The sequence below is a fragment of the Callospermophilus lateralis genome, chromosome 9 (assembly GCF_048772815.1).
Source record: "Callospermophilus lateralis isolate mCalLat2 chromosome 9, mCalLat2.hap1, whole genome shotgun sequence".
Classification (NCBI taxonomy): Eukaryota; Metazoa; Chordata; class Mammalia; order Rodentia; family Sciuridae; genus Callospermophilus; species Callospermophilus lateralis.
This window is the reverse complement of record NC_135313.1, coordinates 3,294,612-3,437,452: the sequence shown is the minus strand read 5'-3', so window position 1 is coordinate 3,437,452 and position 142,841 is coordinate 3,294,612. Positions and strand designations below refer to the sequence as shown.

Here is a 142,841-nt window from a genome sequence, read left to right as displayed (position 1 = left end):
GGAGCATGAAGTTAGGAAGAAAATTGCTAAAGAAACAGGTGGGGGTCACTGGGGGGCGTTTTGGAAAACTAACCAAGGATTCAAGTTTTAGACGTAGATTTTGTCTCTTTGCACTGCTGCTGGAACAGATGGGAAATCACAAGTATTTGTTGAATGAATTGGTGAGCAAATAAGATATTTTAGAACAAAAACGTTGGTAATAATGAACAGCAACTGTGACAAGACCAGGGACGGCCGGTGCTCCCGGCAGACACCCTGGATCTGAAATGATCGTTAAACGTGAAGACAGATGAAGAAGGGCTGTAGTGGGACAGGCACAAGTGGCATCAAGGGGCTGCGAGTCGGAGAGACCATAAGAGGTGGAACTGATGGCTGGTCACAGGGCAGGAAGACAGTAACCCGAGACCCCAACATGGTAGGCTGAGCATGAGGACATCAACAGCAAAGGAGACGCACGGGGGAGATGAGTTTGGAAGACAGCGTGTGCCCACCCAGTGGGTCACCCGGCCAGAGCCCAGGAGAGGGTCCAGGACCGTGAGCTGTGCTGGGAGCTGTGCTGGGGGCTGCAGGAGTCATAATCCCATGAGGTGCGTGGGACAGTGAGGAACCAGGAAAGCTTCACTGTCTGGTCTCCGTGGCCACCAAGCTGCCCCACTGCTTCTGTCCTCTCCAGCCTCAGAACTTGAGCCGCTTATTAATCTTGGAGGATTAATCTCCCTCGCTGCCCTGAGAGCAGAGTGTGACCCCAGGACCTGTGTGCAGATATTTGTTTGGGACACTGTCTCAGAAATTAGAAGCCAGGGTCCAGGGAGAGGACGAGAAGGGGGTAGCCATGTCGAGTATGGAAAGGGCCACGGCAGTGGGCAGCTGGGGCCTGGTTCCTCAGGGGCCTGGGGAGGAGCACACAGTGTCCTCTAGAATTGGCTCTCTGAAGAGCAAGAGTACAGCACGTTTCTTCAGCCTGTGTTCCACACTGGGAGCCACCAAGGTGTGGCCGCCCCCGCCCCGGGGTGTCTCTGAGCTCGTCAAGTGAGGACCCATGGTGTCCACAGCACTGGGGCAGCTCCAGGGCGCGAGAGAAGGGCCTGCTGGCTCACGCTGGAGGCCAGAGTGCCAGAAACTGAGAGCCAAGTCCCTGCGAGCTTCCCACCAGGCACAGCCAGCCTGGGAGAAGCTGAGATGATGCAGAGGGAGCCCCAGAGCTACCCGACCCCTGGACCGGCGCTCCTCAGGCCCACTCCTGCCCCACGTCTCATCATCCAACCAATAGGGGCTCTTTGGGGTGGTGGCTGATCCCAACTCTTCACAAGACTTCACATAGCCTTATGGAAGAAGAGTCCCTACTGCTACAAGGCACCCAGGGGGCCCCTGGCTACCCCCACCTCCCTCCTTCATGTCCCTTCTAGATCCCCACCTCTACCTTCCCCTCTGAGGCCCTGAACACTGGCTCCCTTGCCCTCTTCAGCCAGGACAGCTGTGATGGCCTGTGACTGCCATCACTGGCTTAGAGGTTAAGAGACGTCCAAGGGAGTCCCAGACTCTGGAGTCCTTCCCCCAGGAGCAACTGAGACCCTGGTGACAAGGTCGGCTACCCCTCCCTACTTGCCCGTGGGTCCACCAGCTCAACAGTCCAAATGCTCAGCTGGACTCAGAGCCTCTGATCCAGGGGACACTGTGCCCCTGGAGGAAGTGCCTTCCCTGTGAATCAGGGACTGGGCCTCAGCAGAGCTGCTGCTACAGGGACCAGGTGGCCAGATTCCACGGTGGATGCTGGACTGCACAGTGCAAGGGGCAGTCCATGCCACGCCCGAGCTGTCTGGCCTACGGATACCAGCTGTCCACAGCAAGCACTGGGCAAGGACTTGTAGCCAGAAGGTCAGTTCCACTGCCACCAGATGAAGCGGACATTCAAGAGGCAGGGTGATGGGGGAGGAAGGTGGCCAGTTGGAAGATGGGGACACGTATCCTCAAAAAGCCACCTTGCTCAGGGTTGCAGCACAAGGCTTCTGTAGGGGTCCTGGGTAGCATGTTAGGAGGGAGCTGGGGTTGTAGATTTCAGGGGGTCCTGCTTCCTGATGCACAGGATGTTGTTATCTGCAGGTCAGCGGAGGTTCTAGGTTCTGTAAACCGTGTGTGTGGGTATGTTGGTGTGTGTATTGTGTGTGGGTGTTGTGTGTGTGTTGTGTGTGGGGTATGTGGGGGTGTGTGTGTGTGTTGTGTTGTGTGTGTGGGGTGTGTGTGTTGTGTTGTGTGTGGGGGGTGTGTGTGGGGTGTGTGTGTGTGTTGTGTGTGTTGTGGTGTGTGTGTGTGTGTTGTGTGGTGTGTGTGTGTCGTGCTGGGGATTGAACCCAGGGCCTTGTGCAAGCAAGGCAAACACTCTACCAACTGAGCTATGTCCCAGCCCCTGGGTTCTGTGAATATTAAGGAAGTTACTGATGAGAAAGTCTTACAACTTGTGTTGTTTTAGTTTCTTCCCCAGAAAAGCTGACCCTACAGTCAAACTTTAGGGTACAAAGGCACCCTTCATCAGGTAACAGGGAAAGTCAGAGAGTGCTCAGGGCGGGTGAGGCCGGGGTGGGATGGAAAAGCCGCTTTGGCAGGACAAGGCAGTGAAAGGCAGCTCTTCACAGATCAGCTGGAACCTGGGAAGGGGCTCCAGAAGGCTGTGAGCCACTGAGCATACACTGCTCAGCTGAGTGGCCTCCAAAATTAGTCAGTTCAGGATCCACTAAACGCAGGTGGGACTAGGGGATGTCGTCAGGCTTCCCTGGGTAATGAGCTTAGCCCACACGCTGCGTCCCGGGGTGCAGCACCCCAGCTAACCGGAGTTGAGTTTCAAGAGCTCTTCCATGCGTTGGCTGCCCAAACCAGGCCTGGGTGTAAATGAAGTTTTAATGAATTTTCCACTGTCCTGGGAAGCTAGTGCCTGGGAAGGGCAAGTCCTGTCCACCACCCACCCCTTCCTTCTTCAGAAACTCAATTAACCACAGCCCAGACCTCTGACTGTAAATATGTACCTCCAGGAATCTAACTACTCCCTTTTGAAGTGTAAATACCCAAGGCTAGAGATTTATCTCCAAGGCTAGAGGCTGTGAGAAGAGCCAGTTCTTCCCTTTATCACTCTTTGCTTCTGTAAACACACATCCGGGCTAGAAATTTTGTGGCACCAATTACTCAATAAATGTTGTGAGAAACTGGGAGCAGGGCTCAGAATGTGGAGTCTGATCTCCTCTGGGTCCTCCAGCTCCCGAGTGCCATTTCTTGAGGGGTCTGACTCCCACAGCACCCCAGTCCAGTCAGGCCTGCTGCTTCCTGGAGAAGTGACAAAGGATAAAGCCGAGGAGATCATAAAAGAGGTCTTGGTCTGAAGCAAGGGCTGGGGGGATCGCATCCCAGTCAAACAGGCAGCAGTGGACTCCAGATGGCCGAGTTGCCAGGGGACTTCTAGGTGGGGAAGAACTCGTGTCTAGACAGGGGTCATTGTCCTGTGGAAGAGTCCCCGACCTGTGGGGAGGCAGCCACTCTCCTCCTGGGGGGAGGGCGCCATCCTGAGGGCTCAGCCTGGAGCTCCGGTGGGGTCAGCAGGAGGTGAGCCTTGCAGGGGTGAACCTGCACCACGGGCCATGCTACGCCTCAACCCTGTCACCAGCCACTGCTCAGAGGGCCCACTGCGCAGGGCCTGGAAGGACAAAGGAGAGGTCACCCAGACCCCTGGCTGTTCAGTGCCCCTTCTGTCCACTGCTCTGATGGACGTTGACGGGGACCAGTGAGTAGCCTGGTCTGTGGCCTTTCCCACAGGTCACAGGGCCATCTGTGCCTTTCCCTCAGGTCACAGGGCCATCTGTGCCTTTCCCTCGCTGCTTCCAATCCTCCCGTCTGGCCTATCCCAAGCCCTGAACCACTGACCCGCCCTTCCCTCCGCCCTTCTCTCTGCCCTTCCCTCTGCCCCTGCCCAGAGGCCATGCATTTCCTCTCTTGGGGCCACTCTCTGTCCCTGGAGGAGCAGGTCCGCTGCGGCTGCTCACCCACTGGGCCGTCCCTCCCACCATCGTTCTTTAGGACCGACCTGAGGGTGGCCGCCATTCCTAGTCACCCCAGCTCTGAACCACTGCAGTTTCCTTCCTCCCTCGGCTGATGAGAAGAATCCCCACCCCACTCGCTGCCATGAGCCTGTGAGGGCCCTGAGGAGCCTGGGGTGACAGAGAAGGTGGCGTGAGAGCTGGGGCCACCCGCTGTGGCGTTTTGGTGTCTCCTGGGCCTGCTCAGACCTGACCCACGTGCACCCTTCCCGCCACCCAGTGGGTGCAAGTGCACCTGCTCCATCTGGTGACCTGGGGGTCCAACACTACGCACTTCATCATGGACAGCTGGCCCACGTGGTCACTTGATACCTCAAAGACGGGCACTCTGGCTCTGTGAGGCCCAATAACATGCCCAGAGAGTTCTTCCAATGAGGGCCTCTCTGAGCCTCTCAACAGAAAGGCACAGCTTTGCTTGGGAGACTCCCGTGGTCTACACTGCAGCTCGCCTGCTGGGCTTGCAATAACCTCCATCTTTAACCACCCAAACCTCTGGCTTTGCAGGGCCAGACCCCAGGGTGGAGCAGCCTGCACTGTGGACGGCTCCAGAGCCACTCGAGGTCTGGCTGCACTACAAACTGGAGCTTGCAATTAACCCAATACATGGGTCAAAACCGTTCCCACGTTCAAGATGAGAGGCTTCAGATCCAAAGAGAACCGCAGGGCTTTCTGCCTCCCTCCTGCTGGCAGATTGTCACTGGGGTGAGACCAGAGTGTGCCCTAGACTGTGAAACCCGGGGAATGTCACCTGTGGCCCTGAGCTTAACTCTTTATAGAACTCCTTTTCCTCTCTCCGGCACGAACGTCTTCTGAAGGCATCCAGAATTCATTGTCTTCTCCTCAAGTGGAACTATCACTATGACCCTGATGTAGGGGACCAGCAGGTCACACTAAGGATTCCAAGAGGATCAAAGGCCCCATTTTCTTACTTGTGACAGAGAACTGGAGAGTTAAGGTAGCCCTGGGGTAAGATACCGCTGTCGTGGTGAGTACATGGCCCCGTGTGTTTGTCAAAACCCATAGAAACGGATACCACAAGGAGTTGATTTTACTATGTATAATCTTTAAAAATAAGCTACAGTGTTTGGGGACCCCCAAAATTGGAGTAAAAGCAGTAACAACTGTGCCCAACTGAGTGGGAGGGGAGCAAAGATTACCCCAAACTGTAAAACTGTGCGGGGCCTCAGAGAGCCACACACTCCTCCTGCAAGCTAGTTGGGAAATGTCCTTCTCAGAGAAGGGCGGGCGGAAGTAGTTCTGAAGTCATTTCATGCCTATCGTAGGAAACAAACATGACAATGTAGCGTAGAAAAGGAAACCCCGTGCCGTGCCATAGAGAAAGAAGCTATGGCAGGTGACGGTGACAGGTTCGAACATCCTGGGAGGCATCGTGGACCCTGACAGATGAATAACGAGGTGGTGGAGCGAGGACAGAGATGAAGACACATCGATCGCCTTGGCTTGAACGTCCACACACTCATGTCTCCTTTGCCCACTGGGAGGAAATGAAAGCCACAACACTCAGAGTCACTAAGATCTTGAATTCTAAACGCCATTCTCAGAAGAAAAGAGCCAGAGACCCTGGAGAAGTGGCTGATTCCAGGCCTGAGTTGGGGGACATACAGGATGAGCCTGGAGCGTCTTGTGATGACAGAAAACAAGGAGGGCTGTGTTCCGAGGGCACAAGAGCCCTCTCAAAGGACCCCGTGGGGGAACTGGAGCCATGTGAGCATGCACCATGTGAGCAGTGATGGTACCCAGAGCCCGTGCTGACGTGAGCAGTTGTGCAGACACTTACATAACAGAAGCCCAGGGGGAGCCCGGGGGGAGCCCAGGGGACAGCCCTTCTCCCAGCAAGAGGAGCCGGGGATTCTCCCATTACGCACTTAGGTTCCCAGGTTCAGTTGCTTTCAGGGTGGACTTGGACGCACCACTAAGGCAGCACGTGGCTGCGCTGGAAGGTGGAGATTGTGGATGCTGCGCTGGTGGATGCATTGGGGTCCAAGGATCCCCCTTTAGTCTTCAGCAGCAGCAGCTGGAGCTACTGCGTGCAGAGAATTGACCCGAGCACGGTGCCTGCTGGCCTGCAAGTCTCCGCCTGGGCTGGGCAATGTTCAATCACAGCTGCTCGGGCCTTGGCAGGACACCCCGAAAGGCTACCTGAACAGGGGTGTGGGAGGCAGGCCCTGCCCAGGCCACTCCCCAGGCATGAAGCAGCTTCTCGCCACCCGCTAGGTTCTGGTGAGGTCCGAGGCTCTCCACCTCCCCTGCACAATCCATTCCCCACCTCCACTCTGAGGGCGAAGCTGCGGCCTATGAAACTGCCCAGCCGCAGCAGCAGGAGACAGACCCCTGGGCCACCACAGGTGACACTGACTCGTGCTGTTTTGCTGTCCTCCTGTGAGGAAAGCGGCAAGGAGAGGTGGCATCTCTGACACCCTTGCTTCTGTCCTCTCGGTAGGGAATCAGTCACCTGCATCTGCCAAGGTCTCCTTGTTTCTTTACAGCTGAACTTATCAGCCCGGCCTTGACCCTACACTGAGATAATAAGGAGGCTAGTCCTCTTGTGTGGTCACCCTGATACCTCCTGCCGGGGACGCTGACCTTTAGAGATGCCAGAGGAAGTGTCTGAACTCTTCCAAGAGGCCACTAGGTCCCCCACGTCCTTCACCCTCCAGGGACAAGGCAGGGTGGTGGCTTCTCCCTGTGTGTGTTGGCCAGCTTTTGCATCACCATGACCAAAAGACCCGACAGGGACAATTGAGAGGAGGTAAAGTTGATTTGGGCTCACAGTTTTCCGAGGTCTAGTCCTTTGCTGGCCAGCTCCATAGCTCTGGGCCCAGGGTGAGGTAGAACATCGGGGCAGAGGGCATGGTGGGGGAGAGCAGCTCAGGACATAACGGCCAGGGAGCAGAGAGAGCTCTTCTCACCAGGGCCACAGTAGAAACCCCAAAGGTCCGCCTCCAGTAACCTGCTTCCTCTCAGCCACACTGTACCTGCCTACAGTTACCACCCCCGTTGATCCATATCAGTGGATTAATCCACTGATTGGGTAAAAGCTCTTATAGCCTAATCATCGCACCTCCGAGCATTCTTGCATTGTCTTACACACGAGCTTTTGGGGGACACCTCATATATAAGCCCTAGCACTGTACTAGAGACCTGTCTAAAATATCCCATGCACAATGCTTCCAACCTCTCAACTCCAGCATGCACAGAAGTATTCTCTGGAGACTTAAAAAAAATTGTTTATTTATTTGCGTCCACATAACAGACATAACTGAAATTCAGTTACAGAATTTAACTGTGTGAGTGATAGGATTCCAACCAAGTTCTTGGCTTGGCCTTGACCAGTCTCCAGTGTGAAGGAAAAGACACTTATTTGGAAGAAATTGGGCACTTTGGAAGAGGGCTGATGGGCAAGCTTACATTAATTTGAGACCTTGAACCTGCAAATGCCTTTGAGTACCCCTTTCTAGAAAAAAAAAAAAAATGAGACCGTCCCCTGCCTGAGGAGATCACCCTTCTCTTATTTAAAGACCTGGGATCGCTTCACTGGGCAGTTGCTGAAACATTGCTGCTCCTCGGGTCCTGTGCTCAGCCTCCCTCTCAGCTCCAACCTGGCACAACCCAGGGGACAACCGGAAAGTCTTCGGCAGAAGGAAATGACGTATGTACTAAGATCATTGTGATCATCCGTGTTGGCAGGACCCCAAAGAACCCGTGAACTTTAAGGATAGTGGACCAATGAGCCTGAATTCTGGCTGAATCAGGCCCACTTGCCAGTAGGAACTGTCACAAGACTTGTAATTAATGTTCCAGCCCCACAGCTGCAATGGCTTTACCAGCCGGCTGGTGCATTGACTGAAACTTGGATTTCATGGCGACCTACATTCCGTGAGGTCAGAATGTCAGCATCTCTGCAGCGAGTGGCAGGGAAGGGGGCTTCACTATGTAGAGCCCACTCATTTCAATCCGAGCATCGCCTCAGGTGGGCACACTTGGTACTCAATGAGGAACGGAGAATCGGGATCCTTGAAAACCCAGCCTCAGCGTCTTCTGTAAGTGAAGATGAAAGGAGAGATCTGGCATTGAGAGAGACTCCCCGACTTATTGCAACAGGAATAAGGAATCCCAGAGCAGCTGAGCCATCACAGCACGGAACCTTCAAGACCCAGGCCAGCACAGTTACTGTCATAGGCTGCAGGACCAGTGTGGTGGTCACTTTGAACCATAGAGGACCGTGGTGATGGCCGGTTTATTCTTTGTTTCCTATGGATGAAGTAGATGGTAGCTGTAACTACAGACCCGTGTTGGTAAGCAAAAGAAGCCAATCCAAAAAGGCTGCAGACTGTAGGATTGCAATATGTGACTCCATTAGTCTGGGTTCTCCAGAGATGTTTCCCTGCTTGGAAGTGGGCAGAGAGGTACATAGATGAGAGATGACAGGTAGGTAGTGGCTAGGTGGGTGACAGATGATAGATCTGATTCAAATCCCAACTCAGGCTGTCAGACAGGAGAAACTACCCCTCACTCCACTTTTTCTATTCTATTCAGGTCTTCAGTTGACAAGCTGAGGCTCACTTATACCAGGAAGGCATGGTGTGTAATCCAGTCTAGCAAGCCAAACACTAATCACACCTGAACTCTGCATGGATACACCAGAATAGTGTTGGCCCAAATATCTAGGCACCCCATGGCCCAGTCAAGTTGACACATAAAATCAACCGTAAGTCCAGCCCTTATCAACTAGTACTCATACACATCTCCTTTAACCATACTTAATTTCCAAATTAAGATACTAACAGAGCCATGATTCCACCTACTTGATACAACCATCCTGTTCACAACTGGAAATACACTGACCCTTTTTCAGGAGGGATTAGGTCCTTGATTGATGTTCACAGCTCTCGATATCCCATAAGATGAAAAATTAAAGATCCTTGCATACTGTGATACAAAGCCAACGCATCTTATGTTACCAATAAGAGAACAACTGAGAGGAGACGATCACACACACACACACACACACACACACACACACACACTCCTCATCCCTTGGAAAATAAGGAGGAAGTGCTCATGAAAATCGCAGTCCTTGTTTCTGAGATGGTCACCTGGTCATAGCTGCAGAAAGAGGGCTTCACACTCAGCCATTTTGTTCTAGTCAAGTTTGTAGTTGATTGGAAGAGGCCCACCCACACCAGGGAGGGCATTCTGCTTTATTCAGTCTGGGATTTCAAATGTTACTCTCATCCACACGCACGCTCACAGACACACCCAGAATAATGTATGACCAAATGTCTGGGCACCAGTCAAGCAGACATATAGAATTAATCCTCTTGATTTAACCATCACAGCGGAAATTCTGAAAAACTATAGAAAATGATCAGGGGTTCCCAGGGGAGAAGGAGGAGGAGGATGGGATGAATGGGTGAAGCACAAGGGATTTTAGGGCAGAAAACTGTTCAGTATTGGAGGTTTGGGGCTTTGTGTACTCATGAAAATCAACAAACTTTACAGCAGAAGAGTGGGTCTTTTTTTTTAATTTAATTTTTATAGTTGTAGATGGACAGTGTGCCTTTATTTTATTTTATTTATTTGTTTATGTGGTGCTGAGGATCAACCCATTGCCTCACACAGGCTAGGTAAGGGCTGTGCCACTGAGCCACAGCCCCGGCCCAAGAGTGGGTCTTAATATATGAAAGATTTTTAAAATCACTTAGGAGGTGGGAGGTCCCAGGAAGGAACGCTGAGACCCCAACGTCTAGATGCATTATGAGCTTGTGACTCTGCCTCGGTGCAGGGACAGGCCCAGGGCTGACGGAGGGAAGGAGTGTGTGACCACAGGCAGGTGAGGCTGTGCTCTGGCGATGAGGCTGTGTCCCAGGGCAGACCCGGTAACAGTCCAGCACTGCCGTCCACGTGACCTGGAAGGAACAATAAGAAAACAGCTGGCAACAAGGTTTCCTGCCCTCGGGGTGGAAATTCACAGGTGAGCGGGGAAGAGCCACATGCTCCTGTGGTCCTAATCAGAGTTAGAGATATCGTATGAACTCGTGTGACCTTCATATCCAAATATTTACACACAGAACTGTCCACTAATACACACACACACACACACACACACACACACACACACCCGGGCTAGCATGCACGTACATTTCCTGCTCTCAGCTGAGAGGGCTTTAATGGTCAGGAGCCCCCAGGGAGCCATGAGCACACCTAATGCTCAGATCTTGTGTATAATGTCAATCTAAGAAAAAAGGAACCAGGACGCTAAGAAATAACTGATTTCAGGGCTGGGAAAGAAATATACAGGATGAGCATGCATCTTATGGTTCCAGAAATAAGAAAGATGCGAAAGGAACACAGAGGCCAACCCTGGGAGCTCCCAGGGACCAGACTGGAACAATCAGTGTGACACAATGAGGTGTTGTAACCCAGAGTTTAAAATATCCATGATTCATACCGAAATAAATTACAGAAATCAGCAGGTGGAGCAGAGGAGAGAGACAGATTTCCCACGTAGAAGAATCCCAGGTGATTTCTGTGGACCTTCCACCCCTGAGGAGAGCGTGAGCCCACAGAGTGCCCTCCTTGCAGGGAAGAATGTGCAGGAGGGAAAAATAACTGCACCGTGGGCAGACTGGTGAGTGGCTCGCAGCCCCGCCAGGAGCCCCCTGGGCTCCAACACCTGGTACGTGGTGGGAACGGGTCCCCTCCTATGGCCTCCCTCCAGGTGACTCCAAGCCCAGCCTCACTATAAGAAAAACCAACAGCGAGGCACCTGCAAGGGCCCGGCCACACCTCCTCGGAACCGCCAAAGTCAGGAGAACAAGGAGACCAGAGCAGCCTAAGGAGACATGACATCCAATGCCACTTGGTGTCCTGGGTGGGATCCTGGGACAGATCAATAGGCATTGTCAAAGCCAAGGACATCTGAAGAATATATGGGCTCCAATGAACAATAATGGTTGATTAATCGTGACAAATGAACCACAGAATTATAAGAGTTAATAGTAGGGAAATATGGGACTTTTCTATGCTGTTTCAATTTTTTTTTCTATAAATCTAAAACTGGTCTGAAAAACAAAGGCTATTAAAAAAAAAAAACGAAGACTGTTGTTGCACACAGTGACGCGGATATATCTCAAATACATTATATTAAGTGAAAGAAACCAGACTAAAGTCTATGTACATTATGATTCCATTTGCATGACCTTCTGGCGGGGCGGGGGAACTACGTGGTTAGGCCAAGAACCAAGGTTATCAGGAGAGGGAGGAGAAAAGCTGTTGACTCTAAACGCCGCCAGGCCACGAGGGTGATGGTGTTCCACGTCTATACGGCAAACACGTTCACGGCCAGGTGTGCTTTCCACGTTTCCCAGAGCTGTACCCTACAACGAATGAATTTTCCTGATGTGAATTAGACATCGATCTTAAGAAGGAGGGGGTGTGTCTACGTTTGCAGTCGGACCACTCTCGGCTGCGCTCCAGCTCCGAGCTCCCAGGTGTCCCAGACTTCTTTCATTTCTCAGAAAAGACCCGTCGGTACAAAACTGCCTACCTGCTGTGTGGCTTGTGGCCCTTTTAAAGTCACCTTGGTCAGCCCTGCTTGCATCAGGGAGGGCCCAGAAAAAACAGGGGACAATGGAATGCCCAATAATGTAATTGGGGGCGGTTGGGACAGATGATGTAGGACCCCAAGATCTATCACCAGTACAGGCTGAAGGAACCTGAGAGGGTTTGGAGTCAATCCGTTTGATGGACACTGCGAACTCTGGTCAAGGGACAAGCCAAATCAGGAGACCAGCCCTCCCTCTCCCCTCACCTTGCAACTTCCTGTACGTGGCCCAGGTTGGCCAAACTCCACTAGGAGGCGGAGGCAAGGGGGCCTGTGGGTGTGGGCCAGGCAGGTCAGCTCCTGGGTCAGAGCCTGGGTGGAGGCCTGGGAGGTGGAGGCCCGGGAGGTGGAGGCCTGTGCGCACCCCATCCACCTCGGCACACAGCAAGCAAGAGATTCTTGAGCTTCACCAACTTGTTAGTGTGGAAAGTGGAAGAGAAAGTGCAGAGAAGCGAGGTCAGATCAGGGCCGACCTCTGGTTGAGTCATGGCAGAAGAAGAACCCTTTTTGGGAAGAAGAAACGTCTCTGAACGTCCTGTTAAATGTCTTAAAATACACACAGCTCTCGGGCTTTTTTCCTTTCTTTTTTTAAGCCAAAGGACAAGGACATGTAACCTATATGCCAAGGTGACTCAGGAGTCACCCTGTCAATAGAGGTGAACAGAACTCTCTTCCGTGACAAAAATCATCCTAGAGCTGCTCCATGACACCCGGAGGCTGTCCCCCGTCTTCCCCTCCCCTGGGCAATGGGCATGGGCGGGAGGGAGAGGTGGCCCAGGAGGACGGAGCTCTTCTGACCGGCTCAGGGCTGGCCAGGCCTCCCGACTGGAAGGAAGGCCAGCCCCACGAGGCACCCAGCACCCAGCTGAGACTTAGTCAGTACTTATAAAGTGACGTGAAAGTCTCCAGGGCTGTAGCAATAGAGCTGCAGAGTTTACACCCAGGTCTGACCATGGGGAGCAGCTCCTGTGATGCCCTGGGGCTCAATGTCCTGCACTGGGATCCAGAGGGCACCTGTACCTCAGCAAGGTGACCAGCTCCAGTGGCCGCACGGCTGCCCGCCTCAGTCTCATCTTCAGACTTTCCCTTGCCACTGCCTCCTGTCCACCATTCCCAGCCACTTAGTGCAGTGTGACCAGGTGGCCATGGTCAGCCTGGTGACGAGGTGGCTCAGACCTGGCCCACGTACCCCATCTCTGCTCCCTGCTCGTATTTGCTCCTAGGACTCTGCTGGAGCCCACGCCCCCCTAGCATGTGCCCTGTACCATGGTCCTCCTAGAACTCCCCACAGACTGTGCCCTGTGAGGAGCCCTGATTTCTGAGCCACTTTCTGAGAAGGTGCTCAACAACTGGGGGCTGAATTGCTGCTTCCATAAGCCTCAGCCTTCTCCAAGGAGAGAGTGGTCCTTCAGTTAGGAAAGGCCTGCAGGAGCTGACGAATGGGTGGGACAGTACGTGACTGACCCGTGTGAAAAAGGAAAACACACACCAATGTCAACTGAGGTTGCTAAGGCGCTGAGTTTCTATTTTTGAATTGCACATGGTGCCAAGTGTGAATTGCAGCATCATTAACAGCAGGCAATGCCCAGCTTCAAGCCTGGGCCTGAGCCTGAGCTCAGCACATGCGTGTTTATAGCAGCTAAGGAAGGTGAGACAGCACAGGGTGCCAGCAGGGCGGGCGGGCTGGGCAGTGAAATTAAGCGTGGCCACTTCCAGGCAGCACATGGGCCCTGTCCCTGTTGCTGAAAGGCCCACCCGCCCCACTCCCCCCAGCACGTAGCCTGCTTTGTGCTCCCCAAGCCCCAGGAACCATCTATCCTAGCTCTCCTCCCTCACTCTCCCTCCCACTGGACCATGAGCCCCATGGGGCACAGCCCAGTGCCCGCCACATGTGCTTTTTGAATGAATGAATGGAATGAACAGGTGAGTGGGAAAAAGGTAGAAGGAAAAAAATGAACAAGTGCTAGCTCATCCTTCTGCCTCAGATGCACTTGACAGGCACCCCATTTCTGTTTCTACTTGGTGCCTGCTGCACCAGAATTCTCCCTGCAGTGCGGAGAGTGCAGGAGAGGAGCACAGAGGCTCAGGGGTGCACCTTGGCACCACCCGCCAGAGCCACGGCTCCTGGCTTCCAACTGCTTACCAGGTGCACAGCCCATCCCCCAACTCAGTCAGCCCATGTGTATGATAGGGCCAATCCCGTGAGGCCTTCCTTCCCTAGTCATGTGCTGGGGCACCTCAGGATGCCACCATTGGCAACAACTGGCCCATGAGAGGCACAGGTACAACTCCGTGGGGCTTGTGGTGGGCACTGGAAGGCACAAGTGGTTCCGCAGGACTGAGTCCTCAACTTGGGATCCAACCCCATCTCCAGGTAGCGTCAGAACTGAGTGGAACCGGAGGACCCCAGCTGGCGCCTACTGGTGGCTCCCTTGTGGGAAGAGGCAGCCCTGGACTCCGGGGGTCGTCCTCCTAGTACACGCAGGCCACAGACAGCTCCAAAGTGCTCACCAACCACTCAAAGAAATCCGACTGCCCTGGAGCCTGCTGCATGGGAAGTCCACACCTAGAGTGGACTTTGGCCACCAAAGGCGATCCCTGGACACAGCGTCTGAAACAGTCCTTGGAATGGATCTGAATAGCCATTGTTAAGATCAAAGTCAAGTACTCTGCCTCCCAGGTACCAAATGTACCAGAAGCGATTCATTCTGTTATACTGAGTCTGTTTTTTACTGAATGTCCTGTTTGTTTGTTTCCAAGGTACCCACCAGCATATTCATGATTACTATTTTTAAACCAACCAAGCCATGGTGTGGTCAGTGATTAACAACATAGAAATGTGGAGAGTTTAAGCGGCAGTTGCTATATCATTTTCACAAAAAAGATCCCCAATTATCAGTGAGGCCAAAAAATAGCTGTCAGTTCAAAGCTCTAGCGCCAAATGAAGCACGTCAGTGTTCTTCTTCCAAAGAAATTCCAAACTAACTGCACACACAAGTCTGTTTCTCTTTTTAAGGAAAGACTAACTGGTGTATTAAGTTATCCCAGAGCCCTGAGCATTGTCAGAGCCGCTGACAGGCTCAGGCAGGATGGGGCACAGCTGCTACAGCCTTTTGGGGACAGGAATGAGTCACCCTGCTCTTCCTGCAGTTTCTCTGGGCAGCTGCAGGGCTGCCTTTGCCTTCCACCCCAACCCTGTCCACCGCACCCAGAGCTCCAGAAGGCATGAGAATAAAGACCATGGATTTCAGATGCATAGAAATGGACCCGAGATAATTGGTTTGTGCTTCTCAAACTTCAAATACTCAGCAGGCTCCAGCAGGAGTGTAACAGAGGTGCGGAGCAACAAGGAGTTTGGAAACTTCTCCATCTTTCAGAGGCCCCTAGCCTTCCTTCAGAGAGGCAGGGGTAGGAATCTTTAGGAAATGAAGCTGGCCCCCACGCACAGGAACAGTGAGGCCCCCATCACCTTGTCACACTGAGGCCCAGTCTGAGAGCCAGTTCCAAACATGCAGCCTCTGCAAAACCTTCACAAATCGTCTCCATCACCACAGAACTTGGATATATTTGCTTTGCGCCTCGCGTCCCTATATTACAAGGACATTGAGGACAGGTAATGTGTCCCCTCTGTTTACCACTCTGCCCCCAGCTCTGAGCAGCATCAGGCCCAAGGTGAATGTTAACACACAGTGGTTAAGTCAATACACAGGATCAGCAGCTGTTCTGTGTTGTAAAGCAGAGTTTAGAGCCACCCACCGTCACATGGCTTCTCCTGTCACCTCTGATGCACTCTGGACTGTGAGCGTCATCTCCATTTTACAAAGACAGAGCTAAATGGAGGTGCAGCTGCCCTGGACGCCCCGGGAAGTCGGCTGGAGGCCCAGGCAGGGACAGGCAGCTTTGCTGGAAGGAGCTGACTGTCCCACAGGCCCATCTGTCCCCCAGAGCCACTGGTTCCTTCGGTTCCTTTGGCTCTAGAGCTTGCAGAGAGCTGTGACAGGTGGAGTGAGAGGGAGTGGGAACCTGAGGCAGGCTGGGGAGTCCCCCAGAGCAGGATGCAGAATTGAGCTGCAATTCCTCAGACAGCTTCTCTATTTTTTTCTTTTTTCTTTTTTTGAAAATGGCAGGATGGGTCCAGATTGAGAAGGGTCCCAGGGGCTGGGTTTCTCTGTCTCCTCAGGTTGGTCCCCTTCCAAGGGCACCAGGAGGGTCTCCTGGCGAAGGCTCCAAATGCCAGACAAACACAGGGGGATGGCAAAGACCCCACCTTGACCCCTCTCCCGTCTTTCCCTGACCCGCTGGGTACCTTCTGCCACTTAATCTCGGCTATGGCTTGAATGTGCTCCCCATCACATGTGCTGGAAAGTTAACCCCCAAATTCCTATGCTGGGGGCGTTGGGTGGTGAGCCTTTGGGAGGTAGTTAGATCCGGATGAGGTTCTGCGGATGGGGCCTTCAGGATGGCGGTAGTGTCTTTACAACAAGAGGAGAGAGCTGAGCGGTCACACACCCCTGCTCCCTCACGTGATGCCTACACCATGTGAAGCCCAAGTAAGAAGATCCTCACTACATGCACCTTGACCTTGGACTTCCCAGCCTCTGGAACAATAAGGAATAAATGTCTTTTAAAAAATAAATCACCTAGTCTCCAGTATTCGGTTATAGCAGCAAAACCTGAACTAAGACATCCTCCCAAGCCTTGATGGCAACTCCCACCCCTGTTCTCCAGCCCTTCTGTGGGTCTTGTGTTCTATAAAGCACCTTGAGAAGCCATGGTCATCTTTGCTGCAAGGCCAGAGGGCAGAGCGCAGTGTTCTACACATCCAGCAGCAACAGACTCTGGGCAAGGCGGGCGGAGCACTCTCTCCAGTGAGGGTTCTGTAGGGGATTCTTAGGGGGGAAATTCAGGTGCGGACATTCCCCAGCGGAAGGGAATCCCGGCCCTCCACTGGTGTGGGAGCTGGGCCCAGGCTGGGGAAGCAGCTTCCCTGGATCATATGGTGAGTGAGTCTCAAGTGAAAATCAGATTTTCCTCCCTGCCAGCATGATCTCTTTTTTCCACGCAAATTCCAGACTCGTGGGGAGAATGACAAGCTGCAGAAAAGCTCAGGGACTTGCAGCTCTGTGCCCTTCAGCTGTGAAGGTGACGTCTCCTTAATTGGCGTGAGTCCCCCAGTCACACGTCTCATCTGCGAGGTCCCTGAGCAGACATGGGTCCCCAGCATAAGTGTGTCCTGGGGCTCCCCTCAGTGTGCAGTTGCAGAGGGGGCTGGAGCCCACAGGAGGGTGTGAGGGGAGGGGAGGGCCTGGTAAACTCTGTTTCTTCTACAAGAAGCACAGCTCTCTTTAAACACTTAGGAACAGAAACCTGTGCAGATAATATTTATTTAGCAGACAGAGGAACATGAAGCCAGCTTTCCTGGGAAAAGGACGGCTCCAGAGACCAGCAGACGGCCTGCCCCGCCTGGCTTCCCTAGGCAGGAAGATGCACCACGGCTGGTTGCCATGCTAGGGCGGGGGTCGGGGTGAAGCAGGAGGGTTTTCCAAAGTGACATCCGGGACAGCTGTGAGGGCCCTGCTCTTACTGCCATTCCATCGAGAAATGAAAAAGCAATTTTCCTTTGAAGTTCTGGGTTTTTTGTTTTTTTCATTTCAGATTACAGTTTGAGGTCAGAAAATGAGACACAAGGAATCCACAAGCACGCACACATTGGATCTGGAAGAATTCCTTCCCCCATCCCCATTTCAACCGTCCTAAGTCCAGATGGTTTGCAGATTGATGGAGCTCAGGCTGGCCAGCTCTGGAGGGGTGTGGCTTGCAGTGTTTTTCCTGAAAGAGAGGTATTTTGTGCATGAAGCTTATCAACATCATTTTTAAATAATATTTTAAACACCCTTTAAGTAATATTTTATGAAACTATTTTAGAAATAGGAGCAGAACAAGAAACACACAGTAACCAAATGTATAAATCCATGAAGATTGTTTCCTATAGCAAAAAAAAAAAAAAAAATCGAAGCATATTATGTAATCAAGGCAGTGTTGATTTTTTAATTTCTTTAAAAAAATCTAAATTTCTAAGCTTATATTTCCCCCCTCAGAAGATTATGGTCTTGTATCAGTTGTAGTTCAATCAAGATGCAGAGACCACGCTACAATTTAAAAGACTGCATATAAAGAATCATAAGTAGGCTGGTGAGGTGGTGCACACCTGTAATCCCAGCAGCTTGGGAGGTTAAGGCAGGAGGATCGCAAGTTCAAAGGTAGCCTCAGCAACTTGGAGACTCTATCTCAAAATAAAATAGGAAAAAGGGCTAGGGATGTGACTCAGTGGTTAAACACCCTGGGTTCTAATCCCTCCCGGACTCCCCAAAAAAGAATCTCAAGTAAAGTGAGGCATTGGAGGAACAGGGGATTGGCTGGTAAGAAGTAGACTCCAGAGAACACGGACAGAAGCTGTGAGGAGCAGCCACTCTCCCGGGAGCTAGGACAGAGCACTCAAGGGTTCCAGTTTTTCTGTGTTTTCTCTTCCACTGAAGGTCATTACTGGTGAGTTTTTCCATGGAAGTTCTAAGGGGTACTTGGGAATCCCCTGTGTCCCACCCACAGTCCTCCCTGCCCCAGGTACGGCGGCTGCTCAGTCTCCCCTGGTGATCAGGCCAATCACTCCACCGGGAGGCTCACTCCTTTGGCTGTGGATCCAGAGCCTCAGAACCCCACACGGCCACATCCAAGTCTCAGGTCCAGGTTAGCAGTCATGCTCTTGCCCTGAGGGCAGCGTTCCTGCCCAGCATCAGAGAGCTCCAGCTAGCTAGGATGGCAACCTGATCCTTGCATCCGAGCATCCTGGTTGACAGAGGTTTCTGATTCAACACATTTAATGCATCCTGTAAGACAGAGGCCTGATTTGAGAAGTAGATCATCAAGCTATTTTAGGAATGCAAATAAAACAAAAGACACCCAGGAAATAAGTATATAGATCGATGAAGAATGTTTCATATTGTTAAAAACGTGAGCCAGACTGTTGTTATTCAATGCTGACTTCTCAAATTTTAAAACTCATATTTTATCCATTAAAACACTGTTGCCTGTGAAAAGGAACGCTGGACAATCCTGTGCAGCGGGGTGCGTGAGTTTGGCCGGTGTCTGCTCTTCTTATCATCATGATCCCACCTGGCAGATAGCTATCAACCTCCATGGACTGCAGAAGATCAAGAGGTTCTAGGATGAACTTGCCATTTCTGCAGATGGATTATGTCACAGCTTGGAAACATAGAATCAGGGGAACTCCAGAGTTCTGGATTTTTTAAAATTATTTGGGCGAATGTTTGTAGTGACCATATCCAGAGCTGTCCCTGGGAGCTTAGGCTGCAGTGATTTTATTACAGGGATTTGGTAAAAGACAATTCGGCCAGGCAGACCTGGCCAGACCCCGGAGGCATCTTATCCCTGAAGTCTGAGGACTCCCATTCGGCCTCCTCTGAGAGGCAGAGGACCAGAGAGTCAGGAAGGGCTGAGGAAGTAACAGAAAGAAGGGAAGGAAGTCATGTAAAGGGCTCTTCATGGTTTAGATACGAGGTGTTTCCTAAAGCTCATGCTCGAGACAATGCAAGAAGGTTTAGAGGTGAGATGATTGGGTTAGGAGAGCCTTAACCTAATCAGTGCATTAATCCCCTAACTAATTAGCTCTCTGGTAACTTAGGTAGGGAGCATGTGGCTGAAGGAGGAGGGTCCCTGGGGACAAGCCTTTGGGGTATATATTTTGTCTCTCTGCTTCCTGGTACCATGTCCTGAGGGCTTCCCCCACCACACTCTTCTGTATGGTGTTCTGCCTCACCCCCAGCCCAGAACAAAGAACTCGGCCATCTGTTGACTGAGACCTCTGAAACTGCGAGCCCCAAATAAACTTTTCCTCCTCTAAAACTGTTCTTGTGAGTTCTTTTGGTCCCAGTAGTGAGAAGATGACTAAAACAAGCTGCTGGATATTCTCATCTCTGCGAGAGTGGGTCACTTTCTCGGAGTGGTACAAAGCTCCAGGCTCTCAGAGACCACAACTTACTTTAGTAAGACGGTTGGTTGGTTGAACCCTGTCACCCTGCCACCGGTTCTGTTATGTGCATGGACTGTGTATGCAGAGAAGTCTGCACAATTGGGTCTTTCAGGATAACTTTAAATATTTTAAGAAGAACATAGATGAAGTTGGGAGGCAGGAAAACAGACAATTGATAGGCCAAATAATTTCTGGTTTTATGCTCTGTTGATTTGGGAGCAAGAAAAAAGAGGAATAAGCCAAAACCACCGTCAGAGAGACTCAGCAGTAATCAGGGTGGAGGGTAGGAAGCTGTGGTGGAGATGGAAACTCACATGCTAGCCAAACCTCACCAGGAGGGGTAGTCCCCAGTGTCCTGCTCAGGCGGTGGACTTCTCCCTGCACTTTACACATCAGTCAGCTGGAGCTACCTTCTCCTGCCCTGTGGGAGGGTCCTTTGAAATGTGGCCACCTCTGGACAACGAAGGTTTCCCTTACTTCCCGTGGGCAAATATGAGCATCCCTGGGCTTAAGGGAGAAAGAACAAAGGAAGAGGGGTGCCCTGCAGGGCTGCAGACCCCGCCCGTGCTGATGTGGTGGGAAGAGCCACGGAACTCCGCCCGGGCTGGGGGGATTCAACGCCCACCTGCACACACTTGTTTCTTGAAGACGGTGACCAACCAGCTTCTTCTAGATGATATTATTGTGAAATAAAGGATTGGAGTCGATTCTTCTAAAATTCCTCTATTATATCTACTCGTGTGATTCCTGGATTGTAGGTTCTTAAGAGTGAAAAAAGTAGAAGAGACTCACCAAACTTAAGTGAATGATATACCCCAGTAACAAATATTAGACAGAAATTTGAAACCAGAATTGAGAAGTGTAACTGTCACAGGAGCGCCCAGATCTTGGTTTCTAACACCATTCTCCAATAAAAGGAAGCAGGCTTCTTGGAGAACCGGCCGAACCCAGGACCCAGACAGAAATATGCAAAAAGGGCCTGGAATCTTGTAGTGTCAGAAAGCAAGGAAGTCTTCAAAAAATCTAAAAAGGAAAAACAAAGGGACACAGGCGCCAACTATTTGAACCCAACAAGGTGCCATGGGATTGAGCCCAATGTTTAAAATAAACCCCTGTATCCATTGTAGTATCAATAGTGAGTAAATAAATAAATATTCCCTGAGGAACGGAGCCTGCTCTCTAGGGGTTGAGACCGCTGAGACCATGAGAGCCAGATAAACTTTTTCCTCCTCTAAAATCACTCTTGTCAGGAATTTTGGTGATAGGAATGGAAAAAACAGAAGCCCCTTTACTTACTGACATTGCTGCCTGCCCAGGGGTGTCTGCATCCGTAGTCCTTGGTGAGGGCCCCTGAGCAGGCTGCTTCCTATCAGGTGGGCTGAAGCAGAAGCCCGGGGACCCCCTCTGTTGGAAACATCGGCAGAGGGATGAGCGTGAGCCAGCAGTTGGTTCTGGGGCCCAAGCAAGGGTCCCAGTGGCCTGGCCACAGAGGGATGCGTAAGAGCCCACCTGACAAGCACCCCCACCAGGTGCTCCCACCTGGGATCCCAGGGCAGGGGTGTGTCCTGGGTCTTCATGGCCTTCCCAGGGCTCTCTGCCTGGGGTTTGGACAGGCCCAGGCGCAGCAAGGAGCTGAGCCCAAGTCTTGATCTCTCTTGGGGTGGGCTTCATAGGGAAATAGCCGATTTCCTGACCACACAGGAACTCGAGACACAGGAGCCGCAACCGTCCCGCAGCCCCTGGCTGATGAGACCCAGGGTTATGCTTTTCAGAAGACAGGCTTTACTTTTGGAATAGTTTCAACTTTACAGAGAAGTCGTGAAGACGGCCTGGGAGTTCCTGCTCCCCACTCCCTGCTCCCCTGCACTAGTAGGGAACATTGTTACAGTTAATGAGGGAACAAGAACTAACGGCACTACATGGCTGTGAACTAGAGTCCACACCCGACCGACATGTCCTCCGTCTTTCCCTGGTGTCCTCTTTCTGCCCGGGATCCCTTCCAGGGTCTCACGTGACACTGAGTCAGCGTGTCCTCTTAGGCTTCTCTTGGATACGCTAGTTTCTTAATTTTCCTCGTCTGGTTTCCTTTGATTTCAGGGAATGACCTTGTCAGTTCTGAGTGACCTTGTCAGGTATTTGGGGGAAGGTTCCTCAGTTGGACTTTGCCTGATGCTTTTCTCTGGATTAGACTGGGATTATGTGCTTTGGGGAATGAGACTGAGTCAGTGGAACATTCTCTCTGCTCAGATCATCACTGTTGAGGCTGACCTTGACCTTGACCCGCCTGGCCAGGGTGGTGTCTGCCAGGTCTCTCTACTGGAAGCTATTCCTTGCCCCTTTGGAAGGAGCTGATGCTGTAGCCCCCATCCAGAGGCGGGAGCAAGCTTTACCTCCTTGAGGGTGAAGTACCTCCTTAAATTATCTTCTGTAGGAGGCCTCTCTCTCTCTCCTGCCTTGCTTATTTATTTATTCACTCACTATCCATACCACAATGGATACAGGTGAGACGGAACATCCTGGGGGAAGGGCTTGGAGGGGAAAGCAGCTCAGGACACGACAACAGGAAGCAGAGAGAGCCCCACTCGCCAGCGACTAAATATAATCCCAAGGCCACCCCAGGGACCCACCTCCTCCAGCCCACCCTACCCACTTACCATTACCACCCAGTTAATCCCAACCAGGGGATTCATCCACTGACTAGGTTACAGCTCTCCTAACTCAAATCATTTCACCCCTGAACCTCCTTGCTTTGTCTCACACTTGAGCTTTTGGAGACTCCTCATATCTGAACCATAACGAGGCCCACGGGTTAGGAACACCATTGCCACAGAATAGACCACATTTCAGTTTTACTGATGCAAGCTGATGGTGAAGATTTTGTTTTAGATTCAGGATGGAAGAAACTCAGATGGGTAAAGGGAAATATGCATTTATCAATTAGTTATTTGAAATGCAAAGTGCTTTCGATATGGAAGCAAAACTAAGATTTTTTCTGTACTGAAGCGTCAGCAACAGACCTTGAATTTACTATCGCTATTCACGAACAGGAGTGTTTTCAAACACAAGGGACCTTTGCAGAATGGTGACTCTGCGGATATGTGGTAGAATGTGATCTTCCAGGTCATCCTTTAGCAGCGGAACATGCTTTTGGGCGAGTGCAATTGCAGTTCAACCACTTCTCCACGTGGCTCTTCATTCCCACCGTAAAGCAGGGGACACAGGACCAGGCCGAGCCGGTTGGGTTTCCACTCCCAACACTGCAATTTGGGAGCAAAGGAAAATGGGCCATTGCATTCAGAGTGAGATTGCCAGAGACAAGTTCCCAACACGTGAAAGGGACCACAAGTTTGTGTAGCGAGTTGCTGATGCCCCAGCGGAGGAAAAACCTTCCGAGTGTGAAATAAAATTGTGTGGTTTATAAAAAAATCTGGGCCTAGATTCCAGATTTGCTCCTGGGGATAGGAATACTTCGTGTAAGAGGTTATCTCTTCAGTTTATAACATCTTCCTGACACCAGGCCAAGGCCAAAGTGCCTGGCCTTCCCACAGGACAACCAAGGGTGACACTGCATGTCCCCAGTCAGAGTAGCCAGAGACCCAGCCCATGCTGCCTGGGATGTGCTGAGTTAATCACCCATCACAGTGTGGCCTGGTTCTCTTTCTAGTACAAGCCATTTCCTGGAAATGCTGCATTGGTAAACTCAAGTCCTTGGTGGAGAAAGCGTTGCCCTTTGGTGGGAACATCTTGGACTGGAAAAATCCAGGCTTCTCAGAAAGAGAAGAGAGAGCCTAACCTGTGGCCTCTCGTGCTGCTTCTGACTCCATGTGCTGCTCGAAGGTTTTTCTCAATATTTCAATCTAAGTCCCTTCTTGATCCCCTGGGCTTTCTTGCTCAATAGGTCCAAGAGTTCTGTATCCAGAAAGGTCCTCACGGACACCTGGAGACGGCACCACTCCCTGGGGAGCATCATTGACATCCAGACTCTCATCAGTTATAATAAGGGGACAAGAGACCCTTTCTCTCACACCTTGTCCTGAAAGTTCTTTACCCTGTGCACAGCAGACTCCGCCCCAGGATTCCCAGTTGGACTTACCCTTCCAAATACCTTTCTGTGTCCAGGACACACGACTTCTGGGGACACTCACAGACTCGCCCCACACCTCAGCAGCTGTTTTTCCCTGGAGTTCTAGGTGCCTGATGAAGCTGTTCTTTCTGATGGTTTGTTGAATGTCCCCTGCATCTCTTCCTTCTGGTGGCCATAGAGTTTACTACTCCCATCTTATCATGGTGTCCTCGTTGGAATTCTTTAAAAAAAAAAAAAACATTTATTTATTTATTTTAGTTGTAGTTGCACACAATACCTTTATTTATATGTGGCGCTGAGGATCGAACCAGGGCCTCACATATGCTAGACAAGTGTTCTACCACTGAGCCACAGCCCCAGCCCCCGTTTGAATTCTTTCCGAACGCATCCACTTGTTTGCCAAGTAGAGAGGTGGGATTCTTTTTACTTTCACACACCAATTGGTTTGCTCTCATTTTTCTATTGAAACTGTAGTTTTCCTGTTCTTTTGTTTTTGCATCATAGGGCACAGAAAGGGTACGAGAAGCATTTTATTCCCCTTTTATCACCAGGGCAACAGCACACGGTGACGATGGGGGTGGCAGAACACCCAGCGCTGGGGGACAGCAGAGGGTGGTGGGGACAGTGGCCAGCCAACCTCATTCACTCCTGCTCACCAACAGCTGTGGCTGTGCCGGACCGTGCCTCCAGGGCTGCAGAACTTTGCCAGTTGAAAGGAAAACACAGAATCAAGATAGTAGTGGCTTTTAAACCTTTTAACTAATTTAATGATAAACCAAAGACCAATTCCCACCAGGTGGACCCACTTTTTATTTGCAGAACCAGGGAAGCAGCCCCTGGCCAGCAAGCTCCATGTCTGAGACCTTGTCCTTGAAGAGCCATGCTGGAGACCACGATGCTCAGCCAGGTCCGGGCCACACAGTGTTACCTGGTCCCCTGCGCTGGTGCCTCCTCTGGGCATAATTCACACCAGTCCTTGCAGCTACTGGTTTGGGCCTCACCAGGGCGCTGACTCACAGAGCTGATGAGTTAACAACTCCCCAGGCGTCTGCATGCACCACTGAGCTCCACCCTCCAGGCCCCACGTGGCCTCTCAGGTCCAGCACTCGGTCTTGCAAACAGAAGGGAACTGAGCTACCTTCGTGTCCTGGCCTGCCCTGGGTGAGGAGGTGCCCCTGAGCACAGCTGGACCATTGTCCAAAGCCATGTAGCTCCCCAGGAGGTAAGGTACACTCACATCCATTCCAGAGCCAGCCCTGATTCCCATCTCCTCCCTCACCTCCTCTCCTCCCCCAGAGAAGTGCATGCAGGGTGCTGGGACCCCAACGCACGTCTTCAGCAGCTCTCCGTCCACACCAGCTCTGCGAGTCTGCATGAATTGTTTCCCACATAAACAGAAGAGAGATACTTCAAACAGGCTGGTAAAGGATGCTGTCAGAGCACCCACAGCTGCCCAAGGAGTTCCAATTTCAGGCAGACCTGCACACGTGTCTTTATTTATTTAACGTAAAATAAATTAAATAAAATGTATCAAGTAATTCAATGTATTAAGATAAAAAATAAATTACTACAGAAGGACTAGTTGAGTTGATATTTTCTGAGGGTGGCAAAATATTTCTAAGCAAGACCTCATACAAAAACCAACAAGCGAATAATTAGCTGTATAAAATAAAAGTGTTTTGCATATGTAGAGACACCATGAGCAAACTCAAAGGCAAATAATTAAGTAGAAAAGATTGTACCAAAATAAATGGGAAAGGCTTAAATGTCCTTCATGTATCAAAAAACATTTATGAATCATTAAGTAAAAGATACACACAAATTGAAAAAAGATAATTTATTTGATTGAAAGATTAAAAAATAAAAATACAAAGAATCAATCAATAAACAAATAATAATGTAACATCAAAAGTATCGGAATTTAAAATCATTAAGATTATCATTTTCAGGGCTGGGGCTGGGGCTGGGGCTCAGCAGCAGAGCACTTGCCCAGACGTGTGAGGCGCTGGGTTCCATCCTCAGCACAACATAAAAATAAGCAAATAAAGAAAGGCTTCTTGTCCATCTACAACTATAAAAAAATTTAAAGATCGTCATTTTCAAGATACCAGATAAGCAAATGAAAACATTAGTGGAACTCCTTATGGCAGAGGTAGAGGGGCCCAGGCCCGACTCTGACCAGCCGGGCAAGGCATCGGGTTTAAGCTTTCCAGAGAGCAACCCCGTCATGGGTTCCCTGGCACAGTGGATGGCTTCTAAAAAGTCACTCTAAAAGGCACCAATTCATGAAACAAAACTGTCCATCATTTTGCTGCTGAACAAAAAATTGGAAGAAACCTACATGAGCATACATAAATAAAGCCCTGAAGGACCAGGTACTGCTGTCCTGGGTCACCATCCATCCATGGTGCCACTAATGAGCCAAGCAGCAAGAGCACCCTGTGGCTCAAGGACATATTTCTCTAACTTCAAGATAAAAATCAGTGCATTGCCATGTCCACCACGGATGCACACCAAATGTTAATGATGGCTGTGGTTGGGTGATGGGTTGTAGCCTGTTTAATGACATGGAAAGATATGTCTATGTGAAAGTTATGTGAAGAGCACCAAGTTTACAAAGCATTGTGATGCATCAGGCTATTTTCTATTACTACAATGGAATACTTCAGGCTGGGTCACTTTACAAAGAATAGAGGTTTATTTAGCTCACAGTTCTGGAGGTGCAGGGCATGGCACCTGCCTCAGCTCAGCTCTGGTGAAGGTCTCCTGGTGGGATCGGAAGCGAGAGAGGGGGCGGCTCTCTTATAATCACTCCCTCCTGAGAGCACTGGTCAGGGTCCCAGGAGAACTGCCTTACCGCCTTCTGAGGGCAGCAGATGAGTGCTGCAGATCCAGGTCTTAGAGGCCCCACCTCCTAGCACAGCCACCTGGGGGGCCGAGCTTCCAGGCCAGGAACCCTTGGGGACAGAGCACCTCCAAACCATGCACACAGTAGTGTCTTGATGTTGCTGAGAATTAGAGCATTATAGTTTTGCTTAAAAAACAAGAGCAAAAGCATATCCGTGTAAGCAGAGAACAGTCTTTTTTTCCATTGTATCTCTTTTCCTCATACTGGTTCTCTTTGGTTATGTGGGATGGTAGAATCCATTTTGACGTAAAAGATACCTTGTTCTAATTCCACTCCTTCCCCTTCCCTCTCCCACTCCTGTTTCTTCCCTCTACTCTGCTGATCTTTCTGCCATTGACCCATTGTTTTAATCAATTTCTTGCAGGTGTTGTTGATAGCAGCACAATTCTCAACAGCTAAGCTCTGGAGGCAATCTAGGGGCCCCTTCAACAGATGAATGGATAAAGAAAATGTGGTTCATATACACACTGGAATATCGCTCAGCCATAAAGAAGAGTGACTTTAAACATTTGTCAGTGAGTGGGTGGACCAGTGAGATAAGCCAGTCCCAAAAAACAAAGATCGAATGTTTTCTCTTACATATGGAATCTAACCCACAATAAGGGGTGGAGGCAAAAAAAAAAAGTATAGTCTTAACAGAAGAAAAAGCAGAGAAATTGCATGAACATTGTACTTTTGTTTAAAAATAAGATGAGAAAAAGAGTGACATCAAGACCACATCTCGGGTCAACCTCAGGCTGTGGGACGTGGGCTGGTCTCCTCTCCCCTTCACACTTCCCTCTGTTCCTCCTTGAGCACTGTTTATCACCCTGACAACAAAAACGTCGTCAAGAACGGTTTTTGTCTGTAATTCTTTATGGAAATGAAGTGAGAGGACACGGCTTTCCATAATCATGTGAAAGGGCTTCTACTGCTCATAAGTTCATAGGTTTTCTCTTCACCGAATATTACATTGCTTTTTCAGGCCGTAAATCACAAACTCCATTTTCCTTGATATTTGGCTGGTATGATTCATCGGCAGTAACGTGGTCAATGCCTCTCCAGCAAGATGGTTGGGGACACAGGGTGGTGAGGCTTCGTGGGCTTTATCCCCATACGTAGAACAGAAGTCTTACTCTTAACAACTGACGGTCACTTTATTCTGAAATGAGTTTTGTCCCGGTCCAAGTGACCTCACAGTCTCTATGGCAAAGTCTATTTCTGTCTCTTCTGTGCTTGGTGCCCTGTTTCGAATGGTTAGGAACGAGTGATGGTGAATCTGGATCACCGACAAAGCGCCATCTGCCAAAGAAAACAGCTGGGCGGCTGCCACGCGGGGTGAGCCGAGCTCTCGAGGACTCCCAGAGCTCACCCCCGTGCCCAGGCTCACCTCCGTACCCAGGCTCACCCCTGTGCCTCGGGGCAGCTCTCCACAGAGCTTTGCTGCTGACACCTTGGATCAGCTTCCGCCAGCAGGCTGCTCTGGTGTGCGGAGCTTGTGAGGCCTCCTGTGGCATGCACTGGGTGGGTCTGGGGGACGCTGATGACGCCATCTCCCCCTCTGCCAGGCCTCTGTGCTGTCCCCACACCCTGGGTTCCCTCTCCCCAGGCGCCCGGGTCTCAGGTGGCCTCCCTCCTCGGGCAGGCTGTCCTCACTCTTGCCCCCTCTCTCTTCTGGACGCCCCACACCCTTCCACTGCCCCCTTTCCTTCCGGGAGGCTGTAGGGGACAGACGGTCTTGTCCCTTGCTAGGACCCTGCTTGCACGTGCCTCCGAGGAAGCAGAGGGCTTCACTCCAGGGTTTGGATCCCAGCTCAGCCCCTGCTGGGCGCAGACCTAGAGGGAGTCACTTCTTCTCTGGACAAGGGCATGGGGAGGACCCAGGCAGAGCACAGGGGAGAAGGCGACCGTGCCGACCCCACGCTGGCTGGCTAGAGTGAAGCGGGCGTCGCGTGCTGAGGGCCTGCGCGTAGGCAGCCCCTGCGTTCTCAGCTCTTAGGGGCCTCTGAGACGGAGGCTCTGAGATCACACATGACCTGAGGCTCAGAGGGGCTCTGCCTCCCGCCTGCATTCCCCACGGCAAGACCCGGGCAGCCCAGCAAGCGCTGCTCTTCTCTTGCTTTCTCTAGTCCTTCAAGTCAGCAGTAAAGATGGCGCGTGTCCTCCCCAGCTCTCTGCTGGGCACAAGTAAATAAAGCAGCCATCCACTGGGCTGACGTCCTGCCTGTGATCAGCGTCACAATCTGCTGCATGTCCCTGCCTAGTAAGTGACCGCAGCTGTGTAAAAACCCCAGGAAGGCACATGTAAAGAAACCACCGGGAAGGAGCCTGGCTTTGTGTTTGGAGGGACCAGTACACATCAGTGTCCTCCATATGAACAGGCAGGGGCTCCCGACGCCCTTAGGACTTCCCATTGCCTTGTCAGGGAGAGGCTGGTTGCAAAACTCGAGTCAGAGCCTGGATTCTTTTCCACACGGCAGAGCTCACTGCCAACTGGGGAAGGAATGGGCCCAGAGCCCTGTCTCCCTGCCTGCTGGCAGGGCCCCTGGAGGCAGCGGCGTCCTGTCTGGCAGGGGAGGGTGGGCTGCTTGCCCTCCACCCTCAGAGAAGGCCTGGCTCTCGGCTCCTGGGGAGGGAGGCGGCTGTGCCTCCCGGGGGCCGTGGGTGGAGCCCCAGGAGTCTGCTCCCAGGCCAGGTGCCCACTCCCCTGTTTGATCCCAGCCCCCCTGAGCTCTCCCCATCTCCAGGACCCACCTGCCGCCACATCTTCAGTTGTCCCCACTCCCTGCTCCCTTCAGAGGTTTCCAGTGGCCGTGCACTGCAGGGCTCCGGACACCCACCCAGCCCCACATTTCTCTCTGGCCGCCACACCCCGTCTTGTTCGCCTCCAACCCGGATCTGAGGAACAGGAGCCAACCCTGGCCCTCGGCCTGTCTGTACAGTGGCACGGCACAAGTAGGGGCTCAATGTGTCCCCACCGTTCCCCAGCAAGGGTCACCTGGCCTTTACTGTCCAGGAGGGCGGGGGCCTCCATCTGTCCCTCGAAGTGTCTTGGGAAGCCCTGAGCTCACCCTGGGCAGATTGTGAGCGGCAGAGGGAGGGGGCCGCTGTCTGTCCGGAGATCCTGACCGTCTGCCCCAGGTCCACAGTGGTCTAGATCAGGGGAGATGGGGCTACTTTGCTAACTAAACTCGACTCGTCTTTACCTTAGGGTAGAAGCGCAGTAGCGGGGGAAGGCGCACTCTAGAGCCACACGGACAGCCAACCCAAGCCTGGGGCCCCTGCTGAGCTGGGCCCGTGACCACCCGATAGCAGACTCCTCCGATATTCAGGGAACTCACGTGTACTGGGCCCTCCCTATCTCTCTGCAAACTTCAGCGTCTAGCTCACCTGCCCAGGGACAGTGAAAGGTCCCTTGATGTCCAAATGCTGCTTCTCAGGCCACCTTCAGCAGGCCACCTTCGGGACAACCCTACTTATGAGTGGGTAGGAAGCCCACCAGGCAGTTTTCCTGAGCCAAGGTGTGGATGATGGATAAGTTTGCCAGGGAAGAACCCTTGCAGAGAGGGGGCATGTGGGCCGAGGTTAGGGACCCAGGCCAAGCAGCACGGCCAGGGACGGGCCCCACAAAGCCACAGGGAGGGACACCCCTGAGAACCTGGCAGAGTAAGAGACAGCCCGTGTCTGGGTAGCAAGCAGGGCCCAGCAGCCGTGTGACCCTGATGGCAGCCGGCCTGGCAGATCCCGACCCCGCGGCTTCCCAGCGTGCGAGGCCCTGAGCCTCAGCCCCTGCTGCAAAACCAGAGACAGAAGTGAAAGCATAACGGAGAGCATCAAAGGAATGACGGGGTCTCCAAGGACAGACCTCCGAGCGCCCTGCGTCTGGGTGACACCTGTGACCTCGTTCGCGCTCTCATCATCTGCCAGCATTTCTGTGCTGCCATCTCTTTTCAGCCTGATTCCTTTTTCCAAAGATGAACACCAGCCTCATAAAATTCAAAACCGAGCCTAAGAGGGACAGGAAAAGAGTGACACAGAGGATCCGGGAGCTCCCACAGAGCAGCCTCCAAAGGGTCCTGACTCCCACCTGAGGTGGATTTGAACGCGGCCATGGCCGGCCAGCAGAAGAGGAGGCCTAATCAGGCGCATGAATCAGAGGCCCCGGGGGACAAGACTTGAGTGCCACGGGACGCGAGAGCGCACCCCAGGGTTTCTAACAGGACACGGACGCCGCCTTAGTCCAGGTACCGCACCGTGGCTGCCAACAGGCCACCTGGCTCGGCTCTAATGAAGTCACCGAGGAGGGTTGGGGCCTCTCGCTGACTAGCAGCAGAGTGGGTCCCCACTGCTGACCAAGGACTCGTGCAAAGACCCACGTCAGGCAAACAAATCTAAAGAAAGGAACGCCCGGTGTGTTCCCTTTGATCACGACCGTGACGCTGCTTCAGAGTTGGTGTGACCCAGGGGACCTTTACCTACAGCAAGTAGTGTCATCCGGCTTGCTCCCTGCACCTTGCACCCTACACCCTTCTCCCCTGCACCCTGCTCCCCTGGACCCTGCACCCTGCTCCCTGCTCCCTGCTCCCTGCATCCTGCACCCTGCACCCTGCTCCCCTGGACCCTGCTCCCTGCTCCCTGTACCCTGCTCCCTGCACCCTGCTCCCTGCTCCCTGCTCCCTGGACCCTGCTCCCCTGGACCCTGCACCCTGCTCCCTGCTCCCTGCTCCCTGCACCCTGCTCCCTGCACCCTGCTCCCTGCACCCTGCTCCCTGCACCCTGCACCCCTGGATGGACTATCCCACCTACACGGTGCTGGGGGGCCTTCCTTTGACCTCTTGCTGCCTCTCCAGTGGGAGATGGTGGGCTCCTCGGTGCCCTCCCCAGGCCCCCGAACCCCAGGTGTGCTCCATAGGAGTGGGGGCTCCTGGGGGAGCATGAGACAAGGACAGAGGCACAGGGGGCCTTTCCACAAACCCACTAGGGGCTTCCGACCCCCAGGGAACTGGGAGAGGAGTCACAGGGGCTGAGAGAGGAAGGGTCTCTACAGAGGCTGATGGCGGTATAGGCAGGACAGAGGCACAGCCTTGGGATCTGGCAAGTGGAGGACACCAATAATCAGAGAAGGGACCATCTCAGTGGGACAGAGCCTGATCTTGCACTTTAAAGAGAGGCTGGAGGAGCAGTGTGGCCGCCATTCACCTGAGGAGTGGGCGGTGGTGAGTCCTGGCGTGAGAGCACGTGCCCGTGTCGCTTGCTTGGCTGGTGTTTGTGAGGGGACGGGAGGTGCCAGGCTGCAGGCTGCTGGTGGAACGTGGTGTGGAGGATGCGCATTGACGGCAGACGCCTGGGGCCCAGGCCCTGAGCAGGAACACCGACGGGGACCAGGACGCAGGAGGGCCCTGCATTTGCCATCAGGAGACCCCAGGCCTGGGTGGAAGGAGGGTGAAGAGGTCTGGGGACTCACTGGGGTCCCGGGTCAGGAGGGCCAGCTTTGGGGTCCACACTGAGCTGGACGCCCCCCACACACTCTCACTCTGAGGCAGAATGTAATTCCGGTCCCTGGGGTTTCTCTTGTCCCCACGCAATGGTGGGTCCATCGGAGGCTTCCACGGGGGCTCTTGGGCACTTCCCAGGCCACCGGCCTGCGGGATCCCAGCAACACGAGGCTGCAGGGCTTAGAACTAAAAAAGGCCTTCGCGCTCCACACTGGGCTGCTCGTTTTGTGGGGTGAAACCAGGAAGTGAGCCAAAGCTGACCAGATGGAACTTAAAAGGCTGGGTATGGACTGCTGCCCTGAGCTTCCCGCAGAGACTCAGGGTGTCTCTGGAGTAAAGGGGACTTGGATCTCGTACAATATCTGGGGGACAAGTCCAAACAGTGAAGACACCAGCGATTGCCCATCCCGTGTCTGTTAAACTCCCCCAGTGAGTCACCCAGAAAGGAAATGTCTTCAGTGGCTCTCACACAAACCACGAGAATCGGCCAGCGCCCGTATCTGCAGGAATTTCCGCGGTCACCCACAGCAGTGACCTGGGATGGAAAGTCGGCCCCAGAAGACCCACTGGCCCCCAGCGGCTGGAGGAGGCGGCTCGGACATGCCCCTCTCGGGAGCTCCCTCTGGACAGCCACATCCTGTGCTCCGAATCCACTGAGATTTCTTCAGCTGAGCAATTTATCATCCATCACTTTCAAATTTTCATTTTTAACCCCCACTCCCCACCCCATTCCCGCCGCCCCACAACTAGAACAGAAGTCTGCACACAGCAAATTCTCAAAGCCATGTTTCCACGTCACCTTCAAGTGGGACCAGTAACTCCCGCTCTGCTGAGCTCCCGGGTCAGAGCAAGATCGCCATCAGGGGGAAATGTGCTGCTGCCGTCTTGCAGGCACAGAGGTCCTCCAAAAGGTGTGTCTGTCCCCTTCCGATGTCCTCAACTAACTGGAATAAATGGGGGCTGGGTTGCCCGTTAACTAAATACGTTTGGATCCATGTTAAAGGACTTGCTGGCTCTGTTCCTGGTGCCACCATGAGAGGGACCGTGTCAGCCCCCTTGGAGAGGACCCTGAGGAGCCCAGGCCACGCATGCGAGGTGACAGCTGGCCCTAAGGGAACGGGGCCCATTCAACATTCGCCTCATTTCTGATCAAAGTCCGTCCTGCAGGCCAGCCTCCATGGAAGCAGGAGCCACCTCTGTCACATGCTGGGCAGGACCCTTAGCACCCCCGTCTGTGTTCAGTATGATAATATACACTACATTAAAATGTCCCCCATGTTAACCCTGTTTTTATTTATTTTTCTTCCAAAATAGAGGACAGCTAATACAATGGGTATCTTGACTGGAATAATTTAGAGTTTTATCATTTCCACACAAGAATAATTGTTTTCAAGTGGAAAACCACAATGTTCAGAGAACGCCCCTTGCTCCATCTACATGAAATCAAAGCCTACAATTAATTAGGAACAGTTTTAAAGTGGTGAGTCCAAATGTCTGGCAGCATGGTGGCAAACCCCGAGGCTCGTGGGCTTGGGTGCTGTTGGAAAGACTAGGAGGGGTAGACGTCAAGGTCAGCCACTCCCAGGGGTAGCCCTGAAGTCCAGGGAAGCCCAGGGAGGGTCTCTCAGCAAGCAGTTCTAGAATCCTGAAGAATACTACCTCCATCCGCTCAGATCAGGCAGCCAAAGTCATAATGAAATTACCGTCACTTTGAGTCAACCAGAGCCCGACAAGAGCCCTGCCCTGAAGGCTGTGGCCGAGGAGTCCCGCCTTGGCCTCCCGCCTTGGCCTCCTGCCTTGGCCTCCGAGCTACTTACACTTCCTTTTGCTGACAGAGGTTCCCTGTGAAATGTAAGATCACTTGGGCTCCCGGAGGCTCTGACTCATGGGAACTTGAGCAGTGATGAGGATGATAAGGCCTCGGTGGAGTCTTGGCACTGTCCCCAGCGGAGCAAATGCCACAGAACTGGAGGCCCTGTGACCACAGCCCTGTGACCGCAGCCCTGCTGGATGGTAGGCTCCTCAAAGCAGGGCTGGCCGGGGGCGAGCCCAGGAAACACATTCCGAGGTTTTTTGGCTTCAATTTGGAAACCACCCATCACATCTCAAGACCAAAGAGCCCACACACAGGGTCTAGGGCGAGAGGGTGGAGAGACCCAGCCACGGTTGCGAAGCCATAGAACGTGCTAGCTCCAGGAGCAGGGCGTCATCCTTCTGGGCACTTACAGACTCAGGCTCAGAGAGGCGAAACTAATCACCCAGAGAGTGACCTGAAGCTTCAAACTGGGGTCTCCAGGCCTCACTACAGGGCAAAAGACACTTGGGCGTGATTTACCTGATGACCCTATTGGATCACCTCCCGTAGCAGAATGCAAATTCCATCAAGGACAGAGATGTTTATCTGCTTGTCCACTGGTGTACCCCTGGCATCTGGGTACAATATGATGTCCACATGTTTGTGACAATAAGGGAACGGGTGAAGGGAGGGAGGGAGGGAAGGGAGGGGAAGATGTCTAACCCCCAGCTAAATGGAGGAGCAGGACTAGCGAGAGCGAGGAGAGAGAAGGGCCACCTCCTGGTGGCAGCCAGTGTCATGCAGTCAGGTGAGCTGTGTAGGTGGAGGAGAAATTGTCCTCTGCTCTGGGGCTGATGTGGGACAAGTGGCACAGCCCCTGAGGATGACTGGTGTCCCCTGGGTTCTAGTTCCGGTCCCAATCTCCCCTGTGGGTCTGGACCCAAGGTGGAGGCTCAGAGGAAGGGCCTTTCTGAGCGCCCCTGATGGCCATCCCCGTCCCACCAATCTCACATGACCTTTGTGGTCGTTACTCAACCTGAAACTGAGAGCCCTTTGCATTTAAAGTCATCAGGCGCGTTTGTGAGTTCTTTCGGGAGTTTTGAGGGTTCTTTGCGGCAGGCGCTAGCCGGCGGTCACATTTTGCTACACTGCCTTAGCGAATTCTCTCCTGTGTCCTACAGCTTCCCTAGGCCAAGCTCCGTGCTTGGTGTAACCAGGCTGGAGTTGTGCATTTTACATGCGGAGCTCTGTGCTCGGCTGAGCCCTGAGACGCCGTCGATGGAGGGAACTTCCTGACGTCTCCGTTTGTGCTGTGAACCTGGAATTATTGCCCGCTCTCTGGCAACCCAGCTGCCATCCCTGCCCCCTTCAATCCACTCGCCCTCACGTCTGTCATCTTTCTGAAGCGAGCACTGGCCACGTCACGGCCCAGGGTGAAAACCTGCAGTGGGGCCCGTTCTCCCAGGCACAGCCCACGATCCTTAGTGCTAAGATCCTGCCCCAGCCTCATCCCGGCCCCCGCCCCACAGCTGTCTCCACGGCAAACAGTCCACGTGGCTTTCGGTTCTCCTTCTTCTTTTTTTTTTTTTAATAAACTTTATTTTTTGGAGTCGTTTTAAGTTTATATTAAAATTGAGCTCCAGACACAGTGGTTTCCCACATGCTCCACCTTCCGTCCTGTAGATCCCCCCTGTTGTCGCCCCAGCAGGGGCCGTTGGTTGTAATCAGGGAGGCTGCAGGGACATGTCGCCACGGGGCCTGAGTTTACATGGGCTTCCCTGTGACTCTGTGAGTCGGACCCAGGTCAAAGGTCTCCACTGCTGGAGGGCCACACAGGGCTGGTTACCGCCCTGAAGGCCTCTGCACTCTGCCTCCCCCAGCCCCGGCAACACTGGTCTTGTTACTGACAGATATTCCTAGAGCATCACGCAGTTGGAACCATTCAGCAGATATTCCCAGATATTCCCAGACAGCAGGTGACTTGCTGAGGAATGGGACATGTCCTCCTGACTTCCGCCAGGCAAGGCTGCAGGTAAGCTGCTCTTAAAAAGAAAGCACATGGGAGGCGCACAGTGGGACCAGTTTACACCATCGTGCCTTCCCCGTGCCCACCATTGCCTCTGCCTGTTATCTATCAAAACTATCAGAAAAAAAATTCAAAGAACTATGAACTCGAGCGCAAAAGGTGGACAACCAGCAAGAGCAAATAAAGAGCTCCAGCAGAGAGACTATAGAAGAAACCCGGTGGAAATGCCCGAGAGAAGGTGGATGCCGAGAAAGCCTTCGACAGGATCCTCACTGGACCCAGGCCAGCCGAGGAAGCACTGGACTGAAAGGCCACTCAGTAGAAATTGCCAGCTAAAAGCCACACAGAAAAGAAAGCAGACCAGATGGGACAAGGTCCCAAGAGCCGTGGGATGTTATCAGAAGCCTAATGTAGGTAATTGTTGAAGAAATAAAATATGGATCACAAAAACAAGAATAAAAGGATGTTCTTCAAGAGAGCAACTGCAATGACAGACATACGGATCCAGACCTGACAGAATGGCCCATGCATAGCCCTGTTTCTTATGCAGCCCAGAACTCTGGGTGCAGAGCAGCCAACATGCAAACCAGAGGCACTGCAGGGGCCCAGGAAGTCACGGCTCTCAGGTATTTGATTTTTGTCTTCTTTTACAAAGCAGTATTTCAATGGCCATCCCAATTTTTAAAAAATGTACATATCTTTGACCCCCATCCTATTTCAAGAGTCTTTCCCATAAAAATTAAAGCATCTGTATATTACTGTATATTCAAAGATATTTAGTTCTGCTTTTCTCAAAAGTAAAAAATGGGCTTGGTATGAACATCTGTTAAAAATGGTCTGGTTAAACTACTTAAAATTCAAATAATTACATACACTACATGGCTCTAAAGATGAGTTATTTATATTAAACTTTTGCTTCTTTGGAGCTTCTTCACTTTCTTATGATTCAAAAGAAATCTCTTCATTCTAACTGCCCAGCAGACTGACTTAAGCCTATGTACTTCTATAATTGTTCTCCTTGGACTTACTAAGACACAGATGCTGACTCAGTTTTTTTTAAAAAACAAGGAGTCTGGTCAAATAAATCAGTATGGGCCTACACACTGGAAACATTTGAAACCATTTGGAAAAAAAATTACAAAACAAATGTATTTGGAGGGACTAGCATGTATTATTTTAAATGAAAAACAGATTCAAAATCATGTTTAATGCTCTCTCATTTATGTAAAATAAATATGATCCTTGTAAGTGCAAAAAAAAAAGTCTAACATAAATCCCAGGAAGAAAAGAGAACCAAATCAAATACTTGAAATATTTGAGATAATAAACAAGAATTTATCAAAGCAATGAAAGACACAAGACCACAGATCCAAGAAACTTGGAGATGCCCCCAAGGGGGAAGAATAATCCTCCAACCAATCATAATTGAACTGTTTAAAAACAAAGTAAAGAAAATAATCTTGAAGAGACCCAGACATATTACCAACATGAGAAGAAAGATAAGAAGACCGATTAAAGAAGACCTATTAAAAACTATGCAAACTAAATTCCTGAGACAGAGAGGTAGACTCCTGACCAGCCCAGCTAGCCACCAACCTCCTTGTTAGAGCAAAGCTCTGCATCCGGCTGGCTCTGGGCTATGGCAGGGGCACATCTGCCCTTCCTCCAGCCCACTCTGCATGTCCTATGCAAGGCCTCTGATACCCTGCATAGTGGATGTTTGCAGACTCTTTGATAAGGGACCACTGACAATTCTGAAGCAGTCACAGAAGAGAATGCATATGTTGGCAAACAGATTTTATCTCCAAGCCAAGTCAAGTCAAGGTACTCTGTGTAGCCAGCTGACCTGAGCGCAAAGGAACACACAAGGAAAAGAGGGTCTGGGAGGGAGCCGTCTTCATGGAGTCCAGAAAGCTGAGGCTGGCCTGACCAGCCCCTTCAGCTCCATGGGAAACAAAATCTAGAATGGTGTGTTGGGACGCCTCAATGCTTAGTTTTATCATGGTGGATTTTCAAAGAAAAGACAGGTAAAATATAAATAATCAAGGTCAGTTCTTCAACTCCATGGTATCCTACATATTTGCATCCATACCCTTCACATTGAAATTTTCCTGCCTTTAGGGAGCAATAAATTCAACAGTTAAGAATCAGATCTCAGGCTGGACAAGGTGGCACACGCCAGCAATCCCAGCCACTCAGGAGGCTGAGACAGAAGAAATGTGAGTTCAAGGACACTCTCAGCAACTTAGCGAGGCCCTAAACAACTTAGCAAGACCCTGTCTCAAAATTAAAAAAAAATCAAAAGATCTGGGGATGTGGCTCATTAGTGAAGCACCTCTGACTTCACTCCCCAGTATAAAAAAATTTTTTTAGATAAAAAGACTCAGATCTCAGATCTTGACCCTACTTCTTGACGGTTATCTGACTCTGTAAACATCACTCTCCCTCTGACTCTAGTCTCCCCATGCTCGGGAGGCCAGGGGGAGGATTAAGCAAGATAATTCACAGGACGCACTCGGCACCATGACCGCACTCTACGGGCACACAATAAACTTGGGTTGCCATTAGCTTAATTGTGCCTTTTGTTAATCATACTCTGATTCCCTGACGGGGAGTCATGTTCTCGGGCCAAGGTGTGCTAGCTGATGACCTCCCCTGTGTGCCTCATTCTGTGGCCTCTCTCAAGTCCAAGACATGGTCATCCATGACTTTCCACGGCCCATTGCCCAGGCCCCTCTATCAGGTCTGAAAGAGCAGCCCAGCTCTGCACATAGACGCGGCCCCAGCTTCCCCAGACCAGGGCAGCCATGCAGAGCACCTCTGCCCAGGAGGGCTGCTCCTGGCGGTCCCCACTCCTCACGACATGCACTGTGCCTGGCCAGGAGACAGGACACACTCTGTGGCCCACCTGGCCCTCTGTGGGTGCATCACATATTTCTACTAGTTGTTCTCCTACAGAAGTTATCATCACACTGTGATTATGTACTGCCTTCACCCACAGTGGCATCGTAGTCTAGATCAGGATAAAGGTCCTCCAAATGACCAGGTCCACCAGCTGGTAAACTCACTGGGCTTTAGGAGCTGCACCCATCTGCAGACTTCACAAAAACAGTCTGTGGGCAAGAATTGGTCCACGGGCCACCATCCGTCACCCCCGTTCCACAGTGATTGTCTTTCCATTTGTTTGTCGGTAAGGAAGAAAACACACTCTTGTTTTCTTTTCTTAGAGCTACATTCAAAGTCAACCTTGTTTTCAGCTTTTAGGAAACTGGACTCTTAGAGCCATCTAATTTTAAGAGGGGAGGCATTTCAATAAATGCACTTGAAACCTATCGAGTGCCGCACACACCACATTTCTGCAATCCAAGTAGTGGAGGTCTACGAAAACGTCTGGACCTTTCAGCCAGTTTCCTTGGGAACATACGTGAAAACAAATGCACATCTCAGGCCAGCGCAGGGCTTTCTGCTGATGAAAGGTCTGACCAGTTGGCCGTGGTGGGTGTCTGACTCCCATCATGCTGTGCTGCGCCCTCCTCCCCCTCGCTCCCCCCTCCCCCCTCCTCTCTCTCTTTGCTTTCTGTGTGCTGCGTCCCTCCAGGGGCGCTGGCCTCTCCCCCTCCCCTCCTCTCGCAGCTCACTGGAGGCCTCTGGGATGAAGGTCAGACATCTGCTTTCCATCTCCCGCCCTGGCTAACTGCAGCCGGCCGACCCAGATTTCCCGTTCATAAATCATTACTCATCTGGAACGCACTCAGGGCTCCTCGCGGTGTTTATTCAGCATATCTCCTTTTTTAGAAGAATGGTTTCCCTTCCACGTTGCTCCAGTGGGGCTGCCATCTTCTAAGCAGATCCTTTTCTTAGGTTTTGTTTTTGAAACTGGACCAGAGGGGGATTCACTTAGATCCGGCACTTACATTAACTACATCAAACCAACAGTGGGGAAAAGCATCAGAGTCTGTTACCATCAGGCCGCAGGAGCCCTGGGAGTCAGCGTGCAGGGCAGTGAGAGGGCCGCATACTTGATGTTTCAAATAAACTTCTCCAAAGCAGAGGTAGTTAACACACACTCGCAGCCACATGCCAGCCACCAGCAGAAATGCTGAGTCTACACTAGGGTTCTAGGAATGAGGGTCCTGAGGCCCAGAAATGAGGAACTGACCCGACACCTGGAATGGGGCAGTCCTGGGAAACGAGCTGGCGTCTCTGCTGCCTCACACGAGATTCAACTATAAAGTCGTTCCGTTTCAGACGGGGAAACTGAGGCACGGGAGTTAGCAAATGAAGCCGTGATGGCTGTTTTCTGACCCTCTCCCAGACCCGTCCCAATTCCTGGTAGACCCGCTATGGACCAGGGTTTCTATGCCCCTCTTCAGGTCCAGTGACTTGCGAGAGCAACTCACAGGACTTGGGGACCCATGCTGAGCAGTTCACTATCAAGGATGTTACAAAGGACACAGGTGGAGAGGCGCACTGGGTGAGGAGTGGGCGGGGGACCGGTGCAGCTTCCATGTCCTCTCTGGTGTGCCACCAACCAGGATCCCCCACCTGCTCAGCCACCCGAGGATCCCAAGCCCTGCCCTTTGGGGTCATCTTGGAGACGTCATCATGTGGGCATGGCAAAAAGAGATGCCCTAACGCTGGTGGGTGGGCTGGCCAGTCTGTTCCTCAGGATTTCCTCCTCAAGGGTGGGCGGGGGGCACGGCCTTCCAAATGGAAGTCTTAGCACCTACCACAGCCAAATCAGGGGTCAGAGAGTTTCCTTAGGGCCTGCTCCAACCCAGAAGAGAAATTCCAGTTTACGGTCTGCTGTAAAATTCTAATTTATGAGCCGGGAACATTGGATGGAAACCAAAGTAGATAAATCACAATATCACAAGCTACTTTCTTTTTTTTGTTGTTTTTTATAGAAGCATGTGATGTGCAGACTCCCCTCAACTGACTTCTATCTTAGGAGCAATAAGTGAATGTACAAGTATTTTTACATGAAAGCTGACTCAATCGGATATCTTTTCTATGGTCATAAAATCAAAGACTTTACAGAAATTCAAATTTAAGAATAAAAGCTTGAATTAAGTAGAGGCCACTGTGTCTCGTTCTAGTTCTCAAGTCATACCTTTGGGAATAATTAAAGCCAGGGATATACAATGACCATTTTTGATGTTTATTAATACTAAACCCTGTGCCAGTTGCTGGAAAAAAAGAGACATTAGATAATTTCTCTCTCTGCAAAAAGTGACTCTGAGCAGAAGTCATAAAAATGGAATTAGATTCTTGTCCGTTGTTACTCGTAGAAAAGTAGACAAGTTGGGCGGGAGGCTGGGGAAACCTGCAATCACCAATAACTCCAAGTTCTGGGGAGCTCTGTACCACCTAGTGTGACTTTACTCACACCTCCTATCCTCTATAGGACAGAGGGACCCCGGCTCCACAGAGTGGCTCAAGTGACTCAAGTCACGCAAGTCTCTTATTTTGCAAATACCCTTTTGTTGGTTTGGTTTATTTAATACAGTTTGTGATACATTTACTGTGTTCCAGGTGCAAGCACATAGCATCATGAAACAAGGAACCACAGGATAAAACAGAATTATGTGGATCTGTTTGTTGGTCTGTTTGGAACTATCCAGATGGCATTTGGACCACGAACCAGTCTCTGAATTCCCATCAGCTCAATAATTATCCCCGCCCCCAGATCCCCCTACTGTTTAGTGGTCTCTGTTATTTGTTAACAAAAGATGTATCATGAAGAAAAATCAGAAATTAATTGTAAGCAGCTGACCCCACTTCATGGACCTGGTTGAGGGGGTGGTTATCCCCAAGTTCCCTGCATTCTGGGAGGGAAAGCTGACCACACCCACGTCCTCCTAAGGGTGGTGGGCTGGACACTTGGCCCCAGGTGTCAGGATGTTTGACACCCCCTCGCGCCCTGAGTGAGGAGCTGGCAAGGATGAGGCTGCGCTTCAAGGTCACTGCTGGACGAGGGAAAGTGCAGAACATTGCTGACTCCCGAAGACAGCGGCGAGGATGACCGCGAGCTCCTGCCTCGAGGGAAGCTCTTTCTCCCTGTTTCCAGCACCGCGATGCCGCTGAGCTTCAGAAGAAGAGGCCACTTGGTACAATTCCATGTCCACAGTTAAAACTGAAGCACCATCAGGGCAAGCGGGAGGTCCTCCAGGTGGGAAGAGGTACCGGAGAGGAGCCAGAGACTCAGGCCACTTAGGTCCCAGCCACACGTAACTGCCCTCTGAGCGTGGTGTATGTGGTGGCTCCTTCCCTCCCAACAGGCTCACATCCCCACTTCTCCAGTCATCTCTGCAGCAGTGCGCACACACACGCACACGCACACACACACACACACACACACACACACCACTCTCAGTTCTCCCACTTGGCCCTTATCACCACTTACCATACTGCATACTCATTTGCCTACCTCTGCTTCTTATCTGGGCTAGGCTAACTGATGTAATAACAAACAGATTGAAACAGGTCATGTTTCAGTGTGATAAAGGTTTGGATTCATGCTCAAATACCAAACCAGGGCAGGTACTCCAGTTGGCCATTCCGCTCTCCTCCATGTGGTCAGTCAGGGATCCACACTCCTCCTTCCATTCTGAGGCTCCCTCGTCTTGACTCCAGTAAGCAGGAGATGATCCAACAGGGAGAGACGCACACGAAGCTTCAGACCCAGGCCTGGAATTGGCGAGACTGAAGGATGGACCACCCACAGGTAGCCAGGAAAAGGGTCGTGGAGAAACAAAAAAGGAAGAAGAGAGGACTAGAGAAACAAGCTTCAGACACCCATTGCCACCCTCCCTTGGGACCCCTCCCTTCAGGAGCCCTGGCTTCAATCACCCTCATAGATCCTGTTTCTTTGCTTTCACCCTAGTGTCTGTGACTTTCATTCTTAAAATTCATGAATCAGAGAGCTACCTATCCACCCTCCATGCTACAATGGGACATCTTACTTTGCTCATTTGATTGGAAAGGACTTGACATAACTTCAAGGAAAGTTGGGAATAGAGTTAGGGTGTGTGTCTGTGGTAGAGGGACCTGGCTCCTGCTAAGACCTGTAATCTCTGTCCTGCTTGAAAATAGCACCTCTGTCTCTCCTGCTTGCAGTTATATTCATGATGCAGAACATGCCCAGGACACAGTAGACATCCAGAAAAGTTGTGCCAAAGGAGGGAAATGAGCATGAGCAAATTTTCTTTGAACGTACCTGAGAAGACTGAGGCATAGTCCAGATCATACCAGCGAGCAAACTCACCAAGACTCATATCTGCTTATTTGTCCCCAGATGTACCTCCTGTGGGGCTTTAAAAGTAGGGAGATGGCAGGCATTTAGCCCAAAAGTTGCCCATGCATGGACAGTTTCCTTTAGTGAGCCTAGCAAATAAGGATCATGAGTACCTAACATTTCTGGCACTTAAAATTCACAAATGTATTATTCCTCACAAACAAAAGAGGATAGAATTTTAGGTAATTAGATCACCAGAAAGCTCCAAGCTTAGCAAAGAGAGTCTTGGTGTTGCCCCAGCAGTGGGCAGGACGCACTCCTGTCTCTCCCAGCTTTTCCTGCGCCCCTGGAATGAACTAGACCAATAAGATGCCACATACCCACCCACACCACAGGGAAATCTTCCTTGTCCTCTCCTAAGCATGGCCCAGGACAGCAGAGCTAGGAACTTGTTCCATCAGGCAGAGACGGTGGCCACAGTTATACTTACCCAGTTCAGTCACATCCAGGGCAACGTGCCAACCAAGACACGGGCATTGCACTTTCTTTCCAGGAGAAAACAGAATGTTGTCTGGACCTTTGACAGATGTACAGCATTTCCCAGGTCCCATCTTGTTTCATCTCCACCATGTGCACGTGGAGAAGGCCCCTCAGTGCCCAGGATGCAGACTTTAAGAAGCTACGTCTGGGCAATGTCAAGACTGTGCCTGGGAGAAATTGCTTTGACCAGAGATCCTGAACTTGGACAGCACCAGCTCTGATACGATGCCTGGGTACGATGACAGAGTTGTGTGTGTGTGGGTGTCTGTGTGTGTGTGTGTGAGTCTGTGTGCACGGGTGTGTGTGCCTGGCAGCCACGCTGAGGGCTCTAGACTGGACCAGACAACTTGCAGAGTGCCATGTAGACAGATACTGTCCTTTCCTGTTACCCACAGCCCATCCAACGGGGACAGGTAGGAACTTGACCCAAAGTAGGTTTAGGGCCAGCCTGTCTTTCCCCAGAGGCCCTAATGGGAGGGGCCCAGTGGCTGTAGCCTGGACTCTCATGGAGACATGTTCCTGTACAGGGAAAGTCAGAGATGCATGAGGAGGCCCCATGAGGAGGAAAGGGAACAGGTTGATTCCTGTTATAGATTTTATGGCAGCTAAATGATAGAGGGGAACTCATGTCAGACTGTCTTTAATAATAACAAAGACGACTGTCTCTATCATTGGGCATGTGCCATACATCAAATAGAGAACTAGATACTTTATTGCAAGAATTCTGGGAAGTAAATATTAAAATTTCTATTTTTTCATATTTAAAAACTGGCTCAGAGAGGCCAAACTAAAACAAAGGTGTTAGATTTTTATTGTTGCTTAAGGAATACTACAGATTTAATGAATTCAGATAATACAAAATCTATTATTTTGCAGTTTTTCAAGTCAGAAGTCCAAAATTAGTGCCAACGGCTACAAAGCAGGGTGTGGATGGGGCTGTGTCCCTGACAGCTCTGGGGACAATCTGCTTCCCTGCTTTGCTTCCCATGAGGGCTTCTGCATGCCCAGGAGCCTCCCATCTCACCCTGACCTGCTTCCTGCCTCCCATCTCACCCTGACCTGATCCTCTCCCTCCATCTTCTGCTTTAAGGACCCTTGCGATTACACTGGGCTCACCAGATGGTCAGAGATAACCTCTTTATCTGTTGGAGGCAAATTGAATTCCGTCCGCAGCTTTGGTGCCCTCCGCTATGTAAGAGCAGGCTATGGACATCCTAGGGGCCATTTTTCTACGCACAACACCAAGGTTGCAAAGCCAGCGAGTGGCCGTTTGTATTCGAGCACAAGCTAAGTGCAAACCTCATCCTTGGCCTAGCCTTCTCCAGCCTCTGCCTGGTTGCCATGCAGTTCTCTCCAGCCTGTGAATGGCTTCTGGAGACTGAGGCACAAGTATCCCTGCAGAGCCTCCCTGCTCTTCAAAGCTCAGCGTGACTTTATCTCTGCCAGGGAGCATTTCCTGAGTAAGCGCTCCTAGTGAGCACCAGGGTCACGTGGTCAGAATCCCCATCCGCAGTCTCTCCTCCGAGCATCTACACAGCCCGGGCAGGACTGCAGCTGGGACCAAGCCCAGCCCCAGCCCTGGGAGTCCACCTCACTTCCCCCCATCCGCCCATCCACATCTGGTCCTAAGCCTTAGGGGTAAAGAGAATGGGAATCGCTTTTCTCCTACCGGAAAGCTTTGCACATACATGAAGAAAATAGTCCATGGCCTCTTGCCCACAGCTTCTCTCTGTCACACCGAGGAGCTGGGCTCCTTCAACCATCCTCTCTGGCCAGAGACGGGCAGTTCCCGACTCTCATGCACACAGTCCCTGGCTGCTCCAGTTTACCTCGCTCGGCTGAAAGAGTGGCAGCTCCCTGGGCCTCCCAGCAAGTCCTCCTCATGGGCACCACAGCCTTCTAAATGGCCAGGCCGCTGAGCTTGCTGGTAGGTACGCCTCAGAGGAGGGAATCTCTGTTTACTCAGATATGACTGATTCACATGGATGTGCGTCAAGACGTTTGCAACATGCTCTGCTGAACTTCTGTTCCGCTATCCTGAGGTGGAAGGTAGTTTACCCGTGGCCTGGGCCAGCAGACCTAAACAAGAGTATTTACACTTACATCTTTTTTTTTTTTTTGTCCTGGGGATCAAACCCAGGGACGCCTCACCATTGAGCTACCCGCCCCAGGCCTTTATATTTTTTGTTTTGAGACGGGGTTTCACTAAGTTGTTTAGGACTCTCCTAAGTTGCTGAGGCAGGCCTCCAACTTGCAATCCTCCTGACTTGGCCTTCCAAGTCGCTGGGACCACAACAGTGTGTCACCGTGCCCAGCTCACTCTCACGTCTTAAGTTTGGTTTTTATACATTGAGTCCTCGACATTCAAGGTCACGCCACTCTCTCCTGGTTTCACGACATGATGTAAATGTGAAAATACTGACTTCCCTACTTCGGTCCATGGCACTGATGACAATGGCCAGCAGTCTAGAATCAGGGACAGAGTTTGGTGAACAGGACCAACAATCCTGACCCCTCTGGACACCAATAGCCACTTAGTACACACCTAATTGCACCAGCCTCCACCCACATTCCCCAGAGTCTTCAGCAGACCACGAAGAGCCTGTCCAATGCCCTGATGGACACGAGAAGAGGCACCAGCTGACCACATTCCCCTGAGGAAGGAAAGGAGCTCCGTGGGCAGTGCCTGCTGGCCTTAGAGAGCGTCTTCTCCCAGTTCTTCCACTGAGCGAACAGCCGTGAGATTTCCAACTAGTCGCCTTACACAAAGTCACAACTCTCTTTCTTGGTGCCACAGAAGGACGTAGAACAGGAAGAGCAGTCACATGACTGGGTCTGCCTTACACACCCTTGGGCGTGGGCTGGAGCTTGTTCAGTTTCCTGTCAATGAAATGAATGCCGTGTCCACTCTACCTGTGTGACGTACAGCACAGAGCACTGTGGCTGGACGTAAGGACTTGTGCCACGCAGATCAGGGTGTGCCGCCAACACTGAGTGTGAGGCAGGCACAGAGTCCCCAGCTCACCTTCCATGGCCCTCCTCCACCTCCTCCACCAGCTCGGCAATGTCACACATCTGGGTACAAAGCTCAGGGAAGTTCTAGCTGCAGTAGCTCCCTTAAAAACATGCCCACCAGGGCTGGGCGTGTGGATCTGTGTGGAGTGCTCGCCTAGCACACACACGCACAGCCCAGGTTTGGTTCCCCAAATTGCAAAAAAGAAAAAATCAAGTGTACTACACATGGATGGTTTGGAGGTTAAGAACAGCGTGTATGATTGACAACGAGAACAGCACTGATCCCAGGAGAATGTCAACCCTGCCTGGTTTCCATGGGACAAGTTTCATGCTTCACAATACAACCCATTCCATGAGAGTTCTCAAGCCATGGCCTAGCATCTTTGGGACGTCCTCCCAAGGAAGGAGTTGGCCTATGGCACCGAACAGACCCGTTGGGCTGCTTTCCTCACCACGAGCTGCACTCGGAGAGGCAGGATAGGCTGAGCCTCCCCCTGGTCTCATGAGGTCTGTCACAGCTCTTGTGCCTGAACAGTCACACCTACTAGGTGGTACCGGTCAGTGACCAGAGGTGAGCAGCACAGAGCATAAGGTTGTGTCCCCTCGACCTCTGTCACACACCGTGGCCACTGGGGGGTGTGGAATGTGACCTGCGGGGACCAGCACTCCTTACTTGCCAAGTGACTCGCCAGTCCGAGGAGCGGAGCGCGAGTCCTTCATCGGGAGGTGGGTCGCCGCGCACCTCCCCAGCACAGCACCATCCGCACAGGGTGACAGGTGAATGGAATCGTGGATATGAAATTGCAGGACAAAGCCAGGCTCAGCTGCAGGACTGCATGACCAGCAGAAGGATGGACGTCTTCCACAAAATGAGCCCCAGCTAAGCCACACCAGACCATCTCCGGGGATGGCTGAGGGTTACCTTTGCCCTCTGCCCACCATTTACCCTGGGGTCGGGGCTCCCAGTGGTGCTGCCCCAGCAGAGCTACCTGTCCTTAAAATAAAACCTTGTGTAATGTGTGAGCACTTCAGTGCAGTGAGCTGAACTTGCCTGGATGTGCAGGAACAAATTCCCCACATAAAATGTCATTTAAAGTTACAAGACAGATGAAAGAATAGGAGGCCCAGCCCTCCCCAGAGATGCTTCTCTATATACTTTTCCCCGCTTTCTGCCTTCCTTAGACACAGGCTGTCTCGGGGCAGAGTCGACTGGCATGCCAGGCTGCGGCCCAGGACTGGGCGGAGATGCTCTCTGGAGAGCCCAGATCTTTTCCCTCTGATCCGGCTTCTTCCCAGTTAGGAGCTGCTGCCACTTCTTGCCCATACTGAAAATGCCTCCCTGGGCCAAGCCGCTGCCTTCTCCCTTTCTGGTTACTACCAAGACGTTCAGGAGGCTGGGAGCTTCGCCTCACAGGCTGCGGGGCAGGGAGGAGGCAGACGAGGCTGGAGGATCCGGGAGACCCATGCCTGTTGTCCACCCGGGGGGCGCGTCCAGATGTGCAGCAGGTGAGGATACCCACCGGGGCAGCAGGGAAGTGGCTCAGCCACACCGGGGCTGATAGGAGCTGACGTCTTCACCAAACGGCTCAGGGGACCCACAGGCAGGGCGGGAGCAAAGGAACCAACCCCCAGCAGGAGTCAGCAGGCACCCGGGGCTGGATTCTGCCAGAGCAAGTCTCCAGGTAAATGGGGGCTCCAGGTGGGAGGGACGCAGTGTCACCAAGTAGGTCGCACGACGGGGGCGATATGGGAACAAGAAGTCTGGCAAAACGCAATCCAGGGCCCATCGCAGCAGACCTCCTTCTGGTTTCTGAATACCCCCAGCCCGTCTCAGTGGAGGGTGGCGCTTCAGTGCCTTCTGGTCACCAGGCTCCGTCTGCCCACAGGACACGGGCAGCCGGAGAGAAAAGGTTCAGATGGAGGCAGCACCCACAGCCTGGGTCCCAGACAGCACCCTGTGCAGCCCCCGGGGACAGCTCAAGCGGGCCTGGGGAGGGATCAGGGGTTTTGAGGGACTGGATACTGCACGTGCCCATGCGGACTTCACAGATAGCCAGAGGGAATGATAGAGGAATGGCCCAAGGAAGCTGAGCTGGGCGAGCCGGGGGTGACAAGGAAGGGAGGGGCCGAGGCCCCAGGAGGCAGCACCAGGTGTGAGGGTCTCTACTGAGACCCTGGAACAAGAAACCAGGACCCAAGAGGGAGAGGTGCCGTGCCGGGTGATTGACGTTGAGGGCTCTTAAAAGGCAGGTGTTCTGCAGGTGTGTGGTGCCTGTGGTTGACAGAGTGGAACCGAGGGGGACATCGTGCTGATAAAGAGGACAAGTGCCTGAGATCCCAGGTCACGGGATGCCATCCAAGCCTCTGCCGCCATGACGGAGGGGTGGGGACAGAGGCTGTGATTTCCTAACAGAGGTGGAGATGTGTGCAAGCAAAGGGGAGACAGCAGTGTCCCGGGGTGGGGCGGGGGGCAGCTCTGGGAGGGGCGTCAAGGAGCTCATCCTCTGGCACAGCTCTTGCAGGGGTTCAGCCACAGATCCTGCCAGGGCTGCGGCAGACAGCATTCGCCAGAGCAGAAACTCAGCTTTCACGCAAGAGGGAAAAATCATTTTAAAAAATCTAGCAGAGACCCAGGGCAGTCAGGAGCACTGGGAAGGTGCGGAAGGAGGAAGTGCGAGGGTGTGGAAGGAGCCAGGAGGAGATTCCGGGCAGTGAGGGGCGATGGATCCTTCTGTTGGGTAAGCCTTGGGAGTAGCCTCGTGCTGACCAGACCAGGGCTGGCAGCCTGGCTCTGGAGCTGCTGGTAGAACTCACAGGTAGACTTTCTCGATCCCCTAAACCCAGAGTGCTTCAACCAGGCCCTCTCCCACACCCTCAGGGGGGAGAACCCAGACTCTGGAGGGTCAGAATCCCCAAGAGCACAAGATAGAGGTCACCCTGGCAGCCACTCCTCTCCTGCCCCACACCAACGCAAGGCGGGAAGGACATGCTCTAGGCTTCCTGTCACAAGAGGGGCAAGGCTGGGGACAGATGCAGTGTCACACCATGGAGCTACCACTGCTGTGGCTGCTCCTTTTCTCCACTAGTGGACCACTGGACCTGGGTGGCCCCCACGGGCTTCCTCTCCTGCCTCCCATGCACCCCGTGACTGCTAGGTAATGAGCTCATGCTCCACAGGGACCTCACAGCCAACATCCATTATTTCCTCTTCATCCTCTAGCTTGTCACATGTCCCCTGTCTCAGGAATGGTTCCACCTTGCACCTTGTCATTTAGCCCGGACTTCTGTAGCCAAGAAGGCTCGTCTGTCCTTCACTAGCCTCATGGGATCAACCATGAGTCCTCTCTGTCTGCATCCTTTGCGTCTCCTTAACCCCCTGCACTGTCCATGTCCAGGGCCCTGAGGAGCGCTCATCGTCTCTCCCCGTCCCTCTCTCTCCTACTGTTCCCTGCTCCCCTGGACGTAAGCCTAATAGTTCCCACAGCAGGAAGTAGAGTGGCTTGCCCTGATCTACTGACCTTATCAGGTCATCTGCCGCCCAAAGGTGTAGTCAGTTTCCCTCTCCCTTTGCTATGTTAAACCCTTAGGATGACAAGCAGAGGCCTAGGAGACCTATTCTTGAGCTCAGTCCCCCTCAACTCCACCCTTCCAGGAAGGGCCAGCAATACCGAAGTTCCCATCCCTGGACACCCTCTCTGGTCACGTAAGGCCTTTGCAGGTGCGCAGGGGTTCACCAAGCGGAGGAGGCTGGTCCTTCAAGACTGTGCCACTGAACTGCTGGGTCAGAGCCTCCTGTGCAGACTCACCTCCACCAGGACAAGACTTCACGAGCCCACACCAGTCTCTAAATGCTGCTTAAGAGCGAGCAAGGGCCAGGCTTTCAGATCTTCCTTCTCTGGGGCCTGTGCCTGCTGGCCCTAGAGTGCCTCTGTGGTCTACAGGCCATAACTGAACCTCTGTCCCCTGCACTGAAGTCATGGTCTATATGTGTTCCCCTACCAGACCAGAGAGGGACGAACGTGCTCCTTCTTGCTGACGTGGGGCGGAGCACAGTGACACCACATGACACACAGAGCTGTTAGCTACCACAGATGGCTATTGGGGATTCATGCCAGAGAGCCACTCTGCAAGTCCATGATGCTGAGACTCGCAGGGAGACTCCTGCTAGGCTCCAGGTTCCAGCAGGAAGATTCCTAGTCTGCTTGCAGATGACAGTGACCAGATCTGAGGATGACCAGAAGCCAAATCTCCCCAGCCACTGTGAGAAGAAGTACCAGCCTATATTGTTATTTCTGGAAGCTTCTTTTTCAAGCTGGTCATTTATGAAAACTTCTCTAGCTCTTGGGTCATATCACAGCTTGTTGTCTCCTCTCCTGTTTGGCCTTGAAGTCATTGGTGTACCCAACACTCACCTGCTTTGGGTTAGGCACAATGTGTTGTAAACAGTTTTGCTAAACCAAACCAGACCTTCAAACAACTTGGCATCTCTCGTACTCAGTCACAAATGTACAATAAATGCTAGACCTTGTCCTTTGTATGGTCTTTCTGCTTAGGCCATATTTAATCCTAAGCTCAGGGGAGTCCAGGCCAAGCCTGCAAACCTTGACACAATCACATACAGCAGATCAAACAGAAACGTTTACTTGGGAAATATTTTTAACTTTATATCTATAAACCACAGATTGCAAACCAGCAACCCAAATGCCATATTTGCCTAGAAGGCATTTATTTGGCAGCATTGTATTAAAATCTTCCAACTCAGATGCCTTTAAGACGGGCACTTCTTCCTTCTTTGCCTTAGGCCCTGGCTGTCCTGATGGCTCGCCCTCCCCAGCCCTGCTCATCCATGGGCCTGCTCAGCTCTCGAAGCCTTTTGAGCCCCACCTAGACCAAGCATCCTGTGAGGTCCCAGAGGGCCCCAGGGACTAAGGCCGGGTGGTCCCTGAGACCCGCAGAGTGGCTCTTGGTATTCCTGAGACATTTCCTTGACGAACACATTTCCATCTCCCTTTGCTCTTTTGAAACTCTTGGTGAGGATTCCTGGCCCTGGGAGCCCAAGGATGTAGGAGCCTCATGGTCAGGGAGATTCCAGGAGGGGGACCCAAGGGGCCCCAAACAATGGTTTGGGTGGGGTTCAAGCAGCAGCTTCTGCCAAGCGGGGGAGTTCTGAGAGTGCATGAGACCCGGCAGACGGTTCCTGTATTTTCGCAGCCAATGAAAACCGGCTGCTGCAGCAAAGGCTGCCGAGGGCCACCAGCTATTTTTAGCGCTCTTCTCTGCCACGCTGGCAGAAGCGCCCTGCTAAATGGCAGGCGATGGGCTGCGTGTGCTCAGGGAGGAATGCAGCAGCTGAAGCGCTTCCAGGGAGAGTGAGCTTCCTTAGAAGGCAGGAGAACGTGGATGGAATGGCTGAGGGAGGCCAAGGGATGCTTGTCCATCCTTGAGATCTCTGGGGACAAGCAAATTTGCGAGAACCTGCCTATGAACGTGCTTATGGGAAAAATAGATTATTCTGAAACTCCAAGAAAAACAAGGATTTAAGTGATAATTAGAATGCACTGGGGAAGGACTGTCCTGTGTGGTTCATTTGTGTCAGGGACCCTGGAGCCACTCACATAAACTCCCTGCTGACACTTCCCAAATCAAAGCCTTTGGCCAGTTGGTTGCAATTGATGCTAAACAGCCCCGGTCTTGAATGCAGGCTTTTCCCAGGGCAGCCTCACAGAAAGAAAGTCTCCTGAATTTATTCTGAAGCAGAGCAGAATAGAATAGAGTATAGTTAGAATACATTTTGATTTGGGACCTTGATTCTGAATCAGATAAATCATGTATTTGTTGCTGTTTCTGGAAAGGGCGAGTATTTATTTTTGCTACCCTGAAGTTGTGTCTTTCCGTGAGTAGCATGGATTCCCTTGACGAAGGGGAAATACAACAGACTGTTTATTGTGTGTGGATGAAGACCAGGCTCTCTGTAGCCAAAGTCCTCTTTTGCTTTCCAGAAAAACAAAGATAGAGACATTATTGAGGTCTTCCTGCACAGCCTTAAGCTACTGCCCAACCATTATGCCCTCCAGTCCCCACCGAGGTCACAAGCATTTGATCTGGCCCAGGGATCAATGAAGACCACCAGGAAGTGAAGAAGGTGGGACCCGGTGTGGCCTGGGGCGTCTGGTGCAGCCACCAACGCCTGACTCCGGGGGTTCAGCAAGGCTGAGGCCGCCGTGGACACCCACACATGAGCTGGCTCTTCTGGCTCACAGACAGGGAGCCACAGTAAACTCTCAATGTCATCCCATTAGTTCAAGTGTCTGCTTCTGACGAAACTGCAAAGCTCTGTTCCTGTGGCTTTGCTTTTTCTTGGTGAACTAACAAGAAAGTTGCTTGGGAAGAACGGAGCACATACCACTGAATGAACCACGCAGTCCCTGTTAAATGACACAAATGGCTGTGTGTCGCGTGGGCACCCAGTGCCACAGTGGCTGAGCCATGCCCTCCTTTCCAGAACCCTGCTGACCCACGCAGAAGCCCATCCATCCTGCTGGTGACTGGCATGGGGAAGACCACGTAACCTAATTCTGACCATTGGAATGCCACGTCCTTGCTTCAAGTTTCCAGGGCCTTCCTATCATGCCAGAGTAGAACCAGCAGCTCCTTCCCCAGCAGGAAGATTTAGGGAACCTGGCGGGACCGTCTTGCTTTTTGAATTTCAGTTCATAAATCAACTCAAGAGGTCTTGCCTTCACCCCCAGGGCTCATCAGAGTCCCCTGCAGGTGGCGTGTCCTTGTGTACTGAGGGTTTGCAGTTTGCCTTCCATCTGCCCTGCCACGTGGGCTGCACAGGAGCAGGGGGTGACTGCTGGTGTCCCCTGGAGGGGGCTTATCTAACTCTGGGCATGTGTGAGGCGTTTACTGGATGAGGGTTCCGATGAACTGGTGTGCGTGAGGTTGTGAGCTGCCACAACTCTCCAGATGGGTGACTGTTTCCTCAGAAGGAGGTTGAATGGCTGACAGCTGTGGCCATGGCTCAAACCTAGTTTCAGCTCCCAAACTGAAGAGCGGCAGAGAGCTGGGCACCCAGAAACACCAGGTGCCCACAAGTCCCAGGCTCGTGGCCACTGTAGCAGTCCCTGGACCACCGGACATCAGGTGGGGTCCTCAACCAAAGGACCACCCTCAGTGCAGTCCCGGGCTACAGTATCGTCTAGGAAGAGCTCAGGACATCTGCTCTGTCTGTGAGTCCCTCCTTCCTTTCTGTTAGAGAAACCAGGAGTGGACAACAAAGTCTGTCTGGCCACCGTCCTTGGGAAGACCCTCGCACGTCACTTGATTTTGTCTCCACTTCCAGCTCTATAGGCTCATGTCCCTGGTCATCAATGTTGTTTGTGGCTTCTCCTCATCCCACCTCTGGGACACCTGGACTTCCAGGGGATGGTTCCAGGTGTGCCCACACCTCTCTGCCTCGGTGACCCACATCTCTCCGCTCAGGGACTTTCCCTACCGCAGTGTGTACAGGGCAGCCCAGAAATGCAGGAATTTAACACAAGGAGAGACAGAATCAATAGATAAGCACCAGCTTCCTGTTCCCTGTGACATGTCCCCAGCTCCCCAGGGCTCCCCAATGTGACTGAGCTCTGGGCGCGCACAGTCATCACTTTCTCTAAATTAATACACGTTTGTTGACTTTCTCACTCTCTGTCTTGCTTCTCAATGGTCCCTTTGTGTGTCTCTCTTACCTTCCCCAAAGAACTACCTGCTGCCCAGACATGCCCAGGGCCTGCTTTTGGAGGACCCAAACTAAGACTGGGCTGCCCATGACCAGTCCGCCTCCTGACCTAAGCCGGCCAGCAGCTGCTCTCACTCCAGGAGCAGGCGTCCCTGAGTGGTGCCTGGGCTTCTCTTTCTTCCTTGGTGCTGGTTCTGTTTCCAGTATCTCCTGGAAAATCGTGCAGCTGTGGAGATGGATCATCTTTTGAAAGCAGACGTGCATGGCCAGCTTCCTCTGGAGGTCCAGACACATGTCCCAGCTGACTTTGTAACAGCAGGTGGAGGCTCCCAGGCCCCTGGATGGGCAGGAGCCACTTGGAGAGCATCCTCTGTGCACAGGGCCCTGCTTTTTCCTACCACTCACCACCACGTCTTCTTCCACAAGAACTAGGCTTAAAACACACTCCTCCTTCTGTGTTTTGCTCTTCGGCAACACCGTGCCCACGATGTGAGTTGTGGAATCTGAATACCACAAGAGGGGTCTCCGAATGGGCCCCACGTGGGCCTCTAGGGTGGGACCACACTTGCATGTGATTCCAGGCACACAGGGAGGCCCTGGGAGTCCAGCGGGCCTCGGAGCTCTCGCCAGCTGCAGTCAGCCCAAGGGAGGGGGGAGACCAGCAGCTTCGAGGCTCATCCAGAAAGGAAACCAACAAGGAGCAACCGGAGGGCCGCGCCTGGCCTGGGCCCAGCCGCCCGGCACCGCCGCCAGCTCCCCACTTCCCCAGAAGCCGCACCCAGCGAGGTGGGACCCTGAGACTGGCTCCTGGGGAACAGCAGGGTCCAGCTGGAAGTCCAACAAGGGAAATTTGGCAGGGAAATACGAACCATCCCCTAAAAATGAGTCACCACAGGGAAAGAAATTTAAGATGGATCTCAATGTTCATAATATGAGCTTCCTACAAAAGCCTGCCCGGCTCCATGGCTGTGATTTCTTTTTAATTCTATAGAAAATTGTAAAGAAGAATAGAAAGCAGAGCGCAGCTGTTCCATGGTCCAGTCGGATGTAGATGGACGTGGAGGACTGGGAGGGCCTGCAGCAGAGACCTGCAGAGCCCTCGTGACAGCTGGACAGGGGCCAGGGCACTCAACTTCCTCCCCAAGGCCCAAGGCAGAGACACTCAGTGTAACAAAAAAGGGACGGAAAGCTACAAGGAGGGAACGGGCCAGATAGACCCTCTCAGTCCCCAAGGCGGGAATGAAAGGTCTCGGGAAGGGACAGAGGAGGGTATGCTTTCTTCCAGAAGACTACGTCTCAGATTCAACCTCCAGAGGAACATCTAGAAACCTCGAGAGAATGACGTTGAGGGTGCCTTAGAAAGGAGTATGCCCTTGGAGCTTGGGGAGAGTTGTTGGGTCACAACACACCCAACAGGTCACAAACTAGACCATTCTGACCCTCTGTTTCATCATCTGTAAAACTAGGTCAATGACTGCTGGTCAACAGCAGCATGTGAGATAATGTGTGAGCACCTGGTGCTGAGCCTGGCTCCCAGAGCTACCAGATAAAGACGGCGTGACCTCACCGTGTCACACTGAACGCTAGAACAGCCCAACACCTCAGGGCCTCAGCTTGGTAGAAATTTATCTCAAGACTCAAAGCAGTGTTCCTGATTGGCCAGCCTCCTTCTACATGGCAAGCCAGAGGCAGACCCAGAGAGTGCTGGGTGAGCGTTAGGGTCAGGGACCAAGGAAGGACACAGAGTCCTCCACGTGGTCTGGCCAAGGAGGGGACTTGGAAGGAGAGAGCAGCAAGCTGTCAGGGGTGCGAATTGCAGGGCTCAGATGGCACCCGCTGAGCCCTAAGCTGGGTGGATGATCTGACAAAGGGTTTGGCTTTATTTGCTTTGTGGGAATAAATATGAAAGTCTGAATGCAAAGATTATGCCAACCAATGCACCATCGGGACCAAAACGCGGCCAGGCCCACCCCCCGCTACACTTCTCTGCCGTCGCTCATTCTGGTCTCCCAGGAGTGTCTGCAGCAGCCTGGGCTGCCCTGGCACCTTGTCCACACACGGCAGCCAGGGCGCTTTACAGCTCACCGCCCTGTGCAGCCCTGGGGCCGCTCCCTGTCGGCTGAGCAAAGGCAGCCTGCTGGCATCCCCACGACCCCTGGCCCCAGCCTCTGTCTCCCCGACTGAGTGCCTCACTGTCGGGGTCCCCTCTGCCCAGAGCTCCCTGGACTCCTTCCTGCTTGGCCAAAGCTGCCTTCTCTATGAGGCCTATGTGGTTCCCAGCTGAGACCTGGTGACACAGTCGTGAGTGACCTCACCCAGTGTTGCCAACCACTTCCCTTGTCACCTGCCTGTCCCCACAGCCCTCATCATCTTCCACAGCAGCCTGCCCTTTGTTCATGGGTCATGTTCACTGGGCTTTGTCTTCCTCCTCCCCGGGGCGGGGTCCAGGTCTGGTTTCCTCCTGGGCTCATCCCAAAGCCCAGAGTGGCACAGAGCCCGTGCCAGCCGCTGCTGCACAGGTTGATGCCATCCGTGAGTTGCCGGATGTCACTGAACAGAATGGAATTACATGGATATGGAGTGGCTGAGCCCACAACTGCCCTCCACTCGGGGGAGAACTCGCGCTGGGGTACAAGGCAGGTTGGGTGGCGGGTTAGACGCACGGGACGGGAGACACTGCAGCTGCCCGCGGGCAGTCCAGGGCGGCCAGGAGGATGCTGTGGGTGAGCGGGCTTCTCAGGGCTCAGGTCTCCCTCCTGCAGCCTGCGGCTCTCACGTCTGAGCATCCCTGGGTAGGACTGAGGGTCTGGTCCTGGTCATACAGCATCCCCTCCTCAGGGCCACCAGGCACCAAGTGCATAAGACAGAGAGGACCAGGGAGGCTGCGTGACCGTCCTTCTCAGCCGCCTGCCCAGCCCCACAGGGGCTCCACCCTGCTCAGTCCCGTGAGACCCTACAGTGCTGACCCTGAGACTAACGCTGTGGAGCTGGGGACAAGTGACCAAACGGCTCAGTGCAGACCGTAAAATAGCTTAAATTTACAAAGGGTGTGGTTTTCACATCAAATACGTTCTAGCTTGAAGTACCTGGTGACCAAGGTAAAACGTGACAGAAACGAAAGAAAGTCCCTCCTGGTGGGGAAGGGCAGGAGGGCCACCTCCTTCCACGGCGGCCAAAGCCCTCTCGAAGGCTGGCGCATCATCCTCTGGGTGCTCCCAGCTGCTGGGGTCGCCCAGCAGGAGCACCCTCGGTGCACAGGGCCTGGAGGAGGCAGCAGAAGGTGTCGGGGACATACAGGTGGCACCAGGAGATGGTGTGGAGCAAGGTGCAGGGCAGCCGTGAGGGTCCAAGGGGAGAAGAGTGGACTCCAGTCTACGGGCCCGGCAAGCCACCAGGCGGAGGGCTGTTCCCAGGAACTCGCTGCCCCGTCTCTCCCCTCACAGCCCTCGCCACCCACAGGCTGTGCTCTGTGACCTCTCCCGTAACCCCAGGCTCTGTTACAGCACCTCAGGAGAAGACCAGCAACAGGGATGCGTGTCCTCTGCGTCCACTCTTGTTTCCAAGCCCACCCCTGCCCTTCTTCAAACCTCAGGATCTTTGAGACTCGCCATTTGGTGGACCCCACCGACTTCTCGTCAGCCACCACCTGCCCGTCTCCCTGTCTACCTGGTCCCCTCCAGTCCATCCCAGCCGATCCCAGTACTCATAAGGACAACCCACTCACCCTCGCGCCTCAGTTCTGGGGCCTCTTAGCCTCCACCCCACCTCCGTCGCTGATGTGGACAGTTACCCCGCATGTCCCCACGGTAACCAGAGTCCCCCTACCCCTCCACTGCAGCACGTTCCCCTCCCAGGATCCCAAGATCCTCCACTGTGACCATCCCTGGAAGACCCCACACCTGCCCTTCTCTTTATCAAATCCACCTGGAGAAGCCCCAGCCCTGGCCAGCTGCCTGCCCTCCTGTGTCTACGGCAGAGCCGCAGCAGAAAAAGCACCGTCAAGAGGCCCAGAGGCCCTGTGACCACCAGCCCCTGCAGGCAGCCGGTCCGCCTCCGCGCCAGCTCACCTCCCAGCAAGTCCCCACTTCCCGCCAGCAAGAGCTCTTGTCAGAGCCCCTCCCTCCCCAGACCCCTGCTGTCCCTGTCTCTGGCCTGTCCCTCTGTGCCCTGAAGAGTTCCAAGCCATAAGAAGAGCTTTGTCATATTCTCGCCCCCAGTTCCACAAACAGCCTTTGTCCACCTTCTCTCTCCCTCCCCGGTTCTGAGGGTGGAACTTCACTTCTGGCTCCGTTTCGTCCCTCCTCAGGTTCAGCAGGCAGGTCTCCAGGGAGCCACTCTGCCCTGACCCCATCAGTCTCCCTCTCTCATCAGGCATTCCCAGTGGCACAGTCCTGCACTGGGTATTGGCCCCACGGTATGTGGCATGACAGAGACCTTCTGCACGGCAGCCCCCAAGGACACTCTTGGGTCTATACAACCCCTGCCCATCCACCGCCCAGTGCCTTATCTCCCCCACAGCCAGTTCACCCAGCCATCTACCTGGAGTGTGTCATCTTCTACTCTCTGACTCAACTGAGACTCCAGCAACCGTGAGCAGCCCAGGGACAGGGTTCCACAGGGTTGACATTGGGTGCCTGGGGGACCCTGTTCTCCCTGTGGATCCCCAAGGGCCACAGCTCAGAGCCCTGAACTGACACTTCCCCGGTAGCTGCTGAGACAGAAGAAGACAAGGGGAAAGGTCCTCGTGGCCTCAAAATGGCAGAGCAGAGTTCTGCACAGAGGCCACACACGTCCTTCACTCCAGTGGAAAGGGACAGACACTCATCTGATGCTTTCCCTGAAGCCAAGGCCCTACCAGGCCTTAAGACCACCCTCAAAGACTCAGGGCCCGTGGCAGGACAGGGTCTGACTCCTTCCTCCCCACCAGCACTGCGTCAAGGGCTGGAGACCAGCTTACGCTGTGCCCACCCAACCACTGGCCCCGTGGAAAGAGAGCAGTGGCTAAGCAGAGGGTTGGAGGTTCAGGAACATGTGTATTTCCCAGGGAGCCAACAAGCAGCTGGATGCCAGCTTCTCACTGCCCCTGCCTCTGGAGGCTGGGTTACTGGGTGAAGGAGCTCAGTGCCAAGAGCCTGTGGGAGGATTCACCCACGGCCAGCTCCCCCAGGCTAGGCCCCTGCTGATTCCTCCAGAGAACTAGACTATACCTCCCCAGGGCGTTGGCTCCGGCCACCTGCCGCAGGTGGGACCCCGGGCAGAGCAGGGCGAGAGAGCAGCAGCAACAGTGGCCCAGCTCAGCCCTTGCCTTGGGAGTGCAGCTGAGAGCTCCAGCGTGGAACTCCACCACCTGCAGGAGAAGAGGGCTGAGAGCGGCCTCAGCTCCCTCCAGGGCGCGTCTTGCCTGTGCTGGGAGCAGGATGTGAGGTGTCAGAAATGCACAGGACTCAGCCTGAAGGTCCAGTGGTGACAGTTCTGCGGACCGAGGATGACGAGGGGTGGCAGAATCTGGCCAAGAGCTCACCACGGGGCTGCTACCAGCCTGCCAGCCGCAGACCCGCACAGCAAAGCTGGGAGCTGATACTGGGGATGCTAAGGCTGTGTCAAAGGCGGAATAGCGACACAGTTAAAGAAAAGTCCTAAGCCACAATACCTTGGGATGGGACCTTATTGGAAGAATGGTCAGTGCAGGTGTGGCTAAGACTGGGACGTGCTAAGCCGGGGTGGGAGCCATCCAGCCTGACTGGCATCCTCACAGGACGACGCCGTGTGGAGATAGAGGCACCAAGAGCAGCCCGTGACCTCAAAGTCACAGACCGTGTGCTGCCACTGCAAGCCGGGGGGCACCAAGATGGCAGCCACCATCAGAAGGAAGAGACAAGGAAAGAAAGGGACAGGGATGGAACGAGGACCAGGAAGGACCCTCCCCCTGCGGTTCAGGGGCTCGGCTCGCACCTCCCTTGGTACTGAACCTCCATCCTTGACAACGGTGAGAACCGACTTCTGTTGTCTTGAACCACCCATTTGGGCCCTTTGTGACGGCAGCCCTTGCCCACCCAGGCAGACGGCTTCGAGCCCCGCACCCCACCTGCTCACTCAGACCGTTGCTCGGGCCATGAGCTCCGTCGAGTCCACGCTGCCCAAGGGGGGCTCCAGGCGTATTCACCTGGGGGCTCAAGTACTGTGGTGGTGGCCCTGAGAAAGTCCCCAAATGCCCGTTTCATGCCTACCATTAAAATCCTTTGAGGGGCTCTGGTGGGTCCACTGGATGCTAAAATAGGGGTCTTCAAAGACAAGGGGTCAGGCCTGACCCAGAACTGGAAGGGCCAATGGGAATAAAGGGGCAGCTTGTGGTGCTGGTACTCGGTGGTGCTGGGGAAGGGCATCCTAGGATGCTTCAAAGACCAGGTGAGACCACCTGCCCGTGAGTGCTTCTGAAGGGTCCCCAAAGCTTTCATTCCACTGGAGCTACCCCGGTGTTCTACTGGGCCCTCCAGTCCCAACGAAATGAGATACACTCAAATCCCCAACCTCACGGGCCACAAAGCCTCGAGTCCTTCCCAGGATTCCCACGAATTCCAGTAGAGCTGAGCCCACAGCATCCTTGGCTTCTCACACACTGACGTGGCCACAAAGCTCAATCCCTCCCCAGTTTCTACAAAGGTGCCCCCACTCCAAGAGTCTAGAACTTTCCTTCAAGGATCCTGGTGGCATCCTAGGCCTTGGGGATCCTGCAACCCCTCAGCTCCACATGCCCCACCCTTCCTCCTGCTGTCTGCCCTCCCACAGGTCATGTGGCAAAACCACCCTTCAAGCCATCTTCCTTCTGCTCGCCAAGGTCCTGGAGTCCATCTGCAGCACCATCAGGCTGCAGGCATTTTGCTGGACACATTCCCTTTTCTTCCTCGGGGGACTCAGGTGCTGGAGCTCTGCGTGCGTTTTGTGGGTTATTTCTGACGGTAGGACGAAAATATTCCAAGGGAAACCTCCTGTCTCTCAGCCATTGAGGCAGGAGCAAGCCAAGCCCAGGGAAGGGTCACTGTAGATGTGGACGGGTAGGAAGCTGAGGCTCTGGTCAACCCAAAGGTGGAGGACAGAGAGCAGGGCGGCCTGTGCTCCTGAGATGGGAAGGCTCCAGGGCCCCTGGCTGTGCACCTGTGGCTGGATCCACCTGTGTCAGCCGCCCACCTGGCACAGCACCCAGCACAGCCTGGAACCAAAGAGTGGTGCCTGGGACCAGAGGCCAGGCAGGGCCATGCCTTATGACCCTGGGGTGAGTCTGACAATCCTTGCTCTGGACACAAGACAGCCAAGGGCCAAAGCACAACACTTTCAATATACTTTATTAAAAAGTTTCTTTGTATAAATTTCCTAAACATTTTAAAGTTAAAATTAAACCCCACCCCTCACTCAAAATAAAAACAACAACATTAGAGGAATGCCAAAAATATTCCCTATCATGGCTTGCTTTTAATTCTTTAATTAAGGCTTTGGTCCCAACAGTGCACACAGGTCAGGGGATTCTGCTTTCTTCTAACTAGAGCACTTGTTAGAGGGTTGAGAAGAAGAAATTAGCTCAAAGCCTAATCCAGGAAATTGGGGATGAAAAGGTTGGCTCTTGTCTCTGCATCTAAAGTTGAGCTTAACTAAGGAGGAAATGAACCAAGCGTAAGCAGGTGGAGCAGCTGTGGCGTGGGGTGTGACGCTCTAGGCCACTGGAGCCCCGGGGGAGCTGCACCAGGAAAGTTCACTTGTGGCCCACGGTGGAGAGCTGTCACAAGTTCCAAGTGCAGACGTCACTGCAGGAGACGAGGAGCGAGGGTCCACAGACTCGTTTAGCACCATATTGACAGACAGGTGGCCAGGCAGAAGTTTCCTCCAGATTCGAGTGTCACTCAAAGCATGAAATAGCACAGTGCCGGGCTCCCCGGAGCTTCTGAAGAGACGGCTGGAAAGGCCGCTCCATCTCAGAGGTATGCGTCGCGCCAGCGCGCTTAGGTGCCAACCACGTCGATGACTCCGGGTTTGGTGAGCACTGAGCGGGGGGGAGAGAAGAGGATGGGGAAGCACATCGCTGACCAAGAAGGACGTGCACTCACCAGGACATGACCCCACCAACTCTGCTGTTCACCCCTTCACGCTGCCTGTTCAGGAACGTCCCTGGTACCCTGTGAACTGCTGGGCTGGAGCCTGGGGCTGTCTGTGCCCTCAGAGTCCACACTCCCTCCCCAAGTCATCTACCTGGACTTCATGCCAACTGAACTCTGCCCATTGTGCACAGACCCCAGGCCTCTGCCCGGCTGCTTAATTCAAATACCAAGTACGTTGCCCAAGGGGATGGACATATATTGGATGGGCCCAGAGTCAGCATTGTTATTTGCAGAAAGTAAAATTACTTAAAGATAAGCATATGGGGGTCTTTATCTTTGGTGTTATTTCTAATTGATCATGATATTATTTTTCTCATAATCATGTGTGGTGCAATATGTTGAGTAACAGGGACTTGGTAACATTTCTGAAGAGTGGTAAGTAGTTGGCCATGTGTCTCTCCACTGGCAAAAAAAAAAAAAAAAAAAAAAAAACAAGTATGTTTCTAGAAAAAAAATGTAATTTGAAAAATTAAATTCACAGAGGTTTGTAAAATTTTAAATTGTGCTTATTCTGTATCCTTATCTGAAGATACAGTTTATCTTTTTTCATTTGTATCATAATCACTGTGATTCAAATATTCCTCAAGGGCAGTTATTGACCTGGCTCTCTTATTTGCGGCAGCCAATCGCAGAGAATCACTTACCATGACCGCAAACTTTCTCACATTGTTCCTGTGATTCAAAGTTGTTTTCGTTTCCACCACAGCCTCCGAACCAGAACCTGGCGCAGTTCTTGGTGCCTGGGTCGTAGTACCACTTGAGGTTGAAGTCCCTGCAGGTGCCTATCTCCATGGGCAGCTTACATATATCTGCAGTGACAGGAGAGAAGGGCCTCCATAAGGCTCCGGTGACCCCCACGGCCAGGCTGCAGTCTAACCAGAACACTGGGCCAGGAAAACAGGTCAGTTTCCACGAGGAAAGGCCCCTTCCCCTGCCTGAGCCTGTGTCCTCGCTGACATGGGGACAGAATAATCACTCAGCTTTGCAAGGAATGAACAAAGCTTCCCCATGGTTCACGGAGGACACTGGAATCCCAAATGTCACTCTCCTCCTCGGAAACTGGAAACAAGGTGAACGGCTGATCCTCTTCCCACTCAGGAGACGGCTGACTCCCTGGTTCCTTCTATGCTAAGTCCTCAGAGAAGAAACTGATTTAAACCACGTGGAGCTTCCCATTCCTCGGGAAAACGGCATTTAAATAACAGCTCAAAAATAAAGCCGCTCACTTCACTGCGATCCAGGTGGACTGGAAATCAAAGGCGAAGTGGGAATGAAGAACCTATAAGAACGCGCGTGTGCTCACACACGTGTGCAGCTGAGCTTTTTCGAGACCTGCCAAATCAAACAAGTTCCAACAACTACCACTGAGCAGAATTCACCACCGTGAAGACGCCACCGAGGAGCATTCTTCCTCCTGTTGAGGAAGTCAAGCTGGCCACGGTCCCCCCAGGCCTGCAGAGGAGAGCTGGCAGCTCAGGCACGCTCCCATGTCTGTTTACAGAGTTCTCTGGCAAACTCCAGGAGAGATACACGGATGTCAACTGTTATCTGAAAGTTTGAAAAATGTAAACCTCCTTTGGACAAAACTCCCTGGGGTGGATGAGGCTGCGTGTTTGTGTGAGTAGCTCACGAGCCTAAATCTCCCAGCTCTGCCCAGAACAGCGGCCATCTCACTGTCCTTGATCCCTAGCGAGGCACAGCTGTGGGGTGGGGGCAGGGCGGGCATCTGCAGTTGTGACCAGCACAAAAGGGAAAAGAACCCGAAGTCTGGGGGTTGCCATCAAATCTTGGGTCAGCTGTGACGCAGCAGACTCTAAGCTACCCAGGACCGAGGCTCAGAATTGTCTCCAATGACCCTGGCTGCTGAGGGGAGGCTGTCCCGCAAGACTGAGGGCTGCCAGCTCGTCATCCACACCTCCCAGGTGCAGACCCTTTCAGAGGCGGAGAGAGCCAGGGGCCACACCAAGAGCTTTCCAAGGCCCAAAGACGCAGAATAAAATGGCGACAATTTACAACAACAACCTTCTTCCTCTCGAATGTGCCAGGGGCCTCGAGGGTGCTGGGCAGGGAACTGAGCAAGGCAAGATCTGAGAGCCAGGCCAGCTGTCTGCCGGGCCTTTCTCCTCTTCTCCTCCAGGACGCCCCAAATGGCTCACATTTATTCACAATTTTAAAAAGAAAGAAAGAAAACCAAATACCCTCTGGGTGCATCTGGCCTGAGCCTTGCGACTGATGGTCACACTCCGAAGCAGAGACGGACAGACCATCTTGAAGACAGCAGCTTCTCTTCAACCAAGTAAAGCAAATATTTATAGCTGTTTATCTGAACTTGTGAGGTTCAGTTCTTTAAATTATTATTAAAAGTCAGATTTTCCCCCACTACTTCATCTTGTGCTAAACAATGATCTATATCCACAGTGGGACTTGGCTAACCAAATACTGTGTTTCATCAGGACTAAGAAATCTTAATTTTAAGATGGAATGCTATTTTATGTTCCCAGAATACTACCAGCCAGGCAGGATAGGTGGTCAGTTGTAAGTCACATTTCAGTTTCAGAGGTGTTACAATGAGGGGAAACGTGCACCTTACAGTCAATAAAATAAGTAAAAGATGGGTGACCACAAAAAGAGAGCTCCTCCAGAGCTGTACGATTGGCCCAGTGACGTCTGCTCGGACAAAATGTGACCAGTTCACAGACTGCCAATGTCTAGAACAGGTAATACAGAATGTTAATTATTTTGGTGAGTTTCTGCGTTGGACTCTTCCTTAACTCATGTGGGTAAGCCAATAGTTTAGGACTCTTTTTGTAATATTCATAATGTAAACTTCCTGGCTTTGATTTTGTTTGGACACCTCAGAGAGGTGCCTTTGGTAACATCTAAATTTCTATACAAAGCCTCCTTAGCAAAATTAGATGGGGGAGGGGAGAGGTGGCAACAAACCCTAAAACCAAAATTGACAGCACATGGTACTGTCAGCTGTCCTGGTGACAAAGCCTGAGGCTCGGTGCCTGGTATGAACTCTCGATGCTCTTAGGCTGTGACTCGAGTGAGAGATCTTCCCATCACCTCTAGCTAATGGCCATATCCGCAGGCAACCACATGGACCCCAGGAAAGGGCTGGGGTGTGACTTTTTAGGTGCTGAAGAAAGCAAAAGGTAGAAAGGGATTTTTTTGTGTTGGACAGAGGAAGAGGGTTAATTTTACTTTGTTTAAAAAAAAAAATTACAAGTTTTGCTGGGCACAGTGGCACGCACCTATAATCCCAGTGACTTGGAAGGCTGAGGCAAGAGGATTGCAAATTGGAGGTCAGTCTGAACAACTTAGTAAGAACCTGTCTCAAAATAAAAAATACAAAGGGCTGGAATGTGGCTCAGCCGTGGGACACTCTAGATTCAATCCCTAGTACTGCAAAGAAAACTGTAACCATTTCAAACAGAATCATTAGTACTGCGAAACCTAGGATCCTGAATGGCAGGTAATGGAGCTGTAGTCCCGCTAGTGGAACCAACCCTCGTCGCCAGTCAGGGTCTTACACTCAGGGTCTTGCAGGCAGCCATTTCCCTCTAGACCAAACAGGGCCAGGCCTTATGTGGGAGACAAAGAATCCCGTAGCCACTCTGTCCAACATATGTGCCTGTGTCTGTCACATCTTGGGTTGGGGGTGTAGCTCAATGTAAAGCTTGTGTTTAGCTTGAATCAACCCCTAGCATCAAAGCAAAAACAAAATTCTCTTAAAATGTGGCTTTTGACATGAGAAGAAGATTAACATTAAACAGGGATGAGAGGTGGGAGGGAAAGGGAGAGAGAAGGGAAATTGCATGGAAATGGAAGGAGACCCTCAGGGGTATACAAAATTACATACAAGAGGAAGTGAGGGGAAAGGGAAAAAAATATAAGGGGGAGAAATGAATTACAGTAGAGGGGGTAGAGAGAGAAGAGGGGAGGGGAGGGGGGAGCGGGGATAGTAGAGGATAGGAAAGGCAGCAGAATACAACAGAGACTAGTATGGCAATATGTAAATCAATGGATGTGTAACTGATGTGATTCTGCAATTTGTATACGGGGTAAAAATGGGAGTTCATATCCCACTTGAATCAAAGTGTGAAATATGATATATCAAGAACTATGTAATGTTTTGAACAACCAACAATAAAAATTAATAAAAAAAAGAAAAAAATGTGGCTTTTGAAACAAAAAAACATTAATATATGCAATGGAAAGCTCAAATATCACTGTTGGTCATCTTCTTCCCCTGAATTAGATGCCTAGGGCCAGGGCCTTTCATTTCATTGTGTTCTTGCCCACCAATTTCTAAATGGACTCAAACATGGGTCCAAAATGGTAAACTAGGGCAAAAGATGCAGGTTGTCAGGATGGAATCTTTTATTCATGGAAGTAAAGAATTGCTAACATTTCACAATGAGAAAGAGACACACCTTTGTGAATCTAAACTGAGTTTGTAATAAGTTAATGGTCCGTAAGATAAAATAAATCAAAATGCATGCATGTCCATTTGGAAACTTAATTTTGTCTGAGTTGTTTAGAAAATACATCTTGGAGAAATAATGCATATTGTGATCATTAATAATTGGATACAAATTGTACCTGCAACTATAGAGTACAGTTACTCTATTTTTAAAGTTATTTAATAAAGAGTGATTAGTTGACACTCCTTTCTTCAACTCTAAAAAAATATAAATATTATTAAAGTATTTTACTTCTGCTGAAGAAAGTGTCTAAGAGGATAAGCCGGGCAGGGGACAAGGCTGGGGAGAAGGGAAGACAGTTTTCATCTCTTTAATTCTAGTTACCCCTTCCTTGCTGTTGCTGTCCATTTTGGATTTCAATCATTTTGAAGTAAACATCCAATTACTTTAATTCAAAAAAAGCTCCCAAGAGTGGCATGCATGTGGGGGCACACCCAATGATCATGGCCAACGTGAACTGAGTACCTTCTCCCAGCAGAGCGCTATTCTACCTCTGTGCGGGCTGCAGAGATCAATGGTGCAGGGCCTTGCTCTTAAGAAAGGCAGGGAGCTTGGTCTCCATGCTATCTGAATCACTGAGTGGGAAATTCACACGCAGGCACGTGCACAACACACGTGACATGGTCAGAGAACACGCGCTTGAGTGACGGGACCCACCAGTGTCAAGGGTTCAGTGTGTCAGACGCCCTGCACCCTGAGGGAAACCAGGCTGCCATCTCAATACCTCTTCTCTCTATCATGTCGGGAGGAGGTGCCTGCGTTGGGAGTCTGGCTGGAAGACAGTCTCCTAGTTCTGAAACTTGCAACTCCACCAGAAAAAACAAAAACGGCCCCCTCAGACTGTGTTTCAAGATTATGTTGTGTATGTTAGCTCAGCGCTGTTTATCCATGCTTATCCTTCTGGACCACACATACGAGAACCAGAAACCTCCCCAGGCTGGCCGACTTGTGGTTACTCCAAGTCATGTTCTCTCAAGGAAGCAAAAGTTTGCGAGACATTTTACAACCTCCACTACCAGGGACGGAGTCAGCCCTCGGCTTGGGGTGAGGGCTTGAGACTCAGTGCCTCGGAGAGTGCACTGGATCTGCCCTGTTCCTGTCTTGGAGGAATCTGGTGTATTCCTGCAACTTCCCTTTGAGGTCCATCCTCTTGTCTGGGAAGCCTTTGTGGGGCTCAGAAACTGGAGCTGCAGGACAGGGGCAGTGGCTCCTTGACAGTCCTTTGATGCAGGACTCACGAAGCTGCTTATGAACAGAAATCAAAACTTGAGTCTTCTCCCAGCCCTACCGACATCACATGTGCCTACCTCCGGCTTCTTAGCTTGAGTTGAAAACCACAGCTTTAAAATCTTTTGTCCAGTCTTTTTATACAATCTCTAAGAAGCTAAAACTTTATTACCCCATCTACTAGAACACCTGGCTTATTTCCATAAGTTTATATTGAGGAGAGAATGTCCTAGTTTTCTACCAACCTTTCCTTTTAAAAGGTGAAAGAAGTTTAAAAGACATGTGGCCATTCTGACGGACCGATTGCTCAACTTGTCTCCAAAGGCAAACTATAATTCAACAGTATTCAGTTCTGTAAGTAGGTCACTTATCAGCCCTTATTAAACACCAGTGTGTAACAGCCACAATTCCCACGTGACTCAGTGACCCTCCTAGTGACTCTGTGCTTGGCATCTCTACGGGCGGTCCTGTATGCGGGGATTGTGAACATGCTGGTGTGTGTGAACACCGGGAAGGTCTGTCGGTGGAAGAAAGCACTCTGACAGGAGGCCTCCACTGCCCAGCAGCCCCAAAGAGGCGGGTGTGGAGTTACAAAATGCTCAGAACCAGCTAATTTGATTTAAATAGATGAAATGGGATGCATCCCCTACAGAAGCAGGAGGTAGAGAAATGAGCATCATTTCAGAGACTTACAGTGGAAAGAGTAAAATGAGGAATATACAAGACAGATCCAAGAACCACAGATAGTTCAGAATAATAAAGTGCGGTTGCTTCTCTCGATGCATATTAAATCTATGCCACCTGCTGACTTGTCACACAGCCTCAGCTGCTCCTAAATCTAGCACAGCATCAAACCAGCCACAAACACCCTCCATCAGAATTCATTACAGAAATACCCATTGTAACCCGAAATGTCCTCCTGAAAGGGGTGACACAGCAAACGTGATTGAATTGTTCTCATATGTAGCAGAAACTTATGCTTTGGGGTCTGTAAAACAATATCATACCTAAAATCCCATGGAAGACCACGGGGTAGGTCTGCCGGGCCAGTAGGCCCCCAATGACACGGTCAGTGACCGTAAGGTTCTGCCTCAGAACCAGGGACTGGTCGTGGGCCAAGGTGACAGCAAGGTCATAAAAATAAGAACTAGGGGGCTCAGGCTTCTCCCAGTGGAGTTTGGCACTGTTTTTATGTTAGTACCAAATCTTTTGCTGCATACACTTAGGCAAAACAGTGACCTCTTTAGTGATCATCTCTCAAGGACAAACAAGGCCAGCAACAGCTGTGTGTACCCAAATCATGGCTGCCCAGTTGCTGAAAAATGTTAGCTGAGCGAACACCTGGGCTCAGGCACCCGAGAGAGCAGGACATGAGAGCAAACCAGGCTGTGTGCTCAGGACCTGGGACCACAGCACCCCAGGGGTCACATTCAAAACCAGGCATCTCACGGCTCCAATCTGGACCATCCTGTTTTCTCCCAAGCAGTTTCATTCATGGGAGTGAATCATGGAGGGGACAAAGCCCGCTCTTCACGCCATCATAGACCACCATCAACTTGAGTCTCCAACGAGGCACAGAGGATTCGGCCTGGAGCCTTAGAAGCAAATCCCACCCAATTTCCTCTGCAAATCTGGTGGCAGGCAAGGTACAGCTTCATTTACAGCTGGGAACATGCAGACTGACCCCATCTGGGCCTCTCAGAGCCAACTTGGAACTTTCCCCATAGAGGTTATGGGAACTAGACCCAGGGAGAGGAGCCAGAATCAAGACTTTGAAAACTTTAAAATTCTTGGAAGAATTCCCCTAGTGCCCCCAGAGCACCTCATTTTTGTAGCTTACCTGTCTCAGTAAGAGCCAAGGGTTCTGTGTTCACCATTAGATTGATGGTTGCACTAGAAGCTGACCTTGCTGGTTGTGGAGGTGGAAGTGGAGGCTGAGTTTTCTCTAAAAGAAAAATGCATGCAAACCTAGGCAAACCAGAAACCAGCCACCGAGAACTCCGCAGCAAGCCAGGCACAGCGGCCTTCAGGGTGGGCCACTGAAACGGGATTCGGAAGTCCCCATGTGCTACTTGCGCTGTGGTCTGCAAGGTGACATGGGTTACCGAGCAGGTGGAGGAAACCCTCTCATCTCCCACAAACCTCTTCCAAGGCATCCAAGAAAACCCAAGGCCAGGGTTGGGCAGGTCTCTGACTCCTGGGGATGCTGAGCCCGACCAGTGGCTGCCAAGGGGAATCACCCCCTCCCCCTGTGATCCCCCCTCCCCTTGTGATTCCCCCCTCTGAGTCACACTGTCCTGAAAAGAAGAGGGGCCTGGCCTGCCCCCACCTCCCTGGAGCAGTGGAGGTCAAGAGGAAGGAACTCAGAAAGAGAGAGAAGGGCCCCTGGGTTCTGGCTGGGAAGGCAGTCTTCAGTGATGGGCGGGAGCTGGCAGAGGTGAGACTGGTGGGCCAGGGAGGCAGAGGCTGCTGGCCTCGCTGCCCTGGGAGCGAGTCCTCACAGTCTCTCCATTGCTCCCTGAGAAGGTGGTGACTCGTGGCTACTTTCCAGGGCCGGGTGGGGCAGCAGAGACCCCCACCTTAGCAGGCTGCTCTCAGGCACAGAGAACCTGGTTTCCTCTGTGCAGCGGCCAGAACCCAAGAGCCAGGGCACATTCACATGGAACCCCCTTTTATTCTGTTGCTCTATAAACTTAGGGTGTGGCCAAAGCACCCTGGACTCTTATTTTTCCATTGAAACGTTGCTGGTACTTCAGGGTAGAAGCCATCACAATTGCTCCCTCCTGTCCCCTGGGTGTCCCATGTGGACAGCAGGCCCCGGCTGCCCCTGAGGCCACCTGTACTCACTTGTGCTGAAGCTTCCTTGGTAGACGGCCTTGACCTGTGACCGCAGGTAGCAGACCACCACCACGTGGTAGGTCTGCCCGGCCAGCAGGCCCCCGATGACGCGGTTGGTGACTGTGAGGTTCTGCCTCAGAACCAGGGACCGGTCATGGGCCAAGGTGACAGCAAGGTCATAAAAATAAGAACTAGGGGGCTCAGGCTTCTCCCAGTGGAGTCTGGCACTGTTCTCGGTGATCTCAGATACCTGGACTTCTCGGGACGCCTTAGCTGAAAGACAGACCAGAGCAGAGCATGGAGGTAAAGAATAGGGCCTGTGTGACTGGGCCACCCAGCCAGGAGGACACCTGAAAGCCAGGAGTCAGCACAATCGATCTGGAAGTTGAACTAATTTCTCATTCAAGCTCCTGAGAAATACTGTCACACTCAGCATGCATGAAACATGAAGTTCACTAATTAAGAATAATTAAAAGTCTCATTACTCACCAGCAAGGTACATAACCTCCTTTGAAAATCTCCATTGTTAAGGGGATACTTTGAAAATGTGAGATCTGGAGGAAGACGCTCAGCGCAACATGAGCCTTGCTATTTAAAATCTAAGTCATGAAATTTGGGGGCATAGCATGAAATTCTGTTAAAGGGATCTCTGCTTCCACTCTGCTCATGAACTGAAAGCAATTCCCACCTTTCCTGAGCACATACATTCTGCCTCATGTTCCTCCAAGGGGTGACTTTCTTAGCATCTTTTAGCATCGACTTTGAGGAAGATAACCCACACACGCTGGGCGCCTCGAACCCAGCTACCTCTCGTACCTGTCAGAGTTGGACACGCATCTTTCCTGGAGGAGCTTGCAGGTTAGTCTTTGGGCGAGGATGATCACCCAGATCGTGATCCATACCTAATATTGCCACAGTGCACAGCCTGAGGCCCTATTCTGTGACCATATGCCTCACAGCAGGGACAAAGTTTACGATCACCAACGGCGATCACCAGCCACATTCCAACTGCAAACCGGCCTCCAAGGGCACCCTCAGAGGGGCCTGTAAGGGTGTAGCAAGGCAGCCCCAGCTGGGCTTCTTACCCATGGGCTTGGCAGCAACGGGCTTGGTGGCAGCTGGCTTGGCCTGGGACCTAGGAGCCTCGGGCTTGGTGGCTGCTGGCTTTGCAGCAGGGGCAGGGGGTCTCCCAGCTGCAGGTTTCGCCACTGCCGCTGGCTTAGCCACCACTGCAGGTCGGGCTGTGGCCGGCTTGGTGGCCACAGGCTTGGCAGCCTCGGGCTTGGCAGGGACAGGTCGTGCAGCTGCTGGCTTAGCAGGCGGCAAGTTCACAATGGTGGCTGGTTTTGTTGTGGTGGTCCCCGGCTTTGTTGTGGTCACTGGCTTCGTTGTGGTCACTGGTTTGGATGTTGGACTTGAAGTAACATTATTTGGAAGGTTTCTGTTAAAACAGATTAAAGGTTACCTCCACCTGTAACTTTGCGTGTTATCTAAGTAGGCGAAGACATTAACCCAAGGATCTATGGGGAATTTGCTGCTTTAGCAAAAATGCTTGCCCTATAGTTTTTTTTTAGAGATTAGGCATAGTATTGCACATGTTCAAAGTTTCTGAATTTTAGAATCTGTAACACTAAAAAAAGATATTGAATGGCATCTAAAAACAGAATCCTTAAAAATAAAGCTTACATGGTACTATAAGAACATCTGACATCTTATTTTCAATTTATTTTTAAAAGACAGAAACAAGATATAAGAGAATAAATAATATTAATAGTGTTCTAATTATAACACTCAACAAACTGAAACATACACTAAAATTAAATAAAACTATTAATTAGCTATTTTCACTGTAAACATGTGTCCACTCATCAAAATGCCATGTTGAACTAGAAAGTTATGAAGTCAGCATATAACATTCTGTTCCTATGGCTCATTGTTGGCTGAAAATGTGTGTATCTTTTGTTTGTGTCAATTTTTGTGTATGTGTACAAAAACTTGCAACAGTGGGCTGGGGTTGTGGCTCAGCGGTAGAGCACTCGCCTAGCACGTGCGAGGCCCTAGGTTTGATCCTCGGCACCACATAAAAATAAATAAATAAAATAAAGTTATTGTGTCCAACTACAACTAAAAAATAAAATTTGAAAAAAATTACCACAGCATCAAACAATGCAACAGCACAGATCCATGCTTCATTCTTGCTTTTAGATGAAAATTCAACTACTTTACAGCTGTATCATGCTACAAATCAATATGCAGGATATTTTCAAGCTGATATCATAAAAGTACAAATACTGTTACTTTGTTCATTCAGTTTTCCTAAAGATGAGTCAGTTGAGCCAACTTTAGAGAATATTTCAGAAAAAAAATGGGGTCCATGAAAGGCTGGAAGAGTAGATAGAGCCTGTGAACCTGGATCTGGCTGGGCCGGCCTGTGAACCTGGATCTGGCTGGGCCGGCATCCCAGTGCCTGGGGAGGGTCGTAGCTGCCTTGGTCATGACTTTCAGCTTACTAGGCAGGGATTTTCACCACTCCCTCTGACGATGGGGCAGGAGCTGAAGGACTTACCGGGGATAGAGAGAAGGGTCTGCAACAGAAAGAGGTGGCTCTCCCGCACCCCCAGGTCAGCTGGAGAACTGACTTTCGTTTTCCAAGGATGGTTTCACTTCTCATCTGGTGCAAAGAACCTCCAGCCCCACTTAAGTGTGACATACTGTGGCAGTCCCTTAAGGAGCACAAATAGCTGACACCCACATGAGCTCAGCTCCTGCAACCATGTCCCCCTCCACCCCACCTAGTCCTCTCATGTGGCCACATTCTCCTCCTCTCTGTTCCTAGAGTTGGCACCAGAAATGGAGCAGGGCATGGGCCATGGAGCAGGTCCACGAGCAGCAGCACCATGGTACCGTGGTCCTCCAGTCTCCCAGCTCTCGTTCCTCTTCCTGGAAGGCATACATGTTGCCTTCCAGGGCTGCCACCTCCACACGCTACTGCAGCATTAATAATTGTAAGATGATTACGATTATTAATGCTTTGCTTAATACTTTTTTTGTTTTCAGTTCTTACGAAATCCTATCACACAGGGCTGGGGTTGTGGCTCAGTGGTAGAGTGCTTGCCTAGTATGCATGAAGCACTGGGTTCAATTCTCAGCACCACATAGAAATAAAAACAAATAAAGTCAATGTCTATCAACAACTAAAAACTATTAAAAAAAAAAGAAAAGAAAAGAAATCCTATCACACCAGGTACGGTAGACTGTTTAGACATAAGGCCTCAAACATCTACCTTCTCTGAGTCCATACTCTGAATAATGTGACACGCCAGGTCCCCTCTTGGCCTAGTTTTCCACCTTTAAATCTAGGCCAGTTTTTGGACATGGGTTTTGGCTAACAGATGTGGTAGAAGTCAGCAGTGTACCAGGTCTCTTAGGTTTCAAGATTCTTGGCACACTGCCACTGACTTTCCATGGTACCGGCCTGGTCACCTTATGAACAAACAGGCTAGCCTGCTGGAGGATGAAAGACCCATGGAACAGAGGTGAACCAATCCAGTGGAGACCATTCTGGACCTGCCAGTCCATATCTACAAATGGCTGACCACAGCACACTCAAGAGCCCAGCAGAGACCAGAAGAACCACCCAGCTGAGCCCAGCCAGAATTCTAAATGAAATAAATAATCATTGCTGTAAGCTATTCCACTGAGTTTTGGGTAGTTTGTTATGCAGCAAAAGCTAACCAATGTAACAAATTCTTTAAGAACATCTACATTACCTTTGAGACTTAATACTCTCTGAATTTCAATGTCCTCCTCCATAAAGTTAGAGGATGACCTCTGCATTCCACCTATAGCACTACAAGTTTTTCAAAAATAATTATAATCACTTACACTTGTTTGTGACCAAACTTCATAGCAGTTGCTGGTTGGTCCCCTTGGAACCAATCACACTGTTTCCTAATATCTGGGGACAAGTAAAAAGCATTTTCACCTAGAGAAAAACAAGAAAAAATATTTGAACTGCACATGAGTCACATGGAAATTAAAATCAGTCTGATATGACTAGAGATAATGCTTAGTTGGCCATAAATATTTATCAAATTAATTGGTTCTTCCAGACAAGCTAAGCCTAGTGATGTTAACCATTAAGGGTGATGGTACTAGATTCATACCACATCTCAGGCCAGTATGTTCTATTTGGTATTTGAGTGATTGGGTTAAAGATGGTATTCACTCAATGTGAGGAAGAAGACAGGAATAGAAGAAAACTCATGAGGAGAGCTTAGCAAGTTCCAAACTCCAAACATCAAATTATAGTCCAATTACAGTTAATATTGTCTCAGAGCTTTGCTCGATACACTTTTGTTTTTAATCTTCTGAAGACAGGAACAGCGATCCCTGGGTGGACGTGTGGCTTTCCTTTGCTTCACATTTCCCTGGTGTGTTCTGGGGAAAGGCCTTCACGGACTTTCCCTTGGACCATAAATATTCAGCAGGGCCCTGTGTGTTCAGACTTCGTAGAGCACCCATTGGGGTGATACACAGCCTCTGCTTGTTTGACTATGCATTGTACCAGACCCACCAAAAAAATGACCAGTGGTCCAGATAACAGATGGCCCAAGTTTGGCATCCAGGTTCACCAGGCACAGGCCTTGGGAGAGGGAGTACCCACAGTGAGCTGGGGCAGACAGGGGTGAGTTTTGATGCATTTGATAAGAAGGTGGGAGAATATTCTAGGGAGGAAGATCCCCAGTGGCAAAGATGCAGGGTAAGCAAGTGTGGACTTGGTGGCTAATCCCAGATCAATGCCCCCACAGGATACACTTCTTTAAGGCATCAGCTTATTGGAGCATGCATAGTGAATGTCTGCTTGACCCCCGTGCCCACCCAGCAAACCTCTGGAACACCAATAGCATCTTACAGCAAGGAGGTCCCCATCAAATTTGGGATTAAAAATGAGTAAATGAGGACCAGGACTGTTGTCTGTGTGTCCCCTGCTGACGCTGGCTCCTAAGAGCATTTCTAGCACATGACAGGCATCACATCTACTTGTTGAGCAAAGGGACACGTGCATGTCAGCACACTGGTATCTCTCCTGTGGCTACCTGCCTGCCCCAGTGGCCTGGACTCTGGGGCCAGCACAGAGCATGGCCAGACAAGTGCTAGGCTCTGCAGGACTTACTGCTGACAAAGGACGGCAGCAGCCTCCCAAAGCGCATCAAAGGCTCCTCATTGAGCTCAGTCGACTTGTCCACTAGTTTGAAAAAGACGTCGTTGGGCTCGCTGGCAAAGCTATACACCTCCTTGACGTTCACCTTCCTGCCAATGCCCAGGACCACAAAGAAGTAGCCCTTGCACTTGGCCTGGAGGACGGCTCTCTGGGCCTCCTCCAGCTGCTGCTGCTGCATCTTGCCCGTCAGCATCAGCACCACGATCTTCAGGTCCCGGGGGTTGGGGGCACTTTCAAAGACGTTCTCTATGGTGTACTCGATGGCACTGCCCAAGGCCTGGGTCCCCTGCAGCTGCGTCATGCCCCTGCTCAGGAAGTCCAGCAGCTTCTCCTTGGAGCCGTAGTCCGTCAGGGAGAACTCCACCCGCACAGGCGGCACACTGGCGTTGCTCACAGACTCGAAGGGGGCTTGCTGCACCACGGCCACCCTGGCAAAGTGCTGCGAGGCCTTGGGGTCTGGGCTCAGGTCCAGCTGCCTGACCAGGTAGCCTATGTACTTCTTCATCTCGTTGAACTGGAACAGAGTGGTGGCCTCTGAGCTGTCCAGGATGAAAGCCAGGTCAATGTCCTCATCGCTGCCCGCTGCTCTCCTGTCCCTGAAGGCTGGCCTCCAGCTGCCAAATCCGCAGGACGGGTCGATGTTGCAGATGTCTGAAAAGAAGCACAGCAGCCCACTTATCCTGGGGCTCCCGCACGCCCCGTGGGCCCCTCGGCTGGGAGTCTGGGTACTCAGAACTGCCACCCAAGACGGAAACCTATTATCTCTCAACTTGATTGTGGCCAGATACCACTCTCACCCCCTAAAACTCATTAGAAGAACAAATCAGTAAAGCACTCCCTTTATCATCACCAGACCATCATTTCAAACGAAAAGGGAACATTATCTCCATTCTTTGCCACTCTTTGAAGAAATAGGTTCTAAAAGGTCACTCTAGCCAAACATTTTGATCCTAGATTTTAAGGCTGTAACTGGAATGGGGCCACCTTCTCCTTGTCTCCCTCTAGAAAGAGGCCCTGTGTGGGGAGGTCCACTTTAAATAAGGAGGCCCCTCGTCGGCATTTACATTGGCCCCCAGGAGCCTCTCAGTTTAACTCCAGCGCTTCAGACAGCTCACAGTCTCACTAGGAGGTCCCCCGCGGCTGTGGTCCTGAGTCACAGCGGATAGACTTTCCCCTGGAGAAGACCTTACCCAGGCAAACGTGGCACGTGAGCACGTTCTTCAGGAAGTCCGTGAGGTCTCTCCTTGCGGGCAGGACGAGGGCGTGCCCCACCGCTGTGTTGTTGATCTGGATTAAACAAAAGGAGATGCCTGGTATGGGAGGGTTGGTGACAAGGAACTATTTGAACGTGTAGGAACAAACCCAAGTCACATCAGTAGACCAACTTCCCAGGGGCTCAGAACCTTCCCACCTGGGTCGGGGGAGGGGAGCGGCGCTGTCCAAGAGGAAGGCCCAGGGCTTGTTCTAAGGGATGGGCTGAGTTCAGTTCCTCCTCCTGCACCTTCTGCTGGACCCCATGTGAAATTATTCAACCTCTCTGGGGTTCTGTTCCTTCAGCTATAATACAGGGTTAGTGGTACCTTCCTGTTATATGGAGTTATTTGGTGGATTAAATGAGATAATGTAAGTCAAACGTCTGGTGTGCCCTCTAACAAACACCGTGGACTTAGATATTGGGTTACTTTTAGCAACAGCAGCAGTTGGCAAATGTGAGCCCCATCCAGTCTCCACCCTTTGAGGCTTCGATAGTGACCAAGCCCACAGGAAATCACTCCCAGAAGGGAAGAGCTCTGCCCATCACCGTGGCTGGCGTGCAAATTGTCATTACTCATCAACTTGATTGAGAGAGTGAAGGATAAAGGAAGAATCCTTTCTTCACCTTCCAGAAAACACTGTCAAGAATCACATGTGCGCCAGGTCACGCTGCCCACATAGGGAGGAGGCATGAAAAGGGAACCCTCACACAAACACAGTTCTAACTGGACCCCAGGCCCAGTGTCCTGGGCTCCAACTGGCCCACACAGTCCCGCAGGATAAGGCACTGAGGGACAGTGGCCATGGCCCACTGTCCCCTGCCCATGCATGCAGAGGGCAACAGAACACCATGTTGAAGGGAAGACACTGGACACCACCACCCCAGCCTCCTCTTGCAGGAGAGAGACCTAAGGCCCTGTGAGGGCAAGCAGTCCAGGATGGGACCAGCACCAAGGCCCCCGATCCAGGTCAGGGGCTCCTGCCTTTCGTACCCCTTGACCACATGCTTTGTACAGACCCAGCAGAAGTGGCCTTGGATAAACATTAATTCATCAGTTACAGCAAGTCAACGTAGTATCAGCTGGGAAGGGCACATGTCCCAGAGGCCCAGGGAAGGTTGGCCTGGCCATACACATGGGGACCAGAAGGGACACGCCCACACCACCCTCTTGGGAGGCAGAGGGAATCCACCAACACTGACGCTGGACTCGGTGACGAGGCCCAGGGCCTCACTAGCAGGTCAGAGCTGCAGACCGTGAGGAGGGACCTGGAGGGGTGGCTGGCGCCACCCGGTGCCAGAGCCTCGGGCACCTCCCAGAGGTCCTCGGCTTGGCCTCACCAGGACGCGAGTCCACCCTGGAGAGCGGGGTGTGCTGAGAAGCTCCCCCGGGCAGGAGGGGAGGGAGGCCGCAGCGGCCGCGGAGCCCAGACCTGCAGGGCGTTGACGAGCTGCCGGTCCTCCTGGCTCGTGAGGAACAGCGGGGTGATGCCCGCGTCCGAGAGCTGGAGCACGGCCTCCCGGAGCTGCGGGGAGGCGCGGGCGGGCTTGTTGCTGAAGAAGACGGCCACCTTCCGCATCAGGAACCCACTCCTCACACGCTTGAATGTGTTTCTGGCCACGAAGGACATGGCTGTCTCCAGGCTCTGCTGCTTGGATGTCAGCGGCACCTGGAGGTTCCTGATGCTCTCCAGGAGGACGGACTTCTTCCTGGAGTCGGCAAACCTGATCTCTGTGGTCACCTCGCTGTTGTAGGTGACCACAGCCACACGGGCCCCCCTGGGGCAGTTGCTCTCCGCAATGGTCAAGCCGTCCACCACCTTCAGAAGAACATCTCGCATCCGGCTGAACGTGTCCTGGGTGACCCCCTCAGAGGTGTCCAAAGCAAAGGCTAGCTCCGTCGGGAAGACGGGGCATTCCAGGGGCCCTGTGGGGAGGGGCGGGTTGGCCAACAGTACTCACTGGAAGGGTCTCCTCTCCTCAGAAGAGACTGGCACCACCGCAGTCACTTACCATAGCAGCAAGCTAGAAAGAGAGGAGAAGAAATGGTGAAGGGCGCGTCTATGGCTTGAGGGTTCAAAGGTAAAGACACCCGCGTCAGGGCCAAGAAGGTCTGCACTTACGGCATTTGTCTTTGATGCTCTGGACAAGGGCACATTGCTTTAAAAGAAAACGGAAGAGCGTGTGAGGAGAGCGGGAGCAAGGCCGGCAGGACAATGGTTTGCTCTGGACGCATGCAACTTACGTCAATGGAGTCGCCTCGATTGCCTTTGTGACCCTGTAAAACCAAGGGAGGGCAGGCTGAGAGGCGCGGCTGCTGTGCGGACGCGGCATTCAGAGGAACTGCCTTTGGCCCACGTAACATGACAGGAGCAAGGCAGACCCTTGGTGACCTTGGCACTCCAGCCGCTCGCTCTAAACTCGCCTTGATTGCTGGGACGGCACAGCAGAGAAGACCCAGAACAGCAGTGCTTCCCTTGGGGGCAGCCTGGCTTGCAGAGTAGCTGCATACCCTCATCCTAGGGGCCTGCCACCCATTAACGGCCAGTCCACACCTGAGCCTGAGCCTGGATACCCCTCCCCCGGGGAGGAGAGCTGCACACAGAAGCCGGGGGGAGGCATCGCTAAACCATCCCAGGCCCTCGGGGTCCACAGCCTCCCATCTCGACTGGACTGACCCCACCACCCCCGGCTCTAAGGACAGAGCTAGGCTGCCCCAGCAGCTCACCCCAAGGCCTCATACCCTGACGGCCACCCTGCTCCACCCAAACAAGGCCCTTCATCTGTCCCTCCCGGAGTCACTTTTTACAACCCAAAGTCACCTTTTCCATTCACCTGTGAACCTCATCAATTTCAATACAGAAACAAAGTAAAATAAGGACACAACGATATTAGTGATAGAGTCCTCCTGGCTCCTGGTGGAAGCCTGGCCAGTGGCTCCTCGGCCGCACATCTGGAGATCCCATGGAGATTCAGTGGGCAAAGGGAGATTCCCCACACCAGGACCTGACACAGGTAGACCACCTCCATGAGAAGCCAACAAGACGCACTGACTTTGCTCTTGCTTTCCCCTCACAGGCCGATATCAGGAAATTATAAAGCAGATCACAGCCTTCCCTGGACTGCAGAGAACCTCAGGAAACACTTGCTTTTGGTTTATAGGCTGGGGATCAGATCAGGACCTGGTGCATCCTCAGCGTAGGCTCTGCCTCCTAGCCACACCCAGCTCCCAGGAAACAGGTTGTTTAAAGTTTCTTGTTATTCCAAAATTCAAAAGTTCTTTTCCCCATTATAATATCAGAAGGGCAGTGTTTTTTCAAAAAATAACAAACCCAGCCCATTCTTGTGAGGAAAACATGAGGGAGTCTCTAGGGACCCATGGAAAGCCCTCAGCCTTACCCACCCCTGGGCTCAGGTGGAGCTAGATGGGTACTTACAGATGGTCCCGGGTAGCCAGGGTCTCCCTTCTGTCCGACGGCCCCTGGAAGTCCTGAATTTCCCTACAGTGGGTAGAACAGACCTGCTCATTCCTGTAGCCAGGAAGGATGGTGAAGGCAATCAACCCAACCTCCCACACCCCCACTGAGTCCCCACAAGTCAAGTGCAGAACAAGGGACCTGGACACTGGTGTCACTTCGCATGACTGTGTTCTCTGGCAGGTTCAAGTGGGACAAAGGCTTGCCCACCAACCAACCAAAGGGTTAGCTCGAATGCCCAAGAGATTCGGTAACCGCAAATGAATCAGAGGCTCTCTTGTGTGGATGACTGACCGTGCTGCCAACTCCACCTTGAGTTAAAATGCCTCACTTGACTGTCTCCGCTGGCCACATTTACAGCGCCATCACCCTCACTGCCCGACTGCACTGCAGGCTGGAGATAAGTCTTGGCCATGTTCGCCTCCGCCTAGAGCATGGGTCCCTAATTCCAGACCCGGTGCAGTCTTAGGAGGGCAAGGAAAGTCCACTCAAGAGAGAAATCCAGATCCGGGAGCAGCTAACAGAAGAGGAGGCTCATCAGCCAGAGCTGCAGAGCCTGTGGTCCAACCAGGCGCCCTCATAAGTGGCCTCGACACCTAGCAAGCCCTGCTGCCCCACTGTCCGGGGCCCTGACCAAATGTGACTGCACGGACTCCCAAAGTCCCCTGACTTGAGCCTCCATCACGCCCCACTGGGGGTGCCTGGGGGCTGGGCACCTTGAGGCACCCTAGGGGAGGGGGCTCTGAGGACTGCCCAGTGGGCAGGAGGGCAAGGAGGAAGGTCGCAGACCACAGCTACCGGGGGCCATGGGACACTGGCCTAGGACTTGGGGCTCCTGCTCTTTCACCCCGTGGTGGCACTGGCCAGGCCCAAGGGAAGGGCAGTTAGTGATGCTGTTCTGCACATAGCCATTCCCAGCCGCGGCCCAGGCCCAGGCGAGCTCACCCTTCGGCCTCGGATGCCTTTGGGTCCAGGTGTTCCAGCTCCCCCCGGCTCGCCAGGGACTCCCTGGAAGAGAACCAAAGAGTAGCACATCAAGCTCTGGAACAGAAGGTCCAGCTGGGGACCCTGGGCAGGACTGCCGTGAGGCGTCTGGACCACACTCTCCAGGACAGCCAGGTGGTTACGGACTGGCTTCTCCAGGGCTGCCAGTGTCCTGGTGGCACTTGCTGACAGCCTGGGTTATCTAATCAGCAGTGAGAGAATCCCATAAGCTACCGCATTTTACAGCTTCTGAAGTCCTCTGGTTGCACTCTTACTCCAGGGAACCTCACAAGCGCTGTGCTGTCACCTCCTTTTGCTAGAAGAGGGAGTACCTCGGAGAGGGTGGGGTCTTTCCCAGGGAGGTGGAGTGAGTATGTGGCGACTGAAGCCAAGATGGTGTGCTTTTTGGTTCACAGACACACGGACTCCTGCAAACCCAGCGCTGAGGCTCCATTTCCCGGGAATATTTACCTTTGGTCCTGGGTATCCAGGGAATCCTCTTTCTCCCTGTAAAACACAAATAAGTGACTCAATATTGGGTACCAACTGAAAATCACCTAAAATAAATTGACCTTGAAAGAAAAAAAAGTCTGTAGAATCATCAAACATAAACATCTATCACTAAAATACAATAGGCTTTAAACAGAGAATTCTCTAAATCATGAGACAACAGGGACTTTTCCAGAGCCTCGCAGGACATACTTTTTTGCCTCTGCGTCCTTCACTGCCAACTCCATCTCGCCCGTCATCTCCCTAGAAGGAAAAGAGAACATCACTGCGGGTGCCCCTGTGGGCACTGAATAGCCACCTTGGCTGCCCTGCTGCTGTCCTGAGCAGACAGTCCCTGAGGCCCTGAAAGGTTCCCAGACCAGGAGCAGGAGAAGGAATGCTTCCCCCCCCATCCCACAGGTGTGGGAACAAAGCCATGTCCAGAGGCGGAGGGCACAAAGGACCTCTTAGCAACCCGGGGCAGGAGGACTGCGAATATGGAGAAGGACGAATACTCTGAATGAGCGGCTCGCCCTCGAGAACTGCAGCCTGCGAACATCAAGCACTGTTGGACGCAGAGCTCAGCAAACCAGGGAATCCTAGAGTTGGAAGGAATCTTGGGGCCACCTCACGAATATCATCCAGGAGTCTCTGAGGCTACCAAAAACAGGGATAATGAACCCAACTCTCGGGCTCTCCTGGCTCCTCTGGGCCCAGAGCTCACTCCCCTCTCTGAGCCCCTTCCTGTCCTCCCAAGGCACCCTGTCCAGATGACTCTCCTTCCAAACGCCTCCTCCCCATGCCCAGCACCTGTCCCCAGCCCTCTCCTGTGGGACATTCAGAACGGGCACCATCAACTCCTACAAAAGCATCAGAACAATTTATATGAAATCTACATTGATACATCTAAAACATATTGGAAAATCAACACTTCGATAATTCACAATTTTAAATAGCCACCAAGAGCTAAGGGCAATCACCCCAAATGCCCGGAAGCGGACTCGGGGAGAGGTCGCTTTCAGAGGTCTCAATAGATCTTAAAGTCTGATTTTCCCCTCTGCTTCTCAGACTGAAGGTAATAGAAGTAGGACTTTTTTTTTTTAACTTCGATTAGCCAAAGACAAGAAACACGAGAGACATATTTTAAAACTTGGGGTTCATGACGTCTGATGAGCACGGTCTGTACAGAGTTTTCAGGTGTAGTGACTCATTTTGGAAAATTCCCAGCGAATTATAGGTTTCCTTTTCCTACATAGAAATATTCATGACAAAAATCACTGTTAGTGAGACTTGGGTGAGTTTAGATAACCTTCTCAAAAATGAGTAATGATCAGAATCACATGGGTTACATATCCATTCTGCAGTCTGTATACGGGGTAAAAATGGGAATTCATAACCCACTTGAATCAAAGTGTGAAATATGATATATCAAGAACTATGTAATGTTATGAACAACCAACAATAAAAATTTTTAAAAAAATGAGTATTGATGATTTCTGCTCCTAGGATGTCTCATTCAGAAGAAAGAGTCTCCCTCGGATTGAGACCTTACCTAATCCAACCCCACGTTAAGCCAAGCACCTGCACTTGTTTAAGGAGAGCTCCAGCAGGTCAAGTGTGTGGGCTCTAAAGCTGCTTCAAGCTCTGGAAAACCCCGCCTTCACCTAGCAGAGAGGCTCCGCACTCCCTCCCTCGCCAATTAAGTGAGACATTTTGAAACTTGCTGTTTACAAGCAGCAGATTCCAGGATTTTCCGTCGTATCCCCGGAAATACAAAAGGCAATGCCCAGCCGCCTCCCGTGGGAACCGAGGTCCCAGCTTCCCTACTGCCCCAGAATCAGCAGCGCACAGAGTGCCCGGGCCTTACCGTCTCCCCGCGAGGGCCGCGGTTCCCGACTCCTCCCTTTGGCCCTGGCTCTCCGGGCTCGCCCTGGACACGAGAGGACAGGGGGGACGCGGTGAGTGAGGCTGGGGCGCAGTGGCTCCAGCCCTGCTGCTGCTCGGCCGCTGTCCCCCAGGGCCTCTGAAGGCTCAGGCTTCTATGAGGTCATTTATGACTGCAATGAGCCAGCGCAGAAAGACAGACCCCAGTGTCCTCCCTGACGTGCAGGAGCCAGGAGAACAACTGAGAGGAGAGCAAGCCGTGGTCAGGAGGCTGGGAAGGTGCAGGGGACGGAGGGGCTGAGCCACAGCAACCCACGCAATTGGAAAGGGGAGTGCGTCCTGGTGCCGTGTGACACAGGAGGTGTCCAGCTTCCACCTCATTGTGCATCTCCAGAACACTGGAGGGGTCCCCAGCACGAAGGAACACTGTGCACCCTATACCCACACCGGATATCACACCGCACCCTGACACGTAGTTATCATATGTCAATCTAAAAAGTCACGTGTATCGTTTAAAACTGCAGCATTCATATGCGGAGCATGAGAAAGAAGTCAGGGGGTTGGCGCTTATTCTCCCAGGGCATGGGAACAGGCTTCTGGGGAAGAAAGAGTCCTTTTTCTCAAAGCCGACAGAGGCAGGAGCTCAGCCTTTGTGCCACAAGTCACTGGGGTCTAGGTCTCTAGGACTTCACAGTGCACACAGCTGCTGCGTGTGCTCTGCCCAGATTTAAACATCGTGGCGCCCTGTGGTATTGAGACCACGCGGAGCTGTGCCCAGCTGCTCTGGGGACACTGCTCCCTCAGCTTGCGTCAAGGCAAGAATGGACCAGATTATCAGCCAGCGAGTGGGGGGACTTGGTCAGGAGAGAGCAGCCCACTGGGTGGGTCCTGGTGAGCGCCGTGATGGGGCTGGTGAGGGCAGCGCGGAGGAGGAGGAGACATGTGAAAACTAAGCAGACAGAGTCTTCAGTGAGGCCGAGGGGACATGTGCCTCCACCCAAGTCCCCGCCCTCGGAAAAGCTCTTCCTTGCTGCAGACAAACCTTTCTCCCCAGGGGACCAGTTCTGCCACGTTCTCCAGGAGCTCCAGCAGGACCGCCACTTCCCTGTGGCACAAGGAAAGGGGTGTGTCACGAAGGGGTCACCATCCAAGCCCACGGGCCCCTGAACCCCAGCTCCTCCCTGGGTGGAGGTCAAGCCCAAGGGCAGGTGAACTATGCTGCCTACGGATCCCAAGCACTTGACGTTCAAAGGTTGACAAAGGTTGACACAGAAATGGTTGGTGCCAGTCTCGGACATCAGCATGACCACCCAGAGCTCTGGGTCAGGACTCCTGCGTGTTGCAGCTAATTCACATGCAAATGTTAGGTTCCCAACAAGCCCCTGACTTTATGGGACTGTGAATCCCCTTCTACGCTCCACCCCACAATGAGCAGCTGGTATCCAGAGGTACTTAAGTGTCTGCTGAGTGAATGGGTAAATCAGTGAATAAAAGTAAACCTTACAATGGGTGCAGCCTACACAACCCAGCAAGCCCTAGAGGAGGTGTTGGGAAGCACAGACTAATGGATGCTTCTGGGCTGTTGGTAACTTGAACTATTTGGGCAATTTTGCACCTGTGCCACTTGAATTCTTGGTAAACCAGAAGTTCAACAAATGTTAAAAAAAATACAACACAGAAACTTAAAAACTAGTTATTTATCCATTCTCAAGTGATAAAGGACTTTCTAAGCAATGACTGACAGCTGTCACCAAGCAGCCTCCACACCACACACTCCTGCACACCTGGTAGCTACACGAGCAGGCCCACCAGCTGACCAGCCACGGCCACATCCTGCAGCCAGTGACAACGTGGCTCCTTCCCTATCATCTCAGGCATGAGAGAAACCTGAATGGGGTTGGAGCCCACCCAACAATGGCACCCTACTTCTGCTCTTCCACAGCTGAGACACATGCTGATACCTGCAGTCACAGCAAGCTCACACCTTCTGCTCTGAACTGGAGGTGGAGGGACCCCACACTAAGAGCTGAATTAGAGGGGCTCTCTCTGGGGGCCCAGCGTGAGGTGTCTGCTGACATTGGCACATCGGTGTATCTACCGATTTAGTAGATTTAATTAGATTTTATCCAGTTCCATCCACTTCCTCCCGTGTTTGCCACCCAGGGCTCACATTTGGGAGAAACAGATCAGGACGCAGAGGTCACTGGATCACCAAGAAATGGACGAAGATAGACCCAGGGTTTGTGTTGCAGTCTAGAGTTGAGGGACAGGCCCACCTACAGTCCCATCACCCATGAAGTCCCAGCCTGGCTAGGTTCTGGGCTATCTACTTAGCTACAGAGGGGAGGTCAGATGGAGACACTTACCCGAGGTCCAGAAATACCTTGCTCCCCAATCAGGCCTGGAGGACCAACGGGACCAGGCAGGCCCTGAGGAGTGAAAGACCACTGTAAGTCCTGCTGAGGGGACTGCCTCCAAGGAGACCCATGTGACCTTTACGCACAGTCACCAAAGGTGGAGACAACCCAATCACTCAACAGTTGACAAACAGAACCACTGTGTTATGTCCACACAGTGGAACATTATTCAGCCATGAAAAGGAATGAGATTCTGGCACATGCCACACATGGATAAAACTCAAAAATCTTTTACTAAGTGAAAGGTACCGCACTCAAAAGTCACCCATGAAATGATTGCATTAATAAGAAATGTCCAAAATAGACAAATACATAAAAACAAGGACTGGTGGTGACCAGGGGCTTGGGGCTAATAAAAATGCTTGAGACCACTGCACAAGACTGAAGGCACATCGTGCCCCCAACTGCACACTGTCAAATAGCCAGTCCTGTGTGCATACCACCTTGATCTCAAAACCACGGAACACCTGGGAGCCTGGGCAGAGTCACAAGCCTGTGACCACAGGAGCACCCACCTGTGCGCCTCTGGTGCCCTGCTCTCCCTCGAAGCCCGGCTGGCCTGGACCGCCCCTGTTGCCCTTCGGGACAAGAGAAGAGGAGTCAGCCTGGCTCACAGGGCCACAGGGAAACACAGCTCTCCCAGGCCAGATGACCGACAGGTCACCTGGGTCACCCCAGGACGAGACACCACACACACGGCAGCCACCTCTGCACGTTACAAGGTCTCTCACCCTGCCTCACCTGATCCTCAGGAGGGCTTTGTGAAATGAGGACGCTTTAGACCCACGCCTGTCCCTCACAGGCCAGAGGACCAGCTGAGGGACATGTCAGGGACATCCCCAGATCAGTCACGTCCCCTTCATTTCACCCCCACGCTCCCCTGGGGACCTTTCCCTATTGAAGAGGCTGAGTTTGAGGGGCTGGCAGAAACAGTGGCCGTGTCAGCCCAGGAGGGCATCTGACCCTGGGCTGGTTGCACCCAGCAGTGGGGGGCAGCGTGCCTCCAGGAGAGATGCCCAGCCTGGACTTACCTTAGCTCCTGCGGGTCCCCTTCGGCCAAAGCCGCCCTGTGGAAAGTCACGCACTGTGAGAGGAGACGGGGACTCTGGCATGGACCCGGGGCCCCTGAGCCCAGCCCGAGTATCCCCACTGCTGACCCCGGGGTCAGAAACTACGCCCAGGCACCGGGGGGACCCGCACCAAGGCCGCCCTCCTCGCCCCCACCACAGAGAGCCCTGCTTCCTGGTCACTCTCTTACAGATCAAAGGGGAGTTTCCAGAATCACTTCCCACCCGCCAAGCGGCACAAGAGTCCCCATCCAAGTGCAGCGAGGACTGTGGATAGCCACCTGCCTCGCCTCCTCCCCTTCCTCAGCCACAGCGAGCAGAAATGAAATGCGCTCATCGCCAGCCGGGAGGCCCCCACGCCGCAGCAGGGCCAAGGACGACACTCGCTGCGTCCAGGTCGACCCATCCCTGAACCTGGAAGTCCTGGGCACTGAGGTCAGGCTTGTCCCTGGGACACCTCTTCCTGGACACGCCAGAGGCGCCTCTGGTTCAAACACGTGCACTCGCCCATGGTAACTCAGAGGTTCAAGAGGGAGCTCGGGAATGTCCTGGATCGTCTGTGCAAGGCCCCCTCCCAAGGGGACACCCTAGAGTTTGGTCTGAGGTCCTAGTGCCCAGTGACTCATGACCCAGGCCAGAGGCAGGTGTGTGAAGAGTCATATCGCCCAGTGGCTGGGGGGACACAATTCATCTTCTACCTTGTGCAAAGAATTGAAACCAACTGCATGCACCCTGCGCTTTAAGTCATTTCAGGAAACTACTTACAAACTGAGTCGTGAGAGCTTATTGCCACCAGAAATGAACATTTCCACATTTATTTTTCACCATGTAACTCTACAGCATTATAACGTTCAAATCTTTTAAGGTATCGTTTTCAATATTTGCTGGCCTGTGGATTTTGGAAGCACGACGAGTGTTCAGTTGATTACAAGGGAGCCCGTCCCTTAGAAAGCCCCTCACACAGGCGGCCACTGGGACCTGAATGTGCTTCTGCTATTCCCACGATGGCTGGGGACCCATTCCCAGCTGCCCAGGCCCAGTGTAGCTTTCATCCTCTGTTGCTGTCAGAGCAGAGACCTGCCCTAGGCACATCATGAATTACCCGGTGTGTAGTATTCTAGCAGCACAGCCCAGAATGGGCAGATAAAGATGGCCTCAGAAATCCCTGTAAGGTTCCTCAATGAGGAGCCGCTGAGTGACCGTGTACCAGGCAGTGCTCGGCACATCATGCGGCACTTGCTAAGAATCACCGCAGGGTCCCCAAAGCCCTAAGGTACTCACATCCTTCCCAGTTTCTCCTGGACTTCCCGATACGCCGTCTCTCCCTGGGAGACCCTGGTGTGGGGGAAAAGAATGGCGTGAGATGCTGACCCACAGAGATGAGCTTCTAACCCCGGCACAGTGCCCGAAGGGGTCAGGAAGGGTCAGTCCCCGGGGAGGAGCCCGTCTGCAGGAGAAGGAAGTGTCAGCCTCAGGTACGTCCCCACTTCCACGAGCCTTTGGCCTGACCCACACTTCCATAAATACCTAAGGGGCATGTGTTCTGCCAAGGCACAGCCCGCTTGGCATGGGCTGCTCTGGCCCTGGAGAGTCCCTCAGGGCCGGGCACACACTCGCCAGCCTCACGGGCCTCTGCTGGGGTCCACCTGACTCTCATGTCAAAGGCCACACCATGGCCTCTGCAGCTGCTGCTGAGCCAGGGTGAGAGTCATTTCCTCAGCCCCGAGCACAGGGGGACAGGAACAGAGCACGGTACCATGGGGCCGATGTCGCCAGTCTCTCCTTTGGGTCCTCTCTGCTGGCTGTCCCGTCCTGATTCACCCTGAGAACAACGTGAGCCAGGGAATGAGTCTGTGCATCAGAAAGGCCACGGCCCGAGGGTCCAGGAAGTATCAGCGGTGACGTGAGCGCAAGGCTCTGCAGCACAGGGCCACATCCCACCCAGACAGCATCCATCCACTGTGACGGAGCCGAGCAGGGCGTCAGCAAGCCGCTCTGGGAGGAGAACCTGTCCTTCGTCACAGAGGCTGGGGTCCCAGGGGACAGGCGGGTCAGAAGTGGACCCTTTTACAGAGCCATAAAACAAGGAAAGCGGGAAATGGCTCTTGTTTCCAAAAGCAGATTTAAAGTGTCCTGCGACAGCACTGTGGAACAGCCTCTGAGGTCTCCCTGTGACCCAGCGGCAGATGCTCCTCTCTGTAGCTGGGGAGAAACGCCACCCAGCAACCCCGGGTTGCAGGAAGAGCACAGCAGGCACAGGGACGCGTCACAGGGTCCCAGTGAGGTCCTCCTCCCCGCCACCTCCCGCAGCTCAGGACTGATGAGAAACCTTACCGGGTCGCCGCGGATCCCCACGTCCCCTCTCTCTCCTTTGTCTCCCTTAGGTCCTTTGTCACCCTAAATGGACACAGAAGTGGAAGCTGAAAACTCAGTGTTTTGGAGGTTTTTAAATGAATTTTATTGAGTGTATCTGAGGTTCACAGCATGATGCTATGGGATATACGTAGACAGCAAATTGATGTCCACAGTGAAGAAAATGAATATTTCTTGTCACACAGTTACTTTGTTTTCGTGACAAGAGCAAAAGAAATCCGCTTACTCAGCCCGGATCCCCGGCACTATTCTACCCCACCAGCTACAGCCGTGCTGAACACCAGGTCCCCACACTCCTTCACCGGGTTTTGGTCTCACCCTGAATATCCCAGGCTCCGATCCCTGCCCTTGACCGGAATGGCGTCACCATGTGCTCACTTGACATGAGGGCAAACCCCTTCTACACGTTTCTGAATTACTTAGTGAGCCCACAAAAATCTACTGGGGAGCCAGGCACTGGGGACTTATTTATAACAAAAGAAACTCAGTCCCTGCCCTGGGGGACATGCTCTCCAAGCCAGGAGATGCTGTGTGTTGTGTCAGAGATGGCTGGGGACTTGGGGGACATCCGGGGTGTACCTGCAGGGAGGAGGTCAGGGAAGGCTGCCTGGAGGAAGTGGGCTTATCACAGATGAGTAAAGGAAATACCTAGGCCCTAGAGGGGATGTTCGTGTTCTCTCCGTAAGCGCAGCACCATGGAAATCCACCTACCCGTCTCCCTGGGCTCCCCTTCTCTCCAGAAGACCCCGGCAGCCCCTTGTCTCCCTGCCAAAGACAACAGGAAAATCACACGGTGCACAGCTTCCGCTGTGGGCCAGGGGGTTCGTTTCTAGAACCTTTGGGACCAGGCGTGGTTTGACTCAACAAGTGGTTTGACTCACTCACCTCTTCCCCATCGAGACCGTCCAGGCCAATCTCTCCCAATTCGCCCTGAGCGGGAGCAAGGCAGACAGGTGAGTGTTGGGGGAGATCGGGAGACAGACGGGGGGAAGTTTTCCAAAAACAAAAACGAGCACAGATACCTTCTCTCCTGGGAATCCTCGAGAGCCCTGGAAGGCAAGGGACGGGGAGGGTGAGTTCCTCCTGCCCGGCTGGGTGGCTGGGGCAGAGGAGGCCCGAGGCCGCCCCCACCCCCCTTGAACCCCTAGTGTCTGAGAACTGCTGCGTCAGCTTCCTCTCTCCGCCATGTGGGGGCCATGAACTGATGTGCCCGGGGCTGACACTGCTGGTCTTGGCTCCCTGGCAGGCGGAGTGGCCCCGAGAGAAGAGAGGGTGCTCTCAAGGCCAAGGCCAACTCAGAGACTGAGAGCGAAGGGCCTCCCCAGCACCTGCCTGGGGCTTCAGCAGAGGAGAGACTCCGGCAGCACCAGCTGGTCCTTGGCTTCCTGCTCTCCCGGGCCCAGGGCGCGAGGCCACCTGGCCCTGGCCTCCCACCGCCTCGTGACTGTCTCCTGACTGCTCTGTATTTCCATGGCTCCTCCGTTCCCAGGCTCCCTTCCAGCTGGGGCCAGCTCCACGCTCCTGACCCACCCATCAGGCTGCCTTCTGATGAGGCCCGGCTGCCAGACACTGAGAACGGAGAGGCCGGTGTGTCCTCCTGCAAGCGCGTCACCCTGAGCACGTGTCACCCTGTGAATGTGTGTCACCCGACCAGCACCAACCTGACCCCACACTGTACCTTCACTCCTCTCTGGCCCGGGCAGCCCTGGAAGCCTTGAGTGCCGTTCACACCAGGGGGACCTCGCTCGCCCTGTTGCGAGAAAGGAAGGCGTCAGGCAAGCTGAGCCCTCGTCCTGCCTCCCCAGCCCTGCAAACAGAGAGCCAGGGAGGGCTCCCTGCAACGATGCTTGTGCAGTCTGGGGAGTCAGAAGGACCTCAGCAGCCAGAACCAGGCCTGGAGGGACCCATAGCTGCCCTAGAGAGAACAGGCTACGGGAGGGCTGCAGCTCCAAAGGGCACTACTGGCCCCGGGGTGGCCCAGGGAAGGTGCTGGACTCTCACAGAGGGTCTGTCCTCTCGCCACTCCTCTGCATGGTCTTGGTCCCCAGCTGTCCAGTGGGGCCAGGCCAGCCCTGACACCCAGCATCTCTGCAGGGGTCCTAGAGAACCCACCTGCTCCCCATGACCTCTTGTCCCCTACTCCAGGGCTGGACCTAGTTCTAGGTCCCAAAGCCTCCCAGGCCCACATCTGCCCAGGCCCACATCTGGCCCAGGCCCTGCCCCCAAAGGCCCTGCTGGGGGCTCTTCTACCCTCCACAGCCCCCCCCCCCAGATACTGAAGAGGGATCCAGAACACCCCATCTGGGAGACATTCCCACAGGAGTGACCGCAGCCCCACAGGGGTGACCACAGCCCTGCCTGGTGCCCTGCTCTGCTCTCTCACCTCCACCTCTCTGCTCCCTGGTCTCAGCTTGGTAGTCTCTGCTGGCCCTCTGTCTCATAGACAAAGCATGTCCCCGCCCCTCACCCACATCTGTCACACTCACATTATGTCACTACTTTCCACAGCGTAGAAATCTGAGGAAATCTGTTAAGGATGTTGGAAGAGAATTTTTCTCTCAAAGAGAGGCCATCAGCCACCGCACAGCTGGTGGACACAACTCACCCGGGCACAGAGGGGACAGGAGACAAGAGCTTAAGGGACAGGGCAGCAGCGTGCACTTACGGGTCCGCCCTCATCGCCAGGGTAACCTCGGTAGCCGTCTTCTCCAGGAATGCCCTGAAACACAGCACAGCGGTCCCGTTAAACTGGGCTCCTCCTTCTGCATCCCTCCCTGGGAGCCCTTCCCTGGGCGGAGTGGAGCTGAAACCCAGCAGGGCTTCGGGTGTTGCCTAGACTTTAACGCCTCCGGGCTGTCCCTTGACAAGGAAGCCTGCTGGCTTCCTGCTAGAAGACCGTGCTAAGAACCCAGCTGCCCAGCACAGGGAGGCCACCAGGCACAGTGCCACAGTGTCCGTAGTAGTCTAGGAAATGAGGAACCAGTCTATTAAAGAAGAGATCCCCTCATCCCCCGGAAGAGGAGACTGGCAGACGCGTGGACTTCCCCGCACCTTCTCCAGCAGGCCCTAAGCAATGCCCCCTCCTTGCCACATATTAGAGAAGCGACCCAGCTGAGTCATGGTCGGCTTTGGGGCAGCTGAAGGCTCAAGTCTAAGGGAGGGTCAAGTAGGCCACGCACCTTTGGCCCGATGGTGCCGATGGGCCCGCGGTCTCCCCTTTCTCCAGAGCACTTGCAGGGAACCCCACAGCAAGTCTTCTCAGCAATGTTGTCCTGCCAAAGTGAAGAAGAGCACAGGGTTCAGACAGCAAGAAATGTCGAGCCAAAAGTCATGAATATGCTGAGAAAGAGCAAAGCTGACACATGTGGGCTTCGCAGTGTGAGACGTGGTCACCCAAGGGGCAGTCCCGCAAAGACAGGCCTAGCTAAGGGTTCAGCTCCACGAACAGCGGGAGGGAGTCACCAAAAGGAAGGAAAAGAGCAACCACAGTAAGGTAGATTTCCTCCACTATGTCCCCATAGTGGCCATGTTTCTAAAAGCTTCCAACACAGACAGCCAAGCTTCAAATTTGAAGTATAACTACCCCATGTTTAAAGTCCAGTGCAAACCTAACCAACAGACTGCAACTGGCCAGGACTGAAGATGGTTCCAAAACAGAGAGGCAGGGCATGGCTGCTGCAGAGCTGTCCTCCGGGAAAACGGCACCAGCCTGGAGGGGATCCTGGAGCCACGGTGGGTTGGGGTAGATACAAGTGGCCCCAGCCGCTGAGCCACAAAGGCCACAACCCAACTCCAGGTCACCAGGGCCTGGAACACCCCCCACACACACTTCACACTTCTGTCCACCCTACTGCCTGACCTTAAGAGGCAAGGGCGCAACCCAGATGCGTTTCCATCCGCTGAGCCAGCGGAGGCCACACGCGTGTTCTTGCAATGAGCTTCTTGGAGCTCTCACTTTCTCCCCTGTCCCAGATTCGTCAACTGACTCGACCCAGTAAAAACTTCTAACTCCAGCCCGGAAGGAGGTAGGAGGGAAGGAGGGGCAGAGGCAGCTCATCCCAACCACTTGGTTCTCCATTGCCACCACCAAAGAACCCTAGTTCTCCACTGGGGCCTGCCTCCCGCATCTCCCAGGCCACATGGCCACTCCGCCTGCTGAGAGAGGCTGGGCTCGGTGAGGAGAAGCCTCAGGGGGCTTCTCCCTTGCACCCAGGAAACCAGAGGGGAAGCAATGAAAGCTCTTCTCCCCCCGAGGGGCCTTGGCCTTTCTTTTCAGGTGACATCTTGTTTTCATCACGTAAATTCTCAGATACTGTGGGGGCTGCTGCCTGTCCGAGGCTGGTCAGTGGCAAGCTTCTGCCTTCCCAGCAATCTTACGAATGAAAAGTCATTATAAGAAGCTACAATTCTCCAGGAACCGTGGCACACGCCTGGAATCCCAGCAGCTTGGGAGGCTGAGGCAGGAGGATCACAGGTTCAAAGCCAGCCTCCGCAGCTTCACCAGTCTATAAACAAACTAGTGAGACCCTGTCTCAAAATAAAAAAATTAAAAATAAAAAAGGGGGGGGGTTGGGTATTTAGCTCAGTGGCAGGACACTTGCCTGACAAGCACGCGGTCCTGAGTTTGGTCCTCAGCCCTGGGGGGGAAAAGGGTGGGTGGGGGTGGCTGGGGATGTTGCAAAAAAGCCACTGCTCCTGGGCACAGAGGACTTCCTGGCCATGGGTCTGCAGACCCACCGACCCACCTTCCAGCTGTTGATGCTCCAGCTCCAAGCTGGCTCCTCAAGGATCCACACACAGGGCAACAAGGCCGGTCCCAAGTGAACTGAACAAATTAAATCATCACCCAGAGCCCTGTCCCCGCTCCCCAGGTCATAACTGGCTTCCTCGTGTTGAGATGCCAAAACCACCATACCTAGATTACAGCAAAGACCTCAAAATAAAACTCACAAGCTGCTCCGCCAGTTCATAATCTAAATCCAGCAGGTTGAGCCGCAGGGGCCTGTCATACATGAACCCTCGCCCGAACTCCAGCTGCGTCAGCTGCTCCAGGTTGGCTACCCGCTCCAGGCCCACCAGGATCAGGGCGTGGACTCCTGAAGGAGAGACGGGCACTCAGCTCACCCAGGCTTGTCAGAGCCGCCACATCGTTTTCCTGGCTGGGTTTTTGTTTTGTTTTTTTAAGCAAATTTAGCATAAATTTGGCTTTAACATGCCTAATCAAACTGATGAGCTGCTGTGAACTTCTCTGAACTGCTGTTTCCAATGTGTCATTAGCTAAACTTTTTACTTTCAAGACAGGAAATGGCAACCTGAAGGGTCTTCACGTGTTCTCAAGCCCCTCCTATGAGCAGAGGTGTGCTGTGGGGAAACCACCACGGCCCCCCGAGTCAGGTAGCACAGTCTTCTCTCAAAGCTGGGGAAGTAAGCTCATGAGAAGAAGGTTGTTAAGATAAATCCTGCTTCCGCCAACGCTCCCTGAGCCCTCCCTCACAGCCGCTGCTCTGAGAGTCAGCGCTGCCAAATTCAAAGCAGATGAGCACCTGACGGCAGGCGTGTCTGCTCACCTGGCCCTGACATTCACCTGTCTGCTCACCTGCCCCTGACGTTCACCTGTCTGCTTACCCCCCGACGTTCACCTGTCTGCTCACCTGCCCCTGAGACTTGCTAAGTTCATGTATATCATTTATCTTGTCTTATTCCAGTGTTTTTTAACTTAAATCTTGCAGTGTCCTTGAGCTGTGGAGTTTTTGCAGCACCTGCATTTCTAGCTTATGTAACGGGCTGCGACAACTCAACACTTGATTCAAACGCATCAGCCTTCTAGGTGTTCTGCCGTCTGCATGGGTCTCTGAGCCTGAGAGCCTGCACCAGGGGTTGGGGATAAAGCCATCCCTGGCTCAGAAAGATTTCCTGTCAGCCTCATCCCACAGCCCCAGGCTGGCACGGAAAGGCCAAGATGCCAGGGAGAGTCCTCCAACTAAAGCTGCCCACGCCCCGAAGACTCCCACCAGCGGTTTCTCTCAGCAGAGCAGCAAGCCCTGCCTCGCCTGGGCCGCTTCTCGCGGGTAGGAAGCCCCTGAACCTACCTTCTTGCCGGAGTGCCTCGGAAGCTCTGTGCAGGTCGGCCAGATCTCCGTCCGCGCCATCAGTGAAGTGAATGACCACCTGCAGACCAGAGAGGAGTCAGGCCCCACCTGAGCAGGAGAGAAACTCCAGGCTGGGGAAGGGGCCTAAAAGGGTCTTGTCTAAATCAAACTCCTCACTTTACAGTTGAGGAACTTGGGGCTGTGGTCTAGGATGTTGTACAATAAGAGGTCTGAAATAAATGAGCACAGTTTCGTGCTTAGTTAACTTTTAAAAACACAAATAGTAATGAAAATAAATCAGCTCACCTCATTCTCATCTCCTATTTCTCAGATGTGGTATCTACAAATGGTGTGTGTCTGTCTGTCTGTCCGGGGCTGAACTGTGCTCTCCTCAAAACCCACACACCAAGGTCCTAACCCTAGCACCCAGAATGTGCTATGCTCAGAAGGAGGCAAGGGGCGATAAAGTGAAGCGAGGTCTCAGGTGGCCTCTAATCCACAATGACTGGTGTCCTTTCCAGTTTAGGACACAGTGACACAGAGGGCAGCCAAGTGCACCAACAGAAGCCAGGCTCAGAGCTGACAGCTGAGGTCAGACTGCAGGCTTCCTTGCTAAGAGGAAATAATAAATTTCTGTTACTTAAGCCACCCAGCCTGCAGTACTTTGTAATGAGATCCCTAACAAACAAATGGTGTGTGCACATCTCATGCCTGTGTATGTACATATGTAGGAACACGTACACACACAGAGACACAAGCTGAGAACGTGCCTTATTTAATGGGCAGAACTACCACTGAACATGAATGAGGGCCTGGCATGCACAAGGCCCTGGGTTCAATCCCCAACACCACAAAAAAAAAAAAAAAAAAAAAAAAAACATGAATGAATCAGAAATCCAACTCACTCAAGCTTCACTACTGATACCAAGGATATTTTTTAGAGCTTAAGTAAAGCTAGCAAAATTTGACATGAAATTATGACCAGTCAATCAATGAAGAATTTTTCCACCTGGGCACGAAAAACCTAGTCCTGTGCAGAGTGTGAATGTGAGAATAACTGGGGCCCCTGCTCCCTAGAGACTCCAGAGGCTGCAGAGGGAGTGTGTGGCCCGCTCACCTTCACACTGTCTGGCGAGGACTTCTGGAACTTGTTCTGATAGACCTTCAGCGTGTCAGCGGTGAGGATGTAGGGGTGCTGGTTGCGCATGTTGCGGAATGTCTCAAACAGCTCTGGCTGGTACTCCAGGAATTCAAAGGCCTCCACTGACCCCGAGGGTGTGTTGGCTACCACTGATACCCGCACGGTGGGCAGCTGGCCACCACTGCAGCTGATTCTTTGCATCTGGCTGATCCTGTTCAAGATGATCTCCATCTTGGACTCAAGGCCCTTCTGAGTCACAAACACATTCTGATCTCTTGATCCATCAAACCCCAGAATCACATCCAGGTTACAGGCTGAAAAGGATAAATGCACAGTTCTAAGTTGAAGCTGCCAAGAATTCTACTTCTACCTGCGATAGGCATAGTCCTGGCCCAGGGAACCGGGACACTGGCTCATGAGCCAAAGATCCTCTGTGTAAGAGCTCTGAGAAGCAATAGACCTGCCTCACACAAGGAAACAAGAGCGTGGCTGCAAGAAACCCAACCTTGGGCCATTTAATAAAAGTTCACACTTCTGAAGGTGCTATTTGGGGTGTGGTGATATACAGCTGGCATTTGTGCACCAAGATTGTGCACGAAACTATGAGCACTTCAGAAAGCAATTATGAATGATCTTAAACAAATGATCCAATCAACCTGCAATCAAAAACAAAGATGAACACATCTGAATTATTTGTGGAATTTAAATAATAGGAGTGGAGCTGAGGGTGTAGCTCAATTGGTAGAGCTCTTGCCTTACATGCTCAAGGCCCTGGGTTCAATCCCCAGCACCACAATAAATAAATAATAAGAGAAAAAGTAAATCTTTTATAAGGGCAAAGAAGATTGACTTAATCTATTATCCTGGGAGGAGACACCAGACCAGAGGTCAGAGGAGTACCAGGGCCCACCCATGTTGACATAAGTAAATACTCAGAACCACCAACTGCCACCATAGCCAGCACTGGGATCCGGGTAATCCAGATCGCTGAAAAAAAAAAACCTGCAAACTTCAAAGGGAAAAGGTTGAAAACATACACACCAGGGGATCAATGTGCACACGGGGTTACCTTTGGAGACGTCGGTCACACCAGGACATAAGGTCTCATGCATCGCATCATGCAGCGTTTCCAGGACCTGCTCACTCAGTTCCGACAGCTCCTGGACATTCCCCACGCGAAAGGCTGTGGCACTGTTGGACGCAATTTTCCCCACCTCCTCCGAGTCGATGTTCCTCACACCGACTGCAAACACTTTGACGCCTTTCTGGGTAAGCGCCATGCTCACGTCCTGAGCGTCCTCCGCGGACTTCCCGCCGGTGATCACAAAGGCGATCTGAGGGACCCTCTGATCCAGGCGGCTGCCTGCCTCAGGCACAAAGTGATTCATCCTCAGGTGCTCCAGGCCCACCCTGGTGTTGGCATGTCTACCCCCTTTGTAGACCACCTTGTTGATGGCGTCAATGATCTGCCTCTTGGTGGAAAAGTCCCGCAGATAGAACTCATCCGTGGGGTCGGAGTTGTACTGGACTAGCCCTACTTGGATGGAGTCGCCGTCTTCATAAACCGTGTCCACAATTTCAGACACGAACCGGAGCACCTCCTGGAAACTGTCCCTCCTGAAATTGATGGACCCGTCCAACAGGAACACAATGTCTGCTTTCTTCTTCTCTACAAGGTTCACAACCAACATGGGGAGAGATTGCGTCTCAGTACCCAGAACATAAATGCACAAAACATCAATCAAAAAAAGACATGCAAAAGAGGGCACTGTGCCAGGAATTCCACAGGAGTCTGGTTCTCGATGTCTAGGAAATGCCCTGAAACCTTCTATTTCGGGTCAAAAGTAAGTCTCTGTCAGGAGTTGGGGGAGACAGGTGAAGGGCAGGGTAAGGAAGGGCTAGAGAGACAGACTGGAAAGTGGAAAGTAGACCCTTGGGAGGATTATGGGGCCCATCCATTCATAGTGCAGAGCTTCAACCTCTGCGGAAACCAGTGGTTCTGGTTCTAATCAAGCATCAGAGAGTCCACTGAAAAGGAGAGAAAGTTGAAGACACTGTGAGAGGTACAGATGTGGCACAGCCAAGCTAAGAGGCAGGGAGAGTCAAATGGAATGCAGATCCTTCTAGAAGCCCAGTCCTGCTCATGCACCAGGGATCTGTGTCCATTTGCCCAGAGGAGGGCAAGGAAAGGGTGGGTAGTAGAGGCATCCAACGTGCTCTTGGCATCTCCACAGGTGAGGGCCAGGAGCTCGAGGAAGAAGATGCTGGTGGACACATCTGAAAGCCAAGGAAGGAGACCCAGGAGGACTGTGCTGAGCGCCCCATCTCTGGGAAGGCCCTGATTTCAAAGTGACAGCCAGTGGGGCATGGTGTGCCTCTAACTGTGGGAGTGACCAAGGATGAGTGACCGTGTGCTTTGGGGGATATGTTTCCCTCTATTTCAACTTTTTTCCAGTGTTTAGTTTCTAATATTATCTGCAGAAAAGGCCCTGAAAGAAAATTATTACAAAGAATGCCAATTATATTTTAATTAAAAGTCAGTGATGGTCCACTTGTAGTAGAGGGTCAGAGAGCTCCTACCTGGCCTTGAAGGAGCCGGTGTCTCCACAGAAGGCCCAGGAGTAGCCCCAGAGGGTCCGAAGGAGTTCATGACCCTCACTTCTATGTTGGGGAGATCTCTGAACTCCTGCACTGGGAAGACCAGCCTCGAGTTGCTGGCGATGGTCTGCAGCTCGGCCCTGTCGACATTCTGGTCTCCTATTCCCAAGGTCGTGATCCCCGAGGAACTGATGATCTTAGAGAACCTGGAAACGTCATCCTGAGACCTTCCACCCAGAACCAGGACAAGGTGCTGGGGCACGCCGTCTTCTATCCGGCTCCCCGCAGACTTGACGAAGAGGTTTCTTGCCACGAACTCCAGCGCTTTGCCGGTGTTCCGTGGAGAGCCGCCACGGAGCCTCAGGCGCCGCAGGGCCTCCAGCATGGGCACCTGGGACTTGTAGGTCTTGAGGTAGAACTCAGGGAAGACCTCGTTGCTGAACTGCACGACCCCGACTCTCACTCTGCTGGGGCCGATGTTGAGTCTCCGGACGATCCTGGTAATAAAATCCCGGATGTTGGCAAAGCCATCCGTCTGGACGCCCTCGGAGCTGTCGATCAGGAAGACGATGTCCGCGGCATCACTCTCCACAGCTGAGGGCACAGGGAGGAGAGGGAGGTCAGTGCCCTGCTGCCCGTGCCCAGCTCCTCCTGCCTCTGCTTCTGCCCCACCCCTTGGGCTGGGCACGATGGCGGCACTGGGGCTCCGCCCAGCCACTGCGGCCACTGCCTCTTGGGCCTTTTGAATGTACCAGGGAAGGTCGGGTCTTTCTCACTGAAACGATTTCCTCTCTTAAAATACCTCAAGTTCCCCCAGACCTCCCGGGGTTGACCCTTTTCCCATCTTGGCTTTGTGGCCTGAGTTCCTACGAGTTTTAAAAATGTAAGCAGCATTTGGAAGCAGGTCCTGGAATAGCACCCTCTACAGAGTCGGAAACAGAGCCGCTGACTGACGTCTAGAACAGCGTCCTTGGAGAGGAGAAAGACAGAGATCACTGTGCCATCACTGTGACAGTCCTGAGAGGCCCAGGTCCATCCCTGACCCCGGCCTGCACTGCTGCTGGCTCAGCCCTCGGGGCGGGTCTCTGTGAGGGACAAGCAGTCCCCTGAGTGCCACCTGTCATATTAACAGCCCCCACCAACAGAGACACCCTCATCTCTTTTGGCCACGTATCCCTAGGATTTATAACAAAGTCTTTATTTTCATGATTATTGCCCCATTTCTTTACATGAATTGGTTCTTAACTACAGATTGAACACCCCTTATCCAAAAATCAGAAATCTAAGATACTCCAATTTGAAATTTTTCGAACAGAAATGTGTTTGTTTGTTTTGGACACAGAAAATTTCACACTGAAACTTTGTTTCATGTACAACATTATTTTTTAACTGAATAAAATTAGTTTCAGACTATGTACATAAGGTGTATATGAAACATCAATGAATTTTATGTTTAGACTTGGTCTCCTCCCCGAGGTATCTCATTACACATATGCAAATATTCCAAAACCCAAATAAATCCAAAATCTGAAATACTACTAGTCCCCAGCATTTTGGTTTAGGGACACTTAGCTTGTACAAAATTAATAGAAACGTCTTGGGAAAGATGAGCCACAGTTTCCTATTAGAACCTAGATGTTTCTCAGATGTCATTTAAGTGAACTAATACGTTGCCACTCGACAGATGTCCACCTGGCTTGGTCTCATCCAACCCGGAAGAGCTGCACAGTGAAACGGAGATGACCGTCACTGAGCCATTTACTGGGAGAGTGAAAGTAGCTCTCATGCTGGGAGCAGGCCCAGCACACACAACCTGGGGGTCCCCTGCCAGGCCCAAAGGACCCCACAGAACATCAGCATCAGACAAGGCCACCCTGGTCACCATAGGGAAGGCAGAAATGAGGCTGCTATAATCGTATGTGAACACAGACAAAAACGTGGGAACTATCCAACCCACAAAGGTGACCGCACTGCTGTCCGGGTGGGCAGGGGTGACCTGCTTCTTTTCCACCTTTGCCGTGTCTTCCTAAGGCAGCCCACTGAAGAGCTACCTCCACTGCGTGGCCACACCCAGTCCACACCCAAGTCCCACTTCCTTAAGCCTTCCACAAAATGGCCTGCCCAAGCTCAAACCCATGGCCCTATTACTGAGACGCCAATCCTCCCGTGGGACATCAAGGGACAGAGTCAACCTGTCCAGTCGCTGGCCATCCTGGGGGCGCCTGGCTGGAGGCGTCAAGGTGGAAGAGCACCCTTTATTGTAAATTGTCACCTTTAGCCAGGCCTTCGAGCCTGGTCTCTTCCCCATCAGAAACACCCGGAGGGAAACCACCCCACCCCACCAGTCTTACCCGGGGGAGGATAGCGGGTATTTGCCAGGATCTGCTGTATCTGCTCAGAGGTCAGGGTGGTGATGGGGGTCAGCAGTTTCTGCTCCAGGCTGGGCAGCTCCCTGAAGGTGCTCACTGAGAACACGTACTCAGGACTCAGAGAGATCTTCACCAGCTCCTCCCGGTCTGCGTTCCTGGCTATGGTGAAAGGGGCCACCCCAAACTGCTTGAGCTCCACAGCACCGTCCTCCACCTCGTCGTCAGACTTGCCAGACGAGATAAGGACCAGGAACTGCGGGACACCCTCTTCTATCCGGCTCCCCAGTGGCCTCTTGAAGATGTTCCTGGACACGTACTCCAGCGCATTTCCAACGTTGACCTGCCTCCCGCCCTTGGGCCGCAGGCGCCTGACCGCGTTCAGTACCTCGTCCTTGCTGGCGTGGGCATTCAGCAGAAACTCCACCTTGGGGTCCTCGCTGAACTGGATGACTGCTACCCGGGTGGTGTCGAAGCCCACGTCCAGGTACTCCACCAGCCTCTCGAGGAGGGAGCGTATGTGCTGGAACTCGGGGCCAGCACCTTGAGACCCGTCAATGAGGAAGACCACGTCCTTCTTGCTCCCAGTTCCTGTGAACCAAACGTGATCTTTAGCATTAACGAAGCACATTAGAATATCAGTCTCAGGAGCAAGCCCTGTGCCCCTCAGTGTCTGTACAGGAGAGGCAAGAGGAGGAGCAGGCAAGGTCAGGACAAGTGCCCCCAGGGAGCAGAAGCTGTAGGAGCTTGTCACCAAGTGACAAGGATGTTTCCAGAAGGAGGGAATCTCAGGTGCTTCTCACAGACTGGGTAAGATGGCCCCAGAGTGGGCATCCGGCTTCAGCAGATGGAGGGACAGATAAGAGTGTTTCCTGTGGAGGGTGAGGGTGAGCAACAGACTGGGGGTGGTCAGAGAGGATTGAGGGGAGATGTCCAGTGCAGCTGGAGGGGGCACAGAGAGAGTGTTTAAGAGAGAAGGAAGCAGTATACTGGTACCACGAGTGGAATCGTCCCGTATGGTGGTACAGGGTGACGTAGGAGAGAGAGAACTACAGAGGACGCCCTGGGCAGGGGAGGAGAAAGTGGCCACAGAGACAGAAACGGACCACCCTAGACAGGCCACCACTGAGACACGGACATCACGGCCAGTGAGAGTCGGGGAGCCTCTGGAACTTCTCTTGGATTTACTTGTATTTTCTTGGTGCAACAGGACTTAAGGCCACCAGCTGAGAGCAAGCTGAGAAAGGAGAGGTGGGGAAGAAACAGGGTAGGAAGAAAGGAGAGGAAGGGGCGTGGCCATTCTGAGGAGTGGGAGAGGGAATGGACCAGGAACCCAATGGCTGCAGAAACAGCATCTGTGTGTGGAGTAAGAAGCTGAACACACATGCTTCCAAAGTGCATCCTCGCCCACACCAGGCACCTCAAGGGGCATCCTAACAGAGACTCCTGCAGTCAAGGTTTGGAATGTGCATCTGCCTGCTGCATCGGAGATGCACAGGTGCACCAATCAGAGAGGGGAAACCATCTCACTTTGTCTCACTGTCTCCCAAATTTATCTTATTGCAACCACTTCCGAACACTCATGCAAGCCGGGAGGCTCACTGCTGTCCTACAGAAGCTGACCCAGTGCCCACCAGCCTCCCTTCCCTCCCTCCTCCGCAGGACGAGGCACCCTGCCACCAGCTCCCTTGTCTCTTTCTCACCCCACTTCCTTCAGGGACACTCTGCTCCCTCAGCACTGTGACTGCCCCTGCCCAGGAGCAGGGACAGCAGGCACTGGGCGGGCTTGTGTTGAGGGAGGGTTCTTCTTAGTCCTCTTCCTCTCAGCCCCAGGGCTCCCGCCATTCTCAGGCTTATTGTACCAGGTCTGGCGAGGAAGAAATAGAACACCCCTTGGCCCAGGGGCCAGGGGGCCTTCCCTCCAGTTCAGACACTTCTCATTTTTAAGAAAAATTCAAAACTAATGTTTGTACTCTGGCCCAGAAGAGGCCAATATAGCAGAGGCTCTGCCCACACTTGACAGCAGAGTGCCTGTGACCAGACTGGCTTCTGATAGTGGAGGGCTGTACCCAGGCTCCTGGGGACCACGCAGAATGAGGCTGAGCTGGTGTGGCCGACAGCCCCTTCAGACAGCTGCAGAGGGGCTGCCTGCAGATTAGGGAGTCTGAGCCTCAGCCAGGATATGTTCTCCAATGAGACCTAAGAAGGCACATGGCTTCTAATTTTTCACGTGACTCTAGCTGTCACTATATGCGGTGGTGGAAGGAAGATTGAAAGTGCCCTGTGGCCCACAGTCTAAACACGGATCCCTGATGATTTCAAGGAAAAAGGGCCCACAGAATTCTCCACTAACCTGGGCTCAGTGGTTGCGGGAAAATCGGCTGCAACCTGCTCAGCTCATCACGGCTCAGCTGGGTCACCCTCTCAGAGATGACCTGCTGGACAGTGCCCAGCTCCCGGAAGGTAGGGATGGCCACAGCGAAGTCTGGGATGAAGGAGATGGTCTGCATCTCTGAGATGTCAGCGTTGCCAATGCCAATGCCGATGGGCACTGCCCCGCCCCTCTTCAGGACCACCGAGGGGCCCCTCACGTCGTCACCAGACCTCTCAGCCGTGAGCACGATCAGAAGCTGGGGGACACCCTCTTCTATCCTGCTTCCTGCAGAGCTGATCAGGATGTTCCTCAGCACAAAGTCCAGGGCGGCCCCCGTGTTGGGGACCGGCCCGCCCAGCAGGGTCAGCCTGCGGACAGCACTGATGACACTCTGCTGGTCCATGTAGGAATTCAGGTAGAACTCAGGCCTGGTCCGGTCACTGTACTGCACCAGGGCCACGCGGACGCGATCAGGGCCCACATCCAGGCTCTCCACCACTCTCTGCACAAACTCCTTCATCAGGGTGAAGCCACTCCTGACGCCCTCAGAGCTGTCGATCAGAAACACCACGTCCTTTTCACCTGAAACTGGGAGGGAGACATCTGATGGCTCACTGGGGACCGGGAGCAGCAGCTTCACACCCATGTGGCACTGCACAGTGCCCCCAAGGAGGGTCAACTCCAAAGTCCTGAGGGGGCAACAGAACTTTGCAATGGGATTCAGTGAAGGATTGGTTCTGCACAGAACCAGGAAGGAGGTGAGAGTGAGGGAGGAGAAGATGGAGCAGAGGTCAGAGAGAAGGGAAGACACCCCCTGCCAGCTGCCAGGATGGAGACGTGTGGCCATGGGCCAGGGAACACAGGTGGCCTCTGGCAGCTGGAGAAGGTGAGGTAGTAAAGTTCCTCCAGAGGGAACACACACCTTGGCTGGGCCCAGTGATGCTGGCTTCCGATTCCTGACCTCCAAATTGTCAGATAATAAATTCATTTTATCAGAAGCCACTAAACACCAGCTGATTTGCCATGCTAGCAATGAGAGGGACACACCACTGTACAGAGCCCTTCCACCTGAGCAGAGCTGCTAATTTCACAGGTGAACTTGAGGAGAAGGTTGGGTGCAGAGGAGGAACATGGATGGGGGTTGCAGGACCACATCACCAGAGCACGTGCAGAAGGGAAGGCAAGTGGTTGGGCCCAGTTACAGGTGGATCATGGAAGAAATACAGCCCAGGAGTCAGCAGCCACCCAAACCCACTGTGGGCAGGATCCGGCCACCAGTGCATATGCTCCAAAAACTCAGTTTTTAACCAAAGGGATACTTTTGCAATTAACCACTCTTTCTTGCTGCATTTTTATCATCAAATAAAAAAGTGGTTAAATGCAAAGCCAAGGTAATGTAAATCAGCAGTTGAAAATTCAAATGCAGCCTTCACAGGGGGGATTTATCTGCCTCTTCCAATACTTTCAATTTTGAATGAATGAAGTCAAGGGATTAAAACAGTGAAGGAATTAGACACTGGCATTGGAGGAACAGGAAGACAAAGACAGTTTTAGCTCTGATATAACCATGTCATATGGCTTCTATTCTGCAGATAGTAAAAAATTTTTAAGCAGGGGGATTTTAACTATTGATATCTAAAGCTTCATAATGCATCTTATTATGAGGTATTCTGATGCCCTTTAAAATAATCACCTGAATTCTCTTGTTTTCCCCTATAAAACAGATAAAAGAGTAAAGTGTGGAAAGAAGACTCATATTCTTTGGCTCCTGCAGAGACCACCTGTGATTTCCCATTTTCCCATGGCCCCAGGAGGGCTCCAGGCTATCTGAGGACCCTGGGCTGGGCACTGGAGAATCCAGCTGCAGAAGCCACCCCCAATGCTCTGCCCTACCTGGTTGTGGGGCTCCATTGTGCACAGATTTCAAGAGATTGACAATCTGTGGCTGAAGATCTCCGATCTTGGGGAGGGACTCGGCAGCCAGGATGAAGGCGGAGGATGGCACTATGCGCTCCAGCTCGGCAGGGTCTGCGTTCTTGGCTTGTAAGATGAAAGGCACCACCCCACTCTGCTTCAGGTTACTTGCTGGCCCATCCACGGAGTCCGAGGACCGCCCAGCAACCAGCAGCACGAGGAACTGCAGCACTCCATCCTCGATGCGGCTGCCCGCGGACTTGACGAAGATGTGCCTCTGGGCATAGTCCAGGGCGTAGCCCAGGTTGAGGGCTCGGCCTGTCTTGATCTTCATCCTCTTCACAACATTCAGGATGTCGGGCTTGTTTGGATGCTCATTGAAGCGAGACTCCACCTTGACGTCATCACTGAACTGAGCCACTGCAATCCGGGTCCCCTCTGGCTTCACGTCAAGCTCATCAATGATCTTGTAGAGAAAGTCGCGGACAACAGGGAACTGACCCACGAGGTTGGCTGAGCCATCAAAGAGGAACAGAATGTCTCGCTTGCTCTCTGCAAGGGAAGTAGATCAGGATGCAGTGAGGAAAGCAATCCTGGCAGTGTCACACCACCAGCGTTTAACAGTGGGCCCATGAGACTCCCCTGAGGGTCACTGTACCAGCAGGAGAAGAGAACACCTGCACCACTTGTCAAGAAATGTGCTATTCAAAGTGGTGCACATTTGCAAAAGAAAAAAACTAGGTTTGTCTACTCAACCCCACATAACTTTCTCATCAAAGCCCCTGAAAAACCCTCTTCTGCCTCAGTGAGCCCCTGCAGGAGAACAGAACCATTTCACACTGTTACCAATGAAACTACGGGAAAGGTAGTCCTCACTGTACTTTTGCTACAACTTGCCCTGTCTGTGACAAAGGATCCCCTGTCTGCAGCACAGGTCCCTGGGTGGCCATGTACCTGCTCTAACTGGATTGTCTTTTCAATGTCTTTGGGGTTATGGAATAGTTAATAGCTAAATAGTGCTGGTCATTCCTGGGTGGGTCAGGTCTCTGCCAGTGCTTTCCAAGCACCATCGCTGGACCTTGGGAAATATGAATGACAGCCCACAGGAGCCTACACCACATCACATAAATACTGTGTCCAGTTCAAACAGCCCTTGGTTCTGTTTAGACTGGGTCTCCAGTGGATTGATCTTGCACGCAGCTCTGTGATGTCAGCAGGCTGGTGGATCAAACATGTGCAGTCTCACTGCCACGACAATTTGCAATAATACACAATGATGCAGATTTCCTCTGGGAAGCCTTCTAGTGAGCCAAGGTACATGGATGACTTTTTGGATCTAGCAGAATCTGAACACACAGATACCATATAAAGAAAACAATTTCAATTTTTAAATGTCAAGGCATATCCCATGCTCATGTAGGGTCTCTCTCTTTTCTCTCTCCCCTCCCTTCCTGCTACCCTCCCTCCCAGTATGCCACCTGGATTTTCACTCCAGAATCTTCCTAGACTTTTGGAGGGGGTGCTTCTGAATTAAGGCTGAAAAGCATGGACAGAACTTTCATTAACTATCCTCCTAAACTGGCTGGTACAGTGTCCTAAACCCCATTCCAAACATTTCAACCAAAGTGGGCCAATGTCTTTCTGGAGCTCACAACACTCTGAGTTCAGATTGGCCATGACCTTGCCAGGCCAGGGAGGCATGAGAGGAGGGCGGGGCCGCGCCGGTGGGGAGGGGGTTTACCTGGCTGCGCGAGGGGGACTTCCTCCACACCTCCGCTAACATATGTGGTAAGGGGTTGGATCAGCTGCTGAGGCAAAGCTGGCAGGGAGCTGAAATCGTCCATGAGGTACACCAGGCTGGGGTTAAAAGCAATGTGCTCAAGCTGGGCCTTATTCGCCTGGCTGACCCCCACACAAAAGGTCAGGACGCCTGCGCGCGCCAGGGAGTTGGCAGCTTGCAAATAAGAGTCGTCAGACTGCCCAGCCGTGAGCAGGAGCAGGAGCTGCGGCACGTGTTCACGGATCCTGCTGCCGCCAGCCTCGGTGAAGTGGTTGGCATGCACATAGCTCAGGGCCGAGCCCGTGTTCAGGCCCGAGCCCCCCTTGAGCTGCAGCTGCCCCAGGTGAGCAAGCAAATCTGACTTGGTCTGGTATGTGTCTAGTGAGAACTCGGTCACGGGAGTGTCACTATATTGCACTACACCAACGCGAATATTGTCACTTCCAACATCAAGGCTGTTAACTAGGTTCATGACAAAGTCGCGCACATAAGGGAAATTGGCTTTTCCAACGTTGACCGATCCATCCAAAAGGAAGATGAGATCCCTTTTGTTTACGTGAACTGCGGTGAAGCACAGAAAACAAAGTGAGACATACACAACACGAAGGTTCCCCATGTGTGCCTGCCAAGTACACACATGCCAACGTTTAGCACACAGAGGACGTCAGCGTGGCGAAGCATGCCCTCTCAGAGAAGACGGCAGGTGGCTATGTACTTCCCTGTAGCGGAGGCTGGAGTTGGTGAGGCACACTGACAGCCAAGTGTACAAAACCAAGTGGACTCACAGACACAGGGCCAGAGTAGAATGCTTGCAACCACAAAGTCATCAGAATCCCGGAAACAGAACGTTTCTTCCCTGGAAATGAGTTCTACAAGGGGGCTGGCTGCTGCATGTCTCATCTTATGTGTGCAGGCCTGGGTCCTCAGGGCTCACCTCTGTGCTCCTACAGGGAGATCCCCATGGAAGCTCAGGAGCAGGTAGCTCACATAACCTGAGGAGGTGGGTTCCTAAGGCTAGCAAACAACCAAAGCCTTTCTCATAGAGAAGTCCTCCTGGACCCCCATTTGTCATTCTCCACTGATCTCCTCTCCTACCAGGGAGTCCCAGTGGCACTGGATAGCAATCCAGCCACATGCTCCCAGGTAGTTCCTCCAAAAAAAAAAAAAAAAAGAAAAAAAAAAACGACAGGATCATGGGCAACCAGGAAAATACTTGCCTGAAGTTATACACATGATCAATTAAAAGCCAAATTCTTAAATGAGAGCACCATAGACCCACCAAATCTGTGAGTCCCACATCTGTGGATTCAACCAATCTCAGATCAAAAATATTTGGAAAAAATTATGTCTGTACATTCTTTCCTGAACAATAAAGTAGAATAGGTATTTACACAGCATTTACATTATGTTCAGTGCTATAAGTAATCTAGAGAGAACACAAAGTACCGGGAGTATTGCATAGATTATATGCAAACACTGCACATTTGACATCTGAGGATTTTGGTATCTGCCCAGCCCTCGTGGATACTGAGAGATGATTGCTTTTCTCCAACAGACTTCACATGTATATTTTCCCATTTACCCCCAACGCCTCACTATAATTTAAACTAATATTATTCCATGTTCATCAAGCTAAACCTTGGCTATAAAAGAGTGGATCAGGAGTGTTAGGAATACAGAAGAGAGAGGTGTTTAAGACCACTGGAGCTGGAGAGTCTGGAGGAGAAGCAGGCACCCATGCAGCAGGGGTCATGCACCCAGCACCCCTGCAGTGGAAAGGCTGGGAGGTGGGAAAGCTGGCTTCCGAGATGTCCATCTTCTCTTTATTAAATCAGAGGACTGCATATGCCCAATCCATGGGCTCAAAGGCCTTTATGTCGTCTTTAGAAACAATTGCACTGAGGATCATGTTAATTGGGAGATTCGAGGACCCGTGGGGTTTGGTCCACACCCACCCATTCAGCATGCTTTCCCATCAGAGGGAGTCCTGAGAAGTGAGAGGAGAGAGGGTGAAAAGATGGGGCCAGTGCATCCCCTGGGGTCAGCACTGCCAGTCAGGAAAGCAAGGACCCAGGCTCCCCCTTGGTGGAGGGGGACAGGAGGCTGGGTCACCAGTAGGAAGGGAAGGACACTAGGCCCCGACCAGAGATGAGACCTGAGACGTGACTTCCTTGGCCAGAAGCCACACAAACAGGTGGCCCTGGCCCTGAAGTTTAGGTTACACAAGTTGATGGTTCAACACTGTAAACCCTACCGTCCTCAACCCAGGGGAAAAGGAAGTCTAAATAAATCTCATTTGCTACAGTTGTTTTCACCATTGAACAAGCGTCTCTCAGCCAAACACCAACAACGCCATTTCTCTCCAGGGCGCTGCCTGCAGCTACCCTGCGACACGTCTGAGCATGGCCACCATACCTTCAGTGGTTCCAGAGAGGGTCCGCAGAGGCGCCAGCAGGCTTGGCAGCACACCCTGCAAAGAGGTTACCCGGAACTCAGCGGGCTTGAACACCAGGGAGGAGTCGAAGGCGATCTCTTCCAGCTCCGCTGGGTCGGCAGCCCGGTTCCCGACGGCGAACGCCATGATGCTGCTCCTCTTCAGCTCCTGGGCGGGCTGGCTGACCTCATCTAGGGACTTACCACCTGTGATCAGCACCAGGAGCTTGGGAACCCCCTCTGTGGCCCGGTAGCCGGCCGAGCTGATGAACAGGTTGTTGCGAACAAAGTCCAGAGCAGAGCCCGTGTTCAGGGCTGGGCCGTCCAGGGGCTTCATCCTCCTCACGGCCGCAACGACTTCCCTTTTGGTGGGGTAGCTATTGAAGTAGAACTCGGGCCTCACAGTGTCTGCATACTGAGCCACCGCCACTTGGATGAGATCCTGTCCGATTTCCAGCCTCTGGAGGACCTTGGCAATGAAGTCTCGGATGGCATTGAAGTTGGCCAGGCCCAGCTTGGAAGAGCCATCCAACAGGAAGACTATGTCCCTCTTGTTGACCTCGATGACTGTAGGTAGCAACATGGAGAGGTGAGTGGGACGGCCTCACCAAGCACACCTAACAACGACTCTCTACAAACACCTCCACCTCCGTAGGACGCTCCCCATTGGCTCTGGCCAATGTGACGTCAGGGAGCACCTCAGGAGGAATTTGTCAACACACCCGCATTAGCTGCATTAGCTTCCTGTGGGGTAGCAGGCTGGCTCCCCTCCCACCCTGCTACTCCTAGTCATTTTACAAAATAATTGCACAAAAACAAATTTAGGTTCAGTAACCACCTGCTTAGCATTCTGTCACTGAAAGGACCATCAGTTCTCTTCTGCCTCAAATGTCTAATTTGGCCAGAACGAAGCCAGAGCTTGAAGAAACAACTTGCGTCTGCTCAGAGAGCCCTAGCCCTCTGGATCACAATCTCAATTTCAAAATCACACGTAACCGAAGGTGAAAGCTCTATGAAAATAAATATCTTCAATCTCTCTAGCTCTCTATTCCAGGACTCCTGTTTTCAGGGAAAAAAAAAATGACTTGACATCATAAAACCTAAAAAGGGAAATCAATATCAATGCCAGCAAGTGCCACCGAAGTTTTCACTTAGGAGACCTGGGTTGCAGAGGTCTGGAGTGACATCTTAAAACGATGGTAACTCAAACACCAACCACAAATCGAAACACCTCAGCGTGACCCCTGCCTGTGAACTTTGGTCCAGCTGCTGTTTCAGAATGAATGCAACCTGCTCCCCTGGCAAAGAACTCTATTAGACCTCAGGGGCCACGCCAGGAGCCTGGTGGGTGTCCAAGATGGGTAAGGGTGCAACTGGTGGGACCTGATGGGGGGTGTTTGCCAAAGGGCCCCCATCACTCCTCCCAACAGACAGCTTGTATGGGAGGTGGATTCTGTGACACCCAGCAGAGGAAAGGTTTGGGATGAAGGTAATGCGTGTGTTAAACACAGCTCATTCCTGGGTGTGTGGACTGGATGCCAGGACCGTGGTGGCTAGAGTCAGAACGGTTGGCACATGTTAAGGAATGGTTTTAGGACAGCCACACCTCATTGGCCCCCAAAAGGGGGACACTTTGGGCACCAATGTCTTATGCAGTTACCCAGCTGCCCTCAGGCATAACAGCATGTGCGGGACAACATCCCACCTCTCCTCACTGACCTGGTCATGGTCATGAGCAGCCATTTGGAGCCTGCTTTTTTCCTTCAGGTTAGAACTTGCTAGCTCCCTGGGCTGCTCCTCTGATTCTGGTTTGAAATATCTTTGCAGATAAACCTGGATGGGTAGCTATCTAGTGGAGTTCTCAGCCCTTGTACCATCGGGGGTGCTGTGGGTGACACACACATACGTGCGTAGTCCACATAGGATGCCCCACGTCTGTTGTCACATGCATTGATCATGTATATCACATACAGCAGATAAATGGACAAGTATTCATGACAGCCGTCAGCTAGGAGGTGCCTCCCGGCAGCTAGTGGCCCCAGTCACTGTTATTCCTCATAAGTAACAGCAGTGGCACAACATGCAGAACAGGGGAGTGAAGTATCACCCTCAAACTAAGTGTGGTACAAATTTGAACACCTCCTTCCACAGTGTCACTATACATCCCACCAATGGGCCTGTGGGAAGGACAGATGTCCGGATGCGGCAGACAAGGAACCCAGAGAGCTGGGAGTTGTCTTTGGGAACTCAAATGCACGCAGAGACTCTTGATTCTGTGCCAAAAGTCCCCTTCCCTGAGCAAGAGGCCACTTCGGTTTGACTTGCATCTGAGCCCTGGGAACTCAAACACCTGAACCTCTGCATAGCCAGCCACACAGAAAAATACCAATGGCTCAAAGATTGGCTGCATTCCTGCCTGGGTTTCATGGCTCTGCCACTAGCCCCCAGCCCCCACAGAATCAGGTAGCTCCTCCAGGTTGCTTGCTTGCTTGTTTTTCTGTGAGATGAAAGGGCTGTTCATGGACTTCCTCAACCCCATCATACAACCTGGGATTCTCACGCCTGCCTCTTTGGAAGCCACCTCATGGATGCCTCAGTGTCTCCTTCTGCCTGACCTGAAATGCCAGCTCATCTGAGCCGTCCTTTCTCTATTGCATGGTTCTGCTGGTCCCTTGCCTCCTAGGGAGGTGCACCTGAAGGTCCTGTTAATCAGTCAGCTATGCTGGTGGATACTGTTCAGCCCTCATCTCCAAGACTGAGCCCGACACCCCCAGGAGGCCTCCTCCCCTGTACCCCAGGAGCCCAGGAGTTGGGGTGTCCTCACTCTTCCAGGTTACTGTGTCCAACAGCCCTCCTGAAGCATCCTACCAGACCACCCTTCCTCCGGCTGCCTTCCTGTCCGTGCTACCCTTACATCCTCAGTGACTCGGAGACACCAGTCACCCGAATACCTCAGTACTTCCAATACAGTGTGTTCTCCTGTCCACACAGCACTGCTTCTAGGGCCACAGCTGGCCTGTGGTCACCATAGATCACACCACCTCTGCAATCTCACACACCCACACTCTGCCCAGCCTCCGTCCTTCCAGCCCACCAATGCTGCACACGTCTCCTACCGTACGAGCTCTCAGATCTCGGATGCTCACCCTATCACCCAGCCCTTCCTAACACCCACCTCTCCCCTGCACCCATCTCTGTGGGCTCTCTGATCCACATTTTCCCATCTCCCTGAGAAAGACTCCACCCTGTCCCCCTCTCTTCTCCAGGCACCACCCAAGTAAGATGGCGCTCCTGGAAAACTCCCGCAACAGGGAAGCTTGCACTCCACACCTGGAGCCCAGAAGGCACACGGGCAGCCGGTGCCAGCCTGCACCTTCCAACGCTTCCCAATCCCCAGAGGGTCATCTCCCACCCTACTCTCTGCTTAGTCCTCGGCCACTGCCTTGTGAGATGTCACCTCAACCACCACTGAAGGGGAGGGAGCCCCTCGGCCCCCAGCACCCCGTCCCCACCCCCTAGCAGCCCACCCCATCCTCACTGGGTCTCCTCCCGCCCCACCACCACACTGCATTGCCCCCAGGACCCTGCCTACACCTCCAGAATACCTCCCAGGACACTGCCTCCACCAGGACCGTCCAATGGCTAATCCTGGTCCTCTGGATCACTGTCAGCGTCTCCCTCCCCACGCACACACCCCTCCCTTGACCTGTCCCCCACACCCCTGTGTCTCCTGGGTGGCTGACTAGGCCTCCAAGGCCCCTCTGTCACCCAGCTGTACAGTCGTGATTGGCGGCTGGTCCCCAGGCATTCCTTCTGCAGCCACGCCCACCCCAAAGCCTCCTCCCTCTCAGGCTTCTCCTCTGAACCCAGATATGTGTCATCCCCGACTGCCTGGTGCTCACCCCACCCTTGGGGTGCCCACAGTGAGGGCGCGGCTCTCCCCCAGCCAGTGGCTTCCATCTCCTGGCACACGGCTCATGGGAGGTCCTGGGAAGGGGCCACGCTCCTCTGTGGCAGGGTCACGCTGCCTGGTGCTTCCACCCGCACGCCCCCCCCCTCCTGGCCTCCTTTCCTTCCTGCGCCCCAGAAGCCACTCCTTTCCCAAGGAAAACCCACCTCGTGCCCCAGCGACACAGGTAAGCGGGGGTTTTATCACCACGGTTATCTCGCAGCCTCAGACCTGTGCCTTCACTCAGTCAGCCGACGAGAGCTGTGGAGACGTGTCGCCCCACACAGGAGCGTCTCCGTCCCTGACTGGGACGGCCACCCAAGCCCACTCTCCCTCAGCCTGTCCTCTGCTGAGGCGCTGCAGGGAAATGAGGGCAGGTCTTTTATCCAAAGACTCTTCTTAGGAGAGCCTCCCAGTGTGTGGTGATGCTGGAAAGGGACTGGGGGTTTCTAGAAGGCACTGGGGGCCAGCGTGCCCCAGTTTGCTGAATGGCATCCGGTTGGCCTGGCCAAGGTCATGAAGTAGATATGTCTAAAAAGGGGCTGACGCAGGGAAATCTGCACCTCTGAGGTGTCTCCCATGGTGACCGAATGTACATTTCTTAAATGACTTGGATTTTGTTTAAAATGACTCCAGGTGGCTGTCTTGCCAAATCCTTCCATTTGAGTACATATCACAATCTAGATAAGCTCAGGGGAAAATGCCTGAGAAACACTCCACAGAATGGACACTGTGCTGCCCCTTACCTTCGTAAATACGCTTCTCCATGCCCTGGTACAGAAGGACTTCCGGGACATGGTGCTCCTTTGTCACTTTGTGGAAAAAGACTGCCTATGCACACACTTCTAATGCTGACTTAGGGGTCAATGCTTTCTCAGAGTCCGGTGAAACCTCAGATCCAATTTCAGGATGACCAGGTTGAGAATGGAGAGTACAATGAGCTCCAAGCTCTCCAAGCACCCTCGCCGTGTCTCCCACTCTAGGAAGACCTTCCCACTCACTGTGGAGGGTCAGCTCCCCCAACGCTGCAGCAGTGGTGACCCTCACTGCGGGAGCCAGCTCCTCGGGGCAGGACTGGACGTGGGTACTTACTGCTCTCCTCCGGGGAGTCACTGGTGCCCACCTTACTTCTATCAAACGGACACACAACACCTCCCACCCCACACAGAGGGCCAGAAGAGCATACGTACCTTGTGTGACAATGGTTGGCGGTTGCAGCACTATGTGCCTTTGGGCCACGCCAACAATGTAGGGCAGTAATTGCTCCTGGAGATCCCCAAAGCTACGGAATTCCGGGACAGTAAACACCAAGTTTTCATCGGTAGCTATGTGCTGCAGCTCTGCCCTGGAGGCGGCCTGGGCTCCAAGGCCGAACGAGAACACGCTAGCCTGCTTCAGTGCTACCACCCCGTCACCAATCTCGTCACTAGAGGGTCCGGCACTTATGAGAACCAGCACCTGAGGGACCCCTTCCTCCACTCGGCTGCCCCCTGCCCTGGTGAAGTGGCTCTCCACCAGGAAGTCAAGGGCCTGGCCAATGTTGGCCAGCTCCCCACCAGCGAACGCGAGGGCCTTCACTGCCTCCAGAACCTGAGCCTTGGAGGGGTAGGTGTCCAAGGAGAACATGGTTCTGGGCTCATCGCTATACTGGACCACCCCCACTCGGATCTGCTGGGGTCCAATTGAGAGTCTCTCAAGGAGATTTATAAGGAAGTCTCGAATGACTGCGAAATGGACACTTCCGGTGTTGTTTGATCCATCAATAAGGAAAATAATGTCAGCAGAGTCTTGTGCTTTAAAAGAAAGAAATGCAAAAAACGTGAAAGCGTTAGAACAAGTGACACATGCATCATTCGGTGTTCTCACATGTTTCTTTGGAAACCAATAAGAAACACGAAATACAGACAAACAAACCACATGTCAATTAAGGAACATGAAATTCTCATTGAGTTCTGCATTCTGAATGGATAAGAGGCAACTTCTTGGAACTAGTAGTGTAGAACAGGCTCGAATTCTCATTTGTGACATCTTTATAATTAAATTTCAAAACATCATACGTACTTTTTGGAGGAAGAAATCTCATTTATATATTCTGGAAATTTCTACTGAATTTGGAGGGAAATGTAATAGCATGGGATTGTGATTGCCATCCCTGCAGGAGAAAATTAATGAGTTGAGTCACGAATCCAAAGCTGACTTCTCATTTTTGGTTATTTCTCCTGCCTCCTCCAGGGATAAGGATTTTTATGCAAATCCACAGCCGTAAACAGAATCCCAGTTTCACAACTTGGTGAATCAACCTTCCGGAATGTTAAGTGATTCCTTGAATAACTACTGGTTATTCTTCCCTTAAAACCAAAATGGTGGAGCACCTGCAACCTTGTGGGTCAGAATTCAAACTGCTTTTAGAGTTTTAATTTTAAAATACTCTGATAGATTGGGGGCTTGATTTTCTTGCCCTAAAGCCATTTATCTGTATGAAACTCAAATGCAGACCTGGAATTGGGCTGGATTTTTACTCATTTATTCTTGCCATTGCCTCTGTATTCAGTCATATAATGCAGAATAATGTTAAGCAGAGTGATATGAAACCAGTCATGACATAATTATCCAACCTTATTTTTATGACATCCTAAACTGATTTCTAGCAGGACCACAAGCATCTGCTAACCCTTACTCAGAATGAGCTCTGGAATCATTTAAAGGATGTAAAAAGGACTGACCAAGACCTCTTTCTCTCCCCACCATGGTGGCCATGAGTCTTCCATTCTGCTATGGAGAATGGGGGTTACACAAAAGCACTGAGCAAAAACTGGCTACCAATAGGCCTTCAAAACAGAGATGAATACTGCAAGATCTCATTTAAAACATATAATCAGGCTGCTTTAAACTAGAGGAGAAGCAAAATTGTTCTAGCAAATGTTTTCTATAACTTGGAAGAGACTTTATGTGTGCATAAATGTTTACATTCGGGAGTTCTAGAAAGCTACATTAGAGATATAATTGTAATATTATATAGAAGACCATTTGTTCTGATCATTTTAATGCCAATGAACACTGTACATTTAAATTTTTTTTTCCTTGTGCAGTGGAATTGTTTTTATCCTCACTGTGGAAAAGGACACAAATCCTGTCTCATAGAACTGAAGTGCTCTGCTCTAAAGAAACGATGCTCTACCCAAGCTTGCCCACGGGCCATACCAAAGCAGAAGTGCCCAACCTGGAGCTGCTCCTCTTCCCTACATTCACGAGGGCCTGATAGCACCCTGCAAGTTTATTCTCTGCACAGGTGACTGTGGTAACTTGGAAATACTCCTAAGATACAAGGAGGGGAGAGCTATTTTGCTATGTATAAAGATCTCATGCACAAAATTGTTGCACAAAATCATCAAATAAGCCTAGGCCTTTGAGCATAAGCTTCCTGAAGGCCCCTGGGCAGGGGCAGAGCCGGGGAGTATGAGCCACCTGGCGGGCCACAGAAGCGGCTGGGTGGCTGAAAAGGCAGGTGCTCTGCACATCACCTCACAAACTTCCTCAGCGTTTCCAGGTTGAAACCCATGGCCCTGCAGGACACCAAAAGAATTGCCACTTACTCAGCACATGGTGGCATTTGAAAGAAAGATACCTGTGATCAGTATGGCAAATAAAAAAAAAAAAAAATGACACCTAAGTCACAGCATGACACTCTTCCTTCTTCATTTATTACTTAGTTGGGTTGCCATTCATAACAGTTTAATAAGAGAAATGATCCCTGGGGGAAAGTAAGTGAGGATTTCTCTCCTAAGAGACTGAACATCTGCAAAAGCAGGTCATAAAAACGTTGGATAATCTGTCATCACTGAATAAAACCCCATACTCTTGCACACATGGTAATGGGACACACAGAGCATGCTTTGTTATCTGGAGAGCCAAAGCCTCAGGCAGACCCAGGAGCCCTGGGCACTTACGGAGAGTCAGGTATACCAACAACCAACAGTAACTCCAGGAGAAGTCAGACCTATCGGTAGTTTGAAAATTCGAGCATGTCTGGTTTTTCGTCTTTATGGCTCATGGATCCCCACCCTTGATGGCATCTTCTCTGGAAAAGTTTCACAATCTCCAAGGAAAAATCCCTGGCTCCTTCTGCCCAACTGGAGACACAGTTTTCCTGAGCACTGTGCTGCAGGCAGAGTGCCTCTCTTAGCTCACGGGAGGCTCCCCTTTCTAAGAAAAAAGCCACGTGTTTTATTTCCTATAAAGCCAACATGAAATTGCAGCTCAGTTTCATGAAGTTTTGAAATATTCATATTTTGCAGGAAAAAAAGAAATTTATGCTGAAATCCTCACTGCTGCTTCAGCTTTTGTTTTAGTCGGGCTCTAAAAAGGTTGGTCAAGGGATTTTTTAAAACACAACCAGTGAAGATCGATTAACTGAGTAGAATTCATCTAGAAAGTGGCAACCACTGACATTTCACGTATAAAATGTTCTTATTTCATGATCAAGAACACTGTAGTAGGAAAAGTTCCCAAATAGACCAGAAACGAGGAAAAAAGCCCTCGCTTGCTAGCAGGCCCTAGAAGGCCCTCCTCGGGCCTTTTCCCAGCACCATAGGTGGAGACGTCCCACTCTGTAGGTCTCTAATTTTACTTTTTGCTGTGGAGCATGCGGTGGGCATGATGCCAGAGGCGTGGCAGAGTGCAGTTAATTAGAAAAGACGGCATAAACAGATCCAGAGTCCACCTGGGCTGCTAGGGGCTAAGACACTAGACGACAGAGATGCTTGCTTGGCGTAAAAACAAAGGTTTTCTCTTCTGTGTGGAAACGCACCGTGTTAGGGGCTCACTCGGCCTCTGCTGTGGTGACCTCAGTTTTGTCCATCTACGGAACAGCTACATGCCGGCAAACTCAGCTACCCCTTCTCGTGAGTTTGCCAAAGCATCAGTTTAAAAAATGCCCCTTTCTCCATCGATCCCTTCCCTGCCCTTGACATGGCTGCTGCGTCCCCGTACGCCTAACGGTGATGGGTGAGTGTATTGACTGCTGTGGCAGAGAAGGTCGTTCAAGGTGCCCTTGCCCTTCCCCTGGAACCCCATGTTCCGCCTGGGGTCGTCTTGAGGACACCACCTTCTTTTCCTGCCACCTAGCAGGACCACTATTGGTACCACCACCAGGGCGGAGGCAGGGAAGACTTTCCAACTCTCTTTTCCCTTCTCCTGGGAAGCAGACCCACCGCAAGGAAGCTCCTCTTCCCCCCTACCAAGTCCAACTCTGGGGACCACAGGGAAGGCCGTCTGAGAAGAGCCTTCTGGAACACCTCGGGGTTGGCTGAGGGCCGGCTGGCTCTGAAGCCCCCGGTCACCCAAGCTCTCCTGCTTGCTCACCTCCATCTCTCTCCCAGTCTGCTATGAAAAGCCATGTCTGGGACGTCTCCCTAGAGCTGCCCCGGGATTCTGACCACAGTAAAGAGAGCCCTGCGTTTCTCCAGGCTTCTTCTGCTCCGTCTGCCCTTCCCTAGGTACCCCCGCCCCCGGGGATATGACGTGTGCCTTAAAGCCTCATCTCTCTTTTTCCTGCTGCTTCCAGTGCCCTGGTGGACAGGAGACTGACTTTGCCCTTGGTCACCTCCCCCGGCCCTGTCTCTGCAGCCCTCCTGCGGTGACCACTTTCCAAGGCTGAGCAGGAATCTGCCCCTTGGTCTCCCTCCCTCCAGCTACCTCCTCCATGCTGTGCCTACCTGCTCCCCGCTGCCCCTTCACTCCTTCTGCATTCGAGAATACGCCCCTCGCTCTGTAGCGAGGCACACTCAAGAGTTTCCCCGTCTTCCTAAATGACCGCGGATCCATCAGGCTCCACCAGCGTCCACTCTGCTCTCGGGTCATCTCCAGAGACTCTGAAGTCCGTGTGGGTGACCCAACTGAGCCCCAGTCTCTCAGCCTCCTCTCCCTAGTGGGCTTGTCTATGCATCTCTGCATGTGTGGCCACACTGTGCGCGTCACCTGAAACCCCACCAGTCCCACTGTCTGCCCCAGAAGTCCCCTCTCTACAGGTGGCATCTCCTGTTGACAGGTGGCTCTCCGCACTCCTGCTGGCTGCTCCTGCTCTCCAGGACGCCATGCCGGCTGTTGCAGAAACTCACAAGCCATCCTTGCGCTTCCTCCCCCAGAGAGTGTTCCCCTCTCCTCTCTGCCTTTCCCTCTTTGCCAGCTCCAAATCTGGGAACCCCTTTGATTCTGAGAGGGCCTGCGGCATCTGCAGCAAGTCAGGTACCCCGCCGAGGGGTCCATGCTAACGGGGCCCACACTGAGGGTCCCTCAGCCGGCAATTCTGACGGCAACTCGGCCACACTTCAAGTCTGCAGCTGTTTCCTGAGCATCGTGGGGGCCCATCTCACCCCTGAGCCCTCCCAGCACCCAAGCCCAAGGCCACCCTCTGCACCCTCTCCTTCATGGGGGTGATCCACGCCGGCCCCGCTGGCACTCGCTGTCCACTTCAGAATGTTAGGACACAGCCCCCTCCTCTTTCCTGCCCTCCGTGTGGAGGCTGCATGTCTCCCTCCTTCCCCCCAACTCCCCATCTGCTCTACCCAGAATGTTCAGCTCTCGGCTGTCAAAGGGCCACATGGACTCTGGACTCTGCTCTAACGCAGGGCGTCCCTCCACCCTGCTGTCCCCACTGCGGACACCTAGTCCCACGCACTCGTCAGGGCTGCTGTGGTACCTTCTGGAATTTCACTTATCAAATTCCTTCTTCAGTGCACTTAACACTGGAAGGACAGTTAAGGGGCTCAACAACCTGATGGCGATCAGCTCTGCCACGTCACTGTGAATAGCACAGCAAGGTGATATCCATGCATCATGGGTTCTTCCAGGATGGCCGATGAGGGCCATTAGAACCCAAAGAGCCTCTCTGGGCCTGGCCACAGGCATGGCATGGTGGACACACACGCCCTCCAGGCAGGGCCAGAGCCCGAGGCTGCCCCGGGTGGACTTCCCCAGCATGCCCCCTGCCCTTTAGGACTCGATTTCTTCCAAACAGATTCATACTCAATCACATCTAGGGTTCTTCCCACTCGGATTCTATCAGTTCTCTGAAATGAATTCAGACAAAGGGCAGAACAGAGGAGCTCTCTGCTCTCCACTGGACCAGAAGGTGGACGTTCTTTCCCTCTCTGCTCATGCCCCTCCTGGCATGGAGCTGCCACTGGGGAGGTCTCAGAGCAATTTGGGGTGCTATTCACCAGACGCTTTTCTAAGGAAGCTGAGGTCTCTTTTGTGATCTATTGGAATTCAGCTTTTAGCTAAAATATCAGCTGTTTCAAAAACAAAGGCCTCCTCTGGATGTGGCCAAGTGCCGTGTTTGAGAAAGCGGCTCCAGAAGGTACGCAAACCTTTGTTTTTAAGCCCATGAACAGTCATCTCTCCTACTCCCCACCGCCTCTTAGCCAGGGCGTTGCTTTAAGGCCAGCGGTTGCCAAGCTCAGCTGCAGAGGACAGCAGGGCAGGAGCAGCTTGGCGATGTTGCCGTTACCTGTGACGTCCTTAAAGGTTTCCGTGTCCCCAGCCCTTTCTGGACGCACGGATGAATGCACACAGGCCACTAAGTTTCCCACTATGTCATGAAGTGAGGTAAAGTTCTCTAGGTTGAAAACATGCATATTGACTGGTTCACTTGCTATTTCTTTTAAGGCTCCTTCATCTGCATCCTCAACTCCAATTGCAAACACGTTAACATCAGCAGACTTAAGTTCCGCTGAGGGTAGAACAAGGCCGTCCTCTGAGTGTCCATTGGTCACCACTACAATAACCTGGGGGACTCCGTCACCAGCCCGGCTTCCAGCAGCCTCAGAGAGGTGGTTTTGAATTACATATTCTAATCCTTTTCCAGTCTGATTGCTTCCCCCAGAATAAGACATGTTGGAAATATGGGAAAGCACTTCTTGTTTAGTGCGGTACGTGTTTAACAGGAACTCGGTATGAGGGTTTCCGTTGAACTGGACCAGAGCAAAATGGAAATCATTCTCTCCCACAGCTAAAGATTCTATAACATCATATAGAAACTCTCGAACAAGTTGGAAATGTTCCTTTCCAGTGCTCCAAGAGGAATCCACTAGAAATATTATATCAGCAGCGGCACCATTTTTGACATCTTTAAAAAAAGACATGGGTTTAGATTTTTCTACTGTTCAAGCAATTAAATCGCTTCCTATCAGGGCAAAACCTCCTAAACAATCCAGCTGATGCTGTGCTGTTACTGAATGACTCACACCTGATGCAATTCAGGCAGGTGGACTTACCTGGGGAACAGGGCCCCAGCCCCATGGAATCAACAGCTGTGGTGCCTGGTCACAGCCCAAGTTCCACACTGAGTGACCACATTCAGGGCCAGCAGCTTGCTCCAGAGTGGGAGAAACCTCCGAGGTGTCTTTGAACTCAAGCACAAGCTTCACCACAGTTTGACCCCCAAGACCCTCTTGACCAGACCAAAGGGACCTCTTACCATGGCGACCAGCTGTGGCCTTATAGGCTCATTCCTCCGTCTGGGGCATAAAATTGGGCCTTGACAAGGAGGTGATGTGACTACTACACTGTTTTACGTGAACCAACCCCTAAAGTTGTGGGTAATTTGCAAAAAATGAACAAGTACATCTTTTTTAAGTAGCAAAGAACTGTGTAAATGTAGAGAGGGAAAAGGCTCATTTTTCTCAGATTTCTGAGCAGGGAGAAAGCTTCTCTAACTAGTTACTGTGTAAAAGGCTTCACAGACACGGAAGGGCACTGATCTTGTTCACAGGGGGATCTGGTTCTTCCTCGAGTGTAGGGACTCGGGGCAGCTGGCCGTCAGTGGCCCGGAGACAGGCCCACACACCAGGCAGGCTCCTGGACTCTGCTTACCTCGGGCTGATCAGAGGCCCCAGCCCACATCCCGTTCCATGGAGGGGGCACTCACCTGCCCATCTAGAGCAGCCTGGCCCTGGGAAAGGCCCCGTCCCAGGCCTGCTCTCCAGGCAAAGGAGAGGGACCAGTCAGTGCCTCACAACTGGCAATGCAAGAAGGTTTTCTCACTTTTCTAAAACTCTAAAGCAAACTCCGAAGAGGATCTCTAGGATGGACCTTATAAGAAAATGGCTCCAGGAAACAGATGTGTAAAGATCCCGTGATGCTAGAGGAAAATTCCCTCTGTGCCCAGAGATGCCGAGAGGGCTCTGCCTCTCCCCCAGGGACAGCCTTTCCCCCTCAGTGTCTGTCCCCTCCCTGCCTATGTGCTCAGGGACCCTCCAGGGGCAAGCTCACGGGAAGCTCCCCCGGAGGTGGGACTTCTGAGACGCCAACCTCCGCTCACGCTCAGGAAGGGCAGGCCTCTTTCAAGCCACCACCATGGTACCAAACTCAAGTTTTAGGAAAGGGTCAAGAGCATCCAAGGGGTCTGTCAGCTGAATCCACCTCCTACGACAAATGGCTGGTCTAAAAACAGGCCTAAGCTCTATATGGAGCTTGTGATGGCTAGGATCTAAAATCCGAACAGGATACTCCTTTTTAAACGGTGAAGGGCACTTCTGCACCTTACCTGCTTGTTGCTGTTGGGCATAGGTCATGGAAAAGCCTGAGAGAAAGAGGCAAAGGATGGCCACTACGGGCAAATGCCGATGCTTCCTCATTGTGGATTTGTCTAAGCACCAAGTCTGAACCTAAAAGAGAAAATAGGGCAGAAGACAATGGTTGGGTTTTTTAAATGCTCATGCTTAAAAGTTCCTCAAAATATGGTACTTTTTATGTCCTTTTAGACCTCCCAGGGGGGCTTTGTATCTGATCCATTTTTTTAAACCAGCAAAGATTAGACAGATGATAAATAGGTAGGTAGGTGAGCAGATGGCTGGATGGACGGATGGACAAAAACAGATACACAGTCATGCACCTCGTGGCTCAGGGACATACAGCTGCAGACACACACAGGGAGGGACCCAGAGCCCGGCTGGATGCTTTGCCGTCTCTGTCTTGGAAGCCTTAAGAGAGGAGGGAGGCAGGAGGGCAGTGTGTATTGAGGTGGCCAGATGGAGCTCTGTCCCAGGAGACCTCATGCCTTTTGCAGATGGGTCATGGGTCCCCTTGTAATGAGCTGCTGACTTCCTGGCTGGACGTTCTTACAGAGTGTGAGGAGCACGGCCACATTTTCTGATGGACGCTGACAGTGGTTTCACCACAAGCTGAAAGCATATCCTCTTTATACTCATTAATAACAAATGAACCAAGATGTGTTCCCACTGTGAAAAGCAGTTTTATTTAAACATATGAATGGGCGTCTTTGAACCTAGTGATTACATTATTTTGACTGTGTTAAGAAGTATGCCTTCTTCCTCCCAAACTGAGGCAGGCAGCAGTTTGGAAACAGCATATTTGAGCAAATGGTGGGAAGATAAGGCTCCTACCTGGTCAGGAGCACAGGTACTCGCAGAAAGGTGGCAGGGTGTGACAGCAGCTTCCGCTTATAAATTATGTATAAAGGAGCCACTGAGGAGAGCTTCAGCTCATGGAGAGAAGGGGCTTTGTCCAAGTCAGAGCATGAGCAAGGCCGACCATGGCACGGGATGATTTCAGACCTTGCCCTCTCCCTGAGGCTATCCAACACCTGCCCTGCTGGATGCCAACACAACCTCACAGTGGAACAAGACAGGGAGGTTCAATTAACCAGGCTGCAGAGCCAGACCCAAGGGCTAGCTGCTTGCCACAGTCTCCTACACCGCGCACCAGCTGGTGGCTGCTCTGTGACTCCCAGGTGGTGACGTTCAGGATCATGTGGCCTCGGGAGCCGTGTCATCAGACCCCCCTGCCAACATCTTCCCTGCCTACCTCAAGGCCTCGCATTGGTCCCCTCGCCCCCCTCTCCCCAGTCCAGAGGACATCCAGGTGGCTGAGAACTTCCTCGAGACCCCTCCAGAGAGCTGCCCTGCTCTTTCTGCCAAGGCTGAAGTGCCCTGGCCAGGTCAGCACATCTTTTCTCCTCCTCTCAGCTCAAGGCTCTGGTTTCTCCTGTCTAGGCTCAGCTACAACAGGACCCTGTGCTCAGAGGCCCCAGGACCTGGCCTAACACTTGGCTGTGTCTGTCTTGAAATTCTTAAGAACTTTCAGAGGAGACCCTTCCCACTGGGCACTGGTCCCAGAAGCTGTGTAGTTGATCCTGCCTGCAGCCTGCATGACAGAGACTTGCCCAGACTGGTCAGGGCTTCCCCGGTCAGGAGTTGAGATGACAGTGCTGAGGGAGAAGGGCCTTGGCAACACCCACAGTCTGGAATGTCATCAAGCCACTGTTTTTAATGTTATCAAAGTCGTTCAGGTACCACATACCAATTTGTCATAATTGACCTCATTATCTTTGCATGATCCTTCTATGTAGATGCCTACCCCCATGCTTACAGTGAAGAACTGGGGTTCAGATCCTAAATGACCAAAGTCACACAACTAATGAGCCACCTGGTAAATGGCATCTGAAGATTAATGAGATGGAGATAAGAAAAAAAATGTTTCTTTTTTTCTCCATTGCAACTCCATGATTACATGACAGCTGTCAATCTAGTTTAATAGCCTCCATTTTGGTTTTTAGGATTCAGATAAGGAGCCAATGGTTTGGGGACGACAGATGCCTGGAATCAGATAAATCTGGACTCTGGATCTACCACACTGTTCCTTGGAAAGGTCACTTAATTGCTCTAAGCTTCCATCTTATCTGTAACTCAGGAACGAAGCTAACACCTCTCCTGTGAGGAGTATACAGCCACCTGCTTACTAAATGCCCGATGCAGAAGAGTAGTAAGAACCATTTTCTTCCAAGGCAGGTTCTTTCAGCATTTCCAAAAGGAGATGCCATGGAACCTCAATCCATGAAACGTTCTAGGGGGAAAGGCAGGGGGTCCACAGCAACAGAGTTTGGAACGCCCTGGATCCCAAGCCTGCCGGAAACAGTACACTGAACACACAGCAGCTCTGAGAAGTAAGAGACAACATAAAGAAATCCACACTCACTAAACTCAGAATTGACCAAACACGTGCTTTAAAGCATCTTTTTCAACAGTAATTATTCACATCCCAGGCAACCAGGTGCACAGCTTGGGAGCAGTGGTCTCTTCATGACTGAGTGTGGTCTTTCTGAGTTCTTGCTTCTGTGAAGCACCAGCTGAAGTCCTCCCCATCCGCCCAGGCATCTACTGCACCTGGCCAGGCTGATTCTCTTGGACTCCATCAACTGCAAGTGTGGACCCTTGTCCCTTGATGGCAGAGCTCACCACCTCCCAGTGACCAAGCCAGGGGGCTGGAATCTGAAGATGGCCATAGTTTCTCCAAAGAGTCCCAGGGGAGAGGCCAGAGCCAATCTCATCATCAGCATCATGCATCCATTAAAACTCTCATTTCTTTTTTTCTCATACTGAGCACTTCTTTCTCATACTGGGCACACTGATACTGCAAATGATATGAGGTAGATCATAGTTACATAAGAAGTTCCATTTGGTTTAAGAAACTGAAGTGCATTTACTCTAAGGAGATTGGGTTACCATCACAATTTATATTTCATTGTTACAGTATGAAGGGTTAAAAGAAGGTCTTGTAGTGAATTACAATATGCAAAGACCCTCAGCATCAATGTGAATGCTGATGCTGAATTCTTTCTCTCTGGTTTGCAAATACCTGTTGGATTTTCAATTGCAACTTTTAAAATTCTGGTATCCCCAAATCCTAAATGCCTGCATCCTGGTTTCACATCCCCATCTGGAAGATGCTGTGACTATTCCTGAGCAGGCTGAGGGATTAGAGTAAATCAGGCCTGGGAAATGGCTGGCACAGCATTCCCACTGTTGAGAAGTTGGTAAGATGAGCAAGACTCAACGGTAACTGGAAGAAGTGAGAACAGAAATGCACCCACAAGATGGGTAACCTAGAAAAATGAAATCATTTTCAGAAATATACTCTCCATCAAACTGAATCATGAAAAACTTGTTTAACAATCTGAGCAGACTTATAACTATGGTGGAGTTTGAATCAGTAACCAAAAGCCTCCTACAAAGAAAAGCCCAAGAGCAGAAGGCTTCACTGGAGAATTCAACCAAACATTTAAAGAAATATTAACACCAACCCTCTCAAACTCCTCCAAAAAAATTAAAGAGGAGTGAATACTTCCAAACTTATTTTATAAAGCCATCATTACCCTGAAAACAAAATTAAGCAAAGATACTATAAGAAAAAAAAGAATATTGATGAAAAATTCTCAAATACTAGCAAACCAAATTCAAGGATGTGTTAGAAGGATTGTATATCATAACAAAGTAAGCTGTACTCCAGGAATGCAAGGATGGTTCAACACATAAAAATCAAGGTGATACATCACATTGATAGAATTAAGGGCGTAAATCACATGGTCATCTTAATTAATGCAGAAATGCATTTGACAAAGTTGAGCAACCTTTAATAATTTAACAAAACCCTCAACAAAATAAAAGGAAATTGCATCAGCATGTTAAAGTCCATGTAGGGAAAACCCACAGCTAGCATCATACCCAATGGTGAAAAGCTGGAATCTTTCTAAAATCAGGAAAGAGGGCTGGGGATATGGCTCAAGCGGTAGCGTGCTCGCCTGGCGTGCGAGCGGCCCGGGTTCGATCCTCAGCACCACATACAAACAAAGATGTTGTGTCTGCCGATAACTAAAAAATAAATATTAAAAATCGCTCTCTCTCTCTCTCTCTTTCTCTCTCTCTCTCTTTCTTTATAAAAAAAAACTAAAATCAGGAAAGAGGCAATTATACCCTTTTTCACAACTTCTATTAACATACTATGAGAAATCCTGCTCTGGACAAGAAAATAAAATTAAATGCATCCAAATTGGAAAGGAAGAAGTAAAATTATCTCTGTTCACAGATGACATGACCTTATATGCAGAAAACCCTAAAGACTGCAAAAACACATGCACAGAGAGAGAGAGAGAGAGAGAGAGAGAGATTTAGAACTAGTAATAGAATGCAGCAAAGTTGCTGAATATAAAGCCAATTCACAAAAATCATTTGCATTTCTATACACTAACAACGAAATATACAAAAAGAAAATAAACAATCCCATTTATGACAGCATCAAAAGGAATAAAATACATAGAAATCAATTTAACCAAGGAGGCAAAAGATTGTATCCTGAAACCCACAAAACAGTGCTGATAGAAATTTAAAAACATATAAATAAATGGCATCCCCATATTCAGTCACAATGATGTGGAAATGTCCATAAAACCCCAGGCAAAGTCAAAGGTAATCAGACTCAGCATGATCCCTATCAAAATGTCAAAGGAACTTTTCAGAAACAGTAAAAAATACTAAAATGGGAATTGCAAAGGATCCCAATTAGTCAATGCAATAATGAGAGAGAAGCAAAGATGGAGACGCACACTTCCTGATTTCAAAACATACTACAAAGCTCAAGGGATCTAAATAATATGACACTGGAATAAAGACCAATGGAACAGAGTAGAAGCCCAGAAACAGAAACCCCCCCAAAGGGTCAAAGGGTCTCTGATGGAGCACCAAGGCGATGCAGGAGAAAGGAACAGTCTCTTCAACCAACAGGGCCTGAGGACTGAGTGTCCACACCCACAAGAAGGAAGCTGGACTCTTGCCTCACACCACACACAAAAGTAATCTCAAAATGGATGAAAGGCCCAAATGAGACTATACTACTCCTAGAAGGACACATGGGGGTGTCTTCATGACACTGGGTTGGCCACCAGTTCTTGGACATAATACCAAAAGCAGTTCAACAAAGCAGAAAATGGAAGTGGGACTATATCAAACTGAAAACATTCTGCCCAGTAAAGAATCAACAGACTGAAAACACAAATTTAGAGCAGGAGAGAAAATATCTGCAAGCCATATATCTACTAAGGGCTTAATATCCAGAATATATAAAGAACTCAACAACAACAGGAATAACAACTAGAGTTTGTAAATGGGTAAGACTTGCAGATGGATAACAAGTGTATGAAAAGATGTTCCACACATCAGTCATCAGGAAAGGCAGATCAAAGCCACATGGAGATATTACTCCCATTAAGATGGCCACCATCAAAAGAAGAAAACATAAAATATATCTCCATGAGGATGGGGAGAAGCCAGAAGTCTGGCGTAGTCGGCAAGAATGCAACATGGTGAGGCTGCTATGCAAAATGTAGGCAAGTTCCTTAAAAACTAAAAATATGGTCCAGCCATTTCCACTTATGAGTATTACCCAAAAGGAACTGAATCTCAAAGAGCAGCTTGCACTTGCGTATCCACTGTGGTGTTATTTGTAATATCCAAGAGGTAGAAATGACCTAACTGCCCGTCAACAGATGGACAGAGTATGGTGAGCACACAATGGACACACACGGCCTTAGGGATATCCTGTCATAGGCTAGAACACAGGAGAAACTTGAGGACATCGTGCTAATCCATCAGTCACAAAAGTCATACACTGCATGGTCCCTCATAAGAGTATTGAGACGTAGTCAGACTCCTAGGGGCAGAAGGCATGGTGGCTGTCCATGCCTGGGGCAAAGGGGCGGCTACTCTGCACATAGAACTATCTTGCAAAATCAGAAAGCCCAGAGATCTGTGGTCCATGCAACTAATGCTACTGTACTGTATGCTGAAAAGCAGTTAAATGGCAGATTTTATGCTGTGTGTTTTTACCACAATGAAAGGAGTAAATGAAAAGATAAGGCCCAGGAAACCACCTGCCTGTTTTCAAAACCCTGGTAAGTATGGACCCTAACATGCAGCCATCGAGTTAGTAGGAATGAGGGATTGGAGCTTAGTTTGTAGTTTAAGAACTAAAAGGAGAAAACAGGATTCTGATTCCACTTTTGTTCTTGCTCTAAATAACACTGCGGGAGGGAGAGGAGAGGCCTGGTCAAGGCTTGAGCCTTAGGAAGGTGCAAGGGCCACGCAAGGGCCACGCCTGCCCTGACCAGCACCCCTGAGCTAGGGAACAGCTCCAGCCAAGCCCAAGCATCTGCTTCCTCCCACCACAGGTCTCTGGGGCCTGTGATCCTAGCGGTCATCCACTCAACGAGGCAAGACTGCCATTTCCCCACACAGTTACTGAAGCCAAAGGCAGGGAGTCTCGTGTCCTCGTCTGGCCATCTAGAAATGGCAGGTGGATGGGTGACTGGGGGATTACGATGTGGCTTGCCATGAGCCAGGCAGGAGCCTGGGGTCCAGATGGGTTGCTACCAAGATGGCAGGGAGGTTTAGGGAGGGCAAAGCCCCTTAGGGAGGCTGCCACCCAGGGACAGGGGCAAAGCAGGCACAGAGGAATCCTGAAGCTCAGCCACGGACTTGCCACTGACCCCTCCTGAGTGCAGTCAGGCCCCCCCAGGAAGAACATGTGGAGGGTGCAGGCCTGGGCCCCACCTGCCAGAGTCGGTGGGACGGAGAATGAACCATAAACAGCGAAGGAATTCCAAGATGCGCTGTGACTCTGGTTTCCCAGGACAGTCAACACCTGGGGTGAAACCACGCTTCCCTGAGATGCAACTCGGGAACTGGAAAGCAAGATCTCAGCATCTCAGCAGCCCAAACAGAGCCCCTTCAAGGCACCCTCCTCTTGGCACCGAATCGGTGATGAGAAGGGAAAGCTGTCCGGCGAGCTCAGGAGCAGTCGCCCACAGAGCATGCTTCTTTCCGCAGTTAGAGCCAGCAGTGAGTGGTGATAATGGGAAAGCTCAGCCTAACCTTGGCTTGAAATGGTCGAGGCCTGTTAGGCACAGATGCGTAGGACACAGAGGAGCAGCAGCCCCATCTCCAGTGGTCAGCACATTGGCGGGGCAGTCATCCTGAGTTCCAGTGATGTCCCAGCCACAGCGGGCCCAAGGCACTCCCCACACACAGCTCAGAGCCCACTGCATGGCTGGCTGACTTCTCCCTCCACCACCAACGGCCATGCCCACAGCCCGCCGGTGCTCCTTCACTCTGGACACCCTTCATACCCACGCTCTCGCCTGGGAACCTCTGGACCTTTCCCTCAGGCTCTGCCGCTCTCCCCACACTCTGTTAGACACCATTCCTGAGAGTTTCTTCAAAAACCCAAAGAAAGTAGAATGTCTGTGCTTTTTGTGAGCCCTCAATTAATGAATGATGTACACTTTTAAATAACATAAAAGCACACTGCACTCTGTGCTAGCCTTGATTCTTTCTGTTAAAGCTGATCATCAGGCCGGGTACCATGGCTCATGCCTGTAATCCCAGCAATTTGAGAGGCTGAGACAAGAGGATGGCAAATTCAAAGTCAGCCTCAGCAACTTAGAGAGACTGTGTCTCAAAATAAAATGTAAAAAGGGCTGGGGGTGTGGTTCAGTGGTTAAGTGCACCAGGTTCAATCCCCAATACCCCCCCTCAAAAAAAAAATGATCATCAGGTTTTCTTTTAGAAACAGGGCCTCGCTAAGTTGCTGAGGCTGGCATTGATCATCAGATTTTTGATCATGAATAAGCATCTTGCTGAGATCTTCCCAGGAATATGATCTATTCTTTCCAAAATTACTTGTGACGTTGTAATTGGTCTAGACCAATGTTTTAATATAGTACCCACAGATTCAAAGCATCTGTGACTCTCCCACGATTGTGTACAAAACTGTTATCTGTGAATGAGGGGTTCCCTGGGCATAGGATCCATGTTATTTGTGACTCTAAAAGGCAACTATGCTACTATCTGCCCACCCACCCCAAAGTTTAAGCATCATAACTTCAGTCAAAAATTTTAAGGCAAGGATCTAGGGGTGTAGCTCAGTGGTAGAATATGGGCTTAGCATACCTAAGGTCCCAGGTTCAGGCCCCAGCACCAAAAAGAAAGCAAAGAAAAATAAAATAAAATTTAGAATCATCTGAAGATTTTTAATGCAAATCTTTTGGGAGATCCTGTTCAATTATTTTAAAATATTTCACCCATGCAGGAGATGCAAGATTTTAAGTAGCATTTTTGTTCAAGAATTAGGACACAAGAATATTATAGGGTCTCATTACAAAGCACTGTGCTATATAATAATCCATGTGGGAGAAAACAGAATGTGTGGTCGGGGTGAGCATGCTGGGCCTGGGTGACCACCCTGGGCCTGGGCGACCACCCTGGGCCTGGGCGACCACCCTGGATCCGGGTGACCACCCTGGATCTGGGTGCAGGACGGGAGCACAGCACAGCCTCTGCAGGCAGTGTGGACAGCATGCGGGTGAAGCATGCACAGAGCAGTTTCCACTCCTGGGTTTTTAACCCTCCCTGTACCTCACGTGCTGAATCCACCAGTTCTGTCATAGGGTAGACATGCGTGGCTCTGTATGGACTCTCCTAGTCTTCAACGGTGCTCAATAAAATCAACAGGTTACAGGATGAGATCAGTAAAATCCTGCTAAGCCAGTAGTTGACCTACTTCAACTGTTCTCTAAGGAGAGTGAATTTCACATGGGTCCGTATTCACGTTGAAGATGCTTCTTGCCCCAGGTTGATCTCTAGAAGAGTAGCCAGCTCCCTGAGCCAAGGCCTTCCCACTGGACCCAAAGCAATGAAACGAATACTCAGCACACAGGAATCGTTGTTCTGGAATCCACCCAGGTACTGGGAGAAATCAGGGGAGGGTAAGTAGGACAGGGTGCAGCAGCTCCAGCTGAGAAGCAAGTCCAAGGCCCCTGTGGCTCTGAGTCATCGGCCCACTGATGACCAAGTCACTTGGTCTGCTGTGCTGAGCTCCCAGGTGGGAGAAACGCCCACCACCGTCTGAGCAGCCCCCCGAGCGGTTCCTGGGCTCTCTCCCAGCTGAGGCATATTTGTCAATGCTTTTGTTTGCAATTAAATCTATTCTATTGTTTATCATGTCCTGGAACCTCAGTTTTTAAAACCAAATTTCCTGGCAACAAATGGTGGAGAATTTTTTCCTTTAGATTAGTAAAAGATGTCAAAAACCACCCTCCAAATGATCACTCAGCTCACCCATTTAATAAAGGGGAATGAATCAGCCATCCCACCCCCTTCCCCTTCCCATAACCTTCCCTCATCGCCCCCAGGAAGGACAGAGAACATACCACACAGTCTGGGCTTCTGTCCCCAAGGGGGGTTCCATGCCTCCCCCCAAGACCCAGTTGTAAAACCAGTTGAGGCAAAATGATTCAGAGCTCAGACAGAAACAGAACCCGAACCCAGAGCTGCACTTCCACAGCCCAAGCGAAGAAGCCAGGAAACCCTCAGGCTCCCGGGGTCTCCGGGGGAAAGAGACTTCCTTGGTGGTGGCAAATGTCTGAGCTCTTCTTACAGAGATAGAGGAGGAGGAGGAGACCTTGTCCCCAGGCAGCAGATTCAGGAAGAGAAGCTCATTACGACCCGTCCTCTCAGCGGGCCCCTCTGACTCCTTCACCTTCACCCTGCCTCCTTCTCAGAAAGATTCCAGGCAGCTCTTTCCACTTAGCTGCTATCCACTGGAACGTGAAAGCCATCTCTTATTATGAAGGTCACCCTTAGCCCTGAAATCACATTCAATCATATTCCAAAGACTTTCCCAGGCCATTCTGCAATTCTGTGAAATTAGTTTTCATTAAGCCTACTCAAAAGCTTGTCATTTTCCACGTCTGGAAATCTTTTTAAAGAAGGAGACCCACACATGCACATGAGGAAATAATTTTAAAACAAAGGCTTAAATGCATCCAGAGCTCCCATTCTGAAGACTTTTATTTGGTTTCCTCCAAGCACTGATTTTTAAAACCAGGCTGTCCAACTCTCTAGACGTAGGGTTAACTCCTGCCTGCCCTGTGTACATGGGGCCGCAGAAACAAAGACCACACCAGACACACACCCCCACTGCAAATGAGAACTCAGGCTTCGTTAATTGGGACTCCCAGAACCTTCGTCTTTGCCACATGCCTTTCTCTTCTGTGGGAAGGCAATCCCCTGGTTCTCTCTCTTTCCCATTCTCTCTTTCCTGAGTCCCAACAAGGACATAGGAGAACATCTTCAAGTTCTCCCAGAGCAGGGAGGAGAAGGATGGAATTTAATACGGCTCGCCCTTCGACAGACCTTCGGGGAATCCTTGAAAGCAAGTGATATGGAAGGACTTGAGGAAAACCTCTCCAAAGAAACTTGTCAGAAGCTGGTTTCCTACCTTCTATTTCACAGCTAGGATCTTGCATTTCTCTCCTATGGAATCACTCTAGGGAAAAAAAAAAAACCAGACTCCAACTCTGAGTGCATGTCCTGTGACAGCGAAACTTGAAAGTTCTTCTGATCATGCAGGGTGGTGTCACCACCTTGTCCCCTACTGGCATTCTTGTTGAACACTGAGTAGCTGACTCCAGACCTTCCACTCTTTCTGGTGAAATCCAATACAGTGATACGTGAAGCAACTCATGTGTCACCACAAGCCACGCAGAAAGAGGAGGCACCCCTAACGATGAGCGTATCCATGGGGGAGATGGCTGTGCAGTGACACAGGTCCTGCACAGTGAGTGTCCTTCCCTCTACAGAGGCAGCCCAAGAGGCTTCAGATTAATTGCCCAGATATTCAAAAATTTGCTTAAAAACACTTTCCTAGCACCCAAGATAATGACCATGAAACAGAAAGCCCCATGGCTGCTTTGCTTGAAAAGCTAGACACCAGCATGCTGATGTCGAAAGCATTCTGCATTCTTAAATATGTAGCAGTCACACAAGACTTGCTCTCCATTTATCCTGTTAATGATAACCACGAGGCAGACCTCAATCCGTTTTAACATTAAGGAAGAGAGAGCACCAGCAATTCAAAAGCAACTGCACGAACACCCATTGCCTTCCCACCTGGACACCCCTGGCTGTGGATTCAGATTGGCACTTTCCTACCGATCCCCACCTCTGCCTTTCTTCACCAAGAACTTAGGGGGCAGTGGCCTCTTTGAAACCATGGTGTTTTGTTATAAATTACTAAAGCAAAGTGGTTAAAAGTCTCCCGCATCATATGAAAAAGTTACATTTTTGTTCTCTGATTCATAATCAAGTGCAAAAGAGAAAATTAGTCTCTAAAACAGAGACTTTGCAAAATTCTACTTCCTTATTGTCTTGGCAGGTAACGGCCAGTTGATCTCTCCCAGCCTGACTTTCATGTGTCCGTTAAGCCTCATCACTGGATCAGGCAGAGGGCCTGAACTTTCTACCTTCCTTCTGTAGCCGGGGGCTCAGGCCCTGGGGTGTTCTGCTCCGCTCACCACCAGCACCCCCACACACACCTGGTGCCCGCTCAGGGCCATCTGTGGGTTCAGCTAAGCTGGCTGCAGCTCTGGGGATGCTGGACTGCTGAATCAACTAATGAACATTCCAGAAGTAAAAGACCAGTTTCCTGGAATGGTTTCCCTTGAGCACTGAGTCATCTCCAGCTGCTGTTCAAGTTTTAATTCTGAAGTTAAACTGACCCTTGGGTCTTCTGTCCAGCGGCCAATTCCTGATACACCGGGCCGACGGCAATCAGTTGTGTGGCACACACCAGCGGATCTCACAGAAGTACTTCCCATTGAAGTTTTCCCTGCCCTTCCCAATTCTCCAGCATTTCTCTGTATTCCATGTGAGGGAAACTTAAGGAGAACCGCGGATTTTACTCTGCTAAATGCAGCCAGACCCCTACAAGACTATTTGCCTGTGGGAGAGGGTTTGGCAGAACTTTTTGTATTTGTTTCAATTTTTCTTTTTTCTTTCCATATTTTTTTAAACAACAGTTACTCCTCTGCTCAATCAATTTAAAAGATGTTGCTCCAAAGAAAAAACTAGTAAGTGCAAAGAGTACCTTTCTCCACCAGATACTCAAAAACATACTTTTAATCAGTGTACCAGCTCCAGATATCTGCTTGTGGGGCAACGTCAGACAGCGCAGAACACTCAGGAAATGCTAGGTTTGCTTCTGCTACTTACTGGGTCTGAGACCAGCCATGTACCTCCCTGAGCCCCAAATTCTCGCCTGGAGTGTAAACGTAAGGAGGAAACACCCACCAAGACCATCATTTTTAGTATTTCAAATAATCGAGCAGAAATGAAGCAACCTGAGGAGCAAGGGCTACATCTCAGTCATTTTTCCCCCTCCCCTGATCTTGAAGCTAGCGCCCTAAGAGCCCATGGATCTTATTAAGTCAAATAACTATGAGAACACACAGACCAACGCGAGGCATGTTGCTTTGCTCCAAGCTGGGATTCTGTACCTTGGGTCCCTAAAGCAGTTAACTCAGGCTAAAGTCTTAAGTCTGAGTTTCAGTCATACATCTTTGAATTAGCAAAGACTTTAAATGGGAACATTCATAATTACAGCTTGTGTGACTTTCTTAAAAATGTTGAAACTTGTTTGCCCATTTGGAGAAAATGGCAAAAGACAGGAAAGGAATGCTTTAGGAATTACAAGATTGGCTAATTTTAATATCTCTTTCAGTGTTAAACTTTGTAATAGCTCTACGTGGGAACAGCATCTGACGTGAATATGCAAATACACTTTGGTTCCCAAGCACCTGCATTCACTTAAACTTCTGTAATGAGATACGAGTGAAATGCTTCCTTTAAAAACTCTCCTTTGCTCAATGCTCTCGTAGCCCAGCGGCTTCTGAGCACAGAGCACCTCCCTCCAAGACCATTTCATGGCAATGCATTCACACATGTGCATAGATGAAAAATAAAATCCTAAACTTATGTCCACCTCAGATAGTATGAACAGTCACATTGATAACAGTAATAACATACTGAAACAGGTTCTATGCCATTCCTAAACTTGCCCACAGCTCCGCAGGGGTGTGAATCAACTGACTCCCTGCACAACCCCACCCTAAGAAACGCCATACGACAGCAGATTTTTCTGGCCTGTAGAGGAGTGCACCGCCCTCTAGAGGAAAGATATCAAACTACACCTTCAGGCCCTGGGGTCCCTGTGCCTACTCAAAACTTCATCTTCTCCGAGAACAGACTGTGAGGCCAGAATGCTTTGCAAATCACATTAAAAAAAAAAAAAATCAACATAATGAATTCCTCTTTACAAAATTTTTGCCCCCACTTAGAATAAGCAACTCATTACTATGGGCTCCAAGGGGCAAGCACGTCTTGTATTTAAAGTGTAGATTTGTCTCTTGGGATTTTTACAGTGGAAAGAGGAAAACTTCATCTACAAACCAGGGAATAGAAGTAACCTTCCTTTAGTGTGCAGCTGTCCAAATTGATGGAAACCCTGTGAAGCTCCCTTGCTTTAAAATTTGAATCTTTTGGGGCTTTGATTTCCTTAGCTAATAATAGAATTTCTAAATGTCAGGTCACTCCCCAAATCATCAACTATTTGTGCCACAGCGGTGTGTTTTTACTGCCTGCTTTCCGCAGACAGGACACTGTGTAAAGTTTGCTCCCCCCAAGGTCAGTACGGGAAAGCCCGCCTGGGACACAATGTCCCATTCAGGCAGGGACACCACCTGCCATTCTTCCGCAGGAGATACCACATTCCAGCTTCTTCTACAAAGAAGTGACAACTAATTTTCGAGTAAAATTATTACGGAAGTTGTTAGTATGCCTGCAAGAAAGTCTCACACAACAGAATCCATGACTTGCTGGAGCATTTTAAATCGTAAATGTGGAATTTCACAACAAAACTGGGGGGGGGGGGGGCGGGCACGTCCACTATTACAGCTGCACTTCACCCCTGTGACTAAACGCTCAGAAGCCACAAGGAAACGAGTCAAGGCCCCGTGGCCAAAGCCCTCCACCAGTTTCCAGAGATGAAGGAAATCTCATTTCAAACTGGCTTTAAGCTCCACAACCAGAACCAAGATCAAGATGATTTGTCTGAACCGAAATCAATAATCACTAGGCAAAAGGGCAGAGGCCCATCTTCCTGCTTTACCATAAGTGATTATTAAGTTCTAACATCAGAACTAAAAAAAGGCACAGAGCATAAGTCAGGGAGATGCACGGAATAAAGCAAAATGTAGAAGTAAGGCAGCTCCTACTCAGGTACTTGCCTCCTCTCAAAAGTATCATTAAGACTCCAGGCGGGTGCTGGCCCCTGGCTCCTCACTACTGCATGCCCTGCCCCCGCAGGAAGGTGTCTTGGCCACACCCTCCAATTCCCAGATAGGAAAAATCCCCGAAAGCCACTGACAGCACCCAGGCAGGCGTGGTGTCCCCCCCAGCTCTCCTCCCCACCCAAAGGCCACTCAGTGGCTGCTCACTGTCATGAGTGAGGAAGAGAGAAAGACACACAGCCACAAAACGCCTTGTCTAAACAAAGACGTCCAGACACAGTCTCTCTTCTGTAAAAGAAGTGCCGCCCCTGGAGCCCCACGCCTTCACCCCCAGCAGTCAGCCCCTCCCAGAACGGAGCAAACTTCAGGCCTCCAAGGCCTCCACACCTAGAGATGGCCTGAAGGAGGAACCAGCCAGGGTGGTCCAGGCAGGGCCATCACCCCTCTGCCGTCCACTGCACTTCTCTTAGCCGGCAGACCCTTAGGGAGCCTAAACCAGTGTCCCTGCTGTTTCTGATAGAAGGTGACAGGAGGAATTCCCCTGGGGACCAGTCAGGCAGCGCATTCCAAATCTCGACACACACCAGGTTGGGACCCGTGCACTGGGCTTTCTGGGTGAGCCGTGTACTTGGGGCCCACGAGCCACACAGCATCGAGGAGCCTCTGCCTCCTCTTCTCTAAAGCCAGCGAGTGATGCCCCAGAGGCTTCCAGCCTCGGATCTCTCCGTTACCTTCCGCCAGGCAGAGAACTTGGAAGGTCTGATCATACCAGCAACAGCCCACCAACCCGTTTTCAAGACCACTGTGTTTGGAAGCAATAGAACTTTGATTTCAAAGTCATTTCTGTTCAGCTTTTTGCAGCATTAAGAATAGGTCCTCTGGAAGTTGGAGACTTTCCATCCACATGTGCCCTGAGCCCCCTTAAGGCTCTGAGTCCCTGTGGTTCTCATCAGTGTCACCGTGGTTAGGGAGAGAGGCTGGTTGGTGTGGGGTGCAGGTACTCCCCCAGACTCAGAGCACTTTGTTCCTGGGGTCCAGGCCAGCCTGTGAGTCTGCCCCCAAGCTTGCTGATTTTTCAGAGTGAAATTCTGGTTTTCCTTTGACCACACCCCAACACTCCACAGGGCCCTCTCTGTGACCCCACCCCTGCCTCAGTTGAAGTGGATTTTCTAACAGAGTAGGCTTGAACTGGGTCCCCAGACAGGCTGGCCACCATCAGTGAATAGTTGCCATCCTCAATGAAAGAGGGTCACCCCACCCGGCATCTTCCCACCCAGAGAATAGCCCTGGGGCCTCCCAGCTTGGCCCTGGCCTCACAATCTGGACAACACAGGCGGCCTCGGCCCCAGGAGCCCTGCCTTATCCACTCGGCCTGCTGCCGGAGCACCAAATTCCTTCTCCTCCTCTGACCCCAGCAGCCCCTCAAGCAACCCCAGAGGACAAAATCTCCAACAGGGACTTCAGATTCCTAAAAAGATGAATCCCTGATGGTCGTGGCTGAGTAACTGTGGACTGGCTCTGAGCCTGCACACCAGGGTCACCCCAATCTTGTAAAGATCCTTTGCATGGTGGCCCAGAGCAGAAGGTCTGCTGGGCACACCCTGACCGGGTGTCCTCCTCAGAGAGCCAGAGAAAATACCCCGATGGATCTGCTCAACAGGTAGCTCTGGATCCCCAGCAAGACACTTCTGCAAACAGAGCAGATTCCAGCTGGGCTTGGGAAGGAGGAGTCCTCTCCAAATCAACCGTGAGCCGAAGCCCTCTGTGAGGGACAAGCAGGGTGCCTGGACAGCTGCAGACACACAGCTGGAAAGGAAACCGTGTTCTCCCAGGCAACCCACGACCTTCACCAGGAAAACCCAGTTGCCGCAGTAAAAAAGAGAGATCTTCGGAATCTTCCAGAGACCTCACACATGTATGGAACACGGGTGAGCAGAGTGAGTGTCAGCCACGGACCACCGAGAAGCAGCCACTTCCTGCTTACAAAGCCTTCTCCCTCTTGCCCCTGGACGCGGGGAAATCGCACTTACCCTGAGCAAACCTGGCCACACGTCCCTGCGCTTCCCGAGTCAGTTCTGTCTGGCCTGATGCATAGTCCACGCTCTCCTGCCTCTTCCCGGCCTTTCTCCACCCAAGGGGGCTCCGGGAGCAGAGGAGGCCGCTTCTCCTGGCGGTGCCTGTGGAGGCTGAGCCTGGAGAGCTGAACGGCCTTTGGTAGAAGACTGAGCTCCAAACTGGACGGGGTCCAGGGGTACAGTCAGGCTTCCTCAGCTCCTCCTCCTCCTCCTCCTCCTTCCTCCAGACCCCTCCTCTCCCCCTCCTCACTGCAGAACTGACCCAACTGTAAATGAAAACCAGACTCCAGGCTCTGTTGCTTCTGGCCTCTCTTGCAAGTTGATGTCATCCTCTGAACGGCGCGCTCGCCTGACAAGCCTTTAGTTGGACTCCTGCAAACCCCAGCTCTTAAAAAAAAAAAAAAAATGACCACTTCTACCCATCACCTTTTGGGCCCAGCCCCTGGTGGCAAAAAGAATGAATTTTGGAATTTTTTCTTAGGTCTCCATGGTTTTCCTGCCATGTTTTCCAACACCATCTGAAAGGAAAACAGGAAGTGCAACCCCCCACCCTCACCACACCCTCCTGTTTCTTCTTGAAGTTTCTGAATTGAGACTGCTCCTAATAATCTCCCCTTTCAAATATAAAAACTGGCGACTAAAACGGCCTCCGTTTTCTGCTGACGAAAGCTCTGTTTGCCAAAAAAGGAAACTACATTTTTAAAAAAAGCTGTGAGCTGGGTCTCACTTGGGCACACACCAGGGAAACGCAGCTCTTGAAGGACAACTGGAGTTCCTGCAAAGCTTGCTGCCTTCCAAACCCAGTAGTATACAACAGCAGCCCTTTCATCATGAACCTCAGCAATCCTAACCCTCCTTGACAGGCACATGCCTTTTCCATAGGTGGAATTGTGGTCCATCTGCAGACTGGGTAAGTGACATCGTCATGGTCCCTGGGGTTAGCAGCAGAACTCAGACCAGAGCCTTGGACAGCCCCAAACTTCTCACTTCACCGCGTGAAAAGTCCGCTAAAATATCCAAAGGACATTTTTGACATTTTTGAAATCCTTCCAAAAAGTCCAGTTTGAAGAGAGAAGAAGTCATCCCTCCTTCCCGGAGGTTCTCTGTCCAGTTAGGATGTCAGGGTGGGCAGCGGAAATGGAGACCTGGACTGTGGGGTTGCCCTGCCCACCACCTCCTGGTCCCAGGGATAGAAACGCACTCCCTGTGACCGTGGAGGGACAGCATTCCCTGCAAAGGGCTCAGCAGTGCCCCCACCAAGTCCTCCCTCCACCGCGCAGGTGTGGGACGGGCCCCTCAGGAGCGCCCGGACAGGGTCCTGGAAGTCACTGTTATTTAAATGGCAAGGGTGGAAAGTCATTGAGAACAAGACTTAAAGACAGGCCCCCCTGCCCCTAAGGAGCTGAGCGCTTAACATTCATAACCACAATCCACACCCTCTCCAAACTGTGGAAACTGGTGGCAAATCTTCCTCTGCTAGCGAGGAGAATGTTGGTTCCTATGGTGTTCTCACTCACTCACCAGTATTTGAGATTCTCACTGAAATTTCCAGTTTCTGTTGGCCACCTCGTCCCAGGGGGAAACATCTCAAAAGTCAGCTCTGGCCTAGACATCAAGAACCCCTGGGTCTGCGCCTGGCCACCCAAGGGAGCTCACAGACCACCCGAGGGAAATCACAGGTCACCTGAGGGAGCTCACAGGACACTGAGGGAGCTCACAGGACAC

At 51.8% G+C, this 142,841-nt stretch overlaps 1 protein-coding gene across 1 annotated transcript; it reads right to left on the bottom strand.

Annotated features, from left to right (window-relative positions):
- Positions 1-61,877: 61,877 nt before the first annotated feature.
- Positions 61,878-141,278, bottom strand: Col6a3 (collagen type VI alpha 3 chain). The gene is made up of 44 exons (XM_076866601.2): positions 141,072-141,278; positions 124,612-124,732; positions 122,575-123,192; positions 116,258-116,860; positions 111,101-111,685; positions 108,647-109,246; positions 106,885-107,457; positions 104,971-105,579; positions 102,603-103,208; positions 100,234-100,845; positions 98,723-99,322; positions 97,630-97,967; positions 96,513-96,591; positions 95,374-95,519; positions 93,603-93,695; positions 93,089-93,142; positions 92,102-92,173; positions 91,446-91,472; positions 91,309-91,353; positions 91,135-91,188; positions 90,385-90,447; positions 89,807-89,872; positions 89,332-89,385; positions 88,015-88,050; positions 87,499-87,561; positions 86,933-86,995; positions 85,609-85,671; positions 84,550-84,612; positions 82,896-82,946; positions 82,665-82,700; positions 82,155-82,217; positions 81,171-81,233; positions 79,979-80,011; positions 79,857-79,893; positions 79,747-79,758; positions 79,167-79,660; positions 77,672-77,768; positions 76,434-77,132; positions 75,143-75,242; positions 72,343-72,698; positions 71,267-71,530; positions 70,260-70,364; positions 63,347-63,511; positions 61,878-62,587 (listed from the first exon to the last, which is right to left on the bottom strand). The coding sequence occupies exons 2-44, from the start codon at positions 124,700-124,702 to the stop codon at positions 62,547-62,549; spliced, it is 9,492 nt and encodes a 3,163-aa protein (XP_076722716.2). The 5' UTR covers positions 124,703-124,732; positions 141,072-141,278; the 3' UTR covers positions 61,878-62,546.
- Between the last annotated feature and the right edge of the window lie 1,563 nt (positions 141,279-142,841).

Bases quoted from the DNA above. Each gene is read 5' to 3' on its own strand.
- Col6a3 (XM_076866601.2), bottom strand. From the start codon at position 124,702: ATGAGGAAGCATCGGCATTTGCCCGTAGTGGCCATCCTTTGCCTCTTT. The intron at 91,354-91,445 runs GTATCTGTGCTC...GCTCCCGCTCAG, and splicing joins GAGGATTCCCAGGAGAGAAG to GGCGAATTGGGAGAGATTGG. The intron at 77,769-79,166 runs GTCTGGGCTCCG...TGTTTAATCCAG, and splicing joins AGCTCGTCAACGCCCTGCAG to ATCAACAACACAGCGGTGGG.